This window comes from Leptosomus discolor, chromosome 5 (genome assembly GCF_034619465.1).
Source record: "Leptosomus discolor isolate bLepDis1 chromosome 5, bLepDis1.hap2, whole genome shotgun sequence".
In the NCBI taxonomy this organism is placed as follows: Eukaryota; Metazoa; Chordata; class Aves; order Leptosomiformes; family Leptosomidae; genus Leptosomus; species Leptosomus discolor.
Genome location: NC_141395.1, coordinates 41,821,494 through 41,965,672, shown reverse-complemented (window position 1 = coordinate 41,965,672; position 144,179 = coordinate 41,821,494). Strand labels below are relative to the sequence as shown.

Here is a 144,179-nt window from a genome sequence, read left to right as displayed (position 1 = left end):
CTCCCTCCCCACCAAGCTCCCCTTTAGGTTAACTTTGTTCTCTGCCTGACAGATTGAATCCCCACATAAAACACATCTCAAGCTGGTGCTTTGTGGCAGCAAAGGAATGGCATTCTAGAAAAATGCACTTTCCCCTCCACATCCATGGCGGCTGCACACAGAGCACCACCACAGCAGAGAGAGCCATCCTCATGCAGCAGGGAGAAAGCTGAACCCTTCGCTGTAGGAACTGCTGGGCATCTAATTGCATGCACACGCTCACCACTAATTTATCCCAGGACAGCCTATACTTTGATGCACCCGCCCAAGGAAGCAGAGCAGATGTGCCCTGGTTCTGCATCCAGCATCAGGAAGTTATCAACACCATGAGGCCCGCAGGCAGGGAAGCAAGTTGCCTTTGGCTGAGGATGAAGGCACCTTTTTGCTTTGGACAATGACAGCTGGATCCAGCTCACATTCCCTGCAACCGACCTGGTCTTTCAGTCCTCTCCTCTCCAGACACAGCAGAGTCTGATCCGTATTTCAGCAGTAACAGCTGCTCCTCCTCCCTGGTCAACGAAAGGAGACTGTCATATTGACTCCCCAGCAGTCATGGAACGTAAATTTGGGTTTTGGGGACAGTGTTTCCATACACAGCTGCATTCCCAAATCTCCACCTGGGACACTCAGTCCCTTCTTAGGAGGACCTGCAGTGCATTCACAAGCCTGTAGCCTGCTACAGGCATCTGTGCATGCAGCATCGCCTGCAGAGAGCAGAATACACAACCTGGCCATGGACACAGCATCACAGATGCAGCTTCTCTACACCCTGTTGGAGGGTGAAAGAAATGCTTTCACTGCATGGCTCTGAGCTAAGGCAAATTCTGCTCCTCCCCCTCAACTATCAGAGGACAGAACTACATTAAGTCTGGCAAGAAGGGATATTCCTCTCTTCCCACTATTTATACACCATTTCAGTGTTGGGGGGCAGGGGGGCGGATGACACACACAGAAATCAATGAAAATTTAATTGCCCCAACTTTCAGTTTTGCTCAAAAAGGCATTTTCTGCAGGGAGAAGGTTCAGTTAACTCTAGCACAAGGTCTCAAGCGCACATGATTTCCCTGCTAACATCAGCTTCCCTGGATTTCATACACACAAGACCACAGACACGGATGAACAGAAGTGGACAGACTCAGCTGCAGCTACACAAGAAGCTAAGAAAAAAACCTCACGAAGAACTGTGCAGGGTTCTTTTTGCCCATCATGCCATCTGAGTGTAGTCCGTTCCCTGCCTCCTTGCTATGCATCTCACCCTGAGAGCCCTTGCTGGGGGGATCAATTCAAGAGAAGCAAGAGTTAGCTCTGCAAAAGTATTTCTAATAAGGAGTCCACCCTGGTTCCCCAGTCAGTAGGTTGTAGTCCACCTTCCCCCCATAACAGTTAGACTGCCATTTCTCCAACCCAGCCTACTTGAGACCTCCAACACCAGATCCAGCTGTGGGACCCTCCAGCCAGGACATCCCTACCTCAGCACCCAGATGTGCACTATGTGGCAATGTTGTGGCAGCCCTTCTGGCTGCTGGCCTCACAGAGCTCTGTCATTAACATGAAAGAGCAGAGCTAAGACAAGATGTTCAGGGCGCAGGAGCTGCTATCACAATGGTGAGAAGCTCTCATGGCTCAGGCACCAGAACAACCGCAAACTCAACACCTGGAGCCCATCTGACCATATCTGCAGTAGATCTCTAGAGAGAAAAGCATGTGTTTGTACCTCAGCAGAGGAGCAGAGAGAGTAGGGGCTCCATCCTCTCTATGCAGTCTGCTTGCAGACCATGGGGCACCATGTGTGTAGCTTTAGATTTCCTGCCAGAGAACACTGGTGTCCAGGGTTTCATGCACATTTTCAACACCAAAAGAGGACTGAAGTGAAGGTGTCAGCATGCCATCTTTGCCACCTCTGTATTTTGGCCCCACAGGCATCTGCCCACCCCAGCTAGACCCGAGATGCCTCTAAATTCAACTTTACCTCTCCTTATCCCAAAGAGCCCTGTGGACCCGCAGAAGTGCTGTGCTCCTTCAACATCCACTCGCTGCCCCTGGGAGAGGCTGCAAAGTCTTGCTGCCAGCAAGGAGCCCTGAAGGGATGCTACAAGTCAGCAGGAATGCTATACTACAAAACCAAACAATAACAGCACTAGATTTTCGAAGCCTGTGCAAGGTTCAGGTTAACTCATTCTGCTACAGCAACTCCAGCAAAGCTGGGACCATGGTGGGGGAGAGGGGGGCAGGTCGGAGCCTGCAGTTCTGTTGCAGAACTATGGTATGCACCATGCATTTGTTTTCCCCAAGATGTGTATGAGGAAACACACCCTCTGCCTTCAAGGGGACTGGGATAATAAATGAATAAGAGACTGAAGTGCTGGGATAATGTGCAGGATGAGGGGACGGGAGGAGAAGGAATGAAGCAGCATGTCTATGGAAAAGGAGCTACTGGTACCTTGGGGCTGGCTCAACACTTTAATCCTCATTGTATAGCACTATAGGAACTCCTTTTTATTGAGGGAGCACATTCAGCACATTTTATTGCAGCTCAGAGCTGGCTGCAAATACTGAGATGCATTTGTGGGTGCATTTTGGAACCAGTGCAACGCTGCCACCCTTGATAAAAGATTCTCCTATTTATTAGCAGAGATCAGGCATGCACTCTGTAATATGTCCCATACCCTTTTCACCTCGTGGCCTAACCTTACAACCCGGGGATACATTCGGTATGTGCCACTGACCACACTTAGAGCTCCAGCCAGTTCACCTTCTCAGGTTTAACCTCAGGTCTCACCAGCTTGTTATTTATAGGGCAGCTGCCATGATTTTTCACATACAGCACCAAAGATTTATAGTTCTGAAGGCATAACAGTGAGGCCTTTTCAACTCTGAAGACAGTGGAAAATACCCATCATTTTACAGTGCAGAAGGCATCAAGAACAGTAGCCCGCGAGTACAACTAACATCTCCTGAATTTACATATGCAGCACTCTGGGGGATAGCAGAGAAGCCAAATAGCAAAAGAACCGAAGATTACTGGAGAATGACATGGGGAAGTTCCTGCTGCCTCCTATTTGATTAGTGCCAGCTAAACAATTAGATGAGGCCACACAGCCAGAGGCCCTGGACACATTCGGATTCTTCAAATCCCAGTCACTGCAGCAAACCATGACTCCTGCACCCAGAGGATGGATGGTCAGTGCTTGTGCATTCACCAGCACTATGGGCTCAGCACACAGGCAATGATGGCCATTGGCTAGGGAGGAAGATGACCTCATCTGGGTGAAAGTGAGGCTTGCCTCCATGCAGCTGAGTTGCTTAGGTCAAAGACTTAGGCAAGGCTGGCAAGTCATGCAAACAAACATACTCAAGGGCTGGCAGAGAAAGTGGGTTTCAGCAGAGCTTCTTTATGGCCCATTTCCCCCACACCTGCCTTTTTTCCTGAACAAGAGTCTGTAACCTTCAACTGTCAGGCAGCAATGAAAGCAGGGAAGAGCTCTTACAGAGCTGCATAAGAAAAGAGGTGGCTTCTTCCATGACATGTAGAATGCAGGATGCTCCAAGATCTTTCCTAGCATGAATGGTAAATGCAGGATGGCAGGCTTGGGTGAGGAAGATATTACAGCTCTAATTGCGCAGAAAAGTTTTTGGCATGACTACTCCCATCGCACAGGAATAGTGGCTGCCTAACAGCTCAGGGAATGAAGGACTGAGAGGAAAGCAGAAAACAGATATGGAGCTGCATATGAATTTAACTGCAGACCAGCTCTCTTCGAAGCACAAAATTCATGGCTGACCTTAACGCATAAGCATGGTAGACAGCTCTAAAAGTATTATTTGGCCTGGCTTTTGCAAGAAGCTTTAGTTACAGTACAAGCTTCATAAGAGTTTTCAGTGGGGTGGAGAAAGTGCCTTGGTAACCTCCAGAGTAATTACAATGTTCAGCTTACCCATCTTGCTTCCTAAAGGCCAAGGAAATTGCTATGGGCGATAAATAGAAAAGGGTGGTCTGGCAGTCCGACCCCCGGCGCAAAGTCCATAATTTCAAATTGGCAATGAGATGCTAATCTATCTTTCTTTTTTTAGCACCAAAACCACAGATACATTTGAAGTGCGTTTACTTAAAAATCCCACACGAAACATAGCCCACTCTTTTCTCCAATGCAAGATTTTTTGACTTTGATGCGTCCCTGAGAAGCTGCCTCCAAGCTGCTGTTCCAGCCTGTAAGGATAGCGGCTTACTTACTATCTCAAGAAAAAGAAATGTCTAGGTCTGAGCTCTCCTTGGACCACCTAAAATTCACACCTACTGTTAAACGTGTGCAGGAGCATCATGCAACATGCCTTAGTATAAGAGAGCTTCCCAGGAAGCCTTAAAGGTCCAAAGCTCAGGTACCTATAGGTTTCCAGATCCTGCTGAACATAAACCACCTATATGTAGCTCAATGCAGAAGTAGCTCTCAGAGCATCCCTATTTTACAGAGGATGTGAAGGGCCAAGTGGATTTTCTCAAGCTTTGCCCCACTCCTCCAGTTTCCAGCAGCACACACTATCCATAATATGAGACTGGTTCCTCAGGGAGAACTAGGAAGCACTAGAGCAGGGATTTCCCCAGCCACAAAGTGCTCTTTTTCCCCACATATTGTGTTCCTGGGTTCCCAAGCAGGAAGATGTGGAGGCTGAGGAGCCCACATGTGGTTTCCCAGAACGAGCCTGGATTTCAGGCTGTGTCCCCAAGACAAACAAACCCTGCAGCAGGCCAGAGCCCTGCCACATCTCCAGGTAGCCCTTTCAGGTTCCAGTAATACCTCCAGAATCCAAATGCGTCTTCTGCTTTTCTCAAGCAGGAGCCATGTGTCTCCTCTTCACACAGCAGCTCCCTAGTGCAGGTGGAGATGGCCTGGGACAACATGCTTGGTGTTGGGGAAGGATTATACATCGTTGCTGGCAGGATCCATCCATCTGGAAGAAGCAGAGCAGCTACGCAATTACTGAACAGACATTGTATGGGGCAGGAGAAAGAAAAGGGATTAATTAAGCCATTGGCAGCACAAAGAAAGCACTGACAGATTCCACATCAAAATACAGGACCACAGGGCTTTAACTTTCATTATAAACCACCCCTCACCTTTCAGCAGGATGGCAGGGCTAGCTAAGCACTTTGCTACCTTTTAGTTTCTTCCACTTGAAGATGTAGTGGCCAGTCAGGCTGGTCATAAAACAAATCTTCTTAAGGAGATGTGCTTAAACAGTTTTACTGTTCACCCACAATGACACTTTTTCAAAGCACCTGTTTTGGCTGCAAGCAGATCTGAAGCTTGCTCTTGGTGTGCATCAGCCCCTCCACAGTACCATCACTGTGCTGGATGAGGTTTCTTCTCTTTCCAGTGAGAAGCAACTGCTTTTGAGTACCCGCAGTTGTTCTCAGGAGTAGTTTAGTTTTGTCAACACACCCAAATCTTGCAAGTGCTGCCAAAAAGCTTCTAGCCAGGCCATGCCTCCAGCCACGAAGTATTTCACTTGCAGAGCTTTTTCCAGCATTACTTGCCCATATCTGACCTGCTGAAGTCCATGGACAACTTCTTCTCTTTCTGTTAGATAAGGCTGATTTTCTTGCTTTACTCCATGGGCATTCCCCCTCTCCTCTGTTCCTGACCTTTTCCCCTCTGTTGCCTCATTCCATCATCCCTTATTCATGCCAGAGCTCACAAATACAGGATGTAACAGTGAGCAGCCCTTCTTCACAGCTCAATACTTGATGTAAAAATTTAAGTGATCTGCCATAACATCAGACCACCTTACATTTCACCTTACTTGAGAAGTTTACACTAGTAAACACCTAGTAGTAAACTAGCTAATCCTACTGAAGCACCAATAAGAGATCAAAACTCACAAGGAAAAGGCTAAAACACGTTCTGGTCCAGGCTGGTTTCAGATGTTTTAAAAGCAGGTCCATGCAGAAAGGCTGGTCTACTTTAAAGCCTCTGAAAAGGCAGTCTGCATTGCAACTTTGCCTGGTTTTAAAAATTAGCTTAACTGAATTGGTTTTAAGCCAGCCGAAGAGTCTCGCAAAAGTAAACACGTCTTTCAGTGAAAAATATGTCCCTGCTACTCTTCATCTGAGGGTTTCATTGTCTTGTCGTGCCTCAAGTGAGTCAGAAGACACAAAATGCTAAAGTTGGTTCGGGTTTTGCTCCTACTTCCTAGAAACACTCGCTGGTGCTCCAGTAGGAGTTTGCTTACCAGCATCACTCTCAGTAGGAACAGGCTTGATTAGATCATGCATCATCCCAGTGAAGACACGAGTCCCCCTGATCAGACCTTGTCATTAATCTCAAACAGCATTGTGGATTTGTGGCACAGAGAAAAAGACCTGTCTGGCAGAAGCGTGGCTCCATCTCATTAGTAAGAGCCGCATTTAAGCACAGCAGTGACGCTGCTCTTAGCATTTAAGGCTTGTGAGCACTGCTGTGAAACTTTCCTGTCCCCTCAGCTGACTCCCCGGACCTGCAGGAGGGAAGGCCTCCTCTGGAGCCAAGCTGGCAAGATGCTCTGTAGCACATTAAGCATTTAACAGCCTCTGTTTATTTATTGCACTTAAATGTTATCCAGGAGGGAGGACCTGGTCCATTTGCTCTTATTGTGCTCGCTCTTTGCTAGTCTCCTGACTGCAACATGAGCAAAACCATGCCTTCATTAAAATTAAGACACGAGACACAAACACAAAGCTTTTTGTTTGAAGCCGCTGGAGCAGAAATGCAATAAGGTCCCCCTTTTATATTATATAATAATAATAATATTTATTAATAAGGTGTTTCATGCTGGGCAGCAACACCGGGGCAGGCAGCAGCAAGACCCTGCAGAGATCCTTGTTGTTGCTGGCTGCTTACACAGCAGGAGTGAAGAGGGATTCATGCTTGGCCAAGGGATACCCAGGAGGCAGTCGGCCTGTTTCAGTCCCAAGGGGAGTCAGTCAGCAGCGATGGATAAGCAAGCGGGGTGGTTTAAAGTGAGGGACAAGAGAAGATGCTGTAGAGCAAGGCAGTGGGATCCCAGGGACCTCTAGTGTGCTCTAGTAGGTCGACTTGGTACAAAGCGATACTGGGAGCATGTGCAGAGAGTAACGCAGGGCCCTTCACAGGACCTAATGTAGCTAGGCTGTTTGATTAGCTAAGGTCCAGTACACAAGACCAGCCCTTTGCATGCTGACAGCATGAGAGCTAGCAGCAGACAATTGATTTTTCAGCTCCTTCTAAGACAGATGTTTAAGATATGCATATTCTTCTCTACCTTCAAATACTGTATTTTAGAGAGTGCTGCTTAATGTGCACAGTCTGCAGTGTTTCATGATAAAACATGCAATAAAACCAATGCAAGGAGCATCATTCACTCAAATCATACCTAAATTAACAAGACTTGAAGTAATCCCACTCATTGAAGCTGTACTTATGCACAGAAAGTAAGCCAGGAGTGTGGTTCAAAGCCATAGACTCCACAGCAGAGGGAAGGCAAAGGTAGCTGGTTAAACACATTTGCACAACTCCAAAGCATATAATCTTCTGCAGCATGGGCACAGACAGGAAAATACAGCTACGTGGTTCAAACAGTGCTCAAGACAGGTGATGTGGGTTCCTTTCATTACTTTACAAATACCTCATTGTTGTGTCTGGTAAAAGGAAAAGCCCGTGAAGCCCTAATCTGCAGAGCTTCATATATTAGTGCCTGTAGACATCCCTACTCAGGATAGGCCTGTAAAGTCAGAATGGTGCTGCCACACAGCAGAGAAGTGTAAGGACCTTTTGCCCAAATCATCTCCATCTGCCTTTCTGGGGAACAACACTGATGTTTTCAGGTCTCAGAGGGTTTTGGGGCTAGTAGCCTTAAACATAGACTCAAAATACCACTTTAGTCCTCAAAAAGACATGCCAGACTGCACAAGGGAGTGGAAGCCTCATGACATTGACCTGCTTCAGGAAATAGGGCAAGGGAAGAACCAGCAAACTGACTATCCATAACCTCTCGTTCCAGCCTAGCACACACACAAAACACCCAGGGCAACGCAAAACCTGGGGAGGAGCTGCACACACATCTTCACTTCTTCCCAGTTTTCCATATCAGCTCTGCCACCTGCAGAGAAGCACTTTCTAAAGAACTACCCAGACATACTGCCTTGTCATTCAGATGCCAAGATTCAAATCTGTGTAAGCCTACTCAGCTCTACCTTGACATGTGTCCTGGTCCTCGATGAAATATTAAAGCACATGTATAATCCCAGTCTTACAGTGGAGTTGTATAGACATCGACACTTGCAGAAACGTAGCATAAAGATCACCATTCAGAACAAAATTCCAGAAAAAAGAAGTGACATTTCTGCAATAACAAGAGCTGACGGTCTCATATTTCCTACCTAAACTCATAGCAAGATGATTTTCTGGAAGAGCCAATTTTTTTCTGGATGAGTGCTTTTCTACCTGAAAAACCAATTACCCCTGAAAAAAAAACCAACTTTAACACTTCCATTGTCAACAGATAGTTAATGTGGTCGTATTAAACAGGACATCCTGACTTACTGCACCCCTCTGAAGGTAAGGATGTCAAATCATAGTGAATTATTTCTGAAGCATTTCAGGAACTGGGAATGTCATAGAGAGAGTTGAGAAGAAAACAGTGGTAGAGGCCTTGCAGGAAAATCAGAGCAACTTGCAATAAAATCCCTGTGCGTGAGTAAAGGAAGCGCTAGCTTTATTTTGAGATACTAGATGACTGTAATTTGTAGATAATCTTCTGTCCCCATGCATTCTGCTTCTACACTATGAAGTCTGAAAACACACTCATCTCCATAATTCCTCTTGATTTACAACACAGAAATAAAACTTCTGATACCTTAAGGCCACCCTGTCTATAGTCAGAGTTCACATTTGCTGCTGGCTATAAAAATGACAGCTTTTTTTTGCACTGGATAAACAATTCAGCTGTCAGACAGTAGATATGATGACCAAAGATGAGGACCATTTTTTACACACACAGCTTTTAAAACCTGGCCTGTAGTTTAGGATCCTGAATTAGCATTAACTCCAGTGACAACTGGAGAACTGCAAACAGTTCATGAACTCTAGTGAACTCACACTGTACACTCTTTATTCACGCCTCTCTACAAAGTACCGCCTCAAACTTCTGAAAGGGTACATTCAACTTACCTGAAACTCTAAACACTTACAAAGGAACAAAAACAGGGCAGATTTCAAGAGGAAGGGAAAACTTTGTCTCAGTCTGAAAGATATTGACTCTAGTAGTCAACAGTCAAAAGGCCAAACCTTTGACCTTGGGCAAGGACATTATTGGAGAGGTTTCAAAAGCTATGACTGCAGGCTTGACTTCCCATGAAAGGTAACAACCAGGTTTTCTTTGGAAGAAAGCTGCCTCCGTGCTCTCCTGGACCTATGACTGTCTCCTCAGAAGGTGCAGAGACCCAAGGATATGCAGAAGTTTAGTTCAACTGAGGGTGCCAGTTTATGGGCAAATTGTCACAAATGCACTTTGAGTGCCTTTGTGTTGAAATATGATCAGTTCCTAAGGAAAACTACTGATTTGTATAATTAGGGGGAACTGACACACACGTCTATGGCTGATGGCAAACTGAGCACACAGGAATTCTCACTCATTCCTGCAATAATCACAGCACAGCTACCAGCCTGGCGCAGAATTTTAATACACAAAAGGGAAGTTCTTAATACCAATTAAATTTAGGATTAGATTTTCTCTTTCCCCTATTTTTCCTCTCTCCAGAATCTCTTGAGGCTTCAAAGGCGCCTTTCACATCACACCAGGATGTTTTCTCATTACAGGGAGCAAGCTTATCAAATAAGTGCTACTTAATTCCACACTTTAGCCCATAAGTGGTGACCCAGATTTCTGGTCTCTGTTAGAAGTTGGCCCATGAGTATTTCAGGCTGGATAAGAAGACAGCAAGCCTGCCAGAACAAGGATGCGGCACAGAGTGAGGCAGAAGCATATGAGTCCAGGAGCTTGGCCTTCATGTTGGTTACAGCCAGGTGAGATGCATAGAGATGGGCTCATTCACGTAACTCCAAGCCCAAGGAAGGGATCCCTCCATACAACAGATGAGACATCCCTTCCTCACAGGCTGCTGCAAGCTCAGACCTAGTTTATGAGGCCTGTAGTAAAAGTGTGTAGTGACCAACAGAGTGTTTGAAATGGGCTGGGAATGGCATCACTTGACTCTGGTTGGCTAAGCCCCCTCAGAATCTAAAGTCCAGGTTGGCAGGCTCAGCAGGGGAACGTGGAGCGTGAAATAAAACATTGAGAAGTTATAAAGAAACCCTAGGAGATGAGTATGTACACAGGCAGCCAAACGGTGCAGTCATGCTGGGTTGTACAGGTTTCATCATAAATCACAATTCATTTTCCAAATGTGCATTACATACTTGAGCCAGAATCCGCACGCAGTATTTCCTCTATGCTGTGTCACATTAACGAAGCCAGGCTATTAGCTGCAAAACCATAACTGGCATCTCCTGCTTCTAGAGAGGATTTGAGCTGCACAGAGATGTCCACATAATGGACACCCCTATCTGTTGTCAGGAGGGTTTTGCAAGCCAACTTATGCCTCATGAGCCACGTAAGGGAAGCACACAGTTGGGTTGCCCTCGATGAAGACTTCTTCACATCTGCTGTAGAGAATCTTGGTTTGGGCAGGTTACCGCCTCAGCACCTTTTTTTCTGCCAATGGGGAGTCTGTGGTAAAACCACCTACTGCATCCCAGAGCCTGCCTCCTAGCAAACTCAACTGTCCTCTGCTTCTGACTTCGTTTTATGAAGGAAGACACAGAATACATGTGGCTTTCTGGGTGCTACAGGCAGTGACAAAGACACCAAGCACATAGAAGAGGTTGAATGTTAGAAGCACTGGAGTGCCCTCAAGATAACCCCAGAAATGCAGCCATACCCAAACCCAACTAGGTTAATTCCACCTACCTCTGTTCAGAAATTCAGAAGTATAATGCATTCAAGATGTCCTCATGTGAAGAAGAGAAGCTCTGGTGACCCAAAGCAGTTTATTTGCCCTGACAGGTAAGTCCTGGTTTATGCCCACACCACAAAGAGATTGCGGGGAAAGAATTTTGTTATCCAGAATTAGAGAAGAGCAATCATCAAGACTTGATAGGTCTCAGAGCGTACATGTATGAACAAGTGTTTTGCAAAGAAACAAGATGGGTTCCTCCCACCCCAGCTGCTAACATATAGGCTGAGCTTAAAAAGGCCTGTCTGTTACAGAGGATAAACTGCTCCAAGAAAGGCTGGGACTTGTTTTCTTGGAGCAGAGACGCTTTTCTCCCAAACAAATGCAAAACCACAAGAACAGAGGGATGCACTGCCCTTGGCATAGGAATTGCCTTTTTTTGTGCAGGGTCTGGCACAAGGGTGCTTGAAGAAAGCTGCTGCATAAATGACAAATAGCTCTTTGCTAGAAATCCCTGCTCCCTGAAGCCTTGCTTGAGATATTGGCTGAGCTCAAAGGAAAGTGCTGTCAGGAACTGTAGCTATTACATCCCGTGACTTGTAATTGCCAATACAAACCTATCGTTTGGACGTATCTGCAAAGAGAGCTACAGGTCTCTTGCTGGTGATCTCTTTTATCTTCAGTCTGCCTCCTGGCTAGTTTTGCTTTTGTTATCTGCTGCAGGCAGCAATGTTCTCAAGCACCTGCTGCAATTGAGAGCCCACCCCACCCCATCTCAGTATGCACACAGAAAAATTTCTATATAGAAAGACTTCCTAACCCATTAAATAGTCTAAGACTGGGGCCAGAAACAGCATATTTGGAGGCTTTCTGGGGGAAGGAGGAGAAGGTTCATGGTAGATCATGATGTTAAGCTAATGGTGAGCAGACTCACATCAGGTCTCATAAGGTCCAAGTAACTCATCACAGTGAATATAGCCATCGTTAAAGTCTCTCCAACTCACCTGACTGCAATGCAGCCCAGAGCACAGAGAAACTACCACTACAGGTACTGCACCTCTCATAAAGCAGGGGTTCAATGTCCATGCAGTGTCTCCACAACACATTACCCTGCATGACTGAAGAGTCTTCCTTTACCTTGACAAGCTGCTGGGAAGCCACCATGAGCACAGCATCTCAGTCTTGCTGCTTTCACCTGGATCAGGCACTGCTACCAACCAGCCTTCCATTCTACTGCATGATCAAGCACCTCACCTCTGTCAGACTAAAACTTACCGAGAAGTTGAGCCGTATTTCCTCTCCAAGTACCAGGCATGACTGATTTTGAATCTACATGATCACAGAACATAGCTAGCATAGAAATATTTACCATAGTCCTTCCTAAGTCACAACAGACATGACCCTCACCGTCCTCTCTTGCATTTATTCTCCTCTCTGGCATGCAGCGTTGCTAAGCACAGCACTGGGCAGGTATTAGAGTGGGCTTGGGACCAGAGGTGTAGGGTACTGGTGTCACCTATGATGCACTCATTCATAGAGGACCACTATTTTGGCAGGCATCATTTCGCGTAAGTGCAGGCGCGTTGAAAAAGCCACTGACAAGCAGGTAACAGCAGCAGAAGTCTACCAGCAACCTGGAAGAGGAGAGTAGGAGTGATCAGCAGGTCATCATTTTCCCTGTCTGTCCAGGACGTGGCCATAAATTTGTATTTCAACAGGCAATGCAAGGGCCATGAGGTCTCATGGAACATGTCACTGCAGCATCCAAAAAACATGAAAGCAACCACTCTGTGGGCTCTCCCAGCACCTCTGGAAGTGCTAAACAAGCTGTTCTATGCATGGAAACACACCTGTGGGGCTCTCCTGTTGCCTTTTCCACTTAGATTTTGGTCCAGCCAGTAATTCGAAAGAATTAAAAAAGAGAAAGAGAAAATATTGATCAAAAGAAAAAATATTAATCTGATAGGCTTCCATTTGCCACTCCATTTTGGGGAGATTATCCTTGCTTTTTGAGCTGGCTTAAGTGTTTCTCAGCGAAAGAAAATAGCCTTGTGTTTAAGGACTCTGAAGTAAAATTCCAGTCACTCCTGGCTTGGCAACACCTTTCTGTGGCTCAGACAAGATGGGTGACCTTCATGTGATTTCATCCCTACCGTGTCCACACAGGGAGCCATGAATACAGGAGGCGGACTGTAAAATTAGCTGGAGCAGACAGCATGAGAAACAAGTGTCCAGGGGTGGAGGGACTGGATAACGTCCCTCTAGACCCTCCTTTGTGACTGCTAACAGCATGCAAACCATCTCCAAACACACCATACCCTGTGCCACCAACAGCCTGATTTACAGGTTTTCCATCTCCTTGGACACTATTTTGGCAGAGGTAGCACCACTGCTCTGCATGATGTGGGCAACCAGCTCTATAAGGTACGTCTCACACAGAATTAAAAGGAAACTCATTTTGCCCAGATGGGATGTTGCCTACACAAAACACATGTAGACAGGGAATAATTCATACTAACACACAGCGTCTGAAGCTCTTAGCTCTGACCTTCTATCTGGAGAGCAGCGTCTGCCACCTAAGCCAGCAGAGCAGTGGGCTAACATGGCTCCCACTGCCCCAACACACATGCTGGAGGCATCGCAATAGCAGCAACCCTGACTCTAATAGATCACGTCAGCCTGGACGGGCCAAATACAGTCAGATTTGTCAGCACAGCTAGAGCCAAGACCTAAAGAAACTAAATCCTGAACGTCCACGGTGGATCAGATCTGGGCCCTGCAGCAAAACAGATGTACAAAGCTTGGTGCAAGGACAGGCAAGGCACATCAAAGCTTTAAACAGGTTTTTTTTTTTCTTTTTTCTAAACCCCATCAGCTGCCCAATGCCGCATGCATCTGCTCTGAGGCATGGACAGTGAAATCCACCTCCCAAGAGCCAGCAAGCGCAAGCTTGCACCGCACAAGCCTCTCCCCATCCCACAGCCTTGCTGCTTTTCATACTTGTATGCACAATCAGTAGGCAACATGCTGTTCCTTTTTAAGATCAGGCCAAAATTTGGGGTGGGGGCACGAAATTGGATCATCATGACCGCTCATGCAAAACAGAGGCAACTCCCCACTTGGCATTCCTCCCCCTAAGGAGCAGACATTCCAGCTATGTTATCCATACCTCAGTAGAGCACACCTAACAGCAGGCATATAAACTCACAGAAGTGCTTTCAGAGATGCTAATGCTACTTGGCATTAGTCTTTAGGATTCCATCGCTTTGACCAGGCTAGGCACCCCTTGTATTAGCTACTATTAGAGATCTGCAAGAGGAAAACTACACAGCAACTCCAATTGCCTGGTTCAGTGTGGATGTAATGGTACCCAGGTGCATTTGTATCAACAAGCCTTGGAGCTCTGCTTCAAGGAGAGCCTCTGATGTACCCCAGCCACTTCAAATCCCGAGAAAGGCACAGATACCATTTTCTGACACCTTACGGCTAATGTCATAGGAAAGCTGGATTTCCCTGTGGAAGGGGCTACATGGGAGGGGAGCAGGGACCAGCAACTGAAGGACGGATCTCTTCATAACTATCTGAGCCCCAGAGCATTTAATCTGCTTCCCTAATGGTGTGTCTGCAATAACATTTCCTTTGAAGACTGCTCACTGAAAGAAGATAATTACTTTAAAGCAGCCAGAATTATTCATTTGGAATACTCAAGTACATAAGCCCCCTTTGAAATTCAGAAAATAAAACATCACCCTGGCTAGCAGAATGCACACAGCAGTGTGCGGCCATCTACAGTGCTGCATCCCATTGGGGATCTAAAATATGGATATATGTAAATCTGTTACCTTAAGGGGAACACAGACTAGCTTCTCCTGGGGAATAGAACATCCTGTCTCTTGAGGACCTGGCTGTGGATCAATGCCTTTGTTGATGCAAGCCCCCTGCTCTTTTCTAAATTGCACAGACACCCTGCCAGCTGTTCTCCCTGCACCACTATGCATTCCTGAAAAACTCCTATAGCCGAGATTCCCTCTCATGCCTGGGCAGAAGCAGTCTCGCTCTCCCTCCTCTCCCTAGGAATAGATGCCACTCTCCAGGCCAAGGCCAGCGCCCAGCCTTCCTCCCTGAGGACACCTGCACTCTTCTCAACAATGCACTTCAGAAGAAGCAAACTGGACACAACTTAAACCAGTCTATAAAATTGGGCTTTTCCCCCAGTTCCCAGTGGTGTAAGACAAACACCCAGGTTTCTGGAGGCATCCATGCCTGCCAGAAACAAAACCAGCCATACCAGATCCATACTAGGATTTGTCCTTCCAGCTTGTCTGATAAGGGTCCCAGAGACCATGGGGAAAGGTTGGAGCAAGGAGGATGTACCCTTGATGGAAGAGGATCAGATCAAGGAATACTTAAGCAAACTAGACATACATTTGTCCATGGGCCCTGATGGGATGCACCCCTGAGTACTGAGGGAGCTGGCAGATGTCATTACAAGGCCACTTGATAATCATTGATGGATCATGGTGACTGGGAGAAGTGCCCAAGGGCTGGAGAAAAGCAAATGTCATGCCTACCTTCAAGAAGGGCTAGAAGGGGAACCAAGGGAACTACATGCCTTACCTTGATCTCTGGAAAGGTGTTGGAGCAGCTAATCCTGGAAACCATTTCCAAGCACATAAGGGCAAGAAAATAATCAGGAGTAGGCAGCACAGCTTCACCAAGGGAAGTCATGCATGATAAACTTCTACAATGAAATGACTGGCCTGGTAGACAGGGGTAGAGCAGTGAATATTGTCTACCTGGACTTCAATAAGGCTTTTGACACTGTTTCGCATAAGGCAGGCTGGGGGCTGACCATCCAGAAAGTAGCCTGGCAGAAAAAGACCTGGGGGTCCTGGTGGACACCAAGTTGAACATGAGCCAACAGTGTGCCACTGTGGCAAACATGGCTAATGGTATCTGGGGCTGCACTAAACAACATATTGCCAGCACAACAATGTGTACAAACTGAAACAGTTACCTTTGAATATTGGGAAGCACTTTTTTACTGTAAGGGTGGCTGTGGACTGGCACAGGCTGCCCCAGGAGGTTGTACAGTCTCCCTCCTTGGAGATATTCAAAAGCTATCTGGACACAGTGTGGGCTGTAGGTGATGTGGTTAAGCAGGGGGGTTGGACCAGTTGACCTCTAGAAGTCCCTTCCAGTCTCAAGTATTCTGTGAGCACACAATTCTCAGCAAAGGTACATCACTGAGATGGAAAAAGTGGAACCAGATCTGCTGTATCTTGAATGGGGCTCTTCTTAAGAAGCAAAAACATGCACTAGCTCATCAGTCTTCATGCACTCCACTTGCCAATCCACCAGCCACTGTGGTTATTACGTTCTGCCACTGATAAAAAGACAAACTGTTCAAAAGCATAAGTGACACTTCATGCCTGGAGATGAAGTCAACCAGGACATCCAACTTTTCTTCAACATCTGATTTACCATGTTTTCGATGGTTGTGCTAAATCATTAATAGAGATTAGTGTTGAATTCATCTGAGGAGTGCTGAGATGAGTCAGTGTTATTCTCCCACTTCAGTTTATCCTTGCAAATCAGCTTGAATTGAATGACTCCCTTATTCTGCACCCAAAAATAAAACATATGTAGAGGCTCATTCTGGGACTTTGTTGAGCAGGTGCTGATTTGTGGAATCAAGTACATTCAAGCTGATATGATGCATTCAGCCCTTTTCAGGCAAAACACTCCATGAGAATGAAAGGTTTCCAAACAAGAGGGAAGATTTCATATGAGGAATTAACTTAAGCCTCTGGAATTCACCTAGTGAGTCACGCGGCTCCCTCCCATCCCCACTGGGGTCAAGGAAAGAGTAATTCCCTCTTCAAGGTGTTCCCAAAGGATTTGGCATTACCCATCCACACTTCATGGCCAATGAAGAGGGCCCTCTCTATGGCAAATCCACTCCAGAAGGTGAAAGAACAGTGACGTTCCATCAGTTCCATCAGGTGGTCAAATTAGCCATGCCCTGTATGTGGGAAAGGTAAGTTGATCTGGAGAAATCAGCCATAGATAGGAAAGGAGATATGAGCTGAGGCATTAGCCCGGCCCTGCAAAGCCAACTGTGAAATGCAGACAATATAGTTGACACAAAAGCCAACAAATAGTACTGATACAGGAGAATGTGATGTAATAGGAATTCCCTTAGCCGTGTGCGGTTAATGCAAATTAAGCTACCATCCAGCAGTTTCCTGCAAAGGATTCATTGCATTTTAGCTTTTCAAAATTGGTGATGCGCAGGCTCTGCCCCTCCTCCCGTCTTCACACATCTCTTGGACTTGTAAGAGAAAGTCATGACAGATTTGTCCCAGAAATGAATGTGGTTACATGGATCATCTTACATGAGCATAATTTTGAAACCCTGATAGGGAGCAGATGAAGCTGCTTCAGTTGTGTTCAGAGCACACTGCAGACTAGGTCTAGTCAGAAGGGCCAACCTTTAAATGGCTCCAGTAAGGTCTTGTTGCTGTTGCTCCTCGATCAGAGTCCTTAGCACAGGGCAACACACCAGCAGATCCCACTCTCCTGAGAGTCTGTCATAGGCAAAGAGCCTTTGGGGAAGAAAAAGCCTTAATATTCCCCACAAGGAAATCCAGAAGAGTATCTACTGTGAAATATCAACCTTGCACAGAATGATTATGAAATAAGCGATCATAAGTATGGAAATTATTGATTACACAAATATTCTGACATTCTCAAGGAGTATATGTATAGACACGGGTACACCAGAGCTACTCTACGTACCCCTCTCTTTGAAGAAAAGCTCTGCTGTTTTAATAGTTGCTTCACTTCTCTATCACAAATTTCAATCTTTTGTGCGAAGTCTGCAGCAGGACAAAGACAAAGATCTAACTTCAAAGACTTGTAAGAACAGGAAACAGCACAGCACTGGGGCAGATTCTGGTTGCTGATAAGCAAGCAACCCTGCAAACTGTTTTGTTCGCAATGCCAGTCTGACTCACACTTCTGTAAGTATGTATTATTTTTCACTCCCCTAAAAAACCCCAAAACGAAACAAAAAACCCCAGCCAATACCCAAACGCACCAAGCTTCAAGTGATTCTCCCATCAGGCAAAAGTTCTTAGGACACAGAAGGAGTTGCCAGGAGTCAGGTAGCATGATCCTTGTGGCTCTGCAAGAGAAGAGAGCTCCTGCACCTGGAAGGATGTGGCAGAGGACTATTCCCCAAAACAGATGGAGCACAACTCCAATCCCATCCTTGCGAGGCCAATGCGGGCTGGCCTGCAGGCAATTTAGGAAGGAAATAATTGCAACAGAGTCGATGGCTCACTACACAGTCCCATGGAAGCACAATTATGGGAAGGGAAAGCTTTCTAGAAAAACAGGTGCTCTGGAGGGACAGGACAAGGGGGTTTTCTGCTTCTCCACAACCTCCACAGCTCGGTTAGTGCATGTTCTTGAGCACCATCTGCTGGTGTTTTCTCCACGAGCTAGCTTTTTGCAGACCCAGGCAGCTGTCACCCAAGGCCAGGTGATTTGGGCTGACGATAACTCACACCACAAGCAGTAGCCCTGCCACAGCCATGTGAGCACAACTCCAGTATTCCACAGGCAAGTCTACTCCAAAAGGAGCTGCGCTGCTTTCCAGTAGAGTTGAGGCTAACACGCTGTGGATCCACACAGAACCCATCCAGATGCTACAGTCCCACAGATAGGAGCTGGGGTCTCTGCAGAAGCCTATGGGTTGGGGCAGCCTCGTGGTGCAGAGCAACCAACAGCAGTGACAAAAGCAGATGGGAGCAGGGCCACAGGGCAATCCTAGCAGACTAAAAAAATCCCATGTAGACATCCCAAGTCCCTGTAACTTTGGCTCAACTTGTTCCCCAGGCTTTGTATGACACTGGTTTCATTAATTTGAAAATCAGCCCATCATTAATTTGAAAAAGGAAGAGTACCAGGATATAGCTTGCTGCTTGGGAAGGCACGAGTCTGTTCCTCCACCCTCCTTGGAGCCCCTCTCCATGTAATGCCCATGCTGCCCTCAGAGGACAGGCTTATACCGAGCTTCTATAAGGAAGTTCTGCTGCAGGCCTTAGCTGCTGGATGGTTGCAGGAGCAAAGGATATCCCTGTGATGCAAAAAACCTGTGCTCAGCCAGAAGCAGCGGAGCAGAATTACCAATGCTATGCTGTTCTGCTCAACAGCCAGAGTGAAACCACAACCTGGCACTTCCCTGTTACAGCCAAAGCTCCTGCTGCTTTCCACTGAATATAGCTGCATTTATTTTTATTTTCTTTGGGAGTGACACTTGTAATTAAGTGCACAGTGTAGATAAAAAGCCCTCTGCATGATTACATACAGGCCTTTGAACCAGACAGAAATGCTGGGGAATCTATTCTCTGTAATTAGCCAAAACATCCTGGGAGAATCCCAAAATATAAGCATATTCCCTTTGGGAACAAGCACCCTGTGTTTCAGGAACAAAATACCTTTGGAATGCTATAATGAAAGAGAGGTCAGACATTCTGAAGGAAGAAGGGGAGACATGCTTCCTTTCCTGGTTGTCTTGAATATTTTAATTGTGATCCTACTACGATAATTCAGAACTCCTAACAGGGACACTTCAGGACTGCAATTTGCACAATGTTTTTTCTCAAATGACTTTCCGAATGCCTCTGGCTGATTGTTCCCCTTTGTTCGCCATGCCTTGCACCCACTACACTTAAACCCAGCCTCTCCCTTTTATACAGCCATGTAAGATTGTTGTCAGAAGAGAAGAGACCTACAGCCTGCAAAGTTACCACCTCAGGGACTGCTTATGAACAAGCCAAATGTCACAGGCTTTCCAGTAAACTGTTCAACCAGCAAGGCTTCTGCTGCCATGGCAGAGCAATATGAGGACACAATCACCCAACGAGCATTGATAACCATGTCCTTCCCCCATTAATAGCGAGTGTGGTGAAGAGAGAGCAATTGCTATTGGGACTTGGAAGTTTTAATTGACTTTGCAGTGGTTGTATCAGAGAGGCTTGTCAGAGGCTTGCCCTTGCCTCCTAAGCAGTGTGGTCCTTGTACCGCGAGGTTACACATCAAGGGCTTCTTTCCACCAGCCTTTGAGAGATATTCTGTGTCTGCCTCGCATGTCCTAAGACTCCATTCCTTTTCAGGCATTTTTTTTTTTCTGCAAATATGCCTTTGTGGTGTGCAGTCTGCTGGGCCCATTCCCTAGTGATGTGCATGTAGTGCCGAGCACTGCTAAGACCAACGTGGCTAAATGCAGCTTTGATTTCCTCAGCCATAAGCATCCCCACCTCTGTCCTTTCGAAGGCAGAGAAGGTCTGCATCCTCCTCACCTCACATGCTGCTTTGCTGACAAAAAGCACAGGCATCTGCTGGGGCGTGGCCCAAGGCATGTTGCTTCAGCAGCTCCATTGTAGGCTTCCTTGCTCCCACACAGATGATGCTCTTCCTGGTTTTTGACCTCATTTCCTCTTCTGGATGGCATAAGGCCATGCAGGCTAGAGCTAAGCTGCCTGTGCTACAGCTGGTTGGGCACCTCCCTCCACCTCAGCAATAATTCATAATCCTTGGCTTGTATCTTAAGTCACAGGAGTTATGGTGGAACGACAGGCAGATGTGCTCTCGGGAGGTTAAGGTCTCAGCCATTCAAATGGAAAATACTGCTGAACAAAAGTAAAGAGGGCAGAATTACAAATGTGGAGTGGGAAAACCTGCACATTTTGTCAGCTTCTAGAAGCCTCTAGAAACATTAAAAATAGCTTTAGAAACACAACCTTGGAAACACAAAAAAAATGAAAAAATATTGTGATCCAAATGATTACACCAGTCAAACCTGAGCCATGTTTCCTGGGTGCTTGTCCTCTCTGCTGATCTGAAGCCATGTGGGAAAATAATATTCAGCTGTCAATGGTATGAGAAACCTGCAAAGAGACCCCATGAGAAGAGCTCCACTCACACTCACTGATTAAACAACAGCCCTGAGCAAACAGACCTGGTCTTGGTTGCTAAATGATACATCTTGTTCACCACATGGTAAGAGGACATGAGAGAAAACATTGCTTCAAGCTTATTTCCAGGCTGTTTTGGCTGTCGAAACACTATACAATATCCCCATAACCTGGGAAAAGGGCTAGAGTGTTCAGATCCGAAGTCTAGGCTCCCTAACCATGCAAAGCCGGAGCCCAAGACATCAGTGGTATCCAGTCTCCTGTGCTTCCCTAGCTAGGAGGGATGTACTCACCTACACACACTGAAGCACTGGAAATAGCTTTCCAGTGCAATGCTTGAGTTCCTGCCCCTGAGGGTCACTGCTATAACATCTCTCAAGGTCTCAGCAGAAAAGATTCTCAAAAAAAAAAAAAGGGGAAGAAAACCCCAAGTGATACTTAAACAACACAGGATTTTCTAAAAATCTACCAAGTTATTTTTAGCCTCTCCTTTAGGACGGTGTCACAACAACCAGTTTTAGTGCCCTGAGTCCTTCCTTTCTGCTGGTACCAGGCCTGCAACACAGGCAATGTAAGGGCATTTAAAAGTTTTGTGAGGCAAGAGCTGATGAAACTTGGGCTCTGATAGATGGTTTTTCATGGCTGATTATAGCTGACAGCTTCATGTGGATGGGGTGCTTCTGGTCTCTTCTCTGTATGGACTTGCTGGCATGGAAAAAACACAGATTCAGTAGGAAGTCAGGGAAGGATTTATTCAAGCATGGCTAAGGCAAGCAGCATGTTTATACTGAGCTTGTTTATTCAGACTTTTTTAGCTATCAAGTACTCTGTGAACAGTATTGGTTTTCAGTAGGTGGGATAGACAGAGGTGGGATGAGGTCCACAGCCTTTTCAGTCCCAGAGCCTGCTGCTGTTCCTGGAGATGATCCCTGACCTGGATAGGAGCTTCTCCATCCTCCTCTACAGCTAAACACCAAGGTGTGCACAATATAGTATTCAACAGCCACCTGGCTACTTGCCTGGCCCAAAGGGGTGCTGCTCTTCCCATCTCCCCACAATCCTGGAACACATCTGGAGCCCCCAATGGTCCGCTGTGCTCCCCCCATGCTGCATGACAAACTGCACATACACCAAATGCACATGCACAGCAGCAATAATGAGCTTGCAGAAAGCAAAGCAGCTACCTCAAATCTAAAACACAACTCAGCAAATATTTACCAGGCTTGAAAGAAGGTGATATTCTCCAAGCAGCAAACCAGAATTCAACCAGGGAGAGGATACGTGCTGCACTTGCCTTTGTTAGCCTCCACAGGCTGATCACTCTCCCAGGACTTCCACGCAGCACAAGCTGCCGTAGTCCTCCAATGGCACATGGAAGGAATCTTGTTTTCCTGAGGACTGCACAGGAGAAAGGCAGGAGTGCCGTGGGATCAATGCTGAGCACTTCTCTTCCTGAACTATAAATGTGAATCATTTATAACATATATGTTATCATGGTCAGAGGAAAGTGAATGTGCCTGCCTAGAATTTATGTCTCCAGATCCCTGCACCAGAAAGGCTCTGAGGAATTGTCTACCAGAGCACAAGCTGGGAAAAACTAGAGTTAAAAGATGCAGAAGGGGTTGTGTTTGACTGGTTGATTTTTCCCCAGATCCATCCTTTTCAGGCTGTGACGGCACTGGCAATAAGACTTATAAAGGATCAGGGAGATCTCTAGGGGAGCAGCAATGCAGCAGTATGTTGACTCCAGATGCATGATGGACACATTAAAAGAAGGGCTCTAGTTCAGGAATTGCAGACTTTTACTCTTTCCCACTGATGAGAAGGGCAATGGTGGACCATATAGAGAGGGACATCTTAACATTTGTGTTTCTAGCTCAGAAGAAATCAGTTCAAGAGGTGTCTATTTATTCACTAGAAATATGCATCTGAAATTTACACTCGGATGTTGAGAACCCAGGGCAGCTGACAAGCCTTATATTAGCTGAGGACTAATGTGCACCATCTGTCAAAGAGAGAAAAACAGCAACTTTTCTCCTTTTGGTTTGGATTGCCTTGCCACTGGCGTGGCTGAATTGGTTTGCAGAAGTGAAAATCATGTTTTTATAGAAGAAAGCCGTGGTCTTGAATCAATAAGTATTTCTGATACCTACGGTGAAGAAGCCAATCCATCCTTTAAGAGGTCTTCAAAGGCTTCATCTGTTACTACATGTGGCTACTTTGAAAGGAAGACACAGAGGAGTGATCCCCTTGAGCAAACACCTGGGCACAGACCAGTGCTTACAGACTCCTGACTTCAAGTTCTTGGGAGGAACAAGAGCAGCTGTACCAGGCTTTTCTATGGTGTAGGACAGCAGCTCTGCCCACTGAAGTGCAGGACTGGGAATAAAAAAAACTTGAGACACAGAAGAATATCTTGTGTCCTTATGGAAGAAGGGGGATGCCTAGAAGGTTTTCAGTCCATAGGACCTACGTGACCATCCTCATATCCCACCTCAGTTTTCTTCCAAAAAATAACAGAATGCTAGAAATCTTCCAGCACAAATGTCTCTAGGCAATGTGGGCCCAAAAAGGAAAGCAAGGAGAGAAAAAGGTCAGGCAGCAGCAAAACCAGTCCTTCTCTCCTGGCAAGCACTCCTGACACAAGAAAAACAGCAAAACTAAGCTGTCCCATATGGATCCCAAGATATTCTTCCCCTTCTGAGGGCTCCGGACCCAGGACCTCCTTATCTGTCAGTATTTCATTTCTCTTCCAGGCAACGTCCAGATAAATCCACCCATTAAAAGCAGCTATGTTGGACTTTTTCACCTTGGATCCACAAATGCTTCCAACCTCATTCTCACACAAATCTGTCCTTCCCTGAACAGCCCTGGCCATACTTCAGGATGTCATCCTGAAATGCAAATCAGCTGCAAGACCAAACTATCTGCATCTCCCTGCCAATCACTGAACCATAGTCACAGTGGGGGTCTGAAAAACGTCCTTCAAGCACCAGTCAGTGTGTTTCTCATCTTTGCACTCAGACCTGCACAGCATTCAAAGCAAGGCAGCCTCCAGCTGGGTTCTGCATTCCCTGGCTGAAACAAGAGCTCCTATTTCTATGCTTGCCCTATTTTCTGGTCATATTTCGGTGGTGCATTAAGATCAAGGCTGCTCTGACTACCTGTATGCATTTAGAGAGAGATGATGTCTCCAGAGGCAGCTTTTAAAAGCAGCAGTTCACTTGGGTCAGAAGCCAGCTCAGGTATTAAAAAAATATCTCCACCACTAAGTTACAATCAGAAAAATAAAAAAAAATAAAAAAATTTAGAAAAGGACGAAGTTGTGAAGAGCAACAGAAACACTTCTACTATTGGTAGAGTTGAAGATGTCACTGTTCATTGCAGAGGACTTGGACTAGATGACCTTTAAAGGTCCATTCTAACCCAAACCATTCTATGATAAGTGCATACCAAAATCAAAGCAGTTTAAAATGCTGAAATCAGCATGGGTACTGCATCCCCCATGACAATGCTCTGCAAAGTAATTTGAACAGAAGACAGGAGGAAGGTTTAGGCAATCTGCTGGTAACTGCTTCTGCAAAAAGCATGCAGGTGTGGGGTTGTGGAGGACAGGCTGGGTTTGTGGGCTCCTCTAGGAGACTGTCAAACTGCTTGAGGGAGGGAGGAAGGAAGACTTTAAATACTGAGAAGCAAGGAGTAAAAGGATGAGGTGAGGAGGAGGAGAAGGAGGAAGAGACGAAACAACAAATTACTCGTTTAGCACAAAGAAACCAAGATGTCAAGAACAATATTAATCAAGTCACCAAGGGATGAGACAAAATGCTGCAATTGCCTCTATGCCGATATAAGAAGCCTGGGTAATAAACAAGAGAAATGGGAATTGCTCATTTACAGAGCATAAATTTGACCTAGCTGGTATCACTGAAACCTTTTGGGAGGAATTAGTAATTGGAATATAAAAAAGAAGTCAGTGCTCATGACCTGTTTGGGAAGAGGAGAGGTGCTCTGTGATGGCATTAGCTGTACGAGTCACGGGCAGTTGGAGGGACGTTATCTCCAGCACATACGCTGTTAGTGCGCAGGGAGAGCACTGGCTGCTCATGAACTGATGGGAGGGTCATTAAGCTCCTTCTCCACAAAATGTAAAGTAAACTCTTACCAGGGGAGCAGTCTGAGTGATTCATCCTGACATTTCCAAAGCCTCCCCAGGGCTGTAAGTCTTATCTAAAATTTTTTCAGAATTTACCAAAAGTATTTCTAAAGCTTGCCCCCCTGCAGAGCCATGCCGACACAGACCTTTGTCTGGGCAGAGAAATATGGAAAGACAGCTGAGCTGAAAAGTCAGCCTTTGCTTCAGTGCAAGCAATCACACTAATCTTTTAATGCACAGACAAAGCAAATGCCAAACTAATGAAATATCAGCTTATGTGTTCAGAGGGGAAAATTTCAGACTGAACATAGTCAAAGGAAAGAAGTTGCGAGAAGTTAACAAAAGTCAAAGTGAGGATATATTTCCTCAAAAAAAAAAAAAAAACCAACCCAAAAAGTGGTGCTAGACAACCACAAATATCATGATTCAAGGAAGACTGCAGTTTCGAAAAGCCTGGGGATGAAAGAGCAGTATAAGTCATGTGAGACATGTAATCTTCATGAAGAGAAGGAAAAGTAAGGGGGGGGATTTGTTTGATGCAAATCAGCTATTTAATTCCTAGTTTATATTCATTGGGAAGGGAGGGGGACTCAAATAATTTAACATCCAGACAACTTCACAAGAGCTTAAAGAATCCTTGCAGCAATGATGCTATTTCTGGTATGCCAAGAATAATGTAGAGATTAGTTATTTGTTCCGCATTTAGGAGCAGATGCACAGACATTGCCTTCTGCCTTACCTCCTCATGGCCAACATCTCTGGGAATAGCCACTGCTCTCCATTTCTTTGGCACCCTCCAAAGGCTTTCTACTTACTTTGGGGCATTTGTTTCAAACAGCATACAATATCTTGGTAGGAATCAAACTCACTTTCAGCACTGCAGCCTCAGAGTCCCAAACCTGGTACACCACACACAAACACTCCCAGTTCTTGCACCCCAAGCAGCCACTTCAATAAAGTCCGCAGAGAAACTCCCCCAACACTCACAGGTCTGAGGTATGTCTCAAGCTTTTAGTAATCCTTTGTGTCTAAACTCCATCTCCCAGAAGTTCCTTGCTATGTCCATCAGAAAATCCTAAAGTTCTCCCCATGAAGGTGTCTTCTCTGGCCACAGCAGCTCCCAGTTAAGAACCTCTGAATTTCTTTCGATTTGTTTTCCCCAATCTATTTTACGGATTAAAAACAGTTGGTAAGTTCTCCCAGGTCTCCTATCTTAGTCTTCATTGTGACTTAGTAATCACCAAGCCATGTCTTTCCCTCCACTGTCTCAGAAATGTCAACAGGTGAGTCCGCTCCAGCTCCATGTTCCCCTAAAACTCTTACAGCTCTTCAGCGATCTCTTATCTTCTCATAGCAATCTCCCTCCGCTTCCTCCTTGGCTTATTAAGAAACTAGTAGTGATGGAGTTCATTCTCATGGTTGAATTCTTCAGAGAAAGTCTGCCTAATGTCTCTCACGCTTGGAGCATACCCAGACCCAGTAACTTTCTGTGTAGGGAGGTGCATGTCAATGGTGAGCACACACCACAGTTCCCCTCTATGGAGTTACTTGATAAGGTTTTTCTCCTCTACACAGAAGCCTACATTCACAAGACTGGAAAGACATTCATGTCTTAGAGAAAACAACTTCTCTAGCTAATTTTGACTGGATTTGGTAATGGTTTTGAAAGCTATTGGGGTATAAGGAAGAGAGACATCTTAACGATGTATTTTATTTCCTTAGAAAACCAATTTAAAGGAAGCATTCAAATCACGTTGAAAACCTTTCCATTCCAAGTAGTAACATTACATGGAAACTACTAATATCACATAAATTAGGTATCCTTTCAAAAAGAATCTTCTGGACTGTTCAGATTAGCTCTCGAAAAGCCTTTGAACAGAGGTATTCACAAGATAACTGGAAGACACTTTATATTTTTCATCTAGTCTTCAGTTCAATGTTTTATAGACTCAGGATCAATTCTGGATGCACTGCAGTAGTCAGGATAAAACAAAATTAATACATATTTAAAGGATGGTAATATTTATTTACATTAATTATGGGGTGTTTATTAGGATAAAATTATTTTTATAAGTCTTTATTTATAATTTTAATTGAGAGATCTCATGTTGTTCTGAGCATGAAGGGTCTGGGAAGCGTGACAGAGAGTCAGGTATCACCATTTCAGTTACTATTGTGTTACAATACTAATGCTAACATAAGCCATAGAACAAACCTACACTGGTTAATCAACGGGTCTCAAAGTTTAATTATCAAGATGGAATCAGCATTTAGATGGGATACGTCCAGGAAATCTTGTGGGATTAGCCTGTGTTATGATAACTAAAACCAGGTTATGATTAAGTTTGCAGATGATGGAAACCATTGGAGAAGGCTAAACAGCAGAAACAATTTCAAAGAGATCAGAGTGCTAGGGAGAAGCATGTTCAAATACAGCCAAATAAGATCATATCTAGAAACTAGGAAAGCAGACCATTCTCACAAAATGAGACTGTCCTAGCCACCAGAACAAAAGAACAAGCAGGTGTAAGTTGTCAGCCAAAACCAAGTTCTCTGTAAAACTCCCTAGCTAAAAAAGTTTTCAATCATTTCATGCATAACCTCAGGACAATGAGACAGTCCTCTCTTTTTAATCCTGAGGCATAACTGTCCCAAGGAAACAATGCATAAGACTGGCAAAGTTTGGAGAAGAACTGTGAGAGTTATTGGGAGATCTGGAAGATGTACTGGAGAGTACTGATGTCAAAGGGCATCGCTGTTCAGAGCACACATTGATGGGAAGAAGAGACAGAAATGTTGTGCAGAGTATTCTCTCAATACAAAGCAGCAAAAACTGTCAGCTGGAAGACTGGTGGAGGAAAACGCAAGACTAGGAAAAATAGGTATTGATGACGTCTCAATAGAGATAAGAAAACCCACACCAGGGCAAATTATCTCAAAGCTATGCTTTATTTTCCACTGCTTGGTATCTACAGCATGCTCTAGCATAACCTCAAGGCACAAGTTTGATAACAGCCAGTTGAACTGAGCTGTCCAAGCTATGAAAGAGAGGTGCCTCTGCTGGAAAATGGTAATTCCAGATATTCCCAGAATACAGGGTGTGAATTGTGAACAGAACTTGGACATAAACCCTGGGCTGGACTCTGTGCTGCAACAGCCAGTTCCCCTGTGAGCAGCTAGCCTTCACTAGATAAAAAATAGTTTTAGGTTTCAGCCACCATTAAGGGGGGGAGAAAACCCCACCAAGAAGTGAGTTCGCTGAAGGAAGGACTTGTACATTCATCACATAAACTACGTAGAGCGTAATCTATCCAGTTTAAAATGTGTCTATAGAGGGACAAGCTCTGCACAGTAAAGCAGTTCATACAAGCCCAATTAAGCTGCACAACTGCAAGGCACTGATGTTGGTGCGGCTGCCTCCTCTCCTGCTTTGCAGCCTTGTTTTAGAGTCAGGGTGACAGATCAGGGAAACCCATCATGTTCATGGGAATTCAGCTTGTGAGCCTGTCATGTGCAATACCATCTCTTTAACCATCAAACTGATTCTGCTGTGAATCAGTTTGTTTCTTCTGAAGTTTAAGGCAAATCCAAGTAACATAACACTGTGCTGTAGTTAAATAACCCTACATTGATCATAAATACTTTGATTCAAGCAGAAATATTCTTAGAAAAATGCTGGCTTTAGCTAAAAAACAGCTCACCCAACATACTAATAGTCAACTGATCAACAGATAGTATCTTATCTCTAAATAATGCTGATCTGAAGAGAGACTCCAACTTTATAAAGAGACTCTTATCAGCTGATTTAAAGATGCAGAAATGAACACAAGCAGAACTAGCTGCAAGGAAGACAGATGACTACATCAGCTCAAAGCATCAACATTTTTAAGAAGAAAGCAAAAGCCCTGGATGTCAGAGAAAAAAAAAATAATTATCTAAGCTAAATAAATGCATGAAGCTCATATACTGCAGCAGAGAAGCATGGGTTAAAGTTTTAGAGTAGTGTGTGAGTCTGAATCTCCCAGGATGCATAGTCTCTCTCTTGCAGATGACTTTTGAAGACCAGGTTGTCACAGATTCACAAAAGAATCAGCTGTAAAAGAGCATCCCCATGAAAACTGAGCCCAGGTGTTGGTAGCTGGGCCACAAGGGTCCCACAGCTATAAGGGATTAATTGAAGATATGCTCTGAAGAAGCACCAGGAATGACAAAGGAAAGCTTAAAAACATATTCAAGCCCTACATGCTGAACTTAGTACAACCGACACAAACCATGCAGCAACTGGAACAAAACATCCAGTCGATAATCGGGACAGCCTCCACAGGTAGTTTGGACATATCTGCTGTGTCTCTGGAAGACACCAAAGCTTGTCCATGTTCTTGTGGACTATGCAGCAGGTGCATGGAGAGCATTCCTAAAATGCAACTAGGTTTAAGGTACACACTGAGCTGGTCACTCTGGTCTCTTGTTTAGAAACAGTACTGAAATTCTGCCCAGTCATAGGCTTCTTGCAAAAATATGAACTCAAAGACTTCCACATATCAGAAAGTGATATTAAACATTATTCATCCCAAGATTACTTGTGTCATATTTAAGCACTTCCAGCAGGCACAACCATATTGCCCACATCATCCTAGGACAGAGTTTGTCACAAGCAGAGGAAAATTATTTGCTTATCTCCCAAGAACAGCAAATGCTAGAGTCTACTTTAAATCACCCACAGCCTCTACACTCATGAGCCACCCTCACTGCAATCATGTCCTGAATTGCCACAAATATTACTTGGTGACAGGAGCTCTGCACCATATATTGTCCAGGGGATCAGACTAGATTCCTTACCATCTTCAGAACTGCAACTTAAATACCCTCCTGGCCTGAAAAATCTTCACTTTAGAGTCAAGAAAAAGAGTGAAAACAGCAAAGACCCTTTTCTCTTCTCTTTACTTCAGTTCTCTCTCATTATCCTGTTAATGTAGCTACATGTTCAGTGCTCCATTGTTCGTCTCCAGAAAGACTACCTACTGTCTCTTCACATAAAGAGCTGATGACATGAAGGAGGTCTATTACTTTAATGACTTGCAGAAAGAAGTTACTGCACACGCCCTTGACTACCCAATTTGTATTGTGAAAGTTGTCCATGAGCTTGATCATTTCTTTCATCTATAAGCTTGTTCAAAGTGCTCTTATCTCTTCCACGCCATTTTTTTTTTTTAATTCTATTTCAGTAACATTGTCAAAGATGTCTATGCACAAAAAGCTTAGCAAGTGTTTTTCTACAAACTCACGAAGTGTTCAGCCTCTTAATCACATTCATTCATTTGAAGAAGAAACAGGGATGCAGTTATTCCTGGACATGAGTTATAATATTGCTATGTACAAAGACGGAGCTTCTCTGTTAGCTGAGGACAACGCATCTTAGAACGTTTGTCCCAGATAATTACATGTATGATCACCACAAATCTATTGCAGTGCAAAAGAAATGGGATTCATTTAAACACCTCAGCAAATTTCACCTTTTTCTTTGCATGCAAACAAGGATGGTCACGTGTTGGCCACTATGTGTCAGAGAGGAGGGATGACTTCAGGGCGAGGGCAGCAGCTTCTCTTTTGGCTTCAGGAGACTTGCTTCCAATCACCTGTTGCTCTCAAACTCTGCACTCACATCCTCCATTACCACAAAAACATGTCTCCCTGCAGGCTGGACTTCTCCCAGCTGTGGAAGGTAGCCCCACATCACACTGAGGCTAGAGACTGTGCTAGAATTAAACAGCAGAGCCAAACATTGTGCCTCTCAGGACAACAGTACCCCATCACCCCTAGGCAGAAAGCTGTAGGACAGCAAGATAACGACACACTATTTCAAGTGGAAACACACAGTCATGAGTAGCTGACTTATGGCACGCAAACCCAAAAGCCCAAGGCAACTTGCTCAGTGCACAGAGCTTCTCAAGTTCATAATAACCATGATTAAAGATATCAGCAATGCAACAATAAGGTCTGCATCATGAGCACCAACAGCAGGACAGCCAGCAGACAACAATAAATGTGTACTTGTCATGATCTCTAACTCAGGATATCTGCTTACTAACAAAATGCTAAAATAATAAAACAAAAATACTCAAGACACAGGGTGGCTTCAGGTGGAAGACAGAGATAACTGTACTTGGGTGCTGCTCTCCCAGACTGGCTGTTAAGGAAACTTTTAGGGTATTTTCTAATAGCACTCTACCAGACATAAATGACAACTGTGGAGCTACACAACTGTATCCACTTTTGGTCTTCCCAGGAAAAGGCCTGATCCATTCCTTCAAAAATTATTTTCAATAGTGCTTTGCAAAGACAAAGGTCACGGAAGGAACAAGCACCCCTAGCAGAAGGAACATAAACATGCTCACCCAAGCTCAGTTTTTATTTGGCCACACAACTTCAGATGTAAAGAAAGAGCAGAACAGGCTTTTCTTTGACCATTACTTAGAGCCAAAAATGTAATCTCATATCTGGAGGCAGGTTACAGATGTCATGAAACTGAGGGGCACATCCAATACACCTCAGATGGGGAGACTGTCAGGAAGGATTCTGTTGGTGAGTTTAAGGTGCTTGCTCTAATTATCTCATCACAGTGACACTCACCATGCAATGCAATCATCTTCCAGCTAATTGTAGTATATCCCTGATGAATTCAATAACAACAGAGAAGCCATGTCAGCCAGAGCATTTCCATTAAAGCCCTTAGGCTGTACAAGCCCACCCATCTTTGAACAGCTTGGGGGTGGTGAGGCAGGTCCTCAAAGCAGAGGTTGAAAAGGTCCCCAGTGGAAAGGGCAGAGCTTTGGCCAAGGCCAGTGGGTACTGCGACACAGACAAGGATACAAGAGGGAGGCTTCCCAGGCATACACACCTCCTTGGCATTTTGTTGGGGAGCTGACTGGCTCCCCACTCACTGCACCAACTCTTACAATTCCTGCTCGCAGGCACTGCTGGTAGACACTCAACCCCATCCTTGGTGGTGGCAGTTCCCCTGAGACAACTGTTAACAGCAGTTCAGAGGCAGCAGCAGCTCTTTGTGGACATCTTACCAAAAAGACAGCAAAGAGGTTGAAACCTGAATTACTGTCCGCATTACCCTGCTTGTCCTGGAAATACTTTACAATCCCTACAGACAGATTCCTAACCCTTGCAGTTTGTCATCAGCGTGATGGCTTCTCAGATCCAGACAAGTAAATACACAGTTACTTTGATGCCTTTTACCACTAATGCAGAAAGGGCAAAAGGACGAGTTGAGTCTTTATACAATAAGTTGAACTCATTGGTACATCAGCAGCTGAAAGTTCTGTGCCTTTCCCCCACCAAGATAGCTTTTTGGCTGTATATTCATTTCTCTATCAAGGCATCTTAAAACCTCACTATTTAATTTTATATGTAATGCATGTTAAAGTTTCCCGCTGAAATTCACTGCTTTCCATCCCCACCACTGTGGTGTTTTATGGGGCAATTGCTTTGAGACACAGCAGTGTAGAAGAAACAGAAGTTTAGCAAGCACAGCAAGACACCAAGGTTTAGAAAGAATAAAAAATTCTCAAGAAGAAAGCTTCTTAGAGGAATGCAATTGATTTTCCAGTCTTTCTACAAGTCTTTCAAGACCAAGTATTTTAATTAATATTTATCCTATCTACTTAAATGCAATAATCTGTGCAATGTTAAAACTGCAGTATTCAACAATTGATGCTGTTAATTCTACCCACCACGGCATCTCCCTATTCCAGATGCAAAGCAAAGCATACAGCAAAGAACAGATCTATTTTTGCAACCTTTCACATGTGCTGAAAAAGCAACAACAGCTGTAATAACTCACTCAAGCAGATAAACATTACAACACGGGGAAGCTTCCCATGTACAACAACACTTCTTTAAAGCATCAATTTTGTCTTCCCCTCATTTGCAAGAAGTGCCTGCTATCAGCCTAACTCAACAACTATTTAAGTCAGTGCTTTGCAAAGCAAACAGCTAACAGGCCACTGAAAAGAGCTCTGAAAAGATTCAGCTCGCGATGGTCCATAGTTGAACTGGAGCTGTATCATCCCTGGAAATAAGGAGCTGGCATGATCCATCAAACCAGCTGTCCTTGGAGAACACTAGCAGCTCTCTGGCCATGGCGTGCTGACCATGAAAGACAGAAAAAGAAGTTACATTGCCACAGGAGAAGTTTCATCAGAGAACCAGCTACATTGACTCTGCTTTCACTGGCTGTGGCCATAGGTCAAAACTGGGGGAGGCGGCAGCTTTCCCCATAGACCGAGCAGAGCAGACATGGGCGGCAGAAGAGCATAGTCATACTTTGCGCATCCAGGGAGACCAGACCCCTCCAGGGTCCCGTGAGAGCTGACAGGAGACACCAGAACAGCCATTTGTGGTAGCGATCCTCATCCCTGACAGTGTCTGCAAAGAAAAAAGGTCAACCCAGAGCACCAGGGGTCAACTCTTAAATTTGATATGAAATGGGAACCAGCCAGAAGTGGCCCTTCAGCCATTCCTCTGAACTGCCTGGGGCAGCAGGAGAGAAACTAAAGAGGGAAAAGCCCTTTCAAGCAGCATCCTGTGGGGCTGCAGGCTCCTAGGTACAGGACCACTGCTCTGCTCTGTGAGCTGCTACCTCTTCACATACAGCAAGCTCCAAGGGACAGCAGCCCACAGCTCTAGGATGCAGCACCTTGTGGGCTGCTGGTTGAGGAGCTTCATCTCATGGGGAGGAAATTCAGTCCTCCATAAAGTTTCATACAATAATTGCTTTCTATCTCAGCCAGGTCAGCAACCTAAGCAGTGCTTGATGATCAGGACAAAGAGCCATCTCCACCACTTAGAGAGATCATGGTTTCTGCCTGGTGAAGGCTTAGGGAGAACAAAGGGTTAAACTCTCCTATTGCTGCACAGCTTTCAGTGTTGCCTCTATTTTTGCATCAAGCCGGTTCTGATGTGCTGATGCTGAATAACAAGTCTCGTATTTCAGGCACAGAAGAGAGACTACGCCATGGCTGACGTGCCGCAAAGCCAGGGGCACCCTTGATTTCCTCCTGACCTTCAGGGTCCCTCTCCCTTCAGGCTAAAAATGGCTGCTCAGGGTGAGATCCAGTGCAGACTGTGCTGACTCACGGACACTGCCATCTGGGCTTGGAGAAGCAGACCATTTGGTTTCCAGCCCCACCAGCAGCCACAGTCTGTCGCAGCCCTTCTCGTTTGAAAAGGCTGGTGTCTGGGGAAGGAGAATTCCCATCGGCCTGCTTAAGCACGAGTACTTAAAGGTAGCAGAGCCCCAGACATGAAGGTTTATATCCTTTTCAAAACGCTAGTTCACTTTAGTATTTACTCTGGGGGATATAGTCATTTGTGCAAATAATCCCCTTGCGAATCCTGAAGCCCTGACTTGTCAGAGATTCTTAGAGCAAGAAATCCCTGGGGCTGGTTATAAAATGCAGAAGTGCTTTTGATCATGGGGCAAATGCCAGCACGCAATGGTGTTCTTTGCCTCTCTGTTCTCCTGGCAGAAGGGAAGATAAACACATGATTCTCTTTGTCTTCTCTCTAGCCCATTGACGGTGTTGGGATGCTGAGAACAACTCCCATACTCCAAATACCTGCTGCAGAGGAAGGTGTCATCTTCATTGTTTACCTCTTACAGGATCCCAGGTGAGAGCAAGCCTGCAGGGCAGTTCTCATATTAAAAATATTATACTGTGTAAATAAGTGACTCTGTTCACAGGCAAGTCCAAAGGCCAGATAGAGAAGGGTTTGTTCAGGGTGTATGCTTCTATAGACAGCATGGGTATGAGCATCCTTTTGAGAACAGCTACTTAACTCTGTAAGCCAATTAAACTAAGTCAAATAAAAAGCTACTCTGATTCCAAAAGAGTGACTTTAATCATGTTTAGTTTCTCAAATTAATCCAGATTAATTTCCGCTGCACACATAAGATACAGTATTCTTACGTCAATATATTGCCCCAGCTAGTAAAAAGATCTTTATTAACATGTTCATGGTAAAGCTCTTTTTTTTTTTTTGCATCTGCATAATGGTTTAAGCCTTTACTGGGTGTCAGGAACTTGCAGAGAGGCTGAACTGGACTCCAACACCTTTCATGCTAAACATCAACCCAACTCATATAGATACTGGGTCCTTCCTCTGTATAACCCCCTGCGGTTTCCTACCAAACCATATAAAGTCACCTGGTGCCCTAGCAGCCACACATCTCTTGCAGGGTGCTGTTTGTTTTGCTTTTAAAAACACATATACAACCCAAAATGAATAGGCTTGCCTGCCTTCGGGCTAGCAAAGTACATGATGTGAAGTTCACCTCAAGCTCTAGCCCAAGCAGAAATGTAAGAAAAATACCCATTCAACCCAACATCAAACAGGAGTTTCACAGCAGACCAAGCCACCTTGCAGCCATCGATGAAGCTGGCTCCAGTGTAGGGCAGACTTGCAGCAGGATTACCAATGTTCTATAGGGCTGTAGGAAAACAGAGTCACCTCTTGATTATTCTGAGAGGGACAAACAATTCTAATTTGGAACCCACTTTTTAATACAGTTGGTTTTTCTCCTGCTTTTTAGAAGTCTGTTTGGAGACTAAATGAAAGCTTTGAAGCAGCACTGAATCTTAATCGGCCTTGCACACGCACAGGCAGCTGCTCACTGCCAGACTATAGCTGCTTTTGGGAGCTGCTCAGAAACATGTATATACTCTTTTCTACAAAAGATAGTTAGAGCAGCCCTAAAATTCTGGTTTTGCATTGAAACAACTGATTCCACCAGTCAAAGAACATCCTCTCCATTGCAATCAATCTCCCTAAAGGAGAATAGAACCACTGGATCAAAAATAAGGCCAGGCACTAAACCACTGGCAGAGAAAACCCAAGCAGATTTGCAGCAGAGACAAAACCAAAGTAATATAAAGCTCAGCCCTGTTCCCTCCCTCCAGAAGAGTCATAACCAACTGAATACCTTTACCACTCTTAGGAGCCGTATGTCCTGCACCCAATCCGAAGAACAGTGATACTACGTCTCCCAGGTGAAGGTCAGCATGAAGTGAGGAAAAGGCAGTTAGCAAAGACCCTGGTTTTGGTCTGCCAGCAGCAGCAGAGAGGTGGTGCAAAGCTCCCAGGAGAGTAGTCAAAGCCGCTTAGCACAGGATGGAACCTATTTGCTCTTTAATGAGCTGCTCCATTCCCAAGAGCTGTCACACTTTCCCCCCCCCCCCCGCATCAGCTGCACTAACTAAAAATCAGCCCCCTGAGGAAACCAAGGTTTTTCTGCAGTACAGGCATGGCAGAGGAGCTTGGTCAGGCCACCACACCTGTATTGCACCCTGTGAGGATCACCTTGCCACTATCCCCTGTCCTGTGCAAGCTCAGGATTCACTCTCTTGGTTTTCTAGGGCAGCTAGGGCTACTCGTACCTCAGCAGTGATTAACAATACCACCACAACAGTAGAAATTCAGAGAGCAATGACCAATTACCAAAGGCTTTGTTCTGCTCTGTAGTTCATGCAGGGGTGTCTATGCTTTCCTCAGCATGCAGCGTGGCTGCAGAGGTGTGGGACAGGCTGCTTAGGACATCAGCCATCTCATAGGAAGGATTTGGGTCTCCCGAGTTTTTCCCAGAGATGTTCTGTTTCCACTGCAGAAGCAGCCCCCATGGAAGCTCCCGGCCTCTTCCCTTGCTCCCAATGCTGAAAGGGAAAGGCCAAGGCTGAGCTCTATGAAGCTATATAAAGAAGCCATCATGGGAGATGTTTTCTCCTACTTTTTAACATCAGTGTTTTTTCTAGTCTGTAAGAGACTTCCACAAATCTTTCTGGAAACTCAGTCTCAGAAAGGGACTCTCCCAGCACACCACTTTGGCCTGAGACCCCGTTTCCTCACGTTGAACGTATCACTCCTGGGAACTCAAGTTCGCAGTGATGAAGCATTTGCCTCTTTCAGGACCGATATCCTGAATTTTGTGCTGACAGTTCAGAGGGCAATTTGTTGATGCAGAGATGCTGCATGTGCAGTTCTGCAAACCAGCCATTTAAGGGCAGTGTTTGGGATGCAGAAATCACCCCAGAGCTTCACAAAGGATGAAAGCACTGAGGGAGTGACTTCAAGCAGCCCCATAAAGCAGAGAGATTTATGGCAGAGCAGGGACACTTTGTGCTAATCTACGCCTGTCAGAAACTACTGGCTTCTTCCACTTTTCAAAAGAAACAGAAACTTCAAAGTCTCAAGAAAAGATGCTTGATTGCAAAGCAGATGTTATCTGAACTGAAGGAAGAAAGCCAAGTCGGGGCTCTGAGCCCAAGTAGCCCTGCTAACAATGTCTTGCAAAGTGAAGAGAAGCTGCTCTAACAGACAAACCAGAACAAAGATTATTTCTCTTCACAGATGACAGCTATGAGAAAGCCTGGGCTGCCATCCACTGTTTTTCTGTCTCCATTTGCTAAGCACATCCCACTGTTCATCTGGCCAAAGTATTTCCAGTAACGCTCTGGAGAGTCAGCATCCCTGGTAACTAAGCATCCATTGCAGTGGTGGGGAACGAAGGGACAGCACTGCAGGCTGGGGACTCTTCAGTAGAGAGCAGAGCAACTAGAGCACTGCTCAGGGAGAGACAGCAAATGAGGGTCTCGGCTGCTTCCCAAGATGGGTACAAGAAACAATAAACAGGGAATCTGCCCTGGTCTAATATTGGAAGGCTGGCTGTGTTTTTTATACTCAACTCGGAAGCAAGACTCAGTCTGCACTACAGCTTAGGCGATATCTCCCATTCTGCACAAGCAACCCTATGGCTCCATAGGTCTCCTGAAGGATCGGGGCACACAGTTACCCAAAAGAGCTGCTGAAAAGTCTTTTTTTTTTTTTTTTAGCCCCGGTTCTCTGGAAACAGCTGCCAGCAAGTAAGACATTTAGGGGACACCATTTACATAAGGCTAAAGTTAAGTGCTTGACCAGGCAGAAGGTTGCTGCTGGCTGTTTCTCAGTAGAGTAGTAGAGAAAGGAGAGAAGTCTGGCTGGAGGTTTGGGCAGGACATGTGGCGCTGTCTACATCTAAACCAAGCCAAATCTGGCACGGTTAAACTGAAGAAGAAAAGAATATTTCTATTTTCGGTTCCTGACATCAAGGTCTGGAAGGGACCACATGATGCTACCCAGCACCTACCTGCCCCACAACAGGGTGCCTTCCACTTCAAAGAGTCCTGATAAGCATTTCTCCTAAAACAGTTCTCCGAAAGGTTCTTACAAAACTTCCCACTGCAACATTGGCATGATCTCCCCAGGAGTTGTTCCGAGACCACACTGTCCTTACTGTACTATTACAAACCAGTTTTGAAGAGTTTTTGGCAGCCTGGTCTGTGTTGTTGAACCTTTTGGATTGTCTTGCAGTCAGTCAAGCTTAGCTAAAGGCACAGAAGGCTCAGCTAGGTGTGGATGCTGCAGCATGATGAGTGCCATGACAAGATACCTCCACCACACTCACTGCATGTGCAGGGACTGTCTGCGCCTACTCACAAGCAGATTTCTATTGTCTAATCACTGTAGTCTGGATGACTATTCATTTCATGTCACACATCTAACTCAGGAGAACCTCAAAAAACTCTCCAAGATCCAACTGAAACAACCCAGTATTGGAAGAAGTTCCTTCGGGCCAAGCTTCTTAACATGAGTGATGCTACAGATCCATCTTGCTATACAAGTTCAGAAAGACTCTTTCAGCTATGATCTCCATCTCCCACACAGAAGAAACTATTCCCAAGCAGATAAGTACATCTGACTCCAATTAAAAAACAAAACAAAGCAAATCTTCTCTTGCCCATATCTCAACAGGCCCAATGCCAATCCACACACAAGCCAAGCTTTCCAAGCACATACAGTACTTTAAAGGAAAGACTAGGATGGATTTTTCTCCTCAAGAGCTTGGACATCACCATAATTTTAGTGCATATGCACAGAAGCACGTACAGCATCTGTTACTCATGAACTGTTTGCAAGCTAACATACTCAGGGCCATCAGACCAACTCTTTTTTACTGGCACAATCTTAATTGAAAAAGTCTACAGACATGCAGAGCAGTACAGGCTGCATCTTGTTTTAAAGCAAAATGGTACCTGATTAGCTAGACACAGGGAAGAGATCAGGTGGTCAGACAAATCGTAAGTATAGTCTTCATGCTGAACACAAGTGTCAAACGTTTGAGAAGCAAGTGGCAGCCCAAGTTCAAAGCCACCTGCAAGTCATTTGTGACGAGTGTAAATGACACTTAAGCTCTTTTTCTGAGCCAAGTCCCAGAGCTAGTACTGATGACATTCAACTCATCCTTAAAGAGTCTAAGATCACATCTTAAAACCCCCAAAACATGAGATGACTGAATATTTTCTAACACTGGTACACAATAAAAATTTATGAAACAGATAACAAAAGCCATCCATCTTCATTTATAAGTCATGGCTTTTGCCTTTTGTTAAATTTAATTGCTTCCCCTGTGGCTTTAAATCAAGGGCAGATTCTATTAAAAGTAATTACTTTGCTGTGCAGCTGGCATAGCAAAGTTGCTTGATAAAGGTTAATCTACTAAGTGATGGCAGCTACTAAATGCGGGTGATGATTTCCATTAATAACTTCACAGTAAAGATGATGCTAGAATTTATGCATACATTGGCATGATAGCCGTAGAGACAACTCCTGAATGTCTTGTTGGCTCCTGTATCCAGAAGTCGTTCCCCCATCTAACTGGTGTGCCAGGACATACAAGATGCTGTTCCTGTGGAGTCTTGCTGCAGATGCCAAGGAACCTGCTGAGGACATCCATGGACCAGGTACTGGCAGCTTGCTCATTGCCCACAGGGTTTCCACTCACACTTAGCTTCAAGGATGTGCTGACTGGTCTGTATTCTGCCAGGCTAAGGGATTAGTACCTTGCTGCTGGTCCAGTGTAGAAGCAGCATCCCCCACATGATAAGTTCACTCTAAGGCCTTTGCTTTTTCAGATTCCTTTTTGTTTTCATGTGAATAAGTCAAGTTTCTGCTGAAAGGAAAGCACAGGCAGGAGGCTCCTAATAATCCTGAGATGAAGTTGGACAAAATGCAGGAGGAAGAGGGGAGTTACACTGCTTAAAAAAACCCTCATTTTTCTTTCTGTTCTTCCTCCCACTTCAGCTCTTCTCCCTACAGAACATCAGCCCAGAAACACAGCACATCCAAATGCAGAAGGCCACTTATGTCACACAATGAGAGAAAGGCTAGAAGATAAAAAATTACACGTTTTCTCCCCCTAATGCCAACTTTCAGCAGTTTGACAGTCTACTGGGAAATTTTGCCACTTATTTTCTCCCACTTATGATCAGAGCAACAGCTCTGCCATTCACTCCAGACCAACACTGTGCTTTCCCACGCCAGCGTTCAACCCAGGACATACATGCCCGGTGTCCACCCTGGCAGTTTTAAAATAAGTCAAATCTTTTCATGTTTTTAACAATCAGCTCCTGGAAACACTGAACCTGGTTTTAGAAGAAAGCTGTGGACATTTCATAGAAAGCTAGCCTAGCTCTCGCAGCCACAGAGAAGTTTTACACTGTAAATCACAAATGACTCTGAAATCAGGAGTGCAAGCAAAAAGGTGAGAAATAGAAGCTTAACACAGTAGCTATTTTTAATATCATACTGAGAGTAACACCCTGCAAGTGACACGCACACATGTTCTAGGGATAAAGTAAAAACACAGCCTTCTGCACATGCCAGTCCCTCTGCAAAGGGAGCTGGCATCTGCATGTTGAAAGGATTATTTTCCACATGGGAGGCCAGAGAACAAAAAAAATCCTAGAAACCTGCTAGCAAGTGCAGTCAAAAGGGCAGGTTGTCTCCTGTTTCAGCAAGCAGTGGTGGCCTACACAGAATGCCTCTGGCAGAGGGATCTGACAGAGGGAATTGCTGGCTTTCCAGCTTTATACCATTAATTCCCCATCCCAGCAAGGGACCATGTTGGGAGTACAGCTTTCCCCGTCTCCACCCCAGGCAGCCACTGACAGAGCCTTGCTCCAAGCCCTTCCACACACCCCAATGACTTCTTGACAGCATCCTCATGCACTGTGGGACTCTAAGTAAGGGGAACAGTGTACCTCCATCTCAGGTTTACCCACACTCTAAAGCAAAGGTTTCTGCCATTGGTCAAGCACATACCAAACCTTTGTACAGGTGGCCATAAATCTGCAGAAACTGGTCTGAAAAGCAATGAGTGCTACCAAACAAAAGGCAGAGCCTCTCGGCAGAGATCATCTTCTCCCGCAGTTACCCCAAGGAAATAGCAAGACATACAGACCTAGAAGTGCCCAAACTTGAAGTACATTGGGTTTTTAGGATATTTTAGGCAGGGGGAAACAAGGAATTCAAGCACAGGATGTCTTGCACCTCCCATGGGCAGAGAAAACAAGTGTATCTAAACCAGCAAACATTCTTTTGTTCTGTTCTTGAAAACCATGTTTCAAGAATGGGTACCTTCAAGACGAGGGTCAGGGCTGCAGAGACTGAAAACTCTGACCGCAACCCCTTCATTCCATGCAAAGGGACGACTTCTTGATCCCCCCACTGCTTCAACATCTATCTTTTATCTCGAAACTATCTTCCTGCAAGCAGCTAACACCTTTGCATGTCTCTTTCAACCCATACTACATGATTTTCACCCCATTAACCAACATTATATAAACTTTTAGCTGCCACAGTCTGGCTAAGCCCCTGTCCTAGGTAGTTCCCAGGTGTCCAAGCTCCAGCTTTTCTTCCATTAATGAATGACCACCACAAGAACCTCTGTTACTGGCCCAGCTCCTCCAGCATGGCAAAGCCCAGACAGAGCAGCATCTGTGGGTGCAGCAGTGGACATCACTGCTCCTTCCTTGCCTGCTGCATATCCCATACCTCTGAGTTCCCACACTTGTATCTTGAACTTCATGAAGCCACTAGCTCTAGCTCCCTTGTGCCCATCAAGGTCTCCTTAGTCCTTGATTTCTCTGCAGAAGCAAACCTCTCTGCCTTGCTCTTGTTCCCAAGACAAGGAATCAACTGGGACTTGTACTCTGGGGGTTTCAGTTTCCCATTGTAGTTATCACTCCAGAGTAATAAAAAAATCTCTTCGGGTCAGATGCAAACAATGCATGGCTACAACTCGCTATAAATCAAATTCTACTGAAAACTCATGGGAAGCTCAAATATTCTTGGGACTAGAAAGAGAAAGCAGTTATTTATTCCTGCAGTTACACCAAGTGAGAGCTGAAAAGATGTTACATTGCTGCCAGCTTAGCTACACATTCAAAAATAAATCTGTTTTCTTGGTGGTGGTGAGAGAGTGCAAGTCACCAGCAAGAGCAAAAATCAGAATGGAAAGCTTGCAAGAAAGAGCTATTTATTCAGACTATGGCTGCCAGAAGGGTCTGTTTCAATTAAGGGCTGTACTATTGCTCACAGGAAACGTGAGTAGCCTTGTCTGCAAATAGCAGGAGCATTTGAAAAAGCACAGATGCTCCTTACTGCGGGTCAGGTGAGGGAGCCATGCAGTGCCAGCTCATTTTTAGCACAAGTGGGATACCCAAGCATGAACCTCTGCTTGTGCAGTTCAGCAACTCAGAGCAGCACTTGTTAGCAGCCTCAGCAAAGGGCAAGGGCTATGTCTGGGCTCCCAATGAGCAGTTTGCAGTGTAATTACATTAGGGAACAAGCAGCAGTTTCACTGGTGTCCTCTTGAGTTTAATCGAGCCTTCAGGAGATAAATGGCCGCAAGCATCCTGCCCCAGTGTCACTGCTCTCATGTTGCTGCTCCAGGGCTACAGAAGAGAGAGCTAATCATTCTGGACATGAGAAGGGTGTTTTGAGAGGGAAAGGATCAGGCCTCCTTGCACTGGTCAGCAGCTGAAGCAATCCCCGGTGCAGAGATCAAGTTTAAGACAAAGCAGAATGCTCAAGGCGAGTTTATACACGCTGACTCGGATTGCAATCTCTGGAAAGAACAAAGAGGTGTTTTGAGCCAGTGTTTTACTAAGACCAGTTGTATCGATAACAGTCATGTTATTAGAGTCAGGACAGGACTATATCTCATTCCCCTGCCCAAGGTTTGGTTTTGGGGATGAGGTGTTGAGTGTGTGTATGTCGGGGGGTGGGGGGGGTGGCCCTTTTTTTTTCGTAGCATTATTGCTAAGAAAATTAGAACCTGGACTTAACAAAGGGAGAAAATAGTGACCTGTAAGAGACAAGAGGAAAGCAGGAGCCTAATCGTTCCTGGCATATGCAAAGAACCAGAGCGAAGGCACAGAACAGTCTATTCTGTGCCTTTTAGCTCACTGCAGGAGCATGCAGGAGATGAATATGCAGCCAATGAAGGCCAGTGGAGCAGAAGTGTTTCCTTTCTGCAAGGCTGTAGCAGCCTTATAAAGGAAAAATCGATGTAATCTTTTCAAGTTCTGCTGCATATTAGAGTTAAAAGGTAAATCTCACGACAACAGGAGAGGAAGAGGAGGATCAGCCAATCCAACACTAGTAACTCCTGCAACATGGATGAAAGCTTTCCAGAGGATGGTGAGGTTGTGCTTCATTCTCTCCTCCTGCCCAGCTGGAAGCAGGAGTTTGAAAGATGCAGGCTGGGACCAGGCTGAAAATAGCTGGAGTTTAACAGAACCAAGCCAACAGTGCCATAAGTTCTCATGCATTTCTTGGGCAAGCTGGAATAGCTTTGGAAAGATGATGCACGGCTCTGAGATGACGCCAGCTCAGCTGTACAGCTACCAAACACATTTGATTGGCATGTGGCAGAAATGTAAGATGCAGCACTAGGCTTCAGTAAAAAAGCTGTCATAAACAGGCTTCAGCCTAGGAGTGCACATCCTCCCGCTATTTTTGGCTAGTGATGTGTAAGTTGCATTGTGACTCACACTGGTGTAGTGCTGCCAAAATCGAGGCACCCTGGTTTTCTTCTCACAGTAACAAAAATATCAAAGAAGTGGCATGTGCTGGGTCTTGCCCCAGCTTCATGGGTCCAGGAGCTCACACTCACCCACCCCCCACCCCCAAGCCTTGGCACATCCCAGACAGCATTTGCCAAGAGAATGCCTTAAAATATTCCAGACACATTCTCAAGATCCAGTTTTCTGAATGTGCATCCTCTAAAGGTGGAAGATTTATGGGAACTATTCCTAGTGGCTCAAACCTGAAGAGATGTTCCATTTTCAAAGGAATCTGATGTTAAGAGCTTCAACATAAAAGGGCAAAAGAGGAGCTAAAACTGAATGTTTTGTTTCTTATTTTTATGGCCACTTTACCTTTAAAGTTCTTTGAAGGGCTATTAATGAAAAGCAATCACTAGTATATAAGTCGAATGCTATTTCTTCGTACCATTTAGCTTGTCCTTATAGGTTATCCCACTGTTCCCCAGTGCAGACAGGCTTGGTGAATTGCTGTGCCTGCATCAGAGTTGGCGAAGGGAAGGCAAGGATTACAATGCATTACCACCATCCCCAAAAGAAATAAATAAAAGCCTGCCTACATAGCATTCCTAGCGAGAAGTTTGTTCCAGCACGATGGAGGCATCTGCTGCTGCCCTCTGACTCCACTGGAGACCAAGTAGGACTGACTTTACTGCAGGAGTATATGCCAAAACAGGCAATGCTGGGCATATGATATCCATATAAGTTTTGACATTCTCTGTTTATAGATCTACTGTTATAGACACAAGTTAAACCCTCTCTGTTCCTACACCCAGAACAAGTTACACAAAAATGACAAGGCGTATTCACAAAGATCTCCTAGGCTAACAGGGACAGGCTGGAGACTTCTGTAGCTGCAAACAGGTTTGCAGGGCTGCATCTCCAGCACAGCCCTGCAGATGCACAACCAGCACATCCACGGTCATGTAGAAATACAAGCATTGCAGCAACCCATGCAGGTACAACTCCACTTTTTCAACATGCCCGCAGTCATCAAGGGCTGACTAGAAACCTACTGCAGATGTCAGAGAGAAAGGAAAGGAGTTCAGAGGAGAAACAAGTGCAAATACTTAAAACAAAAACCAACTACTTTTTTTTCCACACAAAGAGTAGCTCCATTTGCTGACTCAGGAAGCCAGTTCAAAAATCTCCCTGGAGAAAACGTAAGACTAATTGCAGCCCAGTACTTCAGTCTCTTGAACAGAGCCCTGAGGCTAGACCTCACCAGGGAAGCATCAGCAAAAGATGATGCTTTAGCAGTGTCTACCGCAGGAAAAAAAAAAAAAAACAAAAAAAACCCACACACACCAAATAACACAACAATCCTTCAGATCTTCAGCTAGAAACAGAATATTAGATGGAATCAGAGCTCCCTCTTCTTCAGTCTCTAAAAATCAAAGTGAGAAAGAATACGTCCAACCTCATGGTAACCTGTAAAGTGGGATGCTCATGAACGTGAAGCCAAAATTTAGAGCTAACCCAAAAGCAGAACCTCTAATTCTTCACAGTTTTCGTTCCCAAAAGAAATACTTCAGTAAATGTGAACTGAACTGAGCAGCCGCGCAGGGATAGAAAAGAGGCACGGAGCAATTCTAGAGAGAGATCTTCAACCACAAGACTAAGCTTTGGACGCTTGAATTGGTTTCTGTGGAAAAGCAGGAATGAAATTTTATGGCTCCGTTACAGCCACGGTAAGACTGGATGAGTTTGAGCAACCTTCAGCAAAAAACATACATAAACCCCTTTTTTTTCCTTTTTAAAGGAAAAAGCTTCCTACTTTAAAAAATAAGGCAGGGAGGAGAAGTTAAAGAGAAACTGGAAAAAAGCAGGGCCCCCCCCCCCCTTTTTTTTTCCCCTATTTAATTCAAAGGGGTTTTTCCTCCTTTGAGGCATCAGAAAGTAAAGATAATTGTGAAAAAGCTGAATGAAGCAAAAGTTTTGTGGAAGTTCACGTGTGGATTTGACCTAGATACAGTTAACTTCATTGTGATTAATTCACAGGTTAAAATTTTATACTACAGTGCTCAAACTCTAGCTCTAAAACAAATCGGACAGAGTGTCATATTACTCTCTCATGTCCCTTGACAGATCATAAATATCTGCATATTTTAATTATTTGAAACAGATCATGATTCATTATTTTCCCTTTGAATCCTGCTATGAAGCTGGGTTTTCTTTCATGCCCTGCAAACTGTATTAGATTATAAAGGGACTGGGATACTAAAGGAATATTAAATCCTTTGCCAACACGTGAAAATCTGTGGGAGGCACCAGGTGCTTATACCCACACTGCACGCTCCACTCCACCTGAAAGATTGTTTAAAGCTCTTAAAGCTAAAAAAGCAGGTGAACAGGGATTTAAAAAAAAAAATAACAGGAGGTGAATAGAGGTGTTACTACTTGAGTTTCAGATTGAGTTTCAGACATTGGCTTTGCTTGTCCCAAACATGACGTCAAAATCTTAAAAAAACAACCTCCAAAAGCTCACCAAAACTCAAATCAGCATTACTTTTCTGCTTCTGCTCCCATCCAGAGCTGGGATTTTTTTTATTTTCAACAGGCAGCTTCTAGTCCATAGCCCCTTTCCTATGCCACCTCAGATGCTTCTCACCCATGAGAAGGCAGCTCCTGGGGTCTCTGTCCTGGCCTGACCCCACCTTGGCTCACTGGTAAATGGAAGTTACAGCATTTAAACGACCACGTACGTCTTGATGATATCAGCTGGCATGCACACCCACACAGGACATGTCCCAGAACCTGAATTTGTTTGGCTCCTAAGGCAGCTACACAAAGTTGCATAGCCAGCTTCTGTTATCAACAGGACTGGCAGCAGGCCAAAAATACACATTTGCAGTACATACAGTAGGGAAGAAGTGACGTAGTTGTTATTAGAAAAAAATTGAGCCTCCTTAGACATATATTAATTTCCTATGAGAAACAGTCTCAGAAATCTGAAAGCAGGGAAAATGCTCTGCCCTCTGCAATAGGGTGATATGTTCTCACCACACTTAAGGTGACCATCTCACTCAATTAGATGAAAAATAACAAATTATAGCATCTCTGCCAGGACAGAGCTAATCTGAAGGCTCATTTGAACATTAAAAACCCTGCTCTGGCTTGACAGATATAAGCATTGAATCACACTGTGTTTCTTAACCCTGCTTAAGCTGGCTGCTGAGGTCTCCCTCATTTTCAACAATTAAACTTTCCCAGCTCACTTTTTCTCAGCTTCCATTGTTTCAGGAACATTCTTCTGGTTACCTGAGCAGCCAGGGCCAATTTATAATGTTCTGCAGATTTCCGCAAGGAATTAATCCATTGATGCCAGCCGGAACAATCAAGAGAGCCAAAGCCTGGACAGCCCTGTGTTACAGACTCAAACAGTTCCCTGCAGCAAATTACTGGCTCCCCTGCTCATCCTCCAAACACAGTCACTTACTCAGATCACTGAATCTTCCAGCAAGGAAACAACCCTCTACCAAAGTGCTGCCTGCAAGGAGGTCTCCCTCAACAAATCAGTTCTTCTGGCAGCCTTAAGTTTGATGAAGCTCAAGGTTTTTCTTGCTAGCCCAGCCATTTCAGTGAGCTGGGCCACCTGCGCTAGCAGAAGCAGAAACAACCAACCAAAAAAAAAAAAAACCCAACCAAAAAAACCCCAACAGTTGCTAGACTCACCAGCATCTCTTCCTTCTTCCCCCAGTGTCCCAGCACCCGCTTTGTGAATGCAGCCTTCCCTTCTCCCACTGGCCAGAGTGACAACTGCTCCTGTACTCAGAAACAGGGCAGGAGACCTCACCTTGCAGATATGTCTTGACTAGTGAAGGGTAAGCAGCTGTAGACAGGGCTCATCGCTAATCTTCAAGTGGAAGACAGAAGGGAAAGGGTCCTATAAAAATTTATTTTTTGTTAATCACCTTAGCAGCTCAGGTTCAGTTACCACTAGTCTCACCCTACAAGACTGCACATACCTGCCTGATCTCAGTGCAGTCTCACATGGTCCTATCTGCTCTGCCAACATACAGCCCAAGCCTTGCTTGTTGTCATTTCAAAGCCCAGACATTATTTTATTTGCTCTATGAAGTGCAAGCCAAACAAGAGAAACCCAAACTCTTACATGGCAAAGCAGTAACACATAGCTCTCTGTGGACCTGTGAGCTTTGCACAAGTGTTTGAGTTTGCCTTTTGCAAGATGCTGTGTGGGACTCTCCTCAGAAAACACAGTACAAGGAGTTTAACAAAGATTCTGGCAAGTGTCTGCTGGCTTAGAGTGTCATTTCAGCATGTCAAGCTGCCTGTAAGAAGGCTTGAACACCAGAGCATTCACAGATTCATTTCAAAGATCCCTTCTTCCCAGCCCAACATTTTTCTTATGTTCATTTGTGGGGACAAAATAAGGTTGCTTTGGGGAGAAGGCAACACAGCATCGTAACAACAGGCAAGGTACATGAACATCTATACAAATATCTATAATACCTCCCAGGTGCTTTGCATGACCAGCTAGTACTGCTTAAAAGCAACACAACCACCACCTTTGGACACTTCTTCAACTGTTGGCAATCACAAAACAAGACTGGACTCATTGCTACCACTGTTTGAAGCTTGTCAGTTTTCCTGTATTACAGCCCGATTATTTGGTCAACCTCAAGCAGGAGACGTTCCTGAGCAAGACATGCCAAAGAAAGCCCCATTAGGCCAGGGAAGATTTTGTTCTGCAATTATCAGCTTCAGTTACCAAGGCACTCATTGCAAGACACAGCCAAAAGAGGAGGGGTGATGTTCTCTGCTGCTGACTCCAGCATAGAAAGTAGTATCTCCTTCTCTATGCTGTCTCCTGTACTGCTTGACTTACCCACAGAAATATCAGGCTATTGACCTGAAGAGGAAATTCTCCACCAAGGCTCATATGGCAAAGGTTCTTCAAAACTACCCTCCCGCTTTCCATGGGGAGCTCAAAGCCTTTCTAATCCTCCTAGCCCACCACTTACACTGCTCTCTGGCTGGGAAAGAGATGTCTCCAGGCAAGCCACAGCAAAGGTCTGTAGATATTTCCTCCAGGAGAGAGGAAAGCAATGGGAAGGAGACACTGATATCAAAGACAACAGCCAGCTCATGTAGGCATCTCCATCCATTTAATGCTTTAGGGATTCACCCGATATGTTTGTCTTGCCCTACAGACAGCATTTTAGATCGAATAGAGGAGAAAGTTTTTCTTCTTGCTACTTTATGCCCAGAAGGCCAAAATCAAGATGTACCTATCCCTGACTGTTTTCAGGGATAAGTACTAAACAGCTGAAGAATGTACTTTCCCCCTTGGCTATATATATCTAAATGACATTTGATTCTACTAATGGCAGACTCCTTAGTATTTAGAAAAGCAAGTGTGGAATGTGAGCTTATTTTGAACAGAATCAGCGTTGTGGCAGCCAAAGCTCATTAATTACGAGTTTTATCAACTGCTCACTGAAATTTGTTCTGCTAGCACAGTGCAACTGCCTGCAAAAGTGATGCTTTTGAATGAAAAAATACCATGCTACAAAATTGCCCACATCCTTCCTTTTCCAGTAGATATCCCATATTTATTCCAGAATCATTGCGACGCTGGAAAAATCCTTGAGGTTCTTTAAGCATCTTATCAGAGTAATCATTGCAACAAGAAGTACTGAAGGACATAATTTGGCAAAATATGAACACGGAGCACTGGAATGAGCTTTCCTGGTTGCACAGTTACTGCTGCACAGATGTACCTCACACAGACACTGCAGAGAGCTGCAGCCCCACTCAAACAGAGCACTCCACCAAGAAACTTGTCACTGAGCCTTCCTGGATTCGAAGGAAGAGAGACGTTTTCTGCTATTCTGCCCCAACTGGACTTTGATACAAGCACTATATGCAATACCACCCTATATTCCCCTGGACAGTGAGTTAGCCACCACACCAACATAGTGTTACGCTCACTCTTAAGAGTCCTGTTTAAGTGCTGAACTAACAGAAAACACCAACCAACAACCGTGCAGGGCACAGGCAGCATTTAACATTAGAAATATTTATAGACACAGACATTAATCAGCAAGAAAACTCACTCTACGTAATTGCATTCAGCATGCACACAAAGAGGCATATATATACACTCAGATACTTAACTTTACACAAGAAGATCAGCATTTCAACAGCGATGAAGAGGATCATCCTCAACAGAACAGCATCTTTACAGTAGGTACTTGTGAACACACAAGTACAGCACTTAGAAACACTCATACTCTTTGAGAAATTTTATTGGAACAAGTTAGCAGCCAGTTCAACCAGCACCTAAAATTTCTGCACTAAAGCTATTTCACTGATAGCTGGTTCCTTACACACAGGCTGCTAATACTGGCTTTTCACAGAATTGCTCATCACCTTTTCTTTCCACTCCTTACTGCTTGCTGGTGTGTTTGCCCTTGCTTAAATACCCAGAGGTGCCCCACCTGTGGCTGATGGGCTCAGCTGTGCCCTGCAGTGGGTCCATTGGAGACAGCTGGGACCTTCACAGAGGCCCCCCTGCAGTCCCCTCCACCAGCTCCTGGGCACTAGCACACCTGCACCCAGTACAAATCGCTTATCACAAAGGGAGCAATAAAGGATTCATCTGTATTCAAAGAGCAGCTGTTGGGCTAAACCAAACTGCTTCCATCTCGAAAGTAATAAAGGATATTAAGTGTTGTCCCAGCAGGCACTAGTGAATTAAAATTAACCTGGGTAACAACGATGTGGAAGTCCTGGAGGAGCTGCCGGAGATCTTCATTGTCTACTTAGGGTTTTAACACCAGGAAAGCTCTAAGTGCCTAGCTGATGTGACAGCACCATTCGGATTAGGCAACTGAGATTATGACCTTCACAGTTACATTTCTGTTAGACAGAGACACTGGAAATGTGCTGGGAGATTTTTCTTGTTTCCTTTGTTACCCTGATGAAAGCATTAACAGAGCTGATTATTAGAGAGGCCTCAGTCACGTATGTTATTGACTATGTAAAGAGCTTCTGTTAATCAGTTGTCAATGAACAATGATATTTCTAGGATCATTTGCAGATGCAAAGCAATTAAAGAATATTTTCATCGATGATCTGCATTACATTTCCTAATCAAGTTCCCAGTAATATTTTGATTGGGATTAAAGGAGATACAGAAGTATTACTCAAGCTGGAAGAGATTTCTTTCTCTTCTTAAGCAGAGCCCCTTCAAATAAAAGACATTCAAATGGCATGAAATGCCAGCCACAAGGACAGGCATCCTGTCTCAACATGGGAGAGAAGTGCAGCGAGGAATGAAATTTGAGCTGCCAGTTCAGTGTCACCATATAAAACTATGGCAATCCTTACCTTGTGAGAGCATAAGACATAAAATGTGCTAAAATGAGATAGTTTCACAAAATACCACCAAGCTACAAATAATGGCAAGCTTGTACTTGAAGGAAGTGACTGTAGAATGGGCAGCCATCTGTGCTTGACTTCAAACACCCAGCCTGCCAAAGGCTGTGATTAATGCTGTCCGGACAGATCTTCTCCTGTCTGCTGTCAGCAGTGCTGCCAGTTCCAGAGCCTGCCCATGGCACTAACAACAGATGTCCCTAGCAGTTCAAAAGCTTGCACGAAGCTCCGAGTTTGCATGTCATTTTCTACAGTGTTAAGCTGTATCACTGGAAGATATGGGCAAGGTGCATTAAAAAAAAAAAAAAAAAAAAAAAATTATAAATCCTCTTCCTAGGATTTTAATAAATAAGCTAAAAATGTCCATTTGGCATCTTCTCTACACCAGAGGAAACCTCAGCAGAGTTACCACCAGTTGGAACACTGAAGAAAGCAGCAGAGAAAGGCAGGCACAGCTAGAGCTGAGCTGTCAACTTGAAGCAAGGATCTGACATGCGTTGGATCCTCCCTCACAGACAGCTCTCAGCAATGCTCCCTACTGCTGTTCTGGTAAGATTACAAAGGTTGTGCCTCTTGTTTTCAATCTAGGATTTCTCGCAGTCATTCCTATAAGGTACTGTACATCCCATTGTCATTGCTGTTAAAATACAGGAAAGATTCTGACAAATGTCACAAATTCTAATTACAGTGCTTTCAATAAGCACTTTCCAATTTATTGACACGGCACTGTATTTGTTGTCACAGCTTCAAGCCCAACCAGGTTAGATGACTTCTTCAAGCCCATATATCAAGCCAGTGATGGGAAGAATTAAGATTCAGCTATGCTCTCCACTTGCACTTTTCCTGTGAGAATTCACAAACCCCCAAATAAATAAAAAAAAGAACAAAGAAAAAAAATCCACCACAAACCAGACAGTTGAGTAGGAAAGAAATAACCCAGAAGTATGGCAATAGCTTATGCATATTTGACATACCCAACAGCTACAGGATCTAAGCTGCATGAACAGGTCTTGGTAAGACCTTCGGGGAACACTCTCAGTTGTATTAGCTCAGAGAAGCAATCATCACAGAAGTGTGACAACAAACATTCATATGGAAAAGCCTCTGCAAAGCCACTGAGAGTTTTCACGTTTGAAAGAAAGCAGCAGGAAAGCCAAAGGCAAGCTAGTGCTGACATAAAAGTTGGGAGTTCCTGGAAAGTATTTTGTTATTGGGCAAAATAATTATCTTACAGTGCAATTGGTTATTGCTGTTAATTCATAACCAGCGTACTTAATATAAAGCTCCAACCCGAGTAGCAGGTCAGAGCATTAAACAATAATTTGGCAAGTGGAACAGCATCTCTAGCTACATGCATTACAGAGGGGTCATTCTCCAGGTACATAGGTACATGGCCAGGCTAGTCTCATCCCACCTAGGTCCTCAGAAGACAGTGTGATTTTGGTGCTAAATTAATTTGAAAGGACACAAAGAGTGCCAAGGATGCTGAGTTTTGTGCTTTCCTTAGCAGTGTCTCTCAGAAACATGCTGCAAACCGTATCAAAACCCTGGTTACTGGTCTGCCAAAACACCCACAGGATACACAAAACGTCTTCCCACCATTTGCAAGAAACCACACTAGAAGACAACTGTAGGAGGCAAAGGTCTCAATACTGAATGAAATGAAGGAAAGAATAAGGATGTCCAAAAATCTTGCTGAAAATTGTGGAAAAGACTGGAGTTAGGCGTGAGATTTCTACTCAGCGAGTGCTTTTCCTAGATAGGAAAGAAGGATTGTGGATCAGGAGTTGGCTTTGTTCAGGGCTCTTTGGAGATCTGTACCTTAAGCATGCAATTCCCACTGGCATTTATTACAGCCCACACAAGGAGACAAGGGCATACAGCACCCTGTTTCCTTACCAAGTTCCCCTTGGAAAAACTGCTGATGTCTCAGGCAGGTTTTACCACATTTCATGCAGAAGGAGCCCTAACATATGATGATCTTTCAAGACTTCTTGCACACTGCTCAGCATTCAGGTCCTGCAGAATTCAAGTTCCTACAATTACTGCTGCAAAGAAAGGTTTTGAAATCCCTGTCCAAGCACATTTTATCACCTTGTCAGAAAAGTGTCAGGCAGCAAAGCTGACCCTGATTTCGGAACTACTAGTCAAGTTTGAAGCATAAAACTTTAAGGTAGCTTTTTTTCCACTTTTCTGTGACTTACTGGAAAAACAGCATTCAGTCACATAACCCAAAATAAAAAGTTTACACGTGACTCAAAGTAGTTTGCTTTCAAAAAGCTGAAGTGGAATTTGAACTGTAAGTGCAACAGGATATTTGACAGTCACTCCTCAACACCATTTCCAGATAAGAGTAGTGATAGGTATTATAGCTTGTTAGAGCTTGGCTTGATTAATTCTTCACAGTCAGACATGAGTCAGGAATGTCAGCACAGGGTGCTGTTGGGTTTGTCCATGGGAATCAGCATCCGTACCACCACCACAGCACCACTGACTTGCATTCAAAAGTCCTAGCATTTCTTGGATTATATACAGGAAAACAAGTTTCGTTTTGAGGAGGTAAATTTTAACTGGTACATAACCAGGTGGTAAAAACACTACTGGAAACCAAGCTAATTAAAAAGAGAAACCAGAATTACCAGGAACTTACATATGCATGGTAACTCTCTGTATGATCTCAGCGATTTACAGAAAAGCTCCTGCCAGGAGGATAGGGAGCCCTGGCTGTGGGCTGTTTCCCCTGCTTCTCAACACAACTGAAGCTTATAGAGGGACTGGTAGATGCGAGTGATGTTTTGCCCCATTCGACAACCACTTGTATTGGTCTTACCAGGATATGACTGAAGGCAGGGTGATGACTCAGATTTTATGGGTTTGCTTGCTTTTTTAAGGACACAACTGATTCGTACTACAAGATAAAAATTGATCTTGGGGCAGAAAAATCCTGAAGGTTGCGGAAGACAGCCAGCCTGTATGCTTGATAGCTCTAGTGGTATTTTTGCATTGAGCCCAACTCTGTCTCAGCTATTTACCAAAGTCATGCCATTTACAACAGCCTCTATCGTCCACCCCCAAAAGCTTTAGACATGACCACTATTTAAACAGACTGTTAATGCTGTGAAGAATTTGGAGAAAATTAACTACTGTGAGAAACTTCTGGGAGCTGTACTAGGTCAGACCCAAGACCATCCACTGCTGCACACATTTGGTATGAAAAGGCTAGAAATAAGAGAAGCTGATACTGTGCAGCTGGAGATCAGCAACTGCTGCTTGCTGCCATCTGCCACTGACTCTCACCGAGATGGCAAGCAGCAGTTTTCCAAACACAAGGCTTCCTCAGCATCTCCAAAGCCACATCTCACACCCACATGCAGCCAAGGTCGGCCACTCCTGCTGCAGGGTAGAGACACCTGTAGAGACACCCTACGTATAGCCCAGCTTTTCCTGTGAGCACGGCAAACCCTGTTGCATGTCACAGCCTGGCAAGAACTAAGTTTTGGAGAAAGTGACTCCTAGCAGCCCTGGTTGGCAATGCAGTGGTAAATGCCACTGTTCATGCTGTTACAATTACAGTCTGTCACTGATGGTTAAAGAAGGATGAGGGGAAGAGAGGTTCTTTCCACTTCTGAATCAAGCAATCAACAGAATTTCCGCTTTCATGCAGAGAACGCTCAGCTTTTAACTCTGATGAATGCAGAGAAAGTTAAAAATATACATTCAGGCTCATGTACTTCTCAAGTTGCTGAGCCATAGGTCAAATTTTACTGTCTGCTTAAGTCATTCTCAGGGTAACGAAACAGGAACAATTTCTGGACAGGCAGGAGAAGCAAAATGGCAGCAGCCATTGTTCCTGCTGCAGAAAGGGCCTTGATTGCTCCAGAGGAGCACCCTAGACCTTCACATTTCCATCCCATGTCCTTGTGTCAAGGTTGGAAACAAAGCCATTTTAAGGAGACAACCCAGCTCCACCAGTCCCCTCCCTCTGCCTCCCTCCAAACATAGGTCTCGCTTTCTAACAGGCTTCTTGTTTAACAAGCTGCTATCCTATTCGGCCTGAATAATTTAAAACCAGAGAATACAAACAGCGGCAAACATGCACGTGCATGATAGGATACACACTTCAAGCCTCTCTAATTCAGCAAAGGCTTTTCAAGTGTGCTCAAAATATAAGGTGGTAGCTGTTTCTGAAACTATCACATCACTTCAACTTTCACCTGCTTCTCACCCCTGCTCAGCAAGCGGCTCTGCATCAGTGACATTCTTGCACGCTGCATTAATTTCAGCATCTCATTAGATCATTCATTTCCGCTTTTTAGTTGGATGCCAGCAATAGGGAGTGCTCACATTTACACTCGGCATGACTAAAGGACATTCTTCACTTGTTTTCATTCTCCACATTCCTCCAACTGCTGGCTTCACCTTTTCTTGACTCATTCTGCCCTTACTATCTCAACTCCAGGAGCCTCCAGGGGCACTGCCAATTCGCAGCAGCTGTTACCATCCTCCTAACACATTAGCAGAGAGCATTTTCCTACAGAAATCCTAAAAAATCTCCTTCATCACAGCTGGTGCAAAGTGGAAGTGTCAAGTTTCCACATGGCAAAAAAACCCAACAACTTGAAGAGTATCGAGTCTGATATTGGCTCAGCCAGATATTTTGAGGTCAAGATTAAACAAATGTCTTCAAAAATAGAAGGACTGGTTTTAAAAGAGCTCTCAGAATAATTTTCCAAAGGTGGGAAAATTGTCAGAAAAGAAGATTGCAAATGGGCTCTATTGGTGGTGTTTTTCTGACTGGATGCCTGCTGTTACCTAGAAATAAGCTAGGAACTAGAAGAGTTTAAGGAATCTGCCTTACAGTAAGAAAAGTATATTCACATCGATAGACCAAATAAAAATGTTTATTGTGGATTTTAGAACAATCTAGATAAGGCTAGATATATCAATAGCAATGTAGCATATAAGAGATAACAGGGACAAGGAGAAACAGAACGCTAAAAACTTCTAAAGCTCATGGCCAAGTAGTCAGGGGTTTGGGGAAGAAGTTCTCTAAGATTTAGAAACTAGCTTACAAAGGTGATCTCAGGATAATTACAGATGAGAAAACCTGCATAAACAGGAGCTTAACATCCATTTCATAACAAAGGTCCTTATTCAACATCTTCTGGCAGGCAGAAAGCATCTCGAGCTCTGTGAGACAGACCTGCATCACTTGAGTTCAGTCTCTTTTGGAGTCCAGCTAAGAAAACTCCCAGTTCATTTTGCCTCCACTGTTTTCCTGGTATTCTACTCCCCATTATTTCAGCACTACTACTGTCAAACTGAGCACTCTACTGTCTTATCCAGATACCATCAAGAAGTAATTGCAAATTGGCTTTCCGCTATCTAATATGCTTTTGAAGCCTTTGTGCAGTATGAGGTGCTTGGGGTGTGCATCTTGTATTGCATACACCTGTGTTTTGCCCTGTGTTTTCTGATCTTAAATCAGGGCACTGTGGTTACTCTACATGTTTACAAAACTTTTGGAAAAGGAACCTCAGCCAGTTCTGACTGGCATATTCAAAAAACCCCTTCCAAACAAAAAGCTAGGTCTGCATCCAACATATTGCAGACTGTGTTCTTAAAACACATTTTCCTGAGAAAATGTGACTGATGGCTCATCAGGGAAAACAAAACAAGGAGGAGGGTAAAAAAGGTTCTTTACTCCAAATACCCCACTGAAGTACTGACAAGTTCCAGAGACTTGGAGGTGTTGTTCAATGAGCCATCCAGCTCAACTCAATATGATGTGACGTGGGGGCATTTAAAACAGATGATGAATTGGGCTCAGATTTTTCTGTTCTGGAACAAGATCTCAGCTGCCTGGACTGAAGCAGCAGCTCTTACAGCTAAGGCCCACATGCAGCTGTTACTGCTGGAGTAGCTGCCAGGAAAGAAGAAAAGTGGGAGGACCACAGACTTGAGTTTGCTTCAGATATGCTAGCCTGGCTGAACTAGAAGCAGCCTATTTTTACCAGCAGGGAGAACATTCCTGCCCACCCCACAGGAAAGTCAACCCTTGCAATCTACCCCCAACCTTGCTTTCTGTTGCTGGGTGAGTCAAGAAGCTAGAACTTCTGTGGTGGCTTCGGGTTAAGTGCCAAAATCATGAATGCAGTTATGTAATGCTAAAATAACATAAACTCGAAGTGACAACCTATTAAACTGTCTTTAATTCTCAGTGTTGTAAAGCATTTATTGAACACTACATTGCAAGGCTGGAACGAACAGGGAAATAGGAATTTTAGATAACTTGGCAACCTCACCACCCCTTCAATTAGGACAGTGACCAATTGAGCCCCAAATATTTCACAAGAGAAGGTCAACCTTGTTTCCTGCATTGGACTTAGAAAGCAAAGCCCTAAGGACAAATTCATTTGCCCACAGTCCTGACTTCTGGTGTCTCAGACCATGTTCTCCGCTATTGTAGCTGCTCTATTGCCTCTGCCCAGTACCAAGGGGACGCTGGGTGCAGAGAGTGCAACTGAAAAAGCACATTGCCTCGATCAATGAAGCAACAGAGGCCGATGTGCAAAAACATTTCAGTAAGGCTGACAGGCCACCACTGATGCAGGTGCAACTGGGCACCTTGCATTGAAACAATCATTGCAGATACGGTGTGTTGGGTATAAGTGGCGAGGCACTTTGCCCACCACTAGACACAGCTGAGCCTGCTGGCAAAGCTGCTGGTGCCTCTGGGGTAACATATTTAAGAATGAGCAAAAAATGTCAGAGAGCAGTGAAAAGTGAGGAAAAAAACCATGTGAACACCAGGGCCAGAGAATAAGGAGGGGAAAGAGGGATAGCCCACGGAGACACCTCAGGGAAGAAGGTATATCACTGCAGACTGCAGAGAGGACCACGGTGGAGCAGATGTCCACGCTGCAACCCATGGAGGACCTCGTGCAAGAGCAGTTGCATATTTTCAGAAGTAACTGAAGCCCATGGAGAGTCCATAGAGGCAAGTTTATCCTGAAGGACAGTAGCTTGAAGGACCAACGCTGGAGCAGGGGAAAAGTGTGAGGAGGAAGGAGCAGCAGAGAGCAGCTCTTATGGGCTGACCGCAAACGTTTCCAGTCCCTCATGGGACAGGGGAGGTAGAGGAGTTGGGAATGAAAGAGTGGAGTTGAGCTTGGGAAAAAGGGAGTAGGGAAAAGGTGTTGTTTCAATTTTTGTCTTTGTTTCTCACTATCTAAATCTATTTTAGTTGGCAATAAACTAAATTAATTTCCCCCAAGGCAAGCCTGTTTTATCCATGACAATAACTGGTAAATGATCTCCCTGTCTTTATCTTGACCTATGAGCTTTTCCATCTTATTTTCTCCATCTATCCTGCTGAGGAGTAGCAGTGAGAGAGCATCTGGGAGGGTGTCTGCAGCTAGCCAAGGTCAACCCACACCACATGTGGAGATAAAGGGACCTCTCAATCAGAAAACTGCTTTCAGAGGTACACCTACTTTCGGCTTGGAGCTCAGTTTTTGTCTGTCCTGTCCTCTTCCCACTCCCTGCATACTATTCCACATTAAGGTGAAAGCAATGACAGCTAATTTTTCAAGTCTTGAGCTACTCTTCTGACATTTGCATAATGCTTTTTACCTGGGAATCTGCAGGCAGCACAACTGGCTTGTTCACTGCCACTTTCAGAGGAGCAGTCACCACTGCCTTTCACTTAAACCAAAAGAAGACAAGGTGCCAGCATGCTGCACTGAAGATATCTTTCATTTGGAAAAGCTTTTTATTTTTTGGATAAAAAAAGTATATGGTTATTGTGAGAGCAAGCAGCTGATGAAACCACCCTGTCAATCTCTTTCAGCACAGTTTTATTTTGTTCTGCACAATTTTCTTCCTGTATCCTATCTTTTAAAAAGAATGATTTTTCATCCTTCACTTTACTCAAAGAAACCTCAAATCACAAGTACAGCCTGGCTTCTGAAACAGGCTTCAGCAACTGTCAGTTTTTCCAGTGCCCTGAGATATGCATGTCATATCCAGCAGAACAGAAGAAGGACAGGCAGGGAAAAAGCATGAAGAGTAGCTGAGCGTTACCCTCCATATTCCCAGCATCCCAGTGAGCCTGCAATATGTGCCCTTGCAGAAGACGGGGAATGGTTGCAGAGGAGTCTGAGGGCAAGAAATTGGGCTATGACATTTCTCCTAAGGCTTCTCGGCTTCCAAGACCTTATAGAAAAGCAGTGCTGTAGGAAAACAAGAAAGATGGCTTCCTTGTGCCACAAAATCTGTACCAGTACCATCCAAGAAGAAACCAATGCACTTGGTCTTTTTTCTCTCTCTGCCTCATGACAATGACTCGTCTTAGAGATCTTTGGCCTCTGGGGCTTTCCAGCCTACTCAGCAGCAACCCAATAGTAGATGGTTGGTCTGGATGGCATGACACTTGGTAGCTTTCCATGCCCTGGAGGTTTCAGTTGAAGGTGATTACCTGGTTATTTCAGCAAGGGACACCTTTGCAGCAAAGGAAAGACTGCAAGGTCTGGCTTTCCTAAAGACCGAAGGAAGTCACACAACTCCTCTGCAGCATCAAGGACAGCACAGATTACATGAAGTAATCTAACCCTAACCCCTAACGGAGATGTCATTTCTGCCTCCTTGTTTTAATCCCTTCATTTAGATTGTGTACATGGAAAAAAACTTGATATTTGGATACACGCCTCTTGATGTTCAGCCAAAAAGAGGCACAGCCGCAGTGCCCCACTGGCATTTAACCATAACATAGCCCAAACGCCTGACAGGAGTCAGAGCAAGTTTCCTCAGAGGCAAACCATCATGGGTAATTGTTCACAAAAGTCCCATGAAGTTTTGTGAAGGAGCCACCCAAACAGCCTTGTTGTCAGCAGGAGTGAGAGAAGGGAACGGCTCTTGGGTAACACCTCAATGGTTTCACAAGAGGTACTTATCTCCTGATGTCAGTGCCTTGCAGAAGGTCAGCCAAATTCACTGGCTCATGGCTTTGTGCTCATCAATTTAACAAGTACCTGAAATCCAGCTCAGCATTTAAACATTGATGTCACCCAGCCCAAGAGTCCCATCCAAGCCTTTGAAAGAGCATGCACTCCCCAAAATGCAGTCTTGATGTTAAGACGAAGAAAAGAAAGAGCAAAGGAGAGACACACAAGAATATGGGGTTTTTTTTCCTTAACCTTCCTCCAAGTCAGACCAGAGCTTACATTTAGCCTAGCTAACAACCAACGCTACGAAGTCTCCACCCTCACAGTTACAAAAGACTGAGCATATCCCATTTCTACAGCACTGTTAGCCTGGCCTAAATTCAAGACTGCTTAAAAATCCGACTTTTAGTCCTTTGACGATCCATTCCACATAAGTTTATTGCCCTTGGGGAAATAAATGACCTTCGTACAGAGCTGGTTTTGCCTGAGCAGCTCTTGGAAGCAATAAGGGGTTGCTAAGCTAGCTCCCTCCCTGTTTAGCAGCAAAAGGAGGAATGGAGCCCAGACTGGTGCTGCTCAGAATACTGCCTCAGCTACCAGACCATGCTGAAGGAGTCACTCATGTCAGAAAGGAAAAGATAAAGAAATCTGGCATTTCTATATTGTAGGGTTTCTATAGAACATCATTCTTCTAAACAACAGCTGAAGAACTGCAGAGTGAAGGGGGAGAAGAAATTTCCCTAGATATTAAAGATAGACACATTTATATCTGTATATATACACGTGCATGTGTGTATATGCACACATATATTTAGTCTCCAGCCATTCCAGCCAGTTGGCATTGAATAACCAGAAGGTGCTGCAATTTCTAGGAGAAACAGCATTTTCCTGGTGTGGCTTTTTCTATAAGCTTGTACAGTAGGAGGTAGCCACTTGTTAGGACATGCTAGCCATGGAAATCCAATGCATGTGCCTGCAGTTCTGGAAATAAAGAAGTCACCTGATGGGCCTAAAAAGACTGGTTCTTCAAACTAACTCCTAATGAACAAGAGTTTGATTGGCAGTATTTTGCACTGTAAACATTTGTACTTGAGCAAGTATGATGTGCTTGTGTTTTTAACTGGCAAAAAAAAAACCCTTGAGAGCGTAGTTATGCCATTCCAAAGGCTGAATCTATTTATCTAATGGCAGATACAACAAGTTCCCACAAGCCACTCTCCACATTCTGAAACCTTCCCTCTCCCAGAAGTTGGAAGGGGGTGTACACAGAGATAGATGTCTTATTTAGACTCCACTGACACAACTATCAGCATGACAGATTAGCTGTTATTTGAACAACTCACACCACTATTCTGCTTTCCTGAAATAAGTATCTGCTAGGAAAAAGCAGATTGAGATCTGAACCCCCAAGGTTGCTATTGCCCCCCTACAGAAAGCCATCGGAAGCCCAGGAGACTCAATATTCCTGATACACCAAAAAACCTGCTCTGCCCAGGTGTTCAGTGGATGGCAGTGAAGGCAAGAGCAAATACCAATGCATAAAATTAAATGCCTTCTTTTTGAGCTGCCTGAATAGAGAAAGGATAGCTGGGCAGATGGTAAATCCTGATACCAAATGAGGAGTCAATCCTTTGAACAGGGTAGTATGAGGGGCATATTTTAGACCCTGCAGGGTGCCATAAAGCCAATGTGAGACTGACTTGAGAGATCTGCTTGCCTTCTGGGAGAGTCTGCTCTTACACTCTTTCCTCTACATCATTCACACTCACATGGCTCCTCTCTGTTTCTGTCTTTAGGATCCAAACAGTAATGCAATCCTGTGATAGGTTAATCACACCATTCCATTAATCATTTAATTCATCAATCATTTTGAGCCATTTCCCTAGGGCCACCCAGCCGTTCCTACAGCTGCCAAATTTCAGGCTTGTTTCATCTTTAACCTAGTTTCAGAGCTGCCTTGTCTCCCTGCCTTTCATGTTTTCAGCTCACATTTTACTTGCACATTTGAACTGTCTGTCCCTGATCAGCAAAGAGCAGGATGTGGGGGGAGAAAAGAGGGAAGCCGAGATTTTGTTATTGTTTTTGTTAAACTCAGTGTCTTGGAACCAGATGGTCAGCTGACTTGTTTAATTCTACTCTAAAAGTGGACTCAAAAGAGCAAGTAACTTCAAACTGGGCAGCACTCCACGCTAGCAAGTATCTATGAGTCCCAAATAACTGCAAAGCATTTGTTCACTCTGTGTTCATGCAAGAGCATGTCCTGTGGTTACGTTAATTTGGATTAGTGCAAGGGAAACTGGCAAAGAGTACTGGCCCACGCTAGGCTTAGCCATTCAGAACATTGTTTACCAACTCTGTAATGAGCTGTTGCAATATTTTTTACGCATTAGGGACCAGAGACGTGTATTTTCAGGACACCAGGAGCACATCACATCATACGCTGCACTCACAGGGACAGCAGGTGAGAGAGAAGACGTTCGGAGAAGGACTAGAGGAAGCCCTTACAAGACTTCCAGCTTAGCCTTTACTGAACTCTGCTATATGTCACGGGCTGCTAAAGAGTGAATTTCCTACTCTTCACAAATCACGCATATGGGCAAAGGAAGCCTTCTTGCCTCCCTTTAACTGGGAACTGAAAAGCAGCCCTTCCATGCAAACACGGATCTCTTCTGTTTCTCCTTCTCTCTAGAAGGAAAGAGGAGGCACAAGCACAAGAAACCTCCTCTTCTGTCAAATTGGCCCTTAGCTTTGACAGCTACTAGATGAAACAAGCCCACTTCCTTCCACCACTGAACGTACCAGGGCTGTATAAGGGGTGAGAGTGCTCAGGGTTGGAAGGAAAAACACTAACACCAGGTCGCACAGATGCCTTATCCTTAAATTAATAGCCCTAGCATCAAGTGCCCTAGACAAAGAGAGAGTTTTAAAACCTGGACCTGAGTCTTGCAGTTTCTCTGGTTGCTCAGAGGTGCACATTGCAGAGATCACACTCTGCTCCCACAAGCCAGGCTCTTGGGCACCTTGGCTTTCAAAGCTTGTGGAAGGCCAAGCCAGAGCCCTGCAGTATCACCAGAGCATAGGTACGAAATTCAAAACAGACGGAGCCTCCTGCATCGCCAGCAGCATTCGCATTCAAACCGTGGCAGACTCCAGCCTACCAGCATGTCCCTGTGGAACTCCAGCCCTCTGCTCCAAGTTGATCTCCGGCAGAGCCAACACTGCAAATGTCAATTGATGACAGGCATTAGCACCACACTGAGTATCTGTGCTTTTGTTCACAGTGGGACCATGCAGCATTTTCAATCAATAGTAAGTTCTCCTAGGATTTTTAGGGAAACTAGATTATTGGCAATTTTTTGCAGAGTTGTTTCAGCCACAGTGATGAGAAACTCAGAAGTGTCATAACATAACCTGCTATGCAATGGCAAATAGCAACAAAATAGTAATTTCATTATTAAATAGTCACAATGAACAGTCATTTTAAAGAAGATTCTGTCGTGTAGTTGAGGCAGAAAGCCAAGGCCTACTACTTCAGCTTCAGGCTTTTGTTCCATCCTCTTTCAGTGAAAGAACTAAATGTGTGACACCCTTTAAACCATGGGCAAACAGCAACAGCACCCAAACATTCAGTTCTGGTCTTTCCCCAGACACCCCCACTTCAGTAAGTATATTTGCAGGCTTTGGCATGCAAGCTATTTGGACAAAAGGCTGTGTTCTGGTTCACTGAACACACTGCAGACATGCAGATCTGCTGCTCCAACCCTCTGAAACAGGCAGGCTTCAAACGCTGCTCCTGTTTTTGTGACAGTCTTTCTCTATGCAATAGCCTCATCTATACAGAACATTTCCTCTCTGCTAGGAAAGATGGTGTGGTGCCTGGGTTATCTTTTGATACTGCTTGTTTCCGAAAATTCACTGTCAGGACCGCAAATTCTTTAGAAGCATTTAGGAGCTCAAGAAGCTGAAACGATTCCATGGTCGAGTGTTTAATTCTGTTCCTTCCAAGATGATAAGAAGTTTGCAATTAATAAAACAACAGTTTTTAACCAGATTAGAATACCAAACAAGTCAAAATCTCTTGCACTTCCTATAGTCAGTACTCCTTCCCCTCAAAATACTCTGCAAGACCATTCCACTAGTCAGGAAAGGTATACAAATATTCCAACATCAGAGACCATCCCAGGGTTTTCTGGGTTTTTTTCCCGCTCTAGATCTCACAAAGTACCTGGCAAACCTGCTTAATGGAGATTTCTCACCATTTAACAAACCTGCCTTCAGTATTCAAATACAAAAGAAAATTAAAGAGCTCTAAAGGACACATAGAAAAAATTATTAGGCCTTTGCTGCCCCATCCCAGTAACCCACAGATATCACACAGCCCTTTTCTAGAAGCATGGTGTTTTTAAGGGCATCAACAAAACTGTTCACCCCACTCTCAGAGGATGTCTGCAACAACCAGCTCTGCACCAGCTGCACTTGTCAGGTGCCATCCACTCTCTTCATAATGCTGGTTTTTGAGCTGTGACACTTCTTCACCTTGTATCATACCTATTTCACTTCTTTAATATTCTCTTTGGCAAGGCCTGTCAGAAGACTTTTGGGAAGACTAAATCAGTCTTCTACTTTCCTGATCCATCCCAAACCCTTCTGAGCTTTCCTCTGCAGAATAGCACTGGCAAGATTTCATTACATCGCTATACTCCAGGTATACTTTCAAGATACTTTCAATTTATATGCTTAGTGAGGACATGAGGCTTACTGCTTTAATTTCCATGTTTAAGTGTTTCTGGCCACCATTCTTCTGCATAGTAACTCTTTTTTATGAGATTATGGTCTCCCCCCCACCCCACCCCCATTTAAATCAACAGCCTTTGGGAGGCTGTTATTTTTTTCTATATTATTCATTCCAGATCAGGAGGCTCAGCTAGCAGCAGCACCTCCCTGCTGCTCAGAAAAAGATTCGGTCCCCAAAAGCACATAAGATTCTTTTTAAGCTCTCATTAATCATGGCCTGTAATCCCTGGGATCCTGCCAGGCTCTGCAGTTTTCCTGGTGGTCTCCTCCTTCAACTACAAGTCTCACAGATAGCTAATGCCCTAAACCAGTTTGGTCTGTGGAGGTCAACAAGAATTCCCAATTTCTTTCTTGAGCTCTGCTTCTTCCAGCTTATCATCGCCCTGATTTAATGTGCAATGAACATCTAAGACCACCTCCAGGGCCCTGACTTCCTTGAAAGAGTTAAGACCCACGTTTTAAGCTTCCCTTTCTAGACTGATCTAACACTGGTTTTCCCTGCTTGTCACAGAGAGAAAGCAATGCCCATAGACATATCATCACCATCTTTCCAGAAGTCTGCACCACATGGAGGATTGCCAATGCACTATCGGCCATCTGATGTTACACAGATTGAAGCTGGGGAAGAAATATACTGCTGGTCTTTGCAACAAGTACCACAAGTGTTGATGGTCGAGGCAGATACGCACAGATGTATCCAGCTTCAGTATCAGTCTGAAAAAAAAAAGTATGTGGAAGATGGGGAGGAACATGTGCCTGGGTACTCGGTGATCAATGATCTGATAGGTCCCCAAGCATTTTAGTGCTTGAGGAGTTAAACAGGATTAGAGCAACAAACTGAGAAAAAAAAAAAGGTATAAAAGCATTCTTCTAATGCTATTAGCATCACAGCCTCTCAGTAAAGTATTCACTTCTGTTTTGCTGCTTCTTCATACTAGGAAAAGTGTTTTGTTTGGCTGCTGCTGCTAAAGATTCAGACTTACAGCTCAGTCGTGAAGTAGTAACAAAGTCAGGACTAGAGTCTTAAGTGCTGCAAAGATCACTGATGGTTAAGTTCTTGTTTCACCAAGAAAGCGACATGAAAAGGGTATTAAGAAAGCCCAAAGTAGGTGGGAAAGGAACATCACATTCTAGGAAGAGAAGAACCAGCTAAGGCCAGGACAAGCACATTCAACATAGTGCTTCCTTCCCTGAGAGAGGCTTTGAGCCACCCTTGACTGAGACCATCAGCCATCAAGCCATGTAAGAACATCATAAAGGAGAATGAGCTTTCCCCACTGATACAGGAAGAAAACCACAAGAACATGTCACTTCAGCCAAGATCAGCTGGGAGACCTTCTAGGGACATCCCGTGTCAGCTCTGACCACTGAACCAACTAAGCCCACCAGCAATAGGCGCAGACACTCATTCAAGGTAACTGGTCTGAGACATCCCACTGCACCATGAGACTGAGGCAAAAATTTGCCCTGGGAAGAGGCACGGGATGGTGGCGGGGGGAAGAGGATGTTAAAGCCAGCAGACGGTCTGAAAGGAGAAAACACAGTGGTAGCTGTGAAGTGTCAGAGAGCAGCAAACTTCTTGCTGGTTGTGCAAGCATTAATTAGTGCACCTGATCTTTAGAGCCCTTATGATGCCCTTGCTAAATGTTAACCAGCTGCAAATGAGCTGAGCTCTTCAATAAGAGGAGAGGGGGGAGCTAGGAGCAGGGGTGAAGGGAACAGCTAGAAAACTTCAACTATAAAATTAAACCCTGTGCACAACCAGTGTTTCTCTAGCTTTCCTCTTACCAAAGGCACCTTACAGCCTGTAGCCCAAGGTAAGGGATAGCTGGGAAATTTGATTAAAAGGCATTTTATCAAAAAAGATAAGTTTGTCATGCAGGAGAGGTAAAACTGTACTGTCCTTAGGAGGAAAAAAGCAAAGCCGTCTTTGTGCCTAGAGCAGAATTTAAGCTATGGGCTCCCACGTGCAAAAAACCTTGCCAGGATTATTTGTCTCAGTCCCATCTCTTCCTCCTATCCTGCTCTCTTCACTATTTAAACAAACAGATCCTCTTTCTCCAAAAGTCGTTTTATTGCACAGCAGGCCAGAAATCAGAAGGGAAAAAAAAAGAAAATCAGAATTATTTGAAAAACTGGGATCCCATCTCTCCTGCGCCAGCCTTGCATTTGTTCAATTCTGACACCTAGTGGCATGGGAAGTAGGAGCAGAAGTAGTCAGCCACGCTCACAAACAGCCTTAGCAGTAATGCCAATGCTCAGCACTAGCTGCTGAGTAATTCTGCCGTGAGGGATGTGCTCCATCCATAGCACAGCTGTGTCTCCTTAAACCCTCCCAAGCCTCCCTGTTGAACTCGCACTTGCAAATGTACTGACAACTGCACATTCTACGGTAGAGTCAGGACTGGAACGTGCTCAGGTTCTGATCCCAGCATCTCACTACTCTGAATCAGGACACAGGCTTGGCAATTAAGGCCTATCCTTCATTTCAAAGAGGTCATCCAGGGGTCAGTCTGGATTGTCACCCACCTGATATTACGTTGCTGACAGTAGAGTGTATGCCAGGAAATGTCCACATTCCTTCAGGATGAGCAATAAGCTTTGTAACATGGGCTAGACTCCATCCAGCTTTCACTAAAAATGATCGCTGCCCTTTGAGAAATTTTTTAGATTAGTTTCACGTGGCACTGAACTTGTCTTCTTGCTGGTAATTCTACACGTTCCCAGCTAGCCCAAATGAACAGAATTGCTTTGGGGCTACCAACGCACCAGCCCACTTCCCACGGTGGCACAAACCATACCAGTGTCAAGCACTATATACAGCAATTATCACTGAGCATCTATGGCACGATGGCAAAGAGAGGGTCTGGGAAATTAAATGTTGTGGCACCCTGGAGCCCAAATACTGCCATGTTTCCCCAGGTGTTGACTGAAGGGCAAGAAGGGAATTGAGGCCAGTTTTTCTGCAACACCACTGTATGGTGTTGTCCTTCATCAGTACCACACCACACGAATTCCTGCTCAAACACCATCAGCATAAAAAGCGTTGTGGTGTACAGAAAAAAAAAAAAAAGAGAAAATGCGTATAAAAGGACTGATTCTGCCACGAATGCAGGTTTTACTACCTTTTCATAGAGAGTAAAAAGCCAGCAGTTTCCCTCCTTCCAGAGGGACAAACTGAGGTGCCGGAGGTCTGCGTAGGGCACACTCGCTGTGTGCAGGGACAGATCTCCTGACACTGCCCCAGCAGGTAGTTGTGGTTGCTCCTGCTCATTCCCCGAATTATTGCACAAGTCCAAATCAATGTAAGTCCTCACTTCTTTCCTCATCCTGCAACCAGGGCAGATGCCCTGCATTGATAGGGTGACCACATTCTTGCCGCCTGCTGAGGCAAGGCTCAGATGAACTGCCATAAAGTCCCTGTATGGAGCAAGACCCAGTATAATACCTCATGGTTTTGCTGTCTCCCTTCAGACATAGCTCCCTTTTAGAATTTCTCTAACTCCCTACCTTAGAGTTTCTGAGCAACCTCAAAGTCTACAAGAAGAGAATTTCTACTCTGCACATTCCTTCCACTGCTCCCTCCCTGCCCCTGCTGCTGCATAAATCTTCAGTCTCCAAGCAAAATCCAACAACCAAACCTGAGCTCCACTTTCATAGAGCCTGCATCCTCCTTGGTGTTCTTTGCATGTTGCTGTTTGCAACATTACCCCTTTCTATGCTAAATGCATAATCCTGATGTCCCTTGTACAACATAGAAAGTCCGTATCTTACCTAACAAACCCCTGGCTCTCAGTCAGCAAAGCTACTGTACCTAACAGCTTGTGGAAGGTGGCCATGGACAACATCGCATGCAAATGGACAAGTCAAAATCTCTCTTGGTGCAGGAGTGCGAAAAGGGCTTGATGATTAAGTTCTCCTTTTGACCTTACTCCCTCTGAGAGAGGCAGTTTTGGAGCCTTCTTGCACTTCTAGGTGTGAAGGTATTTGCATACATGCAGCAAGGATTTTAAAGTACTTGTAATCCATTTTGCTTCGCCTCTTTTTTTTTTTTTTTTGAAGAAAAGTGCATATATGATTAGCATATAGGTGTCCCAGGTATACTGGAGAGAGCTAGCCTTTCATTGCATCTTTCAAAAGGAGATGTTACAGCCCATGTGTGTGCTACAATGGTGCTTGCAGACAAGGTCCTGCTCTTGTTCCCAAGGGCCATGACTGCAAAGTCCTGCCTTCTTTTTGGTTGTGGGACACCTGTGTTAGCAATGCTAAGAGATCAGAAGACCTTTTCTGTACAAAGGTCACATCTGGAGGTCAGAGACAACCTCAGTTCTCATTCTTTAACAGTAGTAAGATGCTTTAGTTCAGACAATAATGTGAATGTATAACAAACTAAATATCCACACATCGCCAGTGACAACATACTGGCAGCATAGCCCACGAGCGATGGAAATCACTGCAGGGACAGATCCCTGCCCTGCAGAGGGCACATAAGGCACATTAATGATGCTGAAAGTAGCTTCCTGATGGGAATCGGTGCTCCACTCGTGTTTGCTTACAGCTGGTTATTTCCCCAAACACAGTGCACCCCAAAGAGCAAGGGCCGGGCTCTGTTCATCATTCCAGCATCAGTGAGCCAGCCCTTAGCTCAAAGGCAAGTTTTCTATGCCAGGTATTGAAAGACCCTGTCAAACTCAGTAGCCTCTTCTGTCTCTTTTCCCTGACATTCAGAGCCACAATATAAGGATTACGTAGCAAACATGCTCCTCTCCTATTTCGCTGGCGCAGAGGCCTGCCACTACTTTCAAGCAGCAAAATATGACTGCTTTTAGGCCAAGAAAACTGTCTGTTGGGGACTGGGAAATTCAAGGGTGAAACAGGGAAGAGTACAAGCACAGCTGAAGCTGGCTTACATGTCAAACTACCTCATCCCTTCCAGGAGACAAAGTAAGGTCTTAGAGGAAAGGCCCAGGCAGTATTTCTATTTACCCATGCCTTTGCCTAGGACAGGAAGATATATGTGTCTATGAGAAGACAAAGGCCACAATCAACTTGAGCTCAGGAGTTTTAGAAAGCAGCTGAGCTGTTTCTTTCCACCAGCTTTTAAATTAAGAGCCATGGTTTTACCTAAAATCAGCACAAAGGTGTGAACTCACTCCTATTATGAAGGTTTTTACCCTACTGCAGTAGAGAAACAGATGACATAAGGACTCTGGAGATATGCATTCACAACAAAGAAAGGGGTGATGTTCCCAGTCCTGTTGACACACGCAAAGCAAAAACATGACAAGAAAGGAAAACAGTCCTTCCTCTGCTGGACCTCTACTCTACACCTTATCAGCACCTTTTGCCCCCTTCTACTCCCTGTTGCTGCTATGGGTAACCATAGAGGGCTCCTCTGACTATGTGTTGTCGTGTTTATGAGATAGAAATACCTACAAATCAGGTTACCTTGAGAGTCAAACTGGATGGGGGAGTTGCTTCAGAGAGAAAAATCAGTTGATTCAGAAAGGCAGGACAGTTGAATAATTGATAAGGAGCCAACAATCAATTCTGCAGCTCCCATGATTGCCGCTTACCAAGAAAGACAGCTAAGTACTAAGGAGTGCAGCAGCAAAACTATAAACCCAGCCAGTGCGCTGGGTGTGTGGTGGGAGTGAACAGGGATAGAAGCAAATCTTAAAACCCATCTCATACTTCTTCCTAAAGAAGACAGCTTTGTAATGTCTGTGTGTTTTAAAGACTTCTTCAGCACTAAACAGCACTGTTGTATTCCACCAGGTATCCAACCAATTTGACTGTTTCTGGCTCAGGAACTTCATCTATTACTTTGATCCAGTTTGGCACAAAGCCATCATGAGCATGATAGAAAACATCTACCCAGATCTCCAGTGCTTAAGCAACAGGCACCTCGCCCAGAAGTTTCTTCTCTCCTGTACCAGAGAAACAGAGCTGGAAACAGGGAGGAAAAGAAGACAGAAAGACAGGAAGAAAACACATTTGGTCCCAGAACTGCAAACTCCTCACCTGGTTTCTTTCCATTGCAGCCAGAGGCAGTGGAAAGCCATGCTTCACAGAGTGCTTGGTAAGAGGAAAATGATTTCATTGGGATCTCAGCATCAGGTAGCAGGCAGGGAATCAAATTGCCCAAAGATGTCAGCCATAACAAGCATCCCCTGTGCACAGTTTGAAGCAGGGTCTGCAGCTCAGTCAGGAGAGACTCCCTGCACCACAAGGCTGCTCAGTCCTTACAACCCTGCTGATCCAGGGGCCTACGTGACCAACCCAGCAAACAAGTGAACAGCATATAGCTGTTCTCCCAACTCCATACAAAACATCTCTTCGGTACCTTCACTAAGGACATGACAGATTCTGTAGGAACAGCTTCTGTTGCCTGTTTACAGATGACCTGAGTATGGCCAATGGGATCACACCTGCACCAGGTGAACTAGGTGTGTATAGAAGCACAGCCCTAACACCAGCCTGCACCATAACCGTAACCAAAGACCAAACTTGGTGGTAAAGCCTTCAAAAACATACAAGAAAACCCCAAAACTGCACAGGAACCTTTCCCTTCCCAATGGGCTGCAGGGTGGGCTCTGTTGCGTGGAGTGGGGCAAGACTGAAAGCATTGTTTCTCAGGAGAGGAAAGTATCAAAGGTCTGTTCTGACCTGGACTTGTTCTGAAGCCATTAGTGCCTGACAATCCCCACCATTAGCTTCCGTCAGCTCCCCACATTCGTGGTCAAGTACCCATTATTGCTAGATTGCTGGTGGACTAAAACGTAAGCTTTGGATTTGTAGCAAGACACCTTTTCTGACGCTGTTGCAACCCAGAGAAAAAGGAATTAAGTGCCTTTATTTGAATGAATCAATAATGAGCTACAAGCATTACAGAAAATGACAAGCAACCAGAGAGCAATGCAGAACAAACAGATAGAATAATGATCCTTTAATAGCATCATTATGAGATGGTACAACACACACTGGACATAGTTACACTAGGTGTCTGAGGCAGTCCTCCCAGCAAGGTCTAACACATCAGAAGATGGCTATCGACTGACGAGAGCACGCAGGTAGCATCTCATGAGCTCATCCAATGGCCATTTGGCATTACAGCAGAAAGTGAGTTTAGGGAAAGACTGTCACTTCATTACAGAATAGTTTTTCACAAAAAAAAAAAAAGAAAAGGAAACAGCATAGGGTTCTTTCTTCCCATGCTGGATCTTTGAATCTTGATTCTTCTCGTTCTCCAATCTGCTTTACAAAAAGGGAGAGGGGAGAAATGTCACAGCTCAAAATTTGTCTCATGCTTCGCAGAACTAACCAAACATCCATGGCCTCGGAAAAAATATATTCAGCTTCACTTAGCTGCTTATTAATTTACTTAGCATCAGAATGACACCACGAGGAATCTGTAAAAAGAAACCAGCATATGCAAAACACTTCACATGTGCACAAATATCAATTGCTGATCAGTAGGGAGGGGAAAAAAAAAAGAGAAAGAAGAACCAGACTGCTAGAAAAATTAACAACAGTGAAATAAGTAACACAGGACATAAATCACCACATATTGTAAAGTCTCAAAAGCAACGAGGGTTGAGGCTACAAGCTGATGTATGGTCTTCTGAGAAATGTATCTAAATTAAGAGCTACAATACACAGAAGAAATTTGAGGTATGTTTTCTAAGGGAGTATGTGACTGCTGCTACAGCAGTCTGTAGCCTACACTGTGTCTTCAGCAAGTTTGTCACCATGGCAACCTGAAATTTTTCTGTAAGACAATTTTGTTAGTAAAATTTTAGGGATAGATTTGTGCCAGGAAGGAGTGTCCACACATGTGGTGGTGACAGCACGATCCTCTGAGAGCAGCTTGTCCAGGAGTACCCGGGTCCTGCCTGGCCCTGGAGTTGGGGGATGCAGGCCAAAGAACCAGGACCAGCCACTACACTCACTGGGGACCAGGTGACAGGAGAAGAAACAGGAACAAGTGGGAACATGGGAAATTCCAGCTCAGTTTAAGGAAAAGAACTTTGCCAGAGAGTGCTCCGACACAGAGCCTGGAGCCCAGAGATGGTGAAGGATCTATGTCCTGGGACATTCAAACCTCAGCTACACAGCCTCATGAACCTGGCCCTGCTTTGAGCTGGCACTGGGCTTCCAGAGGTCCTTCCTAACCTGCGTGACTATTTGACAAGCTTATTTCTAGTGCTTGCAAAATGCAACATTGAGCAGCAGGCTGGAAGACAGACAAGAGCCCTTTCTGTTCCTCCAGTGGAGTCCTGTCGGTTTTCTCCAGGAATAAGGGGATTGCGATCAGGCCTTAAAGACACAGTGAAATCTAAGGAATCATCCAAGCTCTGCATCCTACAGTTTCCTCAGTGCAGCAGTGGGTCTAACCCTTCAAAAACAGATCCAGAAGAGGTGGGCAAAGGCCAAGGCAAAAATCGCTGGTGTTCAGAATAGCAACAAGAGATTGTCACTGTTTCTTCCCTGTGCTGTAACACCTCTGCTTCATCCCCACACCACGATCTGACCTGAGCATCAGGAAAGGTCCTGCCTGGGTCTGTTTTAATTTCAGTCCTTCACCTCTGAACATGCTGTCTTCTCTGCCACAGCGTATCACAGATTCCAGATAACACTAAGGACTCAGCTATCACAGACAGATTCCAAAGCAGGAGGAATATAATGGTAGCCTGTCATTTCCTCCACGTTGCCTAAGCGATAAATTGCTCTAGCTCTCACTCTCAAAGCTCATCTGATACAGAGCTCATGCACTATGCAAAGATCCCATTCTGCAGGGATTTTCCTTCCCTCTGATGCTTCACTTTTTTCCCCAGAAAGCAATAAGCTGCTTTCTGAGAACTGTAGAAAGAGGAGTGGGTGAATGGAGAGGAAAAAAAACAAAGACAGAATATATGAAGCCATGAGAATATGAAACTGGAACAAAAATCAAGCAGATTCTTAATGAGGACACTGGGGATAAAAGCTCTTCTTTCCATGCCCCAGGAGGGTTATGAACCCTGCTCAATTATTATTTTTATAGAAGACAGACAAACAAGCATCCCTCTCACTCTGAAGGTTGGATTCTGGATTTCTTGGGTTTGAGAAGAGGCCAAATGTTGCCAGATATTCTTCCATTGGAAAAAAAACCCCTAATATTCAAGGATGCCAGTCTAGTGACTTCTGCTTCTGCAAGGCTGTTAATCAGCTTGTAACAACTGCCATCACCACAACCCTGCCAGCAGTGAGCTATGCCAGGTGAGAACTTGGCCAAAGAGTCATTTTAAGAAAAAAGTAGAAAACTTGAGGAGGAAATCACAGCCCCTCGACTTGATGCAGAAGGAATTTGATTGTCTGTTAAAAAACACTTTCCTTTGTTGGTGAATGACAGTAGAAGAAAATCAGCATTCACAATCTACACATATACTGCAAGAAAAGGCAGGAGCTTCCTTCTTAATTTTCCTGTTCAAGGAAATGAAGCATTGCTGGTGAGACTGCAGGCCTAAGTCATAGGTCAGACTCCATCCTGAACAAAAAAAAAGCTGCCTCAGGCAGTTGATTTTAGAAAAGCAGAGCACTGGGGCCCTTTTCTTTTGCTTTCTGGAGTTCAAGGTGTTATGTGAGTTTGAGCCAATTTTTAGGCTTCTCTTCATGCTTCAGGGCCACAAACATCATTAAGCAGATTCCAGCTTAATGGAGCCCATAATCCCTTATGCCTGTGCACACTCAAAATGCCTTTCACATTGTGTGTGTGCTAAACAGCATCCTTTCAGAGCAGGAGTCCCTCCTGCCCCAAGTCTTCCAAGAGGGGGTTGACTGCATCACTAACGTGCCCTTTGCTGACACTGTAGCTATTGGAACAGCTCCAACAAGCTCTACATGTACCTGTCAGGCCAAGCTAACTGGTGACCTTAACACTTGTTGCAGTCTAAGGTTGTTAGCCCGGGATCAGCTGTTATACAGCAGCTGGCTCTCCTGCTGTCACTCGCTCATGTGCCTGAGCTATTTGTTGGAAAGACTGGTCCTCAGCATGACATGTGAATTTTACAGTCTCCCCAGTTCTGGAGATGCACTAGGAAATAAATCCAGAAAATCTGATTAGGACTTGTCACTGAAGTAAGCTCATTAATCATTGATGTGGTTCTTTCATATGCAGTTTGCCAACTCCTGCAGGTACCAGAAGACCAGTGGGTTTGCAGAATTGAAAAGGTTCTTCTTTATATAACAATTGCACTGATTTTTTCCTTTTGAATATTAAGCACACTCTAATAAAAAAAAAAAAAACAAACCCACCACAAAGCACCAGTGAGATCATTTAGCTAGCTGTTTGCATAGAGTCAGGCACAGGATTCCCCTGAAATAATTCCTGTAGCCAAAAAGATAAGATAAGATTATCTAGTTCAGAAAATGTAAAGTCCAGCATGAAAAACTCGTCAGCCACTTGCCTTAGTAATTTTTGCAGCAGTCAGTTACCCATACTGTTGCATAAAAAAAAAAAAATCCCATTTCTTACCTGAACTTGTCTAACTTTGCCTGTCAACAACACGTTCTTTGAGTAAGAGATGAAAGTCTTCTATTATTAAATTGCTGTTTCCCCAGCATCCCCTAAAATACTCTCAGCTAAACTAAGCCAGCTGAGCTACTGCCATCTCAAAACACAGTACATACTTCCCATGCCCCAAACACTGCCATCACAGTATGGCTTGTGAAAATGCTAACTATGATCACACAGGTGCCAAAACACAGAGAAAAAAAAAACCATGAATAACTCCCCCTGGCCTCAAACACATGAAATAATTTGTAGCTCCAAATTAAACCCATGGATGAAATCCTCTATTCTGAATACAAGTGAAATTGAGAAGTAAGACTTCTTTCCAGACTTTACAGCTAATAAGTCAAATCAATAAAAACAACAGGAATAAGGAGTTTTGACAGGTTTTGAAATTCTCCTGATGTATCTGCCTCTGAGATGTCCAAAACACTACTATGAAACACAGCTCCACAAATGACACTTGCAGCCTACCTTCAAGAGCAAGCAGAAAGTTTTAAAGCTCAAACTGCACAGGTTTTCAAGGACCATAACTTTCTCCGCATGTGTTTTACGTTCTCTTTCAAGAAGATTTTACAGCTTGCTTCTGGTTGAGAGATTTGTTAGACATTAGATACAGGAACACAAAACATTTGTAATTACTGCTTAATGGGGATAGTTCCTCCTGAAGGCCAAAGTATTAGCTTAAGATACCTGGCATTTTCCAAATTAAAAGAAAAGGATATCTCCCCATAGACATAGGGAACATATGGATCTCCTTCCCCACAACTTCTGGAGGATCAGTTGAAGGAAGTTCAACCTGAATTCACCCAGCCAGACTGAGGCAGTTTGGTTCTCAGAAGCCAACTATGGTCATGCACTTACAAAATTTGTCCCCCTCTTCTCTGGAACAGAAAGTCAACCTTATGCTACCTTCCAGTAAGCCTCAGTCTTTCCACACCGTCTTCTTGGATTAAAGGTAACCAGAAGGACACAGAGTGCACACCAGAATGCCACTGCAATATGTTCAATGCAATTCAAAGACATTTAGAAAAGTTAGAGATTCCTAGAAGAGGAAGGGCAGTGATTAAAACAGCTTATCACCTTTACTGCTCAAATTGCATATGGATTTAATGAAATAATTTTTTAAAAGACCTGACCTAGCAGAATGACTGGGTTTTCCTTTCATACCTAGTTTCTAGGAGAGCAGGGTGTATGTCTCCTTCAGCACGTATAGGTTTATCACAGACAGGACATATAGGTTTATCACAGGACACTGGTGTTTGTGCGAATATATAGGATGGACCACTCAAGCGAAAGTTGTGAGCTGTGCAGCTGAGGTGTCTTCCTAGGAGCGAAGCAACAAGAGGAAAATAAAAAATGTCTTCTGCTGCCTTGACAACTGGTCAGACCCCTCTTCTGTGAGACCTCCTGTAGGCATCAGAGATTGCCACCCCACCAACATTCGTCAATGGTGTTGGTTGTGCTGTTTGTGTCACTGAATTTCTCCATGAGCAAGTCCTACATATGCCTAGACTAAAATGGATTTTAACATGCTTGTAGCCAAGAACCAATTCCCAAAAAGGTCCTTAATCCTGAGCAGTCACTTTCCCAACCTGCTGCAAAACCTGCAGACCTTAGGTGCATGAAAGCTACACTTTGAATTGTACTCACCCAAACCATATTATTCAATCTTGCCAGAGCTGAAATAGCTGGGTTTATGCCAGTCTCCATGGCCACTGCCTCTTCCTCTTGAAAGGAAGGCTTCAGGAGCAAATATATCTTTTTTTAAAAGAACATGGAGACATACATGAGTGTTATATGCTTTCAAACATGCGTTCAATCAGCATTCTACACAACATCAAGACAACCTCAAGGACACACATAAGTCCTGGCTACGAGAGCGCAAACCTGGCAATCCAGAAGATGCGTGCACAGCATATACAAACTGCCCTACTTTGCAGCCTAATGCCCTCACTGCTTCCTCAATGAGACACCCCTCTGAAAAGGAAAAAGCAGCTGGCCATGACCTGAGCAAACTGCTGGTCTTCCATATTTTCTTCTCCCTCACTAGATGACTTTCAGATGGTCCAAACAGATGATCCAAAAGACAAACATGTGCCAGGACAGTCCAGCAGGGCATAAACGGCTTACCTTCTCTGCGATGGCTGCCTTGCCTGTTAGGGTTCATTATCGGCATATGAATCATCTGCAAATTAAAGAAGTTTCTTTAAAAAGCTCATCTATCAAGAAGTTCACCTTTCCTTCATTCCCTCAGGTACTGTGTGATCACCAGAGTAATTCCAAACTTTATCATCAATTTCTCTGAAAACAAGATTGCTGCTGATACTATTGCAAAGCAGTAATGTTGCTAAGGAAGTCTGCAGATGCAGGTAGGCTCTCAGGTCAACATCTTTCATAGTTAATATTTTACCTGACCTTCCTGTAGCGCAGATACAGCCAGGAGAGCAGAGTCAGTCTGTTGCGGTCACACAGGGCACCTCTTCGACTTCTTTATCCCAAATTACTTTTTTAAAATCTCTCTATACTCTTCTTTTGTTTGTCTCTATCCAAGTAACATGATCCCAGCCTCAGCTGGTCACAGTTCCTTCTCCTATCCAAATGCCATCAGCACTATGGGACCCACACCAATACCATCTGCCACAGCTACACCACACCATCTCAGCCAGGCTGAGATCCCTTGAACTGAGTTACAGCTCTAGAGCAAGAGCTACAGTGCACTTGCTGCAGCCCTCTGCAGAAAGAAATACTTTACTTTTCATGTGCAATAATTCCCTTTGGCATTTATTTCTTATTAACATTGCAGGAAATATATTTGCCAGCAGGAATACTGGCAGCAGTACTGAATTTCAAGTGATGGTTAAAGAAGACTTGCAGGAAGACATCTGCTTGTAAAAGCAAGTGTTTCTACTGCGTGCCCCATTAAACAAGAGTTATGCTTAACACACAGAGGACAGACTGAACATCCGAGCCTACATTACATACTTCAGTACTTCACGTGCGGTCTTTCTACTCTGCAAATGAAGAATGCACCATGGTGCATTCACTAGCCAACTCTGAATAGAGATTCTGAGCAAAAAAAGTTACAAGCTAATTTGGCAATTAGAACCAAGAGAAGGTGACACGGAATCCTATTTGCTTCAAGTTATTCATTTAGTCACTTGCACTTCCAAAAAATAGAAGCTGTCCATATTCTCTGGCACCTTGCTTGTGAAACTAGCTTTGTTCCCTGCATATAATCCTATGCACAGCATCCACTGTAGATCTGTGTTGTAAGAGTAGGCATCCAGGGTTCAAGTGTCAGTTCATGGAAAAAGTGGACACTGGCATGATTCTAAAACACCTAGCAGGAATTTACAGGTTGGGTCAGCATTTAATCACATCTTAAAAACCAAATAAGAGCTCAAAAAGGGAACACAAATCTCAGTAGAGCAAATTCTTCAGCTATACTGTGACTACAGGCTCAGCTAAAAGACAGGTTTGGTAACAGAGCTAGAGTCACCAGTATTTGTTTCTAAGATGTGCCAATCACTGTTCTGTGGGCACACAATCTCTATGTCCAGGAAGAAAGTGTTGGAGCTGGTGGGTGGGCCAGGCTGCCGTAGAGATTCACACTCTCCCCAGGCATCCATCAAGCAAGGTCAAACCTCTCAGCTGATGGAAAGTGAAGCATTACAGGAGACAGCTGGATTTCAAACTACATTCAGTTTTCCGATCAAAACCTCAGACTGCAACAAGAGTTGCAGTTCACACATATACACTTGACCTCCTTAAAAGAGGACGAGCAGAATTTTTGCTCCCCCAGGCAGCAAAAATCCATTTTCCCTTTCCTTACCTCCTCGCTGCTCATAGATTCAGAGCTGGATAAGCCTCGATGGCACTGCACAATAACATTTGAGATCAGCTCACCGGACACTTCCACAACACTTCTGCAGAAAGCGGTTGGCTGTAACAGATCAAAACAGAGCAAATCTCGTAAAGCGGGCTACTGTGCAAACCCTCTCATGCGAGTTTCACTGTGGGGAGGGAACCTGTATGAGGATTTAAAAATCAAATTCCAAAAGGAAGCCAAGCAAGACTACACACCTAACAAATTATTTGAGCAGACTACGGCCAGACCGATACATTCTGGCAGCATATAACTACACACAAGTTATTGCTCCACTTGCTGATATGCAAGTTATTACATATTAGCTGTATGAAGTCTTGAGCCTGCTAGAGGCAAAAGAAAAGCTCCAAATCCTTTTCATGGCTCTGGCATCACCAAGCACAAACAGAAGAGCTGTGCAGGGCTATGCTGATGGCAGCTCCAGCTCTAGAAGTTAAACCTACCTTTAAAGAATTTGTCTCTACAATTTGACAGAAGCCCCGGAAAAACCTGCCACCTGCGTTTGGAAAACAGAGATCCTGACACTATCTTTCAAACCGTATTGCCCAAAAAAGAAAAGAAGAGAGATGGTGTCTGTTTAAATATAATGATAACTTTGCAGCAGCCAGCGCTTGTGTCTTTAAAGAAAATCTAGCAACAACCATCAATTCCATCTTGTCCTATCTACACACACACACAAGCTGCTTAGCTCAAGAGCAGCTATACTTGAAGAGGTTTACCCCCTTTTCGTGGCGTAAACTACCTCCTGAGGTAGTAGCATGACTTGTAAGCTATGAGGAAAGCCTTTGCACCACCTATTCACTGCCTTCCCAGAATCCCTACTCTTTCCTAAAGACTATGCCCAGGAAGGACAGGAAAGTTTGGCAGCCATTCACAGAGGAAAAAGAGGCAAGAAGAGCTCAGCTTGGAACACCGCAAAGAGAGATAATCTCTATGGAAGTCTGACACAGAGTATGACATCATTGCATACAGGGACTCAAGAGCTATTCTGCATGCTTTGTACGATTTGTGCAAGCGGTTAGGACACAACCGCTCAGAAGCTTGTAATGGGAGCCATGTTTTGGCAAAAATAACTGTGTACAGAGAAGTCCAGATTCAAAAATTATGTATTTACACCAAAGCTGGTCATCTAACAAACAGAGCAGAGCAAGAGCTATACTGGTGTGTTTGTTCTGGGCTGAAAAGGGAGTTGAAAATCTGAAAAAGATTAGCACAGAGCGGGAATCTGCACTATATAGGAAGATAAGTCATTATATGGTGCCTAGATGCATGATAGACAAAACAGGTCAAACATCCATTTTTCTACCCTCTTATCTTAGAAAAAAAAGCCATACCTCCCTTCCAGGATTTGGTCCCAAAGCATGCAGACACTTTCACTACATACTGCTCCTAGACATGTACCCTCTTTTCAGCTCACACCAGTTCCTGTATTCCCCACTGACCAGGCAGACAAGTTTCCCGGCACTGACCCTTCACTAACACCCAATCCATGCTGCAGGTTGTATTTGTCTGGGTTTGTTTTTGTTTTCAGAAAGCCAGTCACTCTTCATTCTTCAACACCAACGGTGTTTCAACATGTCCTGAGAACATCCTGCACAGAGGGAGCAGGGGGGTCACATTTACACCAGAGGCACTCACCACAAAAGGCCCAATTTTGAAGTCGCATGTGAACGGGTCTCTCCCTGAAGCTTTTGGGCACACAGTTTCACGAATGCTGAACCGCAGCTCTAGTCTGTAGGCATCGCTGTTCCACATGTCAACCTGGCAGAAGGAAGGTCAATGCAACATGAAATTAGTGCCTGTCATTCTTCTATGCCCACTACATGGCAACCTTTCTTCTTTGTCAAGCGGAAGCAAGACATAATGGCATTATGGGTCAGTGCCCATTTTAGAGCAGATTACTGTGTGCGAGAAAGGCTGTTTTATTGTGCTCAGGAGTTACTGTCTTAGGCACATTTGGTAACAGCAACACAGGACAGCTTTCCACAGGGGCTTTACTTGAAACCCCACTGCCATTTCAGGATCCTCCTACTTCTCAGAGTCAGTTGTGGGGGACTACAGCTGTAAGGTAGATAAACATAGCATTACCCCTGTGTGCTACCCCCTCTTCTGTGGGAACCAGGGTGCTAACACCTCTGCTTTGGATATCTAGACTGCTGGAAAGTCTATTGCAAATACACGACTCGAAAAGCAAATCACACGACTGCAAGCAATTGAATTAACACAGTTTATAGAGTCGCTCCTTGTCAGCTCAAGTGCTTCAATGGGCAGCACGCATGCAACACTGCAAGCTTCAGAGAGTTCAGTTGCTTTTGTTGACACATTAGGATTTTCTTTTCTTTCTCACAGTCTAATCAATGTTTTAGCTTAAGATGGGAGACTCAAAACACCACCCCACCCCACCCCCCAAAAAACAAACAACAAATCCCCACTACTTTCAAGTACTTCTTTTTTTTCCCTCCAAACTAGATCAATCGAAGAGTCATCTTGTCATTCATTCTTGCAGAAGGCTTGATACATGCCATCTACAGAAACAGAATGGTTCCAAGATCTTCAGGAACATGGATGTGCTAACTTTAAATTAAGAAGCTTTAATACCTTAACTCTGGGTATCCAATATAATTCTTAGCAATGCAAATTAAAACAGATAGGGCTTTCCTGCCTGCATTTAGACACTAGCAGATCTAAACCAGAATTGGTGGGTAGAGACAGATGATAAATACACGTTAGAGAAAGAATCCTGAATGTGTTTGTGGTGGCATTTAATCAGCAGCACAGACATTCAGCTGAGACCTTCCAATGAAACAAGTTACTTTATGCTCAAAGCAAAGCAGTTAGCTGGAGGCATTTAAAACAACCAGTTTTGAACAAAATCTTACAAGACATCCCTCAAAGTTTTCTATTCTAGGGGTGGAAAATTTGAACTCCTAAAGTGTTTTTAATTACAAACCAACATACAAACAATATGCAGGTTCCTAAAGCCATAACTTCAGATAATGCCCCAAACACACCCTCTTCCAAGCAGCTTCAGAAATCTCCAACTAAATCTGGGTTTCTAGGCTTGGGTGAAAAAAAGTTTTCCATCACAGCAAAGCCTATTTCAGGTAAAGGATCTCCATCGTCTGCACACTTACTCTCAAGACATGGCTCCTGACAACACCATACAGGTTTGTCCCCCATGACCGAGAATTGATCCTTGCAATGGAAGCATTGAGAGCCTCTTCTGTGACAGGGACTTCATAGTCGTACACCGGGAACCCTGAGACAGAGGCACAATTCCATTAGAAGTTCAGTGTGGTCTTGTACTTTTCCTCCCACAACCAGCGCAAGAAAGATGACATGCTTCCATTCTGAGCAACTTACCTGAACACAAGAAAACGCTCAGTGTGAGGACAAAAATCAAGATCCTCATAGTGACTTTCAAATCCTCTGGTTCTTTCCTTTTCCCTTTCTAAGCAAGGGTTTCCAGTGCATATTCCTCTGTCTTTATATAAATGTAGCCTTGATCCTACACCTCTGACCTTCCTGTGTCCAAGCTCTGCTACAAACATTGCACTTTAAACAGAATTGATCTGAGAGTAAATATTTGCTGTCAGCTTTTCTCCATTTAGCAGTAGTTCTCTGATAAGAGATGGGCTGCAGTGCCTTTTTCCCACTAAAAAGGACACTGAATTCCTGCTATCTCTGTAGCCAAAGGCAGAATCTAGTTATTTTGTTCACTTTTAGCCATTTTTTTCATGCAGTGAGTCAACTCTTTCCTTAGCACCAGACCCAGCACCTTTGTGTCTCAGCAGAAACTAGAAGCACTTACAAGCTCGTGTTTCCCAAGGAGACAATTCCCTAGCAGGGAACGGGAATCCACTCATGCGAACCTGTCTAACACCACCACCCTGAAGGCCAAAGCATCCAACAGAAGCCTCCTAGGCACACAGCAGACCTTTGGGACACCCCAGGTCTATTTGCCATGGAAGCTCCTGGGGCCACTGCTATTCAGCACGTGAATAACAGAAGAGCTCCCACATTGCTCTGATTCTTGCCAAGCCCAGCTAACCAAACAAGCGAGTGGCTATGGACATTTGGTTTCCCCTGACAGATCCCTCTGATGCTCAGGCTTCAGTTTCAGCACAGCAATTAATGGGCTTTTTGAGAAATTACAACCTGACTTCAGTACTGAAAATACCATAAGGAATTACAGGGACAAGCTAGACACACCACCTCAGCACTTTGCTAACTGGAGTCACTTGCTAGTCTTGGTGTCCAGATACAGGCAACATATCTTATCACTCTACCACAACTACCCTACAACAGAGCCACTGAAATGCTTCTAGTAAGGTTCAGAGATGCACCTGGGTTTTAAGTCCATGGGAGCTGGGAAGGAAACTGCTACCTTCAAACAAGTTCACCCATTGCTGACTGTTCACAAGGCAGAGATGTGTCTAACCATGTTCATTTTGAGGATCCTGTGTATGAAATTCCTCTGTTAACCTTTTAATCACATTTCCACTTGAATTATGTGGTGCCAGGTCATTTTAAGAACTTCCAAATGACAAGCACTCAAGGAAAGACATAGGAGCATGTAAAGCACCAGGGCTCAGATTTAATAAGGAAGAGGATAAAGTGGCTTCAGGTTATAAGGTTGTCAGATTACAGGATGGCAGTTGATCACAAGGTTGCACACTGATTCCTCAGGCGACAGATGGAGTCTGGTAAGCATCACCCACACTGCAAGTACTCTAAGGCAAAGAGCCATAAAGGCAACACACTTATAAGACACAACAGAAACAACTGCCCAGGTGTGGGCCTTGATGGTCACTAGATTCATTCCCTGTTGTTGCTGCAAGATACTAGAAAAGGAACCTGTTAAGCCATAGTACACCCCGGGAAAGAGTTTGCGTGCCAATTGGTAGAGCTGCACATGAGCATAGAGACTGTGCTAGGAATGAGCCATGCCTGGGTGGGATGAGCAGGAACAGGAACCTTGCCAGGGTCACATTACGGGCTGGTGCCATATCATGTGTGTGCCATCTCATCCAAGCACTGCTCAAAGAGGTGGGCGTGGGTGCGTATTCAAAAAAAGGGGTGGGCATTTTCTACCAGCCAGCTTGGATTTCAGCTTTAGGAACATGCTCAAAAACGCCGATTGAAACTTTGCCCAGTCAAAAGCCAGAACCTCTCCTGTACATCCATTCTCCTTGTCCACTGCAGCTGAAGACACTCTCTCTCAGCTCTTGGATATGCTCATCTGTAGCAGAGTGTGCCCTTCCTGCTTCCCAGTTAACTGCTGTCTGAGCCACAGAGAGGCCAGTAATATTCTTCTGTGGTTACAGCCATGCCAGAGCACCACAATGCAAAGGATTTAAACCGAGCTGGAGATTATTAAGAACAGAGAGTCTGTTGCACTATGCCCAACTTTTCTGCAACCAGAGCCAAGACCACCGCTCCCTCAGAGCAAGGAGGAAACCTTCTGATACACTGTTTGACCTGCTGTGGGGGGTTGTCTGTAATCAATCATGCTGCTGCTGCGGTAATGAAACACAAGAAACAAGACCGCTCAAACCACTTGAACAGAAAGAACTTGGTGTTTGGAGTACCAAGGTCCTTATTGCTCTCCAGCACTCTTCACCACCAGCTTGCTGCAGTAGTTTGGATAGCATTTAGCTTTCAACTTCATCCCTAGAAAAGGAACCATCTGCCTCTTGTATGCTAGGACCAGTTAATATTCCACCAGAACCTGAATATGTGAAACTGCTTCCTAACTGCTGAGCCACAGCATTATAGCCAGTCCAGCAGTAATCGCAGGGTTTAAAGATTTTTCTTTTAGAGTAGCTACTAGGAAATGCTGCCAGCAGGATTGGAGTAATGCTAAGTGGTGCTTGAAAATAAAATTGTTTAATGAAATGAAAGTTCCTCTGCAGAGCTCTGGCTTTGCTTTGCAGCATCCAGAGAATGGAGATGTTTGCTATTCCACCTCTCTGAATCCTGAAGTCTGTAATGAACTTGGTAAATATTTCTCCTATCTCTCCACAAATGCATTATAAACTTTAGTATATTCATGTTAACAGCAAAATTGGTTTCATCCACTGTCCATATCAGAGGCGCATTTGGGTTGAGGGTGCTCAATCCAAACAGAGACAGGAGCTGGGGAAGAGGTCAAAACTGGGGATGGGCAGGATGGGAATGGGAGGAAGCAAGGGTCTGTGGACAAAACAGCCTCAGGCACATGCTGGCAGGAGGAAAGGAAAGTCTGAGCAGAGCGCTGCATTGTCCCCACTCACAGGCAGTGCATTCCCATGGGTACCACCTGCCAGGTGCAAGCAACAAGAGAAGGATGGGTTATTTTCCTTTGGGGCAGGGGTTTGGAATAAAAGCATACTTGGGAAACCTCTGCTTTCTGTAGATTTAAGCAGTGGAATCAATTCTACATTTTCAGACTTAAAGTGCCCAGAGTTCTGTGTTTCTGAGGAGATCTGAGGTTTTCACCACATGGTCTTTGCACTAGAGACTGTAACTGAAGCATCACGTTAGGAAATGCCAATAAATTTTTGAAGAGAAACTGGAATTCAACCTGAAATTCAATACTTTGCAGAAGGCCTTGGAGGTCAAATTCCTGAACCCAAGAGACTCTTCAGGTATTGACATATTCAAAACAGAAAGCTGTTGTTTCATCTACGCTAAGGAAACAACAGGCATGGCCACCCAGACCAAGGACAACATGCTCTTGAAAGAGCAAAGCATCCTTTCCTTCCTCTAGGAACCAGCTGCTGGCATTTGCCGATAAGGACTCTGCCACGAATTACTAGGTACTACAAGCCCTTGTGGTGAGCGGTGCTGTGGCACATTGAGAACCGATGAAAGGCAAGGCCTTTGCCTCAAACCAAAAAAAAGGGCAGAACAAAATGGAGTAGGTGCGAAAAATGAGACAATAAATGTTTCTGACGTGTTGCCTGCTGCCGCCTTCCACATCCCCAGGAATTATGCAGGCTTTCACGGGAAGATGACCCAGACACCACACAGCACTGGGAAGAAGCCACAGCTTTTCTCTGCACCTTTATGAAGGATTCTGGTTGCAGCAGTAGCAATGGAGCTCACAACATTTCTGATCAGGATAACTTTTCTTTTTTCCCCAGTTAATCAGACTGAAGAAGTTTGAAAAGACATCCAGAGAGAGCTTGCAGAGCAGACAGAAAAAGCATATGGACACATATATATATATATATATATATATATATATATTAGAAAAGACAAGTGTTATACTTAAACCTCCAGGAATACAAACCTTCTTGAAACTTGAGAGGGGGTGAGATGGAGAAAGACTCTTCACAATTTAAGAACTAAACTTTGGCTCTACTACCAACAAGTTCTAGATGCCAAGCACCTTGGGGCAGAGGGAAGGGGTTGTATCCAATTTAATCTACACAGCACACAGATATGCACTATTTAAGAAAAGAGGAAATTAAAGAGCTTCTGTTAGGTAAGTATTTTCAGACCACTTTCACTCCCAGCAATCAAGTCAGCTCTGTTCCCAGACAACCAGGAGAACAATAAGTTCTCTTTGTGAGTGAAATTTTGATAATTACGAGATGCGTTTTCATTTAAAATGTAAGTTGTCCAGCATCATCACATGCCTGTACACTGAAAACAGTCTAAAGAGAATCCCACAGACTGAGGAGCTATTCCTGATCCCTCGTTTCCTGGACATTCAAATGACACATGAAAGTTAATTATGTCCCTTCAGATAAAAGAAAACCTGATTAAATTCAAAGCAGAATGTTCTTGCCTGCCCCCCCCCTCCCCCCCCCGAGCTCTTGCAGAATAACATTGGCAAAACCAAAAGGCTCGCTAAAAGTTCTTCTCCATGGGTAACTTCTTCATCACACACACAGAAGACTGTTGCGTTGACATCAGCTGACAGAGGTAGGAGAAAGGCTTCTAGATTTTGCTCAGACTAACAGAGGCTTTGAGACCTGATGTGTAGTTCATAGACACCAACAGAGACTCAGCTTTAATTCCTCTCAGATCACGTCTGTGTCTCCCTTGAAAAGCTAGCACTCAATCTTACAGCCAGTGCAGACACTGCCCACAGGCTGCTGAACACTTGCCAACCCTTGACCGTTTGGGATGGAGAACAAGCCCTTTGTTCTTCCAATTTCTCTAATTGCTCTCACACTGTCATAAGATGGTACCTTCTGCCATGCTGGCATTTCTCAGCCCTGCATAGAACTTTTAGCTGTAAAGCCCTTGAAGATTTGGTGGTTAAAATGACAGTGAAGACAGGTGAATATAGGGACACCTCAGCTTCCCACACTCACAGTTTTAAGGACGAAACCAGATACATTTCATAAGTCTGGAGTTTATGCCATGGCCATTTCATACTCTGCAAGGTTGGTTGTTGCTCACTGAGTGAGCTCTCTTGTTCTACGTCAAGACTGAAAACCATTGGAACTGATGTCTTAACAGTAATTTTATAAAGATTAAAGGAAACATTTCCGTAAGAGTGCAGAGGCAGTGCCTAACCCTTTTGCACCGTATTTCTGAGGCACACCATACATGCTGGTCTGATGAATGCAACCTAAGCCTACACAGTTTCTACTGCTGTTGCCGGAAGTGGACTTTGAGAGTGAAGCAACAGAAAGCACACATTACAGCAAACAAAACCTCAATAACACACACTGGATGACTATTCCAAAACATCACAGGCTGCAGCAAAATCTCAGAGGTCTCACTTCATTGCTTTGAGCCTTTGAAACTTTAAATATTTGTTTCCTGTGCCTGCTAGGTCAGCAGCAATAGCTTTTATGGGGTCACTGGCACAACTTTGTAGCTGATGCAAGGCAAACATTACCTCCAGACCCAAATATCATTACCTGAAAAGCCAAAAAGCTATGTCTCTTTTTAATTTGGGGGCTTTTTTTAAGTTCTGCTGACTGTACTGATAATTTTCAACGTTTTCTCCCTACCCCTAGGGCACATTCTCAGATAGTTCTGCTGTTACATCCTTTTGCATTCTTAGTGAAAGTTACTTGCAACAACCAATCAAACCAAGCCCTGGTAAAACTGGAAATCCTAAGTGAAACCAGGCAAAACATTTACCTCCCACTTCTGAAGCCACCCACTGTCAAGTGCAGCCACCAGTGTCATACCCTGTCCCTTGTAAGCCTCCTGCTGCCAATTACTCAGTGTCAGCATCATTCAATGCACAAAAAAGGGTCGCACTCTGATTGTGACCATTGGCTGGATGGTCACACTCAGAGTCGTGGTCAATGGCTCAATGTCCAAGTGAAGATCAGTGACAAGTGGCATTCCTCAAGGGTTGGTATTGGGATCGGTGCTGTTTAACATCTTTGTCTGTGACACAGACAGTGGGATTTAGTGACACCCTCAGCAAGTTTGCCAACAACACCAAGATGCGTGGTATGGTCACAGAATCACAGAGTAGGCAGGGACCGCTGGAAATCATCTAGTCCAACCCCCATGCTAAAGCAGGTTCACCTACAGCAGGTTGCACAGGACCGTATCCAGGAGGGTTTTGAATATCTCTAGAGAAGAAGACTCCACAACCCCCCTGGGCAGCCTGTTCCAGTGCTCTGCCACCCTCAAAGTAAAGACGTTTTTCCTCACAATGAGGCAGAACTTCCTGTGCTCCAGTTTGTGTCCATTGTCCCTTATCCTGTCACTGGGCATCACTGAAAAGAGCTTGGCCCATCCTCCTGTCACCTGCCTTTCAAATATTTGTAAGTGTTGACAATGTCCCCTCTCAAGTCTTCTCTTCTCCAGGCTAAAGAGGCCCAGGTCTCTCAGCCTTTCCTCGTAGAAGAGATGCTCCAGTCCCCTCATCATCTTTGTAGCCCTCCGCTGGACTCTCTCCAGTAGTTCCCTGTCCCTCTTGAACTGGGGGGCCCAGAACTGGACACAGCACTCCAGACGCTGCCTCACCAGGGCAGAGCAGAGGGGAAGAAGAACCTCCCTCGACCTGCTGGCCACACTCTTCTGAATGCACCCCAGGACACCATCGGCCTTCTTGGCCACAAGGGCACATGGCTGACTCATGGTCAACTTGTTGTCCACCAGAACTCCCAGGTCCTCCTCTGCAGAGCTGCTCTCCAGCAGGTTGACCCCCAGCCTGTACTGGTGCACGGGGTTATTCCCACCCAGATACAGGACCCTACTCTTACCTTTGTTGAACCTCATGAGCTTTCTCTCTGCCCAACTCTCCAGCCTGTCCAGGTCTCACTGAATGGCAGCACAGCCTTCTGGCGTGTCAGCCACTCCTCCCTGTTTAGTGTCATCAGCAAACTTGCTGAGGGTACATGCTGTGCCTTCATCCATGTTGTTGATTAATATGTTGAACAAGACCAGACCCCAGTACCCCTGAGGAATACCGCTAGCCACAGGTCTCCAGCTGGACTCTGTGCTGCTGATCACAATCCTCTGAGCTCTGTCCTTCAGCCAGTTCTCAATCCATGTCACATCCACCTGTTCTTGCTTACAGCTACAGGAGGAACCTCAGCTACTTGGCAAGTACAGCAAAGGAAAGCAAGACAGGATATTCTAGAGTCCAAACAACCAGTAGCAATTACCTACACCCATACAGAAGAAAGCAACAATACAAAGAGCTGCTGAACCTCTTATGTGTCTCTTTGTAGATTTGTAGAGTAAATCAGCTCCAGAATTGAAACACAGTAGAAAAAAGGCCTGTGCAGTAAAGCAACAGAGCACCTGCCACAGCCCTCGACGCTATCAGTTTACCCTAATTCTGTCAGTATCACTCAAGTGATAGCCACCCAAACTAGACATCACCTGATGTCCTGGGGAGGGGACACAGATCAGGCTCTCTTTGAGCCCAGGCAGCAGGTTCACAGCCATGGGGACCACTCCTGATAAACACCTGTACCCTGCAGCCCACCTGGGGACCCAGAGTAGATCCTGGTTGATCAGTAGGTGCTTTGCTCAATCACCTCTCTTCTGAGGCAAAGACTTTGCAGCGCTATCTTAAGTTCTTGTAGTTCTACCGTTTTCACCACTTTCCCTTTGTATGTGCATGCACACAAAGCTTAAAACTCCACCTGCTGTGGCAGCACCACAGGAACAGGAGCTGAATCTGGGTTCCCTATCATGCAACACAGCTTTTGCACCCAGTCTACAAAGTGGGGCTAACTGATCCTCCCTGCTTCACAGAGTTACTGTAACACTTCTTCCTGCATTTATGCTTGGGTGAAACCATTGAAATGCTTGGTCCGATTTCACAATAAACTCACAAAATCTTGTCTGCAAGCATCTATCAGCATCTTCAAGCATCATTCTTCACCCTCTTCAACTCTGCTTCCAGCCAAACTGAACAACCATTTCCAAGTGAATCCTTCATTTCATCACTTGCAGTCTCTTCCTAGGTATATAATTATTTTGTCAAGTTTGTTTAAACAAGCAGCTTGCTGTTCCAAATCATAACTTGCTGTACTGGGTTTGGCTGGGATGGAGTTACTCTTCATAGCAGCCAGCATAGTGCCATGTTTCAGATCAGCGACCCAAAGGGCGTTGGTAACATCTGGATGTTTCAGCTATTGCTGAGCAGTGCTTGCACAGCATCAAGGACTTCTCTGCTTCTTACACTGCTCCCCAGCAAGTGAGCTGGGGGTGGGCAAGAAACTGGGAGAGGACATAGCCAGGAAAGCTGACACAAACTGACAAAAAGAGGTGTTCCATGCCGTGTGATGCCATGGCTCAGCAATAAAACTGGGGGATTTTTTCCAAAGTAGCTGTTGCTCAGGGATTGGCCAGGCTGGCGATGAGTGATTGCTGGAAGGTTTGTTTTCGTTGGTTTTGGGTTTTTTTCCCCCCTAGCTTTTGCCCTTCCCATTCTCTCCCTCATCCCTCTGCAGGCAGGGTGAGGAGCAAATGACTGGGTGGGGGCTTAGCTGCCAGCTGGGGTCAACCTGCCACACTCTCATTCATTGAATATGTCACCAACTGTGTGATACTGCCTCTGTTCCTTGAGTGCCTGCATTTAGCAGACAAACCAAATTGCAATGGCCAGCTCCAAGAAAAAAAAAACAAACCAATTACTTTTCCTGACGCACTAAGCTCACGAGCAAATATCCTAAGGGCATTCATGCTAGCAAAATGCAATCACATGGCGCTGATAGAAAGCACAAAAGTATACATTAACATGCTTAAAGCAACTCCAAGTTGACATGAGTGGTGCTCCTGAAGCATTTTCTGCATCCTTAAGTGCTCCCTGATTCAACAGTCTAGTAGCATTGGAGCTCCTCCGCCCCTTGAGGGTTCAGCACCTGGAACAGCATCAAAGTCATCACTGACACCAGTGATTCTTGGCATTCAAATATTTGTGCATCAAATCCCAGAGATCCAAAAGACTGGAGAAAATTATAGAACAGGTAGATATTGTTGTCTTTGGATTTGTGGATCTTATAATTCAAGTTCATGCCTTGCTGACCATTTTAAGGGCTTGCAGCAAGTTTTGGGGGCTTTTCTTCCTTTTGCTCTTTAAGTGGAGATTCCCAAACTGCAAGAGGCAAGGCCTTAAGGGAAATATGCTGCCACAGGTCTTAGAGCAAAAGTTATCTAAAGCAACTAATTCTATATAGTGCAGCTCCAGCAAGGTAGGAACACTGTGTGTTCATGTTTCCCTGAAGATGACATTTGTGGGAGTCAGCTATCAAGTGTTCCCAATCTAAGCCCATCAGCAAGTATTTACAGAGATTAAGTTTTACAGTTACACTCCAGCATAAGCACGAGGACCCTGTCAGCACATGTATACCAGCTAAGTACAAAACACTACACAAACATCCCAAACACTTTGTAGCTCAAATTCTACACTGATACCAGTCACAAACAAAAAAATATTTCTAATATCCAAACCTCTTAGAAATAATGTCTTTTTGCTCACATTTTGTGAGCAGCAAAAGAAAGATGAAGTTTGTGAATAAGTTATTCATTACAAATCAGCCCTTTCTTTTAGCATCTGGATGCGCTCCAGCCAAAACAAGGCATGCTGTAGAAACCAAGAAACACTTCACCTCTAGCAGTTCTGCTGCAGTCAATACAGCCACAAGGTTACAACCTCATTTCGCATTTTTGCTCCTGCTGAAACCATCTTGTGTTCATGAATCTGAGATTTCACAGAAAGCAAATTTATTGCAATCAAGGTTTAATTACAGCCCATGATTAATTTCTAAATTATATAAATCCTTTTCCACAATACCTGCATACCAGCCACCAGCCTAGGCAAGCAGAACGCTTTCAGCCTTCACTTATGTATTGTTCCTTAAGCCAATATTTTTAATCATCTGTCATTTTAGTGTCTCCCAGACCAAGCCCACGTTGCAGATAAAATGCAATGTTTTTCAGCTGTTTACCATGAAGTGCAAATTTACATCTTTTAAGCAGACCTCTTAAAAAAGGGGGAGGTATTTTATATGATCTCATTAATATTCCTTTTCACAAGATAGATTTCCTGACAGCAGAAAACTCTTGTCATAAATTAACAGGGAGATTATTAGATTTACATGTTTCTTAGATCAGTTTTACAATGCTGTTATTGGAAATGCATTAACATCCTACACAAAAAAAAAATAATAGGAATGGCATAAAGCAAGAGCTACTACCCACTTATACTGGGGATACAGGAAAATAACTCAACAAAAAGTTGTGTTGAGACAGTATCATATCAATGTTTTAAATCAAATTAATAATGGAAAAGCAGGGGACAGCCAGGGGCAAAAACATGTAAGTCACCTCCTCTGTGAGGAAATACAGACTGGCTTATTTACAACACCCAGGCACTGCTTTTGTGCCAGGATCCCTATGGCAGGTTCCAGCAGCACATGCGTCCCTCCTGACCAAGAGGCATAGCCTCAGGCATCTCCTGCTCCTCCAGGAGCCTCGAATGTCAGCACTAGGCCATGATGCATCCCCCTATTCCTGTAGTTCTCCACCCCAGGCCCCCCACCCCTGGAGACAGATGCAGGACATTTCCACAGGAAAGCAACTTGTACCACAAGATGTGGAAGGCATCCGTGAGGTCAGGGGAGACTCGGCAGGACAGGTATATCCTGAAGGATACCTGAAGGAGCAACGTTGTGCTTCATGTGTAGGTACCCACATAAGGTTAAAATCAGCTGCCTCAATTTCCAGGACAGCCCAGTCTTGACCAGCCATCCACATGTGAATGGAGGACTGGTAGGTGTTTTTGCTGGGACCCAGGGTGACAGGACTGGCTGTCTAAAGGCCAACTTGTGTACACATAGTACCTCCTCACATACCCGCAACAGTCTAGTGACATCCTGGAACCAGACAAACACATGTCAACAGAGAACAGCAAACAGCATTCAGCTCCTGACAGGATGTTTAAGCTATGCTTGTTCAAGAACATGCCCAATTTTAAGGTCAGCTAATACCCAGTAGTAACAGCTGCCAAAAACACCTACCTCATTCTCTCCAAGACGCACAGGAAGCTTCAGGAGCCAAACCTTCCAACCCCTTCCTGAGGCCAGGGACACAGCAAGATCAGCTGCTGCCATACAGAGAAGGACCCTCCAAGGTGCATGGCCCATGCATCTCAGCTCTGTGCTGGCTCTGGGCCAGAGCAGCTTCCACCAAGGAAGAGGCTGTGACTAACTCCATCTGTCTGCAACCATCTCCATCTGCACAGAAGAGGCAGCACAGGCCTAGAGAGATCAGGCACTAGAATATCATGACACTAAATTTATGCATCCCCAGCTTAGATGAGTGTGCAAAGGAAGTAAAAAGCAGGACAGATCATCACCTCTTGGGGCACAACAGCAGAAGCCAGGCAAATACTTGTTGCCATGGATTAAAAAAGCCTAAATAGATAAGAGGTGCATAAGCATGCAGGTAAAGGCCTTTTAATTCACGACTCTCACTGCTGTACTGAACTGATCATGTCCCAGGAGCTAGCCAGCCACTGTGACAATGTTGAATAATTCACTGACAAGAAAGCAGTCATTTCACCCAGAAGTATTTCTTTTGTTGTGACAGGGGGTGCATGCCCCCCTTGCTTTGGGGCTCTCAGCTGGACAGAGATGCTCCCATTCAGACCTCAGCTGAAAGGTGGGTCACAGAGCCTGCTTGCAGGTGCTTGGGATGGATGTTCATGTTTAGAGTTGGTCTCTGCAGCCACAGGGAGAACCCAAGCCTGCTTTTCACAGCAGAAGATTCTCCCTTCCCCTGCCTCTCTCTGAAGTCCAATAGGCCAGGCGGAGTGGAAGGACAACAGTGAGATCCAAAGAGACATTTGTACCTTACTTTTTGGGAACTTTTAGGGAAACACTCTCCTTGGAAAGCAATCCCCTTTCCTCCAAAGGGATTCTCCCAAATTAGTAGTTTTCTTGGGGGAAACAAACACACACTTAAACACTGACAAGACTGAATTATTTACAGTCTTTTCAGATCAGGCATTCAAGCTCTTACTTCTCCAAGAGTGTTTCCAGACATAGGTTCAGACTTAAAGCCACAGGTCCGCTACAAACACAAGCTGGCTTCTGTCCTCTTTCTTCACAGCTCTGAACTCCTGGGTCCAGTCATGAGAGCAAAACCAGCCTGTTCTCAGTAAGAGAGCAGGTCCCTGTTCCTACAAGATATTCTTTTAAACAGTATCCAGGACTCTCTGCTGCACATACATAATTTTTCATGCTTGCTCTGAACAGTCTTTGGACAACAGAGCAAACCTGGCTCAGATCCAGCATCAGCAAACCCCAGATACTGATGGAGGAAGAAGCAGCAGCTGCACCTTCAGCTGTTTTGCAATAACATCCAAAACAGATGAGAAGGCTCCCCTACCTCTGGTCTCATTTTGTTTGACTTCTGACTGTGGCTTATGCAGGGCCTGTAATTGTTGAAACAGTGAAGACCAGAACCGCACACAGTACTCCAGGGGCTGCCTGACAAGCACTCCATAGAGTGGGATGGTCACACATCTGTCTCTGATAGTAACGGCCCTGCGGATGCAGCCCAGGATCCGATTTGCCTTTGTTGCTGCAGCGGTGCACTGCCAATTCATCTTCAGCTTGTTGTCCGGGCTGGACCCCTAAGGCTCTTTCAGCAAGGCTGCTCCCCAGCTACACAGATCCCAGCCTGTACTGGGCTCTTTAGTTATTCTGTCCGAGGTGGTGGACTTGGCACTTGTCTTTGTTAATCTTCACAATGTTCTTGCTAGCCCACACTTCCAGCCTGCCCAGGTCTCTCTAAGATGGCTCTCCCTTCTGACACATTCACCTCACCACCCAGTTTGGTGGCAAAATTGGTGAGGGTGCTTTCAAATCCATCATCCATGACATTGAACAGCATGGCACTCAATATCGAGCCCTGGGGACCCTACTTGTGACAAGCTACCGGCCTGAGTAAAAAACATTGTAGGGAATGGACTGTTCTTGTGCTTTCAGGAAGTTATTCTTGAATAACTTCCAGCATTCACAAGCTCCTTTGACTTCCACAGATGCTTCCCATGGAACCCCTTGCAGCTGGACACTCATCAGCCAGAAGGTGCTGGCCAAAAATACCCTACATGCCCCTGAAATCTCTCCCTGCTCTGCCCATGCCAATCATTGTCCGTGCAGGCAGCAGAGCCCTCCCTAGACAGGGTTCACATCTCCCTGCCTGGGGTCTTTTTTCCTTCCTGCCAGCCCCCACTGCCCTCACTCACCCTCGGAGATGACCTGGAGTTTTTCCTGCTGACCCCTGCGATGTTGTCTAACGAGCCCTAGGAACACACAGCCCATCACAAATCCCACTGGCCCCAGCAGCATGGCTTCCCCACGTCAGCCCAGCCACACGCTTCCCTCCCCTTGGCAGGGCTGAGCCCAGGGCCTTCCCCAAGCGTGACGCCCAAAGGCAGGGGTGGGAGAGGGCAGCAGGGCGACCCGTGGGGGCCCTGGCCCCACATCGGGTACTCGGGGCTCTACAGCTGCAGGGCCAATTCCTGCTGCTGGTGCAGCAGGCAGGGCTGGGGCCAAGCTACGGCGGGGCAGGGGGGGACCCCGGGGGGTTGTGGCTCACCAAGGAACATGATGGCCGCCTCTCACATGGACGCCTGTGGGCTCTGCAGGTACCGCAGGGACTGGCGCAGGTACCCACCTGCTCTGCTGCTGTACTCTGCCAGCTGGAGAGAGCGCAAGGGGATGGAGGGAAGGGTTGGTGCAGACTATCCCCCTTGGCAGGCAGTCCCTGCACCCAGGACTGGCCTCCCCTGCCAGGACACGCACGACGCCCAGCCAGCAGCTGGCTGGTGCCGGGCTTTGGAGGAGGCAGGGGGCTGGGTGCTCCCCAGGGAGCTACGGTGCCACCCTCTGCCAAAGCCCAGCTGGGCTGGGGCTCTGTTGGCACCCCTGGGCTCAGGGAGGGAGAGGAGTCTGGAGAAGAGCCCAAGGGGCCGCACACCCAAGGGGAGGGAGCGTGTGGGGTGCAGGCTGGCAGTGATGGGCTGCAGCTGTGGGCAGGGGCAGACTCCAGGGGTTTGGGTTTTCAGAACATGGTTCAAAGTTGCATGCGCCGTTTTACAAGGAACAGATCACTACAGCTGCTGGCAAGTACACTGCAGGTTTTATGTATGAAAGGAATGAACTAAAAGCACAATTTTCACATTCAAGACATACAAATGACATAGGAAAAATTAATTTCTAGAAATTAAATTTATCCAATAATTTATGATGCAAGCTAACTGCCACAGAAGTCAGTAACAGCCTGAGTCCTTTATAAACTTTTTAACAGGGAAACACAAATATTTCCACATGTAAACATGTAATGCTGCTATTGGTAGTGCTATATTCCCCAGGAACATGTAATGCATAGCATACAGTAAAGTTAGGTCATGGGAAGCAGCAATAAAAGAGCAGTAACTTTTCTAATAATGCTTAATTACAGTTCTCCCTGCAAAACTATTCCATTTTCAGCTACAAACACAAGTAGAGCACCAGCTCCAGTAAACAGTGCATGCCTGTGCTGGCCTCCTCCGCCAGTAAGCTGCACCTCAATCAGCTTCACACCCCTGTACTGAAGCAAACACCAAAACACACAAAACAGTCTTGTCTCCACCATCTTGGACCAACATGTTTTCACAGCAGTCATGGACTGGAACATGCTCTTGTGCACAGAGGCAGGCCTGCACACAGGCTTTGGTTTCTGGTCAGGCAGCAGAGGGCTGTATTTGCACTGTTCACAGTGACTCACCTGGGGAGTGTTCTGCTTCAACAGAAATTCCCCCTCCACCTACAAAAGTACTCATCTGGAGGCCTCACGTAGCACTCATGTAAGCACCATATAAACTGCCTGATAGCCCTCAGACTAACTGCAAGTCACGGTAAAGTGTTTGGACTGCGATAGCCATTGCCAGGCAAAAGGAAAATACCTGAACCTGCAAAAATCAAACATTGTGGGAGATAGTTCCTAGACCCTGGTGAGGATGACAAATACAATGCTTTGCAAGGCAAATAGATGCTGTTTGTAGTGGTTTCCCTTCTGTTGCCAGTGCACTTAGTTTTACCACACAAAATGCCACAAAATTCAGCTGCTATTTTAGACAGAAAGCAGAAAGAGCAACCTCACCATAGCAAGCATCACAATATTTAAAGCTGGCTAACAATCTCCTCTCTGTTTCAAAATGCAAACATCTGCAAACAGATGTTTGAAACAGTTAAGTGAATTGCAATGCTCCCAGTATACAAATTACCACTATAGAAACAAACAAGGATTGACACAAGGCCTTTGAAAACACTTTCTAGATGAATTAAGTCTCTCCTGTGTAGCTGGGGCTGTAATAGTTGAGCTTCTGCATTGCTGCACAGTTCCAGGTAGAGCGGGCAGAAGTCCATGCTGTTCATACAGAGTCTGAGAAGTGGGTGCAGGGCTGGACCAAAGACTGTCTTTCCTCTGGGAGATGATACTGAAATACATTTTATTCTGGCATTCTCAGCAGGCCTGACAGAGCGACACGTAATGAGCTACATCTGGCTACTACACGAAGGAAAGGGAAGGGAGACTGATTCATTAAGACAAGCAATTAGTAGCTAAAGGAAACCCATGAACAGGCCCCTCAGTGAAATTGAAAAGCAAAGTGATTTTGGCAGCAGCAGCACTCTTGGAATTAGGAGTGCTTTTTAACAGCAGCTGACAAGGACTAATTACTGCCATTGAACATTAGGGGACAGGAGGAAAAAGGAGCACTTGGGTAACATGGGAGTCCTGCCAGGAGATAAACAGTCATCTTAATGTTTTACTGTCATCTCGCAACAAGCAGAAAGGGCTGTTCTATCAAGAAAATAATAAAAAAAGAGTCTTAGTAACTCCTGCTGAGACACTGACACTCCGGGTGGATCAGTTACGATTTGCTTGGTGGTTACTGCCAGCTCAGAGAAATTATTCTTGAGGAATCGTACCTGTGTGAGCAAAAGAGAAAATTTTAAGAGTAATGTTCCTAGCCCACCTCAACGTTTTGTATTTATCCTTGTGGCATCAGCTTGGAAAACTGGATGTCTTGTGCAACACTTGGGATCAAGCTCTTCGCAGCACCCATCCAGAATATGGTGTCTTAGCGGAGCAGCAGAGATACTAGTTGCCAGGAAGGGAAAGCAAAAGAAACACCTGCATGCAAAGTACCTGGAACACCCAATCTAGCATCTCATATTGAAGATAGTCAGTGCAGATACAAGGGCTCCCTTTCAGATGAGATAGCATAATACACACATCTGCTTCCTGTGAGACACTACCCTCCCTGTTCACACCATGACATTAGTACTGCGGACTCCCAAGGCTCAGCTTCAGAGTCAGGGCAGCTCACATGCAGCTTGATCACAACTGGGATGCCGTCTAGATAGTTTACCAGGCATAAACTGGAAGGGGACTCCATCTTTTCAAGGCACTTACTATCTATAATGAGAGATCATTTCCACAAGCTCCATCATAAGCAGGAGTCTTTTCTTCCCAGGCTATCTAACTGTAACTCATTTGCTCCTTTCTACAGATTGTGTTGTCAAGACTTCCAGTTCCTTCCAGTTCCGAACACTCTCCAGCCACTCCATCCTCTTCCTTGAAGCCTAGTACTAACACTGGATGCTGTATCCAACAGAGGATTCACTGCACTATAAGCACAGGAGGATTACTCCGTACATCTCACAGATTAAAAACCCCAGCTATTTAATATTCCATTTCAGACAATTTTCTGCAGATCTGCTGTCTCATCAGATTTTCTCCCATTTTGGGCCTGTGTAGCCTGGAATTCACAGGTAAATAAAATTTGCATTTCTTCTTACTGAACTGCAACCTATTTTTCAGCCAAACTGCGGCTCCCTTTGATCTAAGCAAGCACCATTTTGAGCAGGGTTGGACGAGATGACCTCCAGAGTTCCATTATTCTGTAACCTATTTTCTAGGTGACTTGGAGCTTACTGTATCCAAGAAAAAGGCCAGTAACTGGTGACCCTTGTAGATTTTATTAGGTGGTTGCAAGTCATACATAACTACACTGAACTTCAGGTCAAGTGAATATGAATTTATCCCCGAAAATAGCTGAGACAACCAATTCAGAAACATTTGGCACAGGTATAAGTTGTCTTGCAGAAAAATCCTCTATGGGAGAAGGAGCCAGGCTCTAACGTTCAGGGTGACCAAGTCAGTCCAGATTACCCTTGTCAACAATTACACTTCTTAACCTGCTGTCTTTAAAGACGACAGTGCTCTCTGCATCCATCCGTATTCTGTCTGGCTTCCACATCCCACTGGAAACTTTGGCTCCAGCCCACTTCTTCTGCAGAACTTGATGAAAAAGGACATAAGGCTCATGACTGGACACCGAACTGCAACTCCAGGGACTTTGGGTCAACTCTTCACTCTACAGTTTATTGTATAGACACATAAAGGGTATAGTGATACACCATAATGCCCCACTTTGACAGTGAGAAAGGAAACCTTATTCCTTCCCACAGTTATATCTTTTCTCTTTGGTTTTTGTGTTCTTCAGAGTTAAAATGAACCAACTGTAAAGGATCCAGCACAGCAGCTCCTAATTTTCCAGAGGGCCTCCAGTACAAAGACAACTAAAATAACCTTGCGTTATTCAGTTTTTCAAAGGCAAGGGAGCAAAACAAGATATTTTAAACCATGCCAAAAATTGTTACAAATACCAGATGGAAAATCGTATTTTCCAGGAAAAAAAAAAAAAGAAGGAAGAAAATTTAGCTCTTATTTCGTCTCCAATATTAGACAACATCAATACAAGCATCAATAATTAATACTAAACCTTCTTCCAGAGACATACCTACTGAACATTGCAAATGCTGATAACTTATTCAAGTTAGAGAACGGATTTAAAGAGGGCTTACCCTGCTCAGGTAGCTGCTCTTGGATTTCAGCTGCATTCATTTGATTTTGCTGGAAATCTCTTTCAGAAGGCCTTTCAAATCAGAGAGCTTAAAAATTATTAAAAAAAAAAAAAAGGAGCTTTGTTTACATAAAGTTGGTCTAAACCATTCCAACAGATGATCACAGCTCAGGATGAAGGGAAAGGAAAAGAACAAAACAAGCAAGCAGTAGTAAGTACCTTAAAATACCCTAGAACGAACATAACCTAGAAAACACCATACAGCATCAGCAACAACAGGCATAAAACCCTTTATCTGAACTCCTGCCTCCCTGGCTACCCTGCGGATGCCAGCCACTACCTCAAAAGCAGTAACTGACTGCTTTTTCTGTTCAGTAGTCACACTGTGGTGGCAAATGAAGCAGTGTTAATACTGCTTTCCACAGGAAAGCAATGCTAAGAAGTAACATGAGTAATGAGTAATTGCCTCTCCAAATATTACACCAAATGCAACAGTGCTTGAAAGGACACTCCCAATTATAGTTTTCATCAATACAATTAATGAACTAAGCCCTAATGCATACATATTTCACTAGTTAACAAGAAGGCATCCTGACAGCTACAAGCTCCCATCTGTACTCCATCTCCTTGTGCTCCTTTTCAAAGCAGAGACTGCAGATTAGTGGAGTGCTGTGGAGCATTCATTCTGACACATGGAGCTGCCTTCAAACCCTCCCTGGACCATATCTGAAGTCCATTATTCCTTGGGATACCCGCATCAGGTTTAAAGACAAGTTTACCTCATGATCAAGGCTCATGCCTAGGACTCAGTTACATCCTCAGACTTGTTTTTAGGACATCATCTCAAGCAAGAGCCAGTGAGATGTCCCTGGACTGCCTTGCTCTCAAGGGCACTACTCCTAAGCACTGGCCTCAGTACCTTGCTGTCACTAAAGGTGAAGGCATGAATAGACAAAAGAGCTTGTTGTAAAGTACGCCCTCAGAGAATACAAGGCACAATTTGGGTGTTACTTATCAGTGGAGAATTAAGGTTATTGTGTTTTCTTTCAGTTCCAGGAGGAGCATCACTAGACACATTACTTGGTCACACTCACTATTTCCATTTCAGTCTTGAAAGCAAGCTATAATTTTGCAATCTGAATTATTTGACAGTCAAAAAGAAGTACTTCGAAGTATATGTAGGTCTTTTCACCCTTGGACTTCTAAAAAGTCTGTTCACACAAAAGCAACTCCCCACCTTCAGAAACAAAATACCTTATTCAATCAAGCCTCAGAAATACCCATTGCGAAGGTCTTCTCTGTATCAGTCATAAAAAGTATACTTGTATGACGATTCTGATAATGATGTGCTCTCTAGTAGATTGGTAGCTTTATATTGCTTCAACACAGTAAGTTTCTGTCTATCAGATAAGAATTGGTCATTTTAATAATAATTAAAGGTCTTCCTACCCTGCAATACTTATAAAGCACCCTCTGTTTACCTAGCAGGTGTTGCCTGTGCTATCTGAAGCACCACCAGGCTTGCCACAATATATCTGAACTGCCACTTCATTTTATAAGCAGAGGTTAAACAACAACAAAAAAGTAGGATAAATTACCTCATGCCTTCAGCACTAGAAGCTAAACTTGACAGAATGTGTGTTTGAGAAGGGTATACACTAAGTATATTCTTCCCCATCAGTGTTTCCACGGGCCTGTTATGCAGTAGAATATTGCAGTTTTATAAAACAGAATTTATGTTTACTTCTATTCCATCCAATAAAGAATACTCTCAGTATTCCCCAATGCTAAGCAAGCATCTTTCTACTTCGTTTTCCAGCACAATATAAAGCTACATATGGAATCAAAGGTGCAAAGAAGCACATTAAAAAAGCCCAATTAAAATGGAGTCCTGGCAATCATAACAAAGACTACACTTGACTCTCAGCAATGCTCCTTTTCCTTGTAGACCATTACCTGCTTTACCAGATAGAAGCAGAGCACAAGTACCTTTGCATCCAGTTGTCTAAATCGATGCACCATCCTGAAAACAGAAAGAGGACACAGAAGAAAGGGCTGAGACCAGGTATCAGATAAGCCTTGGCTAACCCGTCTCCCCCCTTTGCAAAACCATGCAGAACTGCTTTTCAGAAGTCTATCTGGAGACAAGAGATCTAGACCTCATCTTTGGCCAAAGAATGGAGCTAAAGCAATTAGAGTCTGCAGCTGCCAGAAGACTGCCCTCTTTGCATGTAGTCAGAGGTCAGTTACAAAACAGATTGTCTGCAGACACCTCTGCTTGGGAACACCAGGGTTTCATCCTCCTTGGTTGTTATTAGAAATATATTAACATATTAATTACTGTTAGTGCTGTGCTATTCCATTTTCCTTGTCAAGACCCTTCTGCTTCCAGCATAAAAGCTATTTTTTTGTATTTGTTTTGTTTCTTATCCAATGCTGGGTGCCTCTGGGCAGTCCTAATATAAACACTTACTTGTGGACAGCAATGTTCACAGCAGGGGCATAGGGCCACAGAAGAGTCTGGTCTTTCCTGCCCATTCTTATCAGCTCTTCCCTTACATTTGTTTTAAGGAAATACTCACAGTGCTGGAATCTAGCTAAAAAATTAAGCCATCATACACAGGAGGTTACTGTTGCTGTTTTCTAGCTTTCTTTGTATTTCTTTATCCTATTATACTACTACTCTGAAAACACAGAGACAGATCCCAAAGATAAAGTGTCATGGGCTGGCAGTCAAAGAAGAGTAGTCAGTCACCAAACTTCAAATACCACCGTTCCAAACAGCACATTCCCCTCTCCAGAGGTCTTTCCTACTCTCTTAAGTACAGACCTCCATACAGAATGATGCTGTGGGAATGCTTGATATTCCAGGTCTAGAACTAAATATTCTCTGCTAACTGTGTAATCATACAATCATTTAGGTTGGAAAAGACCTTTGAGATCATCAAGTCCAACCATAAACCTAACACTGCCAAGTCCCACCACTAATCCATGTCCCTAAGTACTCCATCTACACGTCTTTTAAATACCTCCAGGGATGGTGACTCCTCCACTTCCCTTCCCTGGGCAGCCTGTTTCAGTGCTTGACAGCCCTTTCAGTGAAGAAATTGTTCCTAGTGTCCAATCTAAACCTTTAATGTTACAAAACTAGTCAGCTATAGCACTGCTTTCCATGATGAGATCTCAAAACACTATAGGAAGACATTTTCTGCTCTGGTGGAAAAATAGAAAGACTCGAGCACAGCAAGGTGAAATAATTTGAAAAAATAGTGTGACAAGCATTTGGAACAAGCATGTTTAATTGTAACTGTAACACAGTAACCTAGGCAGTTACTGTGTGCATAATATGCCATTTTAACCCTTGCAATATTGCTGTTAGCATTTTACCACCCAATCAACTATTTCTGAACAGTCTGCAGAGCGGACAAAAAACCCATCATTTTACTTAAAAAATAAAAATAAAAGGCACATTTATGCTGAGTTTATTTATCTACTCATTAGTGTGCAAATATTTAGAGCTGCTGAAAACTTGCCTACACTAGAAATATTCAACAGAAAGTTAAAAGACTGAAGACAAAGAAGGGCAGACGTACTCTTCTGATGAATCATTTGCTTTGGTATTGATTTTGACAAGGTAATTTTCCTTCATGACAGCTTCCCATGACAGAATTTCATTGTCCTCATTTTTTGAGCCTAGGAAATGTGTGTGAAGAAAAACAACAACGCTAGATTCAGTTAATTGTCTTTCAGATGCTAGAATGCAAAAGGGCTGGGTTAGTGCTCGCATTCAAAGGCTAATGATTCCCATTCTCTGCATCCAGAGCATTTCCAACCCCACTTCCCAACTGTGACACAGCTCATAAACATGACTTAGTGCATTTTGCTGTATGCTCCTGGTAACAAGAGTTAGTTAAAAAAAAAAAAAAAAAAAAAAAAAGAGAACCAAACCCCCCTAACAAGCTCCACAAATCTTTCTGGAATTTTTTGAATCTTGGTTAACACGAGTGCTTTGTGAAATGGCAGCTGCTTCAACAGGCATCGGACATTCCAAAAAGTTCCTATCTGGGTTTGAGCTTTCTATTTGTTTCTACATTATCCCATATTGGATCATTAAGAGTAACACATGTTAAGAACCACACTGTATGACATTGAACTAAAATATTTCAAAAAGATGAAGCATTGTCTTCTCTAAAAAAGTATCTCCTACTGATACTGTAAATTAAAGTGACACAGAGCAAACCATCCTCCAGGATAATACTTCTGCATTTTATCCTGTTCCAACGGTACAGCACAAGCCACAGGGGTTTTAATAAAAACAAGTTATCTGAGATAAAAGAAGCCCACAGCTGGCAAAAGGCTGAAGTCCCATTTCCTCCACTCAGTAATCTTCCGACCTCACACAGCCTCAGTTGTTCTCCCAGATACCAACAAGCATTCAAGCACCCAAATCCCAACCATTTCCATATGAGTTAAGTGGGGAAGCCAGAATTTTGCAGTAGCCAACACATTAGTGTTCTTTCTCCATGCAGTTCTCAGTTCCTGTCACCAACTCAACCACAATGATATTCTGCCTCCAATTAATTCTTCCTTTTGCTTTTAGAACTGCAACATCAACTATGCTTCACTTTGGCAGAAATACCTGCTGTTAAACAACCTCCCCAGCAAGGAAACAAAACAGTGATTTGGACAGCCAGAACGATTTAGTCAGTGCTAAGGAATTTTATACCCCAAAGCAGGCACCTTTCTCCTAAACTAATAACAAATCCAGCCTGTGCTTCAGGGCAACAGGCAGGTTGCTGACAGATGGGAATAAGTCTGTCAATTAACTCAACTTACCCTCTCTCTTCTACTTCTGAATGGCACACAGGAAAAAAAAAAAAAAAAGAGAAAGCACTCCATTTGTTGCAGGGAAAAGCTTGTTAAAACAATTCATGTCTGTGCCCTCTGACAGAGTAAATAAGGGGGAAATCGCTAAAGGACCGACTCGGTCGCTCCTGCATTTTTGAGGCAGTTTGCCCATTTGGCCATGCGACTCTATTCTCTTTCAGTCACTCACTAGCAGGCAGAAGAGCCTCTGAAGATGACTGTCCTCTACTAGGCTGCCCTAGAATCTCCTAGCTGTATCAACTGGGAGATTGTAATGGAAGGACAAAAAGAAGCACAACTCTTGAAGTCAGACTGGCAAGCACAGACTAAGACCACCTCTTGTACTAGTCATCTAAACATTCAGAGCATGCAAGATCAGGGATCTCTGCCACTGGGTAACAGTGCAGGAAGATTGCACTACCAGATGCTAATGGGATGGTTTACATTTTCCATGCAGACCATGAAAATTACTTTCAGTTGCTACAGCCTGAATGAATTTGTTCAGTGCTCTAATACAAAAAAACCTCCAACCCTTCCAAAGTTAGGAAGCAGCACAGGCAGCCTTAAACCGATAAGATTAATTTGAAGACTTAATTTACATACATGAGGTAATTCTGCCTCAAAATGGTTTGGACAAGAAAGCACTGGATAACTCTGCACAGTACTTAAGTAGAGCAGGTCCCATGGCAGAGCACAAAAGCTCTCTAACTATACCAAAACCAAAGCCACTGAGGGGTGGGTATCACAACAATGCTCAGTTGGAGTTTTAGCATAAGGAGTTAGGAGTATAATTCCCCATATCCCAGAGGAAGTGCACCTCGAGTACTGAAGGAAGATTACATCTGAAAAGCAGCCAGGGGTTTTGATTTGCATCTTACTAAAGAGATTTCCAGCAACATAGTGGATTTGCATTTGATAGAGAACATGAATGAGCTGCTCCTTATTTCCACTATAACCGCTTCCTCCAAGGTCTATGTTGCCCTTGAAAATTTCCCACCAAAACACTAGCTGCCTGGTTTAAGCACAATATGCCATGGAAGAGCTGCAATGCACCTGCTACAAGAGCTGACTTTTAGGCAGTAAGGAATAATCCAACTCACAACAAATAGATGGCTCTCTACTTTCTTTCTTACAGCAGCATTTGAAACATTTCCTCATCACCATGAATATGTAGGCAAAGATGACAAAAGGGAAGGGGATAGTCAAGCGGCTGCAGTACTCTTGGACCAAGAAATAGCGCTGGAATTTCCACACCTGGTCATTGTTCTCTTGTACTGATCCAACGGTGTAACTAACAGGTGAAGAAAGAGAAAATACATGTGGCATTAGTTATTCACCAAAAGAACTCCACCTCGGAGCCAAGTAACAGCATTTCTCCTTATTATACCAGGGCATGTTTTTGTAAAGTCATTCTGGAGCTGTTAATTTTTACTGATTAGGAGGTTATTGAGTTTGTCTTCCTTTTTAGGAAAAAATTTGAAAACAGGAGGAACTAAGATAGCAGAAAAAAATCCTCTGAAGTTACAAATAAACTGGAAAAGTTAGGAAAAGGGAGAAAATACTCCACATCCTTTCACTACCTTAGCTCTAGGCAATTTTCTTCCAGCCTAGACACATAAGAACAGGATGTTTCTTTGCAAGATGCTCTGGCTCATTAATTCATCAGCTAACTTCTTTCTAAGCAAAAAATAAACAAAAAACCCCCAAACAAACAAACAAAAAAAACCCACACCCAAAAAACCCCCACCAACCAAACCCTAAAAATAGAACATTTACAAAAAATGAAAAGCTCCTGAGATTTTCAGTGGAGGCAGGAAGAATGCTCCAGGCATGGATCAAACCTGCTGTACTAAGCACCGTCCGAACCTAGGAAAGGAACAACCACAAGAGCAAACAGCTCACAGCCTGCCTGACCTTTCATTGTTGATGTTAAACAGCAGATAGATGTTTCCAAAATGTCTGTGTTGAGATCCTAACAGACCCTTACACGAGATAAGCTGCAATCTTCATCTGGTGGAAATTATCTATTGTTTTAGAAGACAAACACAACCCTCAATTGCAGAAGTTTCTAAAATGTAACATTCACCCTTTTCAGTTAATGCATACTGGATGTAAAGAAAAAGTTGGATTCTCTGTTGTTAAAATTAGTATATAATTGTAATCAAAACATATAGAGACACTGATTGGACTGGTGTCTGATAGACATCAGCATTGTTAAAGATTGACAAATACTATGTACACACTGGTCATAGGAGGAGCCATCACAGATTTCACACGTTTCTAACTGCATCATGAAAAAACCACCTGGAATTGCTTTTTGCCCAGTGGGCTTCCTGACTTCAGTGCAATCCAGTGCTCCTGCTTAAGTTGTTCACTCTATTGTTAAAATGAACTATGCAAAGTGCCAAGAGTGTCATTAGAGAATTCATGCTGGGTCCTTCCACAAAATAGCTGAACTGACAAAACCTAGGTTCTTGCTGGCATAACTGTATAAACCAGAACTTTTACCATTAGATGCTATGAAAATAAGTGTTCTAACAAATATCAAAATCTTCTAGGGTAGAGCTGGCTTACTGTCATACTTCCTTTATTAATGTGAATTGCTTTCACCCCTTCTAGTGAGTATAAGCATTATCTTCTGTCCCCAGGCCCTGTGCAAGTTAGGAAAACATAGGTGCAATAAATAAATATGCTGCACCAGTCCTAGCTGCCTTGCCATAAATTACATTTCTGACTGTCTTTGGAGTCCAGCTCAGCATAGGAAGAAAGTTCAGAGCAGAGGGGAGAGCAGATCCCAAAGCTGAGGTATTCTCAACTCATCACTCTAATATCTCTCATCTCAGGCCCATAAAAATTGGCACTGGCATTCAGAAGGGAGATCCTCTTGAGGCAAAAAATGAGCCCTTAGTAGTTCCTGTAAATACTCTTGTTGCCAAAGCAAATTCCTGCCAAGTCTGTCACTGCCAAAGTACCATCAAAACATGCAAAAATAAATATAGCAGACCTCAAGAATGATGCCCAGGGGTTGGAAGTATTTTTGTTAGGCTGCAAGGAAGTGTAAAGTAGTAAAGAAGCAGGATCGGAAAGGAGAACAAAGCCACAGTACTAATCCGGTTATATTCACAAGTCAGAAGAGAGGAAGGAGGGCAACACATTCCAGAAGCCTGATACGAAGGACTTCCCATTATTAACCAAATTCTGTGTCAAAGCTTGCAGTGTAAACACCAAAGATCTCTGGAAGAAGCTGAGGAAACTTTTCCCTGAGGACCAGTCATGGTTTGCTCTTGCTGGTCCCAACACAGTCAATATATATTTGATAAAGTGCAAACAGCAACTATTTTTATTTGGCAAATCAGTGCTGGCTATGTGATACAGTCAGCACAATTACCAGCACCACATTTCAGATGTCTGATCCATCTGCACGGTGTAACACCTCACAAGATGCCAGAATAGGCCTCCTGACTGGTAGACCCACAAACAGATAAATTACCATGTAAAAACAGAGGTGATGGTATTTTTGAAGACAAAGTCCTTGTGTATGTCCCAAGGAGATGCAGCCCATTGCCTGTGGTATAAAGTCAGAACAATAAATAGCAGGTGCACCAGAGCAGTAACACACCTGTCATCACCACACAGCTGTTCTGGTTAATAAAACCAGAGTGTCATGAAAAGACTGCAATAACAACTCGTTTATTCAGTCTAGCAAGGTCAGTTGTTCAGGAGCTCACACTTGGTAAAGCACTGACCAGGCTTTCACCCCCCTGTGTGAACCACAGGCATTTGTACTAAGCCTAGTGTGCAAAGGATGCTTAGAGAAGTAGTAAAAGGACAGGTAGCTATCCACCCCCAAGGTTGTACTAGTTTTGATCAGACTGCTGTCAGAAATGCTGAATAACCTTGCCTCTGCTCACCCTCCCACACCACTCTTCACTTTTTCCCAAGCTGGGAACCCTACTACTTTCAGCAATTCCTCTGCAAAAGATACAGGCAGAGTCCAAGGCCTGGCTTCCTCCTGTTTTCCAAGACTGAATTCCCTTTCTCAGAGGAATATTGATACAAAGATCACAAGCAAGTTATTGTTCCTTTATTACGTACCCAAACATGGCCACGAGCAGGTTCACAAGGAGGATGTTAGTTGAAAGCATATAAATGCAGACAAGGGGGATGGTAATCCACTCTGGGAAGCGGGGTTGGTTGTTGGCATCCAGCTCCACGCACAAAGGCTTGGACTCATTCCCAGAAAAGGTGCAGCGGTCAAAGTTGTAGGTGGTACCTCAGAGGGCGAGAGAGGAGAGAAAACAGTGATGCCTCTCCCCCTCTTTCTCTTGGGTCCAGCCCTAGGTACTGCCATTAACCACAATATGTGTGGCTGCCTCCTTCCCTGCCTCCCCATCAGCCATAAAACCTTGCCTTGCTGCTGCTTGGAGGAAAGGGTTCAACAGACGCTTGGACAAACACTGAAAGGATAGAGCCTTCCACCCACCCAGGAGAGCTTCTCACAGAAGATAGGTACCGTCAACGTCATCAGGGTACTGGCCAAACATAGCCAAGTATGGCTCATAGATGACAGAGCGAAATATCCACTCCCAGCGGTGCTCATTCTTCCTCAGGATGCCTTGCCTGGCCACACCAAAGGCCACCATCCACACAGCAAAGAGGAAGAGGAAGAAGAAGACATCTATCATCTGAAAAAGACAATAAGCAAATGCATCAGAGCCCAACTGCATGTGTGTTGCAAGCCACACTTGCCTTTTTTTCCCCCTAATTCAATATTTGGGTGGAAAAATAATATTAGGAAAGCCAAGACAAGTTAGCACCATTCTAATGGATGTTTTCAGATCACTGCTCCACAAATTTACAGTCACCAACACATGCACATGCAAATAATTGACAATTCCCACTCAGGGAACTTCAAAAATGTTTATGCAACCATAAAACCAAGGCACATTTCAGAATATAGGATGTCCCCCTGGCATCAGACAGTCTCCACCCACAAAAACCAGATCCAGATACAAAGACTATTTATGCAGCAAACATAGCTGCAGACCCTGTAGACAAGTGTCAAGTGAAAGCAGTCACCATTTCCAAAAATGCCACCCTGGATGGCTTCAAACCAGCATTTGTAGTCCATGAATTTCTAGCTCTAACAATATACAATTGAAGACTGGTAATACCCCAGCTGAGCTTCCCCATTTGTTGCAGACCAACCTCCACCAAGATCTGCCCTTCCACTAGCCCCAAGCATCTTTATTGTTAGACTTACTCAAAAACCTCAGCCCTTTTGAAGAGAGCCAAACAAGAGAAGGATGTACAGGAAGCAATCCTGTGTTGTTGCTTCCATAGCATAAGGCACCCTAGGACCAGGTAATCTCTAAAATTAAGCTTTGCAGCAGTGGTACATGGCAAAACAAAGGTTTTCGGGGTAAGCTGCAGACCACGCTGTTGCTCCTATTGTCACCACACAGCTGGTTTTTAAATTTCATACATGCCACTCCTTTGCTGTGGCACAAGACAATCCAACCACTGCAGAAATGCAGAAAGACAGGGGAAACCTCCAAATGCTCCCTATGTTAGGTGCACTTCAAATTTCTTTTCTTTAGAGTACATATGTGTGTGTGTGTGCACATGCAGAGGTATCACTGGAAAGAAGATTCAAGCAGACATAGTCCAGCCCTCCAATGCACCTCATACCCATACTTACAGAGAGCCATCTCTCCTCTCCACTCTCTTCCTATTACTCTTTTCCTTTCCCAGTCTGCTAACAAACATCCTCTCTAGCTACAATGGACAGAATCAGCTAGGCCACTCACGACCTGCTTCTCCAGTTACTCATGTGAGTGATGGACGCAGTGGGAGACAGAAATCCTCCTCCTATACCATTTATTGTTTGGGAATGCTCATGTGAGCAATAAGAGTGATGGAATATACCACTGAAACATTTGAGACATGTAAGACAAAACCTACCAAGAAACAAATTCCCTCCTATTCTTCAGCCTGATCTTTATTCTCCCGCTGTGCAGAGGGAAAGAGGCCCTGCTCTCAATGAGGTCCTATTTAAATCTTAATTAATCCTGTTTAGCAGATGTAAGAGAAGAAGAAAACTTGCTGCCATCATCAGAACAGTGGTGACTTTCACTTTTGAGGAAAAACAAGGCATCACATCATTTATTTAGACTCTCTTGAATAGCTGCTAGAATCTTACCATCCTCTGCAGCATAATAATTTTGGGTCCTAGATTCCTGCTAACTGTGAAAATATGGATCAGCCTCAGAGTAAAAACTATGTAGTCCAAACAGAAAATGACTCTCCCAGAATACCAAGAGCTTTCATCAGATGAGTGAAGCCTGATGGAGACAGTAAAAGAAAATGAAGAGAAGTGTTGGGTAAAGCATGCAGAAGTCCAGTAAAAATACACTGAAACGGGGAGTGGAAAGTAACTGGAAACCAGAGCACAGCTATCCAGGGCCCCATGCCCTCTCCCACCCACTCCCACCTGATGACAAGTGGTAGAACTGGTTAACATGCACCTTGTTTACACCCTTCCTGTCTTAGCTACATCATTGTTGCATCTCCTCTTCCTCTCTAAAACTATTAACAGCAAGGAAATCTTGTAACTTTAGCTATTCCCACAGGCCTCCAAAAACATCAGTGCAATGGCCACTCTGCTGCGCTGAGGCAACAAGATCTAAGTTACAGTTGACTGAACAATTATACTGTAAAATGTGTTCCCTTCATTTCTTTGTCATGGTTGTTAACTCACCCATTCATGTAAAACAGCTTATGTGAGCTAATGGCATTGTGTTAGACTATTGTAGGTACATTTACAGTCCCCTTAAATACAGCACACTAAAGCTCAGAGTCCAGATTACTATACTAAATAGTCAATAACAGCAGTCAGGGAATATCCCAAAACTTCTGACTGTCTGAGATATTAACCATCTAATCCTGCAATTTTGGCTGATATGCTCTAGATAGCCAGTCTTGAAAGCACTGTTATGAAACCTAAGCCTATTTCAATCACCATCTTCTAAACATGCTCACCCAAACTTAAGCATTAATAAGTGCTGTCCCACTGGCCCAGAAAGATCTGAGTTTAGGAAAGGTATCTTTGACTCCAGGGATAGCCTCAACTTCCATTAAACAACAACCAAAAAAAAAAAAAAAAAAGGAAGAAAATATTAAAAAAAAAAGGAAGAAAATATTGCATGTAGATGTTCCCTAATCACTTTGTTGCTTTATTTGCTTTACAGATTTTGAGTCAAGGCTTGACAGTATTTGTGGCCTTCATAAAGAACAGGGAGTTTCACAAACACAGCATTTCCCAAAATCTCATTACAGGTTGCAGTCAAAACCCAGAAAAGAAGCAAAGCCATAACATGGCCACAAGAAAACATACTACTCACCTGAACACAATCCCTGCTATGAAGTAGAAGATTGCTAGTGTATCCATAACATTCCACAGATCTGAGAAATACTTACTGCCATTCATGTACCACTGGGAAGGAAAAAGAGCAGAAAGTAACCACCACACCGCACTGGTCAGTGATACAGGGAGCTCATCCATCTTCCCCTCATCTCTCCCCAGTGGATGTCCTCATGGGTAAATATTCCACCCACTGCAATAGTAAGGATTGTTTCCTTGCCCAATTAATTTTTGTTTTCACATATAATAGGCACCCCAGAGCTCAGATTGCTTTTAATTTCCCCAAAACCAGAGTTTTTGGTATAAGCAGTAATGCCAGAAACTACTGGCAACATGCTTTTACCATTAACTTCTAATAGGACTACCATGATTTTCTCTGTCTAGAGCTCCTTAACACATTTTCTCCTGCAGTTCCAGATGTCCTAAGCTAATGCTATTGCACTGAAAGCAGTTAAGCACATAGGTGACACAAACATTGCACCGCAGTGCGGGTTACTGTGCTCAAAGGACGTAACCCAACCACTCGGGTGCTTGTGCATGGGGAGAGGAATGAGAGTCCTGATGAGAGCCAAGACTGATGGACTTAGTGCTCACATGTTCATACGCATGCTGCCAGGGGACCTCAGGCTAGATCATGGTATGCTCCAGCAGAACTGCTGCCAAATGGGACAAAGGAGTCTTGGTGTGACCCACTAAGAGCAAATGAAACAAACACTGGGGCTAGGCAGAAGGGTCACTGTTTTGGGGCAGTTGAAGTATTGTGGCTCCTCTTTCTTCACAGAGCTCATTCAGTAATCTGTCCTGGCTACAGGCACATACTTTTGATCAAAGATTTAATTTATTTTTTTCTTTTAATGACCTGGCTCTCTATTTCTGAATTGCAAGTCTAGGGAGAACCTCTGCCCATTCCCAGACTGTCTGGTGCCGCACCATGGATCCAAAGTTTGTGCAGGAACAAACTTCTGGATCCAATTCAGAGGTGACTCATCAGGACAAGTAGCTTAACCAGGAGAAATCTCTGCCAGGCCTGAAGAAATAGACCGAGTCCCTGATCATAAGTCTTTTCAATGTTCATTGAAATAATCAAAGCTTAGTAGACTACTGATGAGCAAATCTCTATAACTGGCATATCCAAGGAAGGCAATTCTGCTCTCAGTACTTTTATGGGAAACAGATATCAAGGGGACTTTTCTTCTAAACACAGAAGCTGTAAGTAGAGAACCCCACTTCGCTATTCCAGTTGCACAATTGTTGCATTTTCTTCACGTGATGGAATGCACTGCTAAAGATGGACAGTTGTGGCAGCTACCAGTGTGTCAGGCTCAAGATACTACCAGACACTATTTCAGCATCTTGGGACCCACCCCCACACGCACGCACACACACCTTTCTTACTACTTAAGGTAGCAAAGGTTAGTACTGAGTGGGGACAACATGCCTGACACCCATGACATCAGGTTGTTTCTGTCTAGTAACTCCCTAAATCAAACATAAGTTGTCTTGCTATACATGACAGTGAAGCAGTGTTTTATGGGAACAGCTAGACATATATGGTCCACACGTCTTTCACAAAGCAATAAGCATGTCACTGCACTACAGCTGTATTAAATGCAGCAGGCTTAAGCCTGATGCCTCTTCTATTCAGGGCACAATTGTGGATGGAGGAAAGGAACAGGTTTTGGTCTAAAACAATAACAGAGAAAAGGAGCAGATGCACGTAAACAGGTTGAGAACAACCAAGACTGCAATGCAGTTCGGTCCTTCAAACATCAAGAAAGTTCCCACTGCTAAGAGTTAATGTGCACAGAGGTTCTGCCCAGCTTCCTTCTTTATTTGAGAAAACAGGACTTTCCTGCACACCCCACAAGTCTACCCACTCACCTGGCTGGAGTCTACATCCATGTGGCTAAGAAGATAGCAGGAAAAAGGCATCTCCGATTTCACTATTGCCATGACAGCTCTAAATAGGATATGAGAAAGTAGCTCTGGCTAGTTAAAAATCTCTAGGACCATCAGACATGAAAACAGGGCTGAGCCAGTGGCTTAAGGTTCAGATACAGTTCAGTTCTCCTGAAGAGTGAAACAATCTGCTTTAAATTTGGAACAATATCTAAGTAGCTACCACTTCCACAGACACGCCACTCTAATCAGAGGGTTGATTTCAAAACCAGTTATCTGACTGCAGCAGCTACAGGTGGACCCCAGACAATATTACTCATATTTTTCCTTTGATGTGAAAACAAAATCTGAGACATTCCTCTTTGTTTTTTAAATATTAAGGACACAGACACTACTTTCACTGCAGAGTTAGACCAATGTGCACACAATCTGTCTCGGAGGAAGCCAGGGAGAAAGTTTCCTGAGAAGCTTAGAGGACTGGGACACTGCTCTATGTTCTGCTCCTTAACAAAATAAGTTTGAAGCCAGGACACTGGCTTAAGATAACTTGAAATCTTCAGTAAAGTCTCTGTTTTAGCTGCCTCCGCTCCCACAATCAAATTGGTACAGTCTGGCCACCAGCTATTAATGGGATTACTGGTATCTGAAGCTGCTCTGCCTGCTCAGGATAGTGAGAAATAGTGACATTGGTAGGAAAAAATGTTTCTATGCCTAAAGCTTTCCCCAGGACTTTTGCTGGGTACACATGGGAAGTGCAAGGACAAGTCCAGAGACACCAGAACCTAAATCAGCAGAAACAAACACTCCATTAGTGTTTTCATTGCAACAGCCTTTTACTTTTCCCTCATTTTCCTTACTTTACTTTAAAAGTTGTTTTAAACAGGGTATCACCTTGACTATTAAAAAGGAAAAAGACCACACAGCAAGTTGAGCACAGTAGCATCAACACTCAGGAATGTCATTTGAGCTCATGTAAGTAATGCAATTGCAGGGTGGTCTGATCCAGCAGATCACCCACAACCACTCATGTGGAGACCAATGTGTTACAGGACAATAAGCAAGCAGCACTGCACTAAAACCATACACCCAATTCTCTTCTGATTTCCCCAGCATCTTCCCACTATTCTGAACACAGACTGGTAGAGACTAGCTTGCCTGAAAACCAACATATTTCATATGTCCCCTTACATATGAAGTGAGAAGAACACTAACTGTGTGGCTGGCTGTCCCACACATTCTTCCCACACCACACCAGAACAAGCAATGCAGGCAGTCCAAAGCTGGTCCTTAGTACTACGTGAAACTATCAAAAACTGTATTTATGATTAAAAGATTAACAGAAATATGTAATGACATGTTGCTACATCAAAAGAAAAAAAAAGAGAAAGAGGGTGGGATGTAGAGAAGAGATGCAGGAGGCAGGAATCACTTGACTTAGGAGGTATGCACCCAGATAAATAAGTTAAATCGAACCTCCTAGTCTCCACTGCTTTGGCAATCTGAGCCAAGCAATCCTGAGAAATATCTCCACTGGCATCAGCTCATACACACAGCCTCAAAGTCAATGCACATTCCTCTTGGTGCATGGACACTGCAGCTATTGGGGCACAAGTAGGAAATGAACACCAGAGGAAAAAAAAAAAAAAATTCATTGTGCTTTGAGTTGCCTGAACTCTCCCAAGAAGCGGTTCCCCTGTGACTCAGAAGCAGCCTGCACTGCCTTATGCTACTAGGAGAGGAAAATCACAAGGCTTTTAATCTAGTACTAAACATTTTTGGTTTGCAAGCGCTGCCTACTTGTCTCACTTCATCACAAAGCAGAATGAAGACCAGCACGTAAAGGATTATCTCCAGGACAGTAGGTTCCTTCTGGAAATCCATAAGCAACACATAGGCGAAGAGCAACAGGAAAGCAATGTAGAAGATGACATTCCAGGAGAAGACCACAAATGGAGAAGTGAAGAAAGACACATAATACAAGATGAGTTTCTTACTCTTCTCCGCAGGCTTTTTCCTGAGGAATTAAAAGAGGGAAAAGGTCTCAAAGCATAGCTTTTATGCCTGGAAACATTTGGGCTCTTCATCAAAGTGAAAATGAGAAAGGTGCAAAGTCTAGCACAGGGCATTACTTTAAAGGTAACATTATTCTGCATCCACTGACTTCAGGCACATAAGTAAATTGGCACACCTGAACTCCAGATCAGAGCGAGGACATGATCAGTCAAAAGCTCTTTCAGCCATTAAATATCTCTATTTGAGAGTGATTGAACACTGGAACATGTTCCCCAGAGTGGAAGACTATGTCCCCAGACTATGGAGTCTCCATCCTTGGAGATACTCAAAACCCAACTGGACAGAGTCCTGGGCAACCTGCTCTAGCTGACCCTGCTTTGAGCTGGGGGTTGGACTGGATGATCTCCAGAGGTCATTTCTGGCCTGAATTGCCCTATGATTCTATGATTAATTGACATGCTTTGCTTCTGCTAATGAGAAGGCAGTTAATTACCTGAATGAGATGAAACCACAGCCTAATAAAGGGAAAAAGAACAGACACAGTATAATCTTCCAGTTCTTAGTATCTCTTGAAATCTCTCCATACCACTGCTTGGAAAGGAAATTCTGCAGGGGAAAAGAAAATATCCTCATTTGTTCTAACAGCAACAAAATAACCTAGGAATGCTATTAGAAGACATTAGAGTTAGTAAAAAACCTACCCTAAAACCTAAAGATTTCAACCAAAATAACTGGAATTCCTGTTTCAACAATAAAGCGTTCTGCATCAGTAACTGTATGCTGGTTCCTTAGTCCAGCCATCCCTAGTCTACATAAGGAGTTCAAAATGAGGCTGTGAAGGACCTGGCCTGATTTATGAGGTACTTTATACTAGGCAGTATATCTATACTGTGCATACATGGGTGTTGTGCCAAGGGAGAAGTCACTGCAGGCAGTCTTTATCATCCACCTCACTATGATTTACAGCTCCAGATCTTCCACTCTAACTTAGCATTTGTGGGCAAATCAGCCATGTCCTGTTTCAAGAAGAGGAGCCACACACCTTGTTCCCCACCAGCCACTGTCAATGCTCTCTGGGATGCATTTCACAGCATTGCAGGCACTGGTTCTGTGAACATGCTGCAGGACACAGCTACATGGCCACCATGCAAAGCTCAGCGTTCACAGGGCTGGGAAACCTCACCCAGAGGCTCTCACTTCCACGAGGACAGTGTCCGAGCATTGGCCTTTCACAGACTGTTCAAGTGGATATAGAATTTTCATAGCAAGAATATTCACTTTTTAAGCTACCCAGATCACAAGAGTTAGAATAATCTGTGCTCCTTTTCACTGATATTACCTGCACCCCTGGCTGTGCAATGAACTGCTGGTCTTTAGCTTCCACTGCTAGTTCCAGACAATTGCTCCCTCCCCAGGCTTCACAGGAATAGGTCAGCAGCTGCTCAGCTAGATCTTCATCACTGCTGTAGCACTCTGTGAAGAGCTCTGGTGGAAAGAAGCAGCCCCACAGTGAGCTTCAACTTCAGACTCAATTTCCCACCAGCTTGTCTTCAGTGACTTCCGAAGTATAATATTTGTAATATTAAAGCGTGCAGATATAAGAACTCTCCACATTTTCAGCATGGTAAAACACATGCATTGCTTTACAACGTCACTTGCATGTATTAAGCTTTCAAACAGAATTTATGTCTGAATGGAAAACTAATACTAAATCAGCTCACACAGAGATACCATTCAGTTGAGTTCTGCACCAAAAAATTGAGGAAAAAAATGTGAACTCCTACTCAAATGACTCAGTATATGTGCTTGTTTCACCCTTTTCATTCATTTAGCACTGATCTAATGACTTATAGTCAGCCTCAGTAGTCCCATATGAACAGTACGGTTGAACATTAAGGGCAGAATCTGACGCTTTTTCACGGGGAAATGCATTGCAAACATAGTTGGTTCAGAAGAGCCATGAGCATCTTATTCTGCCCACAGATTTTTGCCACTAACAATGCACACAGAGGGAAAAATTATTTCTCTTTCCAGCTCTGGATGCTTCCCACTCAAAGGTAGTTCTGTTAATGTATCTGTGACACAGCACAACACGCTGAAGAGCAATCCAGCCTCTTATAAAACACACCAGGCTTCACTAGAAGCTCTTTCCTCCAACAGCATTTTCCCAGGCATTTCACAAACAGCTGTGTCACTGTAACTGAGGACGCACACATACAGCAATGCTTTCAGCTGGTGTTACCACATACGCTACAATAAGCGGACATCTTGACAGGCAGACTTCAATGGGACCTGTTCACTTCTTAGTGTATTGCTAAATAGTCAGGCCTGAGGGATGTATATACCTTTAAGAAAGTCTATTTAAGCAGTTTTTGCCTTATGAAGTAGGAGCTACTTTCTGGTAACAAGCAAGGTATTTTCAGTGTGGTCTCGTGCCACTTGTGGACAGTGAAATAGCTTTGCTCATATACACACAAATAAAAATAAGGCTTAAGTTCAACAGGTCAATCTGTATCCAGTAGCCCCAGAAAAGTGGTGTGGTTGACACACTGGAGGGAAGGGAGGCCATCCAGAGGGATCTTGACAGGCTGGAGAGGTGGCCCTATGCAAACCTCATGAAGTTCAACAAGGCCAAGTGCAAGGTCCTACACCTGGGTCAGGGCAATCCCAAGCACAGATATAGGCTGGGGGATGAGCGGATCGAGAGCAGCCCTGCGGAGAAGGATTTGGGGGTGCTGGTGGATGAAAAAAACTGAATATAAGCCAGCAACGTGCACTTGCAAAAAACCAAATTGTATTCTGGGCTGCATCAAGAGCAGTGTGGCCAGCAGGTTGACGGAGGGGATTCTCCCCCTCTGCTCTGCTCTGGTGAGACCCCCCCCTGCAGTGCTGGGTCCAGCTCTGGAGTCCACAGATAGACATGTACCTGCTCAAGCGTGTCCAGAGGAGGGCCACGAAGATGGAGCACCTCCCCTACAAGGACAGGCTGAGGCAGTTGGGGTTGTTCAGCCTGGAGAAGAGAAGGCTCCAGGGAGACCTTCTAGCAGCCTTCCAGTGCTTAAAGGGGGCCTACAAGAAGGATGGGGAGGGACTCTTGATCAGGCAGTGTAGTGATAGGATGAGGGGTAACGGTTTCACACTGAAAGAGGGGAGATTTAGATCAGATATTAGGAAGAAATTCTTCATTGTGAGGGTGGTGAGGCACTGGCACAGGTTACCCAGAGAAGCTGTGGCTGCCCCCTCCCTGGCAGTGTTCAAGGCCAGGCTGCATGGGGCTTGGAGCTACCTGGTCTAGTGGAAGGTGTCCCTGCCCATGGCAGGGTGGCTGGAACTAGATGGTCTTCAAGGTCCCTTCCAACCCAAACCAGTCTATGATTGTATGAAAAGGAAAAAATATGTTTTCAGGAACAATAAAACAATACCCATCTGTGGAGATTTTCAAGATTTGGCTCAATGGAGCCATGACTGAACTGATTTAGTACTGGTAGTAACACCACCTCAACAAGAAAATTGGACTAGAGGCCTCCAGAAGACCTTTTCAGCAACATTTCTACGGTTTCCCTATTCAATCTGCTGGGCTATTACACTTTACCTGTCACCTAATCTGATTTACAGTAGTGACAGCAGATAGCTGGGCAGTAATGCAGTTACAGACCCACTGTATTCTGCATCAGGTGAGAGAACAAGGCTACAACCTGCAATAAAGGCCTAGAGGCAACACCATAAGGTATTTCCTTCCAAGGTTAGCAACCAAAGTCCTGCTCCACCGGGTGCATCACTGGTAAGCTTAAATTTGCAAGTTGTGGGTGCTACAAATTAAACCCTGCCCTGGTATCTGCCAACTGTGCTGGCTTTCATTTGCATGTTTCTCTGAATAATTTGCAGGATAACTAGACACTGAGGAAACATCAGCATTATTGCTCAGGAAATGGAAGTCCTAAAAAAAAAAAAAAAAAACGAACATCCCTCTACTCTCCTGTCACTCATTACCCTCATTACATAAGAAACTATTGGTCATTTCAGCACATGAGATGTAGGGCTCAATTCTGAACTATCCACAGTCCTTACAGCAGGAGAAACTGAAGGTCATACAAAGGAAGAAAAATAAGCAAGCTAGATCTGCATTCCCGATGAGCAACAGTATTGCTTGTCATCTTAGAATAAAGAAAGTATATGATTTTGCAGTTCAGAATTCAATCCACTTCTTACCTGCAATGTATTGTCATGCCCCAAAAGTACTCCTGCAAATTTGAAGGGCGGCTTTTCTTAACCTGAATGTTACCAGAACTCATGCAGAAAGCTTCTCTTATTCTATATTCTCCTGCCCACTCCTGGGCATCCTTCTTCTTCAGCCTTGCCATTAGAGTTAGGTAGCTTCTCTTCGCAATGAAAGGAATTCTCTACCCCCCAAAAAAACCCACAACACCCACTTTTGGAGACAAGCTGATTAGACAGGACACACAGTTTCTACTTGGAACAGATGGTGTGGAAGAGATTTCCATGCAGTAAAAACACATTCTGACATTAAAGGGAAGCATTTAATGTTGGATATCTAGTTTTCCAAATAAAGCTTTCTTTCTGCCTCCTTTTGAGATGTCATTTCTCATCTTTAAAATTCAGGCTGGATTTCTGGGCAGCATTTCAGGCAAACTGAATGAATTATCTTGCCTTGCACTTTGCTGAACAAAGCCAGCAAGGTTGTCAGTTTTGCTTTGCACAAAATAAAAACATTACTATGCAATCATCAGCACACACCAGACCCAGAGATCATTAAAACGAGTAATGTTCCAAGAAGGGAAACAATTTCCTGATCTATGACCCCTCCTATTAAATTTCTAAAGGACTTAAAGAACGCACTTACCTACTGCTCTTGTCTCATACTCATTAGCGAGTTCCTCAGACTCACCAGCAGCATTTATATCATTCTTCACCTTTGCCATGCTTTTCAGGAGCTTACTGGCCCCAAGGGCTGCCAAAGTGCAACCTCTGGTCTATGGAGAGAGAGTTAAGTCACGAAAAGCCCTCTGTGAAGGGAACGTGATATATTCTTTAAAAATTATCCCCCTTTTTTTTTTGCAACTGCTCAGTTCCCAGTCAAGACTGGCAAATGAAGATCCAGTTCCATAAAACAAATGGTAACCATCAGTGTACTGGTTTGATTACAGCTTTGTGACTAGTCTGAAAGCCTTGTGTTTAAGTTGATGTATCAGCTTTGCATCTCTGGCTGAAGAATCACAAAGGAGGGTCTGCTCTGTCATGAGCTACGCTACCATTTTCACTGTCCACCAGTTTGGACCAGTTGGGTGTAGCCAGAGCTGCCCAGACCACATTAGTCCATTCCATTCAAAACACCTGCACATGCAGGGAAGCAGCATCCTTATTTGGACACACAGACCAACATGAATTCACATGTGCAGGGAAGAAGTGCTCTGTTTCAGATGCAAAGACCAATATGAGCAGGAGCTTTGCTTGCATTAGCCTCACAGTTACAGCCTGTGAATTATGTACTTGATACAATCATCACTAAATGTACTGTCTAATCAAAATTAGAAGTGGATTCCAATCAAATACCTGGAATCAGAACACATCCATATTGTGGAATGGGTGGGAACTCAACATCCAAGCTTGAACACAGATGAGAACATACAACTATAGATGAATGCTAACTTGGACTGCTGACTCACACATGACATTGGGAAAGTACAAAATCCACACCCAAACACAAAATGGATAATAGTAAATCTACTTACAGAGTCATCTAGCAATTATCTTTCATGGGTTTGTGTTTGAAGATGAATCCGGAGCCTTCAGAGGCCTACAAACCAAAGATAAGGAACACCACTGTACTGTTTGCAAAGAGGAATAAAGGAGAAATCAACTTACTTGCTCCCAAATGACTTTAGACAACTCTTTCTTGTTCTGAAGAACTGACCAAATAAACAGAGCTTGCAGCGGGTGCTTTGTGATAGGACACTCATCCTGAAAGAAAGAGCAACAACTCCTTACACCTAAGCTCACCAAACTGGTTTCAACTGGAACAAATTCTAGCCTGCCGCTCTCCTGTTGTCGTATTTTCTTCCTTTTACAGCCAGCCCATCAATCCTCTCTTTTAGCTATCTGGCACTTGCCGCAACCTAATCTAAGTTAGGTTATATTTTGTATTTATATTAAAGCCTTATATTTTCCTATTTGATGTGGAGGAATCAGCCTCTCTTTTTTTCCTAAAGTTGGGATTAAAGGACATTTGTGTTAAAGTCACTTTCTGCTCTAACCCATGCAGTTCAGATAGCCTCATTCACAGCTTGACTTTGTGTTTAGAGAACACAGATTAACATCCTGTAAAAGGAATACTAACTTTATACCAATATGCTTTTTATGTTTAAGCAAGGTCCTGAACTTCAGAGACACTTAAACAGAGAGGAATTTCTATACCATCATCTTTGCATTAGAGCAATTAGCACCTCGGGATGGCAAAGCCATCACAAAATGACTCCTAAGCAACAAAATTTTAAGAATCACAAGCCTTGGTGGAAGCTCTCAGAGCTAACCAGCATTTTCAATCCAAGTTTCCCCCAAATGTCACGTGTTGCAGTTGCATCTCTGAAGTCAACAAGTGATTTCAAGAGCTTCTTATCTGATGCCTGAGCTCCAGTTTTGAAACTCAGATCTGGATCTGATGTTTGGACCTATTGTGCTGTGATAACTAAGAAGCCTGGTTTTATCTGAGAATGAAAAAGTCCGAAGGTGCCCGACACTTGCAACAAACAAGATTTAAGATACAAGAGTCTGTACCAAAATGAGTCCAAATTCCTTATGCCCAGCTGGCATCTCTGTACCAGACTCTGAATTTATATTGGTATAAATTACAAGCGTAACTAGAGCATTGATTGCTCTAATAGAAAATATTTTAGCTCAACACCCAAATAAACTCATCCATTTTTCTTGTTGTTAAATGACCCTCAGGTGCATTTGTAAAATGGGGCAGTATGTTGTGTAAAACAAGGCTGAGACTGTTAAAGCAAATCCTGTTATACCAGAAACAAAACATAATTTTTGTTTGGGTGTTTGTTCTTTTTTTCCCTTTTAGGGGATGCACAGTGCAATCAAACTGTTCATCACTTACTGAAAGATGTATCTCCATCTCATCCTTGCTATTTTTGTCATCTCTTTTGAGACCTCTTCGGAAGTCTTCAACCATCTTCCACACAAATGTGAGGAGTGCGTCGTTATAGGAGTTCTTTGCGATCTGCAGGTTCTTGAACACTAGGCTGCTGAAGTTGTTCGTGTACAGTTCTCTAAGGACCTCTGTGGTAAGGAACTTCCTCAGATTCAAGCCATTTTCCAGGAAGAGACGGACAAATTTGGGCCTGTCTTTCACAAGGGCTGTGAACATGACATCCTGTAGGTCAGCAGACTAGGAAGAAATGGAAAAGCAAATGTCAGAGAGCATGTGAGACATGTAAAGCTTACTTAAGGGTCTGACACATCTGGCTAACTGATGTGTTCCTTCACGTTGCCACATTTTCGTCAGAATCAGTTTCTTCTGTTTGCAATTGCAGTTGTTGGATGGCCTAGACTAATTCTAGCATGGGCAGATAACCTTTGCAATCAGCGACACCAGCGCAAGGAGGAATAGACACCCTTACTTATCACAGAGGTTGAGGTGGTGACATAGTGGCTGCTGTTATGATGTCTCTCTTCCCACTGCTGCCCTGTCTCATGCCACTGTACTCAGAAGTGGTCTGTACCTCCCAGTTCCGGTCATTGGTGAAGATCTCATCACTGGCCAGGTCCAACTGGTTCCACTCCAGCAGCAGTTTCAGCTGCCCATTCCAGTTATCTCTGTCATGTTCATTGGTGCTGAAAGCTGCAGAGGAGGAACAATCCTCTAGGTAAAAGACCAGAGACAGAAGAGCTTCTGGGCATACTTATTTGTCTCTGCTTTTCACACTCTACCTTACAAGACTCCTATCAAGTGTTTTCCCCTAGACTCACACACAGCTTCCTGACTGGGTTTCAGAGGATTCTGAAGGCTTAGAGACATATTTATGGTCCAATATAGCCACAAACGAGCTGCTAGGAGCACCTCATCAACAAAAATCAGCACATTTCTTCTTTCAGGCTCCTCAGTGTCCTGCATCCTCTACCCAAAAGAAATTTTGCAGGGTTCCCAACGGGGCCCTGCACAAGTGTCAGGAGAAGCTGTAACATAGGAGAAATTCATAGGCTTTCTTCATGCACAGACAGGAAAACAAGGTCAGCCCAGCAACCTCCACTGAGTACCAGTTCTGCTCTGCTGGAGTAGTAGAAAGCTCATGGTAGCAAGTCCCTGGGATTTGAAAGAGTTAGGAAGCAGCCCTGCACACGGAGTGTTAATTAACTGGATACTTCTCTGTGCTACATGCTGGTCGAACCTCTTCAATCCACATATATATCAAAAGATACTTGATTTTGACATTGCACAATGCTGAGCAATCTACTTCTGCAGTATAACCAGAAAAGAACTTTTGCTTGGCTTCCTGACTCCTTGTTGTGTTGCATACTTGTGTGAAGCTCTCAAAGATGCTGTCCCAGCATCCCCAAAGCTCTGTTAAACTCCTTCCCAATTGTCTGGACTGGGTTTCCATCTCACCCACACTAACAAATCCCATAATGCTGTTGTAGCCTGTCCACACCACTTCAAATGAAGACAAGCTCCACACTGTAGCAGAGGCTTAACTCTAGAGAGACAGCAGTGCTTAAGGAAAGCTGTTCTAGAAAATAGACAGACATCTTTTCCTATCTACTTTAAAAACCCCACCCAAATAACAAAACAGAAAAATAATTACTTGCCTTTGTACAGAGCAAAAGAAATGGCATTGCTCACAACTTCATCTCCAGCTTCTTCTATTTTGATAACTGTCAGCAAATGAGGATTCTCAAGGACTTCTTTGATCTACAAAAAGGCAAAGTTCCATTTCAAAGCAATCTAGGCTGTTTAGTAGTTGATCTCCTACAGCATCTGTAAAAGAAATTTCTGCTTCTCATCACTCTTGTTTCCACGTACAGTTAGAATTTAATCAAGTCCAGATAGTAGATAATGAGATTTGTTTTAAAGTCACCGAAGTACAAATTTAATTTTCGCCTGAACATACACCAGATAGCTGTGATTCCCCTATGCAGAACATCATAACCAAAAAGATACATCTCAGTAACCAAAAACTACTCATAAAAAAAAAAACACCCACAAACAGATTGTGACACTGCAAGTTTCAACAAATGTCTAGCAGTTTATTAGAGAACAGTTTCTACCCCCTTGTGTTTTGTCAAAACCAGAGATCACTTCTCATGTAACAAAGCCTTATAAAGGTCCTTCCATTCTAGCACATAGAAAATAAATAACCTCAGCCATTCTTGACTGCAGGAGGAGGTACACTCCAATGCAGCACAGCAGAAGCTGCAAGGAGTGTGGCCAGGTGACCAAACAGGGAAAACTACATTCAGCAGCTACACACTCCCCACGTGCAAGGCTGCTTCTAGAAAGTAGAGGCTCATGGTCTGCTTAGAGGGCAGTTCTTCCTCTTCAGGTTTGGACACCACATCTCTCAGACTCAAAGTGCCAGTTCAGACGCGGTTTCTGCAGGACTGTTTGCAAAAGTCCATGCCCTATTCCTGCTCTTTTTCCTGTAAGCTTATCACAGAAGCAGAAAATTTTTGACATTAGAAGGTAGCTCTGGAGATCTATTCCAATCCCACTGCTCAAAACAGGGTCAAATGGAGCAGGTTGCCCAGTGGAACTTACAGGTTGTCCCACGGACTCACTCTGCCAAACTCTGACCAAGAGATTTGACTCAGGCCTCCCCAGAAACAACAGCTGCTCAACCTTCAGTAACAGAAGCTTTGCTTGGCTTATATCGAAGAAAATACACACAGAAGTGTGAGTCCTTGAATTTCTCTCTGGGACCTGCAAACAACTTGCAATGGTATGTTCATAAAAAAAAAGTAATTGAAAAAGTTAAGGGCAGGGGGCAGAAAGCTGAGAGAAGGACCCTTAAGTGTACAGGAACCAATATAACATTTTCCATCCCCCATTATGAACTTCAGCCAAGGTTTGAATATTCAATCACTCCCCATTCCCTGATCCCCACTGTAAGCACAGGTAGGAAATAATTAACAAAGAGAGGTAAACAGAATCAGACCCCAGGATAAAGCATTGGGCAGTTAATTGAGAAAGTCAATTAGCTCAAGTTAATGGATTGTTCACTGAGCTGAAGTGTTCTTGGAACTGAGACTTCTGAAAAATAACAGAACACTACCATTTTTCTGGAGCTCTATTTTTTTTCTGTCCCTATTAAGGAGAGCGGAAGTATATCTGAAAACAGATCCACCTGAAGGCTGGGTAACCAGAGGGTTACAACAGCTTCCTGAGAGTGGCCTGAGCAACCCAAGATCACAGATGCTTTCCTTACTTCTCCAGTGTCCCCAGTCTCCAGAAAACAACTCTCTTAATGAAGAGTTACATAGGGGATCACAACAGTGACCACATCCTGAAGGCTCTACCTCTGGTCAAAGAGCAGCAAAAGAAGATATTGCTGATGTATGTACAGACTTGTACCTTCAGCTGCATCCCACGTACACAGTACTAGTAAGTCGTGATAACAGAGTCCCAATGGAGATGGCGTAGGGATGCTGCTATGGTAAAATACTGACCAAGTAAGCCTCTGGTACTAAACGTCCCACTTCTAGTCTGTAAGGGAAACCTGTCCTGTCCAGTATCTTAAGGGATGCAGGAAGACAGACAAGAACTTTTGGAACAAATGAGAAAATCCTGAAGTAGAATTGCTACAATTTGAAAGTCCATGGGGTAGCAGTGATAATCCTTTCTCTCTGACCAATTCAGCAGGATTTAGCAGTGTGAGGCCTGATTCAGCACATCTCCAGTTTCTTCATCTTCACAAGGCACACAAACAAACTGCAACACCAACCAGCACATCAGCAGAGACACACATCCAGCAGCCAGTGCTCCAGAGCAATCACAAGCATGCAGGGAGCAGACAGTTACAAAACATCTGGTCTTAGCTCTCCTGTGCCTAGACATGTGTTGCCTTCCCAAAAGATTGCAATCCCCCACTCCTTTTGTTCCAATATCTATAAGACAATTTTTAATTTTTTTTTTTTTTTTTTTAAATCTCCGTCGATACATCACAGCAAGTAGCCTGTACATCCTATGGGTATAGCAACATCCCTGGTTTGGAAGTCACTAGCTGCTCCTGATCTCCTGTTTCCCCTACCCTTCCCCCACTTTCAGCCTTGCTAGCTCCCTGCGGTAGCAGACACTTACCCATTTGATCCAGCTTTCAGTCTCCTCTTCCGAGAGTCTTGAAATGGTGCGAGGCAGATACCTGAGCAAGCTCTCCTTGATACATGAAGAAGCAAGAGTGCCTTTTGCCTCCACCAAGCTAGCAATAACATCAGCAATCCGGCCAGAGCCTTCTACCACAACACAGGGAATCTTACTCTTGATGGCCACATTGATAGACTGGGGAGACAGAGACAGAGAGGTGATCACTTGAAGCATGACTGTGTTATTCAGTAAGAAAGCCTAGAGATTGTAGGTTTGACTTTGGCAAGAAAAACAGAAACCCACGGTCCAGAGCAGTATTTTTGTTACTACCCACTGACACCTTACCAACAACAGCTCTTTAAAACAGCATTCATCTAATGACAGAGGGCTGCGAAGAGCCCCAGAGAAACTGAGGGACAGAAATCACCATCTGCCAAATTTTAGAGGTGATTAGCAGATCAGGAAAATTGCCCAGTGGAAATGGCATTCAGGACCCGTTATGACACTGCCTAGCTACAGTCACTGTTCTTTTATGGTGCAGCATTGCCCAAGTAACACCACAGCTGAGTACAAGAGCCCTGGCTTTATTTGCTAGAGACTCAAGCAGCAGCCTTTTACATAGAGGTCAGTTCTGCAGCATCATGAGAACATCAAACCTCTCCAAGTAGCTCATGCAACAATGTTTTACACAGCTTATCAGCAAGAAAAAAGGCATTCAAATAATGATGTAATGACCATTAACACTCCTGTTGCAAAGACCACAACAGGAGACATTTATTTCATTTGCATCACTACCATTGAGAACAAGTCACCAGAATTTAAGCTGTCTGCCAGGAAATTGTACAAAAGGAGTCAATGCAAGTTACCATCAGCCATTGGAAAGACAGAACATCTACTAGCTATCTGAAGAGACAGTTTCAGGACAACAAAAAAGAATTAACTCGAAGTCATCAAAACGGCGAGCTCATTACTCCCATCAGTTGGATAGCGGGTCCCTGACAACAGCAAGATTTTTTTTCTTACCAGCTAGGTCAAAGTGGTTTTCTTAAGAAGGGTCCAGCTAAAGTGCATGTTTTATATCACAGGGAGTTTAAAAGAGAAGCTTGAAACAGTTTTACTGCTCCTCTGCTAAAGCTGATTCCTGTCATCATGCACCAAGTCACAGAAGCTGAGAAAGAGGGAGCCTTTCCTGGCCAACACCGCTAAGACCAAGGCATGGCAAGGACAGACATCCACAGCATGTACCCTGCTGTGTCACTTGGGGCTGATCAGAGACTCAATTTACTCCCTGAGAAATGGCTTCACCTACAAATAAGCAAGAAGGCAGACACAAATGTCTCCGTGTACTACTAACACCAATAAATAGGCAAGAGACTGGCATGGACCCTTAGTTGAACTATCATCCAGTTACTTTTCAGAGGAACCTCTTGCTAGGATTTATGCATTTGATTTAACAAGGCTTTTCTGCATTCTGATTAGATAGCTAGTAAGTCTGTGTTATGCATCGTTTCTTAACAGTGGGTTCAAGGTCTCTCCATAATATATGTGTAACCACCACAGGGCTGCCCAACTAACTACCTGCACGGCATATGGGAACAGCTCCTTCAGCTATGGCCAAATCCTCTCTTAAACGTTGGCAGTTTGGAGCTAAAAGGAAATGTGCATATTCAACATGTCATTTTCAGCAAAGCTTTGCTCTGAAGCCTGAACGGATGCTTCACTTCATCTTATGACCTCTGATTAACACACCGAACTCTGCATCTGTATTCACCTACAACCTACCTGTGGGCAAAGCTAAAATTAACCACATGAATGGAACCAAAACACCCAGAAAACATACATGGGGGCTGGGCTAGCAATCGGAAATGTCAGAGTGGTTCAGAGTAATTGACTAATGTTAGTAATGAAGTGGTAACAGAGACTGTGATTTGAATTCACAATTGTTTGTCATCCTGACAAGCAAAATAGTTTGATTAGCCTCAATATTAACAGCATAGCTCTGCTCAGAACAGGTAGTATCAAGACCACCCCTTCAAAAGAAATAGTTATAAGTACCACCCCGCTTCAATTTTACTGACTCAGACTCTGACATCCTCTCTTCATTGCAGCTTACCCTTTTGCAAAATCCACCCCCCTTCCCAGCTCTTTCTCAAGGTCCTTCAGCACAGGCTACACCAGCTCTTCCTGCTGTTAGGCAGAGCCATCTCGTCCTCGCTATTACTGTTCCTTTCCCACACAGCCTGACTGCACATCCCCTCACTTGGAATTACCTGGTGCCAGGTCCCTTTGCTCCCTCAGGCACACCCTCCTCACTCAGGCCACTCATCTTCACTTTTGCAAGGTGGAGGGGGAAGTAACAATCCTGGTTTTTAACACTGAGACGGATATAGAAGTCCTCTCTTTTTCCCCCTTTCCTCAGTGTCACTCAGACATCCCATTCCAAGAAAATTCTTTCCATCTTCTCTGTTCTGTTCACCCTTTTCCTACCTGTCATCTCTTTGAAGGTGATGTCTGCTTCCTCCCTTTCCAGGCTTAGAAGGGTCAGAGTAAGCAGAGCCCTCCTGCCTTGCTCACCTGCCTAGATTTAAACTAGGTGTCCCACAGTTCTCAGGAGCAGCAATCACAAGTCAGTTCAAGCAAGCTCTGAGCTGGAATATCTCCAGCACAGCTGATTTTCTCTGTATATTACAAGCAAGCAGTAATCTCCACTGAGCATGGGCAAGCCAAGTTTTCCCAAACCGAAGTTTAGGCAAATTCATACAAAAAGGATCAAGAGCTACATGGCTAAGACTGTTATAATTGCTGCTCAGATAAACACAAAAGAAACAAACATATTTGTGCTGGACTTGTTATGGAAGAACTGAGACAACTGAACTGTCCCAGCCAACAGTTTTCCAGGATGTCAGCCTGAGGTAGAAACTTTGCACAGAAAATTTTAACTGAAACAGATTTCATAACCTTAAACGCAAATGCAAGTATAGTCTTTCTACAGCAAGTGCCAGGCAAGCTTCAGTAAACAATTGGACTATCTACTTTGTCAACTTGCTTGTGGAGTTATCTGTCTTAAATTACAGCAATGTCCTTACTGTCGCTCCTGGAAATAAGTAAAAGAAATAACTTACTTTCAAAGTCTCCTTCCCTCCACCTTGGGCAAAACACACAATTGGAATCTTCCCACCATAATTAGATTCTGTGAAACACGCCAAAAAAAAAAAAGGAAAAAGATTCAACCCATTAATGCAGTTTGAACAACTTATTTTTCCTGAGTACAATGAAAAAAATTTCAGAGCAGTTCATGGAAACACTGATACTAGTTTACTGTTGATTTTGCCAAATCTATTAACAGCTTTTCCCATCTTTAATGAAAACTCAGTTTTGCCTAACATTCTGGATAGCTGGCTTCAGACACCCTTCTCCAACAGATGCTTTTTTCCTCCTAACAATCATAATTTTTACTAGATCCAAAGTCCCCAAAACATCATTTTATTGTATTTACCTACTGCTTTGACCATTTTGAGTCTAGGTGTAAGGTTTTAATCACAAGTCGAAGATTCAGAACCTTTGACTTAACACGTTCAATTGTAAAGGAAAGCTAAGAATCCCATAACTCTAGGAGCTAGTGTTTAAGAGGCATATCAAATTGTGTAATGATTCTGCATGCTTTCTCATGGCTAACAGCAAGTATGTTTCACATGAGGTACACAGGAAAACAAACCAAAACAAAAACCATATGCCTGCCCCACCCCTCTAAAAATATCCAACGAAAAAACTCTTAACTAAGAATTTCCTGTCAAGGCTTTTGTTTTTTTCCCATTTTGACAAAGAAGGGGCTGAAAAAAATTATTTAGGAGCAGGTTGCAGATTGATCAATCACCTTGACAAATGAATATTTTGGGAGGAGCCTAATTTCAGCTCCTGTGTAGTTGTGCTTCAACTACCTGGAATTCAGTGTCAGGTTGGAAGTATGCAGAAGGGTCAGTGTGCAACATCTAGTGCAACAAGAAGGGAGGGAAGGTCTGTATGTCTGAAATGGATCATTATGTGACAATAGTTCTTTGTGGGACACAGTAAAAGGAAGGGAGATGAGGGGAGGGGTATTGCTCTGAAGAGGGCTGGTTGTTCCTGAAAGCGCAATGCAGTTAACGCATCCCTTCCAGCTCAGCATCCAAGGGATGCTACCATTACTCTTTTGTTCCCAGAAAAACCACTGTGCATCAGACCCAAAGCATGCAAGGACAAAGGAGAACAACTGCAACCTGATGCCTGCACCTACCTGGGATAACCCTCTCCGAAATGTACTTTTCTAACTGAGTTCGCACTTTTGCCTCTATCGTCGGGTGCCCGTGGGTGCCATTATCAACCAGTAAGAGATGGGTGTGATTATTATCCAGGCAATAGAGGGGGTCTCTCTTGAGATCATCCATTATGTAGTGGGCCAAATAGTAGCCCTAGAAGCACAAGCACAGTGTTTAACAGAGATCCAAGGGCAGAGCATGCACAAGCTTTCAAGGACAAGCCAGCTGAATCCCTAGCCACCCACTATTCCTCATGAGTTAGGAGTCCAAATTTCCTGACTCAGGACACTGCTCACTGGCAATCCCCACAGCAACAGAACACAGCGAGACAAACCCCATACAAGAGAACAGCATGAATATTTGCAGAGAAAATTTCTCTTTACAAGAGTAGCCTGACTTGCCATGATCCTCTCGTAACTTCACCTCATCCAAGGGAACAGTGGAATTTCTTAGCAACAGCCTAGTCTTTTCAGAGATCCTGTTAAGCAGTGCATGCTTCCTTCAGCCACCAGAAACACTAAAGCTGTGACAAACTGACTTCAAACACCTCACAGAATCACAGATTTTTTCAGGTTGGAAGGGACCTCTTGAGATAGTCTAGTTCAACCCTCAAAGCTCTTTAGAGCCCTCAGTAAAATAAAGTGCTTTTATTTATCTAGCAGGATGTTTTTTAGACATCTTCTATTAACATCTAGTGGACATAAGGCAAGGGTATCTGACAGACAGGACAATACTATCAATGAGCAAGAGCCAAAACAGCAGCAGGTACAACGTGTCTTAGCTCATGGGAATCCCCACTATGGGCTACTGTGTAGCGATTTCACAGCAGCTATAACAATTGTGAAAGAGTAGCTGAACTTCAATGCAGACAAGCCAAGCCCACAGTTGAAATCCTTCCCACCAGGCCTGATGTGTGCAACCATCTTGAACATGAGAACACTCCTGTTCTGGGAAGAGCACCCAAAGATTTGTCTCGCTGCTAGGTACTCTGAAGAAAAGCTAGCCCCAGGTTGAATCGTTTAGGACACAGTAGCTCAGGCTCAGTTGACAGATGTGCTTCCACACAAGCACTGCACTGGAAAACATCCTGCTCAGGTCTGCTTTATTACCAGACATATGAGCAGAGCTTAACTAACCACTCAACCCTGTCATCGCATGGCTGATAGCATCGGCCTAGCGCAGATACTGTTATTGCTGAAAGCAACGGTCAGTCAGAGACATAATCTGTATAATTGACAGCCGAGTCTCCTCTTTGTTTCCCCACCAATCCATACATGTTTCTTACGTCATTATCACCACTGCGAATCAGACTTTCTCGGTTGGAAATCATGCCCCAGGCTGCTATGCCAATAGCCACCACGTTCTCCTCTGAGCTCCGACTGATGGTGTTGTCTCTGACCACTTCTCCAATGTACTTCATCAGCCCGTAGTGCGTGCCTCCTGTGAAAATCCAGGCCCCTGGGGACAACATCCAATAACCTGGGGGAATGTAGTGGAATAGCCACCCTCCTACTGCATTACCTTTAAGACACAACAGCGCAATCCCCTCTCAAGACCTTACCTGAGAAAAGGAATTTAGTCATCAAAATATTTCAAATTATTCTTCAAAAACACAAAAGATACACTACCTAACTTACCTTATGGTATCATGGGCATCTGACAACTAGCTCTGAACCCTGTTACTTCCAACCTGTTAGGTCACATTTGCCCCAAGTGCACTAGCCAAGCAGAAACAAAGCAAATGCTCTGCTTCCCTGCTGACCCTTTCAGCTGCTACTTCTCCAACACTACTATGCAGCAATTAAATAATACAGACACATATGCAGGTCTTTACCTTTGGACTGGGCAATGTAGATCAGCCTGCTGAATATCTTGCGCATCCGGGGCTTGAGCGCAAAGTTCTTTGCGCCCCCAGTGACAGAGATAACAAGGTTAGGGGTTTTCAGGTGCCAGTGCTGGGTCATGAGATCATAGAGTGTTTCAGAGTCTGTGTCGCATGACAAACGGATGTACTTGAGCGAGAGAAAGATGAGAGAACAAATATAGCAAGAGATAAATAGTGATAGCTGGGAACAGACCAGAAATTTAATTTTCTTCTCTAATATACAGGCTTACTCAAACAGCCAGCAGACAAAAGGTGAAGTGATGATGAAGTCTTTGCTTCTTCTAAAGCACCTTGACCCTCCCCATACAACCAAGCAACCAACACACCTTCCACTAGAGGAAAGGCAAGAGCACTGACCTTGGGATTCAGAGGAATGTTGGAAGGATGAACACAACACCGAGGGAGCTTACAGTATAACAGCTTTAACTGTAACACTGCTATTTAAAGCTTAGATTGTAAATTAGTGGTAGCATTGTTCTAAGTGAACTAATAAGAATTACAGTTGTGTATTGATTACACTATTAAAGTCTTAATTTAATGGACTATAAATTCCAGGCTCCATGTGCATGGTGTCCCTATCATAACATATAGCCATAAGAGCATTTTAAGTATAACACGTAACTTCACCAAATATGTAGTAAAGCTTGAACACTGCACAAGGATGCCAAAAAGCATACTAGATGGATGATCTGACTTCAGATGGACCTACTATGCCTCCATTTACGTAAAATGCTCCCTGGCTTTTTCTTGCTACGCTACTCAAGAGCCCCTTTGCAATTTCATCACTGTTAGTAGTTTAATGTGCCGAACTTTTGGAAGACATTCATGGCTATACAACCCATACCAGGGGATGAAAAGAAGTAACTAGGACCTCAGTCATAAGGGATTTTGTATAGATTGCCCAGTATTTGCAGGAGAGCAAAACCAAGGGATTAGCTTAAGGAAGAAATGTCCATATCTTGAGAGGCATTTGGCTTGAATGAAAGAATCTGTTCATCTGTTCCAGGACAGGTTCCCAGGAGCAGTTATTGCATCTTGCTCAGAACAGCACAAATCACAGGGAAAGTCTAGCAGGCTCCAGCAGCTACACAGGAGAGCTAAGGGACTCCTACAGCTTCTGCTCCAAGAAGCATCAGCCACATGAAGCCTTCAGTGTTTTCCAGGAGAGGGTCCCCCATAGGAGAGAGAGTGTCTGCCAGAAACATTAACCACTCCATAGAGCCAGTAAGTCATCCCCATGGCAAATCTTGTTAGCTCTGTAGTTAGAAGGCATCTCTCCCAAACCCTACTGATACACAAAGCACCTTGTATCTGTCTGACTGCTTTTTCCCATCAACCATTAAGATTTCCAGTTGAATGACTTGTTTTCATCTATAAGAGAAAGTACCAAATAAAAGTTGCTGAAGTTGAATTGCCCATAGAGCTTATCTCAATCCCTCGTACACAATCAAGGTGTATAATTGCACACACTCTTCAGTTACACCTAAGTTTCACTCGGTGTACCAGCAACTACACATTTGGCGCTTGACAGCTCGAGTCCTTGACAAGACTCTACTCAAGCAGGTGAATCCCAGCTCAGCCACTTTCTTTCTCCGAGGTACAATGTTGCCATCTCCTGGTACAGCTGGATGGTGCACCCCAACCATAGGCCACGCCAAGCGTTTCAGCAGCCGAACTCCGAAAGGCTGTTCAGATTGATAGCTAGCAGAACATAAAACACAGCAACAGTTCTTGGATGTCACAGGATCTGAGCAGCACTGCAGAAAAAGAGCGCGCAAGCAGGACTTAGACACTGTAGAGTTTTTATTGGTCTGTTCATGTCTAATTTTGGCTCAGAACTTCTTAGGACTCACCTGTCCTAAAAAACACTATAGAAGGTATAAAAACTTCCCATCCTTCACTGATAATACTTCACAATTCTTAGGTTACCTCGGGTTTGAAGTCCTCCCCACCATGCATGAGATCAAGGAAAGATATTTTGCAATGTTTAAAACCAGCAGGTGCCTTGCAGTATAGGGAATGAGAATGTGGAACAGAGATGTAACTCCAGCCAACATGCTGATGGGATGGATTAGGAGACTTATATGCAGTATTTTAACAAAATATGCTCTGAAACATGCACAGTGGCCTTGAGGGTCCTCGTGAAACGACTGTGAGCACACAAACTGATTTCCAAGGTGGGAAGGGGGACATCGGCTAAGGATAGAACATTTAAGCTTTGAGAACTCAAAAACGTTGCAACAGAGTGAACCATTTCTTCTTTCAGTAAAGGTACACTGCAGCTTACAGCACAGTAGTATGAAGGTAAAACATGCATATCAAGAAATGTGTGAAGTGCTTGGATCTGTTTAAACATGATTCAAAACCTTCAGTCTTATTTCCCACTAAAATGCCTCTTGTTTCTGCTACTTTGCATTAAAAAACCACCGAATTAATTTACATAACATGCTCTGATTTTCCTCTTATTTTATCATCTCAAGTAAGCTGCACTGGCAGTAAATATCAGTCATTTAGAAGAGGGAGATGAGCTCAGCCACATGTGATTCCTCACTCAGGATCAGTATAAATCATCAGAAACAGCAACACCAGCTATTTTCTTCTTCCCACCCCTCCACTGTCCCTACACCAAGGAAAAACACAAGGAAAAAACCGCACTAAACAGAATAAAACCTCTGAAGTTCCCTTGACATCTTGCATCCCAGTTGAATTTACTGTCATTGTAGGATCTCCACCCTGGGAAATACTCAATATTCAATTGGTTACGGGCCCAAGCAAGCTAGTCTACGTGGATATGCTTTAAGCAAAAGTTTTGGCTAGAAAACTCCAGAGAGCCCTTCCAAACAAAGTTACTCTATGAGGGTGTGGGATACACAAGCCCCATTCCAACGTCCCACAAGATCCTTCAGATTATCCAGTCTAAGGCCCAAGATAAGACTGCATGGAAAGGAGCACTGTACATCTGCAGGCTGTGATGATCTGCACATAAAACTGCTGGGGAGGAAGGGAATATAGGTCAGCAAGCTCTGTAGGCAGGTGTTAGACGACACACCGTGCAACATTAAAGCCATTACAAAGCACGAGTGGTGATTTTATGGAGTAAAAAGCGGGTACATACAAGCTTCTGCACTGAAGAGTATAGATCCTCCGAAGAGAGGTCTTACACCCCTACAGATATGAAACCTCTATGGTTATCCCTTCATGGATCCCACTGCACCTTCAAAGGCAAAGAGTGTTACACATGCTCCTGTCCCAAGAGTTGCACTGATACGCACTCTCTCAGCATTTTCTTTCTAAAGCATAGGTTAGTCCACACTGGAAAGCAGCAATGTTCCAAAAAACAGGCTTCTCTTGGTGTTAGACTGTCAGGAACAAAGCATCTTTAACAGGAGCTTGATCGTTCAGGCACTTGTTCACCACTAAAGATGGGTAAACTGCTACTAAGTTGCTTCTCAACACCATGACACCTCAGTATAGACAGGGACCACAAAATGGCCACTGTAACTGCACACTGATACAGTCAGAGTACAAAGTCCCAGTGAGAGACATCACAGATCTAGTTTAAAATTATTTCCTCCTAGCCCAAGACCTTCAGAATTGTATTACAGGCCGATTACAATAAAACTAACTACATGGAAAAAAAAATAAATAAATAATTGAGCATCACCCTCATTCACCTATTCTTCTGCCATGCCCGGAAACATTCTTTTCACTCTTATCAGCCAATGAAACAAATAACACAGAAAAACATATTCTTTGTTGCACATTTTCAGGGCTCGAGAAACCAGCTTGTCTCCTTCTATTCCTATTAGAATAAAACTGACTTTAGCTTCACATTCCCTGGGTTCAGGACTCTGCGTACAGCTCACCCAACAGGGGCCTGATGTATACTCTTAGTACAATCACTTACTTTTCCTCTTTTTCCCATGTTTTCAAACTGAATGTCTCCAAAGGCATCAGTAGGAAGTTCCTTTGTGTGCTTCTTGTAGTTCCATTTTTCATTGGTATTAATCTGAGTGCCCTCTATGTGTTGATTTTCAAGGTATCCACATTTACATAAGTTACCCCTGAAAAAAGAATGAGTAGACATAAAACCACACAGTTATCCTGAGCACAGAAAAGAAAGCTCTGGTACGTTTATTAACAAGAGACAGGCATTTTTCACAGCTGACGCCACCTTCAAAACTTCTGCTTAGTCAGGACATTTCCAAGAATTGTTATTCTGCAACAAACCTGGAGCTTGTGAAATACAGGCTGCCTACAGTAGCAGTCACATCAAGTGCAAAGTCCGTGAGCAAGGTTGTACCAACACAACTCAACAAGTTAAGCAGCAGGTGCAGTTATGGAACCAGTTGCGCATGGGACCATACTGGGATTTGCTCCATGAAAAATTAGCATCTGAGTGGAACCAACTGGCACCTAATCATACTTCCTCCCCCTATAACCTGCTCCTGTCCAGCACTGGGCAATGGAGTGGGGCACACCTCAGGAACCAGTCTGTGCTGAGAGATGAGCTGACACTTCTGGATGGGCCTTACCTATATGACTTCTTTCATTATCACAAACCAAGAAAGGTCACCAGCAGTTTAATTTGAAACCCTTCAACTATGCACAGAAACGGAGAAAATGAACCAGAATTCGGCATCAGACATCTCCAGAAGTGACCTCACCTGCTGCTAACCTAATGCTTACAAATGGTTTATTTCCCTTTTTGTGCCCTCAACCAGATATGCAGAGATCACCAAGATGATTACTAAGTGTAATGCAAAGTCAGGGTGGTGTCTAAGCGCACGCAAGACATTCATATTGAGAGGGAATGGACATCTGGTCTCTGAGTAGATTTTGCAGGCAGCTTGCTGTGTTCCTCACACATTTGCCCCACCACCACCCGTCTGCTGCATGGCATGGCGTGCAGTCACTACCTCCTCACCAATACTGAAATTGCATCAAGGGGAGGAAGAACCTGCACTTTGGTTGTGCAGGACTAGTTGGGAAAGCTAGGAGAACTCCTTTCCTAGGTAAAGCTGCAGCACAATCCATGAAATCTTCTGCATAGCCTATATCTCTGCTTCTTCAGAAGGCACGGAGAAGGGGTCATTGCTTATGAAAAAGAAGATAGACTGACAACTGCAGTCAGCCAAGCGCAGTAAGCAACGTCAACAGCATTAAGAGGAAGCAAGCATGGCCCCTACACTCAAGTTAACAAGCAACATCAGGAAAATACTTGCCCAGTGTTAGTTTTGCTAACAGCACAAAAAAAGTGGGTGGACAGAGAAAGTAAGAGGAACAATGCTATTAGCAGCACCGTGAAATTTAGCAATATAAGGGAGCGAATGTATTAAAAAAAAAAATATCAGCCCAAAAAGATTAAGATGAGAACATTAATTTGTGTTCTTATAGTGACCTTTACAGTTAGCTTGCAGACTGCAAACATGAGGTTGAGTAATGTCGTCCTGTGAAGATTGCTGCAAAGGTAAGTCACAGCATGCCTCTCTGAAGGAGAAAAAACTTACAGTTTCTTCTGCTCTGCTGTAACTTGGAAATAGAGCTAGCTTACCTTAAAAATAGAGATATAAAAAACCCCAGCAAGTATCAAGTACAACTTGCAATCCTTTCCCAGTGGGCTTGTAGGAAGAGAAGCTGGTAAGAACCAGCTCTCCCATCCTTTGTTGGTCCTTTGCCAGACATCCCATTTTAGATGGCAGAAGAGGACCTTAACTAAGACTTTCTGAAACGAGACTAATTTCCCTCCTTCTCTCTCTCCAAGGCATTTTTCCTCCCAGCTTCAGAGGAGAATGGGGTTATTGAGAGTCCTCAAAGCTCTATATTAGGACCTCTACAGCTGCATTAGTTTGATCACTTTTCTCCTGAGATGACAAAAAAACAACCAAAACCAAAAGCAATGTTATGATCCTTGAACTTGTATTGTATAAGTACTTGTGCCTGAAAACAGAGCAAGTATAATCTGTCTTGAGAGAACATCTGCCTGAGCAAAACCTATTGACTGTGTCTCTGCTGCAAACGCTTGTTCATGGAATTTGTGATCTGGGTTTAAAATGAAAATTTCAGATTATGCAGACCTCTGATACATACATATGTTGTTATACACCAATACCAGTGCTTGTACTTCATCCCTAAAAGCACCTATATATTGCTAGAATTATGCTTCAAATTGGGAATTCTATATTAAAGCCCTTCCGCAGAGCTGCTGGAATGCATGCTGACAGCGTTAGCATGAAGGGCAGGCCCCTAGCTTTGCATCAAGTTACTTGTGGAGTATCTCAAACTGATATATTTCCAGTTTTTGCAATAACTCCAGACAGTCTAGAGCAGTAGTCTCCTAAGTGGGGGGGTGCATTAAATAAACATTTAAAAAATTAAAAATAGTGTTTACATCATGTTTATCTCATCCTTTTTTTATTGGTATTTTTGGGTGCATTTTATTATGTACATAATATTATTACAGCAGTAGATGCATACAGTTTAGAAGTAAACATATAATTGGCGGTATAATCAAAATTTTTTACTGGTGGAGTGTGCCATCAAAACAGTTTGGAGAACACTGGTCTAGAGCTGAAAGAAGCACTCCAGGGCCCCTGCCCAACCGTCACACTTCCAGGTTTTTGACAACTGCAGAATACCCCAGGCGTACACAAACGAGCCAAACAAGCAGTGACAACAAAACGAGTTGCATAAATAAGACTGAAGTGAGGTTGCACTGCTAGATTCAGACTCTTAAAAAAACAAACAAAAAAATCCCAAAAAACACTAAAATGTTTGCTACCCGCCCAATCCCTGGCTCAGGAGGCAGAAATACCCTCAGCTCCCAGCCCCCCAATGCCTGTTAAACAAGAGAAAAATGTCTCCTTACGTTGACTTGTTGTCTTTTGTAAAAAAGACACATTCTCTCTTCTTAAAATTTTCTTGGATGAAGTTGGCCAAGTCCTTGAAAATAAATTTTAAAAGATTACTTCCAATAACTCATAAAACAAAAGAAACCTCAGTAACAGCACAGTCAGGTTAAATACGAAGAAAAGTAGTGTAAACCCATAAGTCTCCTTTCTCAAAATGGATGGTGGGAGGCAACTAGAAAGCAGTGACAGGACACAAAAGACTACCAAAAATCACAAATAGGCATTCCAAAACATGTGACATCAACATTTTTAAATCTGTCAGCACAATATACATTAAACAGGCAAAAGGTATGGTTTCTGCCCCTCCAAACCAAAGAAGCTGAACAGTGAAACAGATCTAATGCCCTAAGAGTTGCTGGAGAACCAGTTTTAATTGCAGCTTTTAATCGAAAAGACCCACATATATATATATATATATATAATGTCTTACTTTAATCCAGTGGCACAATACAGGTAGCTGTATATTATAGAGCATTCCCATTTGCACGTGCTGACATGTTTCCAAATAACTTACAGAACTGACAATATTTTTCAAAACAGTGGTTAAGTGCTCCAGACACTGCTTAAAAGACTATGGCAAACACTGTTTCTTCCCAAGAAGGAGGGGGCGGGGACAACAACAAAAAAAAAACCGTTAGGGGCTATTTTGATTCAACACAAGAAGACCCCAGCAGGAGACCTGAAGAACTTGAAGTCATGCTTTATGCAAGCTCAGTGGAATGCAAAGTCTCTCCAGCTGGTTTAACCATTAACTCTCATATCAACCATGAAACTCCACAAGCACAGGGGAAGCTTTCAAATTTGGAAGATGCAAATTCATTCCTCATCTGCCTCTACAAGCTAGGAAAGTGAAAAAATTTCTCGCTTGCTGATAAAGATTTGGAGGTTTGGCGGTTCTGTTGGATTTGCAAGCCAAGATTTAGCTTGGGAAGACATACAGCTATAATTTAGTTTACCATTTTGACAGAACACTTCTAGTTAAAACAGCAGTTAGAGGAAGTTATGCCAAGTAGAAAAGCATGAAAGGTATAATATCCAAACCAAGAAAATGAAAGAGAACATAATTAGCCAGTGAAAGCCACAATGATTCAAGACCAAAAAAATAAAAGGGAGGGGCAACTACTTGCTCAAGACTTAAGAGTTAGTCATTAGGCCTCTTTCAAGCCCATCAGAAACAAGAAATCTGCCAGACAATCGCTATGATTAGCAAATCATTGAGGCTTAAAAGGGATGTGTAACATAATTATATGTTGGCTGCCTTGGTCATCAAGTCGTGTGAAGAGATTGAGATTCTTCTTTATAGAGACAGAGGATTTGTCTGTAACTGAAACATGAAAAAGGATTTAAAAACAGAACTGACTAAGAATGTACAATAAAGAGTTACAGGGATCAAAAGGAATGCAATACATCCTTAGAGTTTCACCATATCAACAAACCACTGCTACAGCTTGAAGTGTCACTACCTAGGAAAACTTCTCCAGAAAGTGAAAACTGACAAATCGACCATCCTTCTCCTGACATCACCTAGTTCATACCACTGTGACCCACTCCCAAGACAATACGCAAGCTTACAAGGATGTACTCACAGCATCACTGCAGGACACATCTATGCTGCGAGACATGCTAGAATAGAGCAGCCTGGAACTCTCAAAAGTGCCATTTCTTCGGTGTCGCATGGTGCCCGTAGAAACCTGAAACAGCACAGTGGAAGAGAAGACGAAGGAGCAACAGTCATTTCTTTCACTAGATAAAAACCAGCAAAGACACTTAAAGCCCTAGAAAGGCAAGAGAGAGATTATTAGACTCCAGCATAAAGAATTAGGAAGTATATTGATTCCTAAAATGTGAAAATAACATTCAGAGAAAGTCTTTTCTCTTATTTCATACCACAAAAACACTTTCCTCTTTCTTTCCCCACTCCAAGAAGAACTCCAAGTCAACACACTTTGAGAAAGTAACATACCTTACATGCCATCCTATTCAATTCATTGCCATGTCTTAACCCTTTCCTTTCCCATCTCTGACAGCCATGCTCAGGACTTGTGCTATTCAGTGTTTATATACAATGAGCAGTCCCTAAGCCAGTGTATTTACAAATTAAATGAGATACTAAGAAGAAACATTTCAATCACAGAGAAAACAAAATGCAGTATATAAAGAGAAGCTGGTCTGGCAGTATGCTTAAAGTAGATGCAGCACCTGAACACAGATCCCACTCTCGTAACAAGCATAGCAAACATGTGCATCCTGAAGAGCAAGTGGATTTAAAGTTTAGTGGATGCAAAATTTAACAAGCCACCCTTAGAAGCAAACACACTTCAGTTGCCCTCGGAGCAGACACCTGTATTGACCTCTCTATCTCTGAAGGAGCATCACTTCATTTGCACCAAAGCACAGAACAAAATTGTATTTACGCTAACAGCAAATGCTTCAACTCCCTTTATGTTACCTTGCAAAATAACACTAGGAAAGGTCTTTTCCTGAAAAGAGATTGGCAGCCAGCT

At 44.0% G+C, this 144,179-nt stretch overlaps 2 protein-coding genes across 2 annotated transcripts; both read right to left on the bottom strand.

Annotated features, from left to right (window-relative positions):
* Positions 1-77,488: 77,488 nt before the first annotated feature.
* On the bottom strand, positions 77,489-83,126 carry SPP2 (secreted phosphoprotein 2). The gene is made up of 6 exons (XM_086465939.1): positions 83,078-83,126; positions 82,849-82,973; positions 81,353-81,475; positions 79,661-79,771; positions 77,959-78,013; positions 77,489-77,586 (listed from the first exon to the last, which is right to left on the bottom strand). The coding sequence occupies exons 1-6, from the start codon at positions 83,124-83,126 to the stop codon at positions 77,489-77,491; spliced, it is 561 nt and encodes a 186-aa protein (XP_086322065.1).
* A 17,971-nt stretch (positions 83,127-101,097) lies between these two features.
* On the bottom strand, positions 101,098-143,378 carry TRPM8 (transient receptor potential cation channel subfamily M member 8). The gene is made up of 24 exons (XM_009954547.2): positions 143,262-143,378; positions 141,633-141,706; positions 138,672-138,828; positions 134,714-134,891; positions 134,165-134,337; positions 132,858-133,032; positions 131,707-131,774; positions 128,582-128,779; positions 126,094-126,196; positions 125,010-125,128; positions 124,385-124,675; positions 123,145-123,240; positions 122,123-122,252; positions 118,601-118,746; positions 117,755-117,867; positions 117,046-117,262; positions 113,330-113,421; positions 112,129-112,270; positions 110,440-110,611; positions 110,022-110,199; positions 107,027-107,217; positions 104,654-104,753; positions 103,050-103,083; positions 101,098-101,148 (listed from the first exon to the last, which is right to left on the bottom strand). The coding sequence occupies exons 1-24, from the start codon at positions 143,349-143,351 to the stop codon at positions 101,098-101,100; spliced, it is 3,288 nt and encodes a 1,095-aa protein (XP_009952849.1). The 5' UTR covers positions 143,352-143,378.
* Positions 143,379-144,179: the final 801 nt, after the last annotated feature.

Excerpts from the sequence above, each read along its gene's own strand:
- SPP2 (XM_086465939.1), bottom strand. The coding sequence starts at position 83,126 with ATGAGGATCTTGATTTTTGTCCTCACACTGAGCGTTTTCTTGTGTTCA. Across the intron at positions 82,974-83,077 it reads GAGCGTTTTCTTGTGTTCAG|GGTTCCCGGTGTACGACTAT; the intron begins GTAAGTTGCTCA and ends CCTCTGTCTCAG. Across the intron at positions 81,476-82,848 it reads TCAGGAGCCATGTCTTGAGA|GTTGACATGTGGAACAGCGA; the intron begins GTAAGTGTGCAG and ends TCCTTCTGCCAG.
- TRPM8 (XM_009954547.2), bottom strand. The coding sequence starts at position 143,351 with ATGCGACACCGAAGAAATGGCACTTTTGAGAGTTCCAGGCTGCTCTAT. Across the intron at positions 123,241-124,384 it reads AGATGGAGATACATCTTTCA|GATGAGTGTCCTATCACAAA; the intron begins GTAAGTGATGAA and ends TCTTTCTTTCAG. Across the intron at positions 117,868-118,600 it reads TTGCACAGCCAGGGGTGCAG|AATTTCCTTTCCAAGCAGTG; the intron begins GTAATATCAGTG and ends TTTCCCCTGCAG.